The sequence below is a fragment of the Phodopus roborovskii genome, unplaced genomic scaffold (genome assembly GCF_943737965.1).
Source record: "Phodopus roborovskii unplaced genomic scaffold, PHOROB, whole genome shotgun sequence".
NCBI lineage: Eukaryota > Metazoa > Chordata > Mammalia > Rodentia > Cricetidae > Phodopus > Phodopus roborovskii.
The window spans coordinates 2586990-2731168 of NW_026126647.1; positions in this window are offsets into that span (position 1 = coordinate 2586990).

Sequence of the window (144179 nt, forward strand, 5' to 3'; positions counted from 1 at the left end):
AACAAAAGAAAGATACACCCAGAGTCTAGGGACTCCACACCAGCAAGACCTGAACATGCATTACAGATGAAGCAAAAGAAAATGACCCCAAAACAACTTTATGATGATGATAGAGACCCTCAAAGAGGTAATGAGAAAATCCCTTAAAGAAATGGAAGAAAATACAAACAAAAAATAATTGCAAGAAATGGAGAAAAATACAAACAAAAAATTACAAGAAACAATACAAACAGTACAAGGCTTCAAAACTGAAATAGAAACAAACAAACAAACAAAAAATAAAAACAGTCTGAGAGAATGCTGGAAATAGAAAAACTGGGTAAACTACAGACGCAAGCATAAACAACAGAATGCAAGGGATGAAAGAGACAATCTCAGGCACTGAAGATTCACTAGGAGAAATAGAGTCATCAACCAAAGAAAATATTAAGTCCAACACATCCCTGATACAAAATATCCAGGAAATATTGGACACCATGAAAAGATCAAACCTAAGAATATTAGGTATAGAAGAAGGTGAAGAAACACACCTCAAAGATGAAGAACATATTCAACAAAATCATAGAAGAAAACTTTTCCAACCTAAAGAATAACATGCCAATGAAAGTACAAGAATCTTACAGAACACCAAATAGAGTGGACCACAAAAAGTCCCCTGGCCACATAATAATCAAAACACCAAATATATAGAATAAAGAAAGAACATTAAGAACAGCAATAGGCCATGTAACATATAAAGACAAACCTACCAGAATTATACCTGATTTCTCCATGGAAATTCTGAAGGCCAGAACGTCCTGGAAGAGACCATGAATGCCAGCACAGACTACTATACCCAGCAAAGCTTTCAATCATTATAGATGTTGAAACCAAGATATCCCATGACAAAACCAGATTTAAAACATATATATATCTACTATCAAGTCCTACAGAGAGTTCTGGAAGGTAAACTCCAACCTAAGGAAAGTAACTAGAACAAAAGTTGGTACAGAATACTGCTTCCTGAACATAATACCAGTAGCACAGACACAGAGATTGACAATTAATAAATGGGACCTCCTGAAACTGAGAAGCTTATATAAGGCAAAAAAAACACAGTCAGCAAGACAAAATGACAGCCCACAGAGTGGGAAAAGATCTTTACTAACCCCACACCAGAAAGGCTGATTTCCAGAATATACAAAGAACTCAAGAAGCTAGTAACCAAAACACCAAATAATCCAATTAAAAAGTGGGGTAAAGAGCTGAACAGAGACTTCTCAATACAGGAATCTAAAATGACCGAAAGACAAGAAAGTTCTCAACATCCTTTGCCATCAGGAAAAGATAAATCAAAACTGCTCTGAGATACCATCTTATTCCTGTCAGAGTGGCTAAAATCAAAAACACCAAAGACAGTTTATGCTGGAGAGGATTTGAAGAAAGGGGTGGGAGTGAAAGCTCATACAGACACTTTGAAAACCAGTATGGCAGTTTCCCAGGGAAATTTGAAACAGTCTACCATAAGATCCAGCAATTTGACTTTTAGGCATATATCCAAAAGATACACATTCATACAACAAGGACTATGTTCATAGCAGCATTATTTGTAATAGCTAGGAATTGGAGGCAACCTAGATGTCCCTCAACTGAAGAATAAGCAAAGAAAATGTGATATATTTACACAAAGGTGTACTACTCAGCAGAAGAAAAAAAAAACAATGCAATCTTGAAATTCATAGGCAAATGGATGGACCTAGAAGAAACTATCCTGAGTGAGGTAACCCAGTCACAAAAAGACATGGTGTATAATCACTCATATATGGATTTTAGACATTGGACAAAGTATTACCTGCCTATAATCCTCACCACCAGAAAAGCTAGGAAACAAGAGAGTCCCCCAGGGAACAGGAAAGGGACAAGATCTCCAGAGCAAATTGGGAGCATGTGGGGAGTGGAGAGGGATTTAGGAGAAAGAGGAGGGGAGATGGAACAGGAAAATTTAGTCAAGGGAAGAACAGAGGAGAGCAAGCAAAGAGATACCATATAGAGGGAGACATTATAGGTTTAAAGAAAAATCTGGCACTAAGGAAATATCCAGAGATCTACAAGGATGACCCCAACTAAGAATCTAAGCAATAATGGAGAGGCTACATGAAATGCCCTTCCCTGATAATGAGATTGATGACTACCTTAAATGCCATCCTAGAGCCTCCATCCAGTAGCTGATGGAAGCAGCACATGCCCAAAGCTAAAAACTGAGTGGAATTCTTGGAATCTAGTTGTGGAGCTAGAGAGGAGTGATGAACAAAGGGGTCAAGACCAGACCAGAGAAACCCACAGAAGCAGCAATGGGGGAACTCATGGACCCCAGTCTGATAGCAGGGAAACCAGCATAGGACTGACCCAGATGCTCTGAACATGCTTGTCAGATAGGAAATCTGGGCAGTCTATGGGGCTTCTGTTCATGGATCAGTATTTGTCCTTAGTATAGGAATGGACTTTGGGAGCCCATCCCACATAGATGGACACTCTCTCAGTCTAGACACATGGGGGAGAGCCTGGGCCCAGCTCCAAATGATATGACAGACTTTAAGATTCCCCATGGAAGTCCTCATCACCCTTGAGCAGCAGATAGGAGATGGATGGGAGTGAGGTCAGGGGAGGAAGGGAGGGAGAGGGAACTGGGATTGAAGTGTAAAACAAGCTTGTTTCAAATTTAAAGAAAAAAAAAGAGGACAAGTAACCATTAAAAAAAAGAGAATGCATGTATAACTTACTGTTAGTATTTTGGACATTTAAGGAAAAGGATAGCTCAGATGGCATTCCTTCATCTCACTAGGAGGACTTAATCCCTTTGGAGTGTTTACAGATACATAAATATATGCAGCCTACTGATGCACAAATCATTTCCAGAGGATATAGTAGAAAATGCTTGCCATTATCAAAGAATGCTGGCAGATGTGAACTGTGGGGGTTTAAAGAAGACACCATCCCATCTCAAACTCTCAAGTTTTCTCAACAAACTTAAAGTAGCCATTGTTTTTCTTGACTCAATAAGCAATTACTAAATGACCTTAATGTGATCCTGGAATTAGTTAAAGTTTAAAAGACAAAACTAAATAAAATAAGCAGATATGCTGCATCTTTTAGAGACATCCTAAAAACCTTTATTTTAAACAACAGGGGTGCATTTGATTGGCACTACAACATTTAAAACACTGTAATTTTAAGTATTAAATTATATGAGGTATGTATTATAAACAATAAAGAAGTAAAGAACAATTATTTTGGGTAGACTTAATCAAGAAGGTTGAATCCTACAAGGTTGAATGGCATGGTAAAGACAATGGCAAATAAAATGAGAACAAATTAAGAAATACATTTATAAGAGAAAATGGGAAATAAACAAATGAAAACCTAAGGATTTAAGAGAGTATTTTTATTTGTATGGTGGTGGTGCAGTGGTTCTGAATCAGTGTACACAATAACCTAGGAAAGCACTCCACTGCTGTGGTACCTCCTAGTTCTTGAGAAGATACTTTAAAAAAATAATTAATATTTGAATACAGTGGTAAAATATATGAAAAAATGAGGCATACATATTCCCAGTACTGTATGACAGATGACAAGGGATAGATATGTGATTGGTATGAACATAAAACAACATAAATGTAAGGTGACCTTTAGTAGAGAGCCGTACTGTTTCTAGAATCTCAGGTTCAAATTTCATATACTGTTTACATAAAGTATTCTATTCTATATGCTTCTATTTCTTCCTATGGCGAAGGAGGTGGCTGTGACACCTATACTTAATGTTGGGGTGAAAAGAATTAAATCCTGCAAAGTTAATATGGCAAAGGTAGCTTAGCGAATTGTTTAGTGTAATACAAAGACTACAGCATTAACATGAATTTAAAACAACATCAAATTACTTTGGCTAAAGACAGAGGGAATAAAACATCCAAGGTATCACACAATTGAATATATCTAAGTAGCATGAAGGATTTTACACCAGGTGTGGTTTGGTGGCCCGATTTTAAAAGCTGCAAAGGCAACGATTTCTTAAGAAAATCTGAAGTCCTTGGTGCCAGCAACTTAAGCTGAAAGGCAGCAGTGCATCTTGAGTAGGGTGTGGTGTGTGTCTATGTCATTAGTTTTCACGCTCCTTAATACAAACCAACAAGTATTGTTTTTCTAGTATCAGACTTTACTCATTTATTTTTCATGACCTGTTTGATGCAATGAGACCTTCCAATTTTCTATCTCCATTTATTCTAAGCTTGTTGAGTGCACCAAGGGTAGGGGTAGATAAGCATTTGACTAGTGAGTCAGACCAGATGCAAAAGATGGTACCCTGGAGGGGGCAGAGTCTCTGTGGAAAAGTTGAAGCTGTATTTATATATGAACATAGTGTCCCCAGAGGCAACTTTTAGTTCTCTTACTTTAATGTATTGCTTATAAAGTATGTAGTATGGTGTTACTATAAATAATTCAAGTAAGTAATCTATTGTACAGTGTTTCCTAGAAAATGGCCAACTGATAAAAAATGTAGAATGATCATTTACATTTTTAAAAAGCACAGGGACTTTGAATGAGTCTTTCAATGATGCTTATTTTCTATAAAATGACTGTAAGTCTTTGCTTACATTGATTCGCATAAAGGAATTCATTACTTTATGTCCCCTCTCTCCCTCACTGCCTTTCTCCCTTCCTTCTTCAAAAAAAAAATTGTGGTGCTAGGGTACACAACCTTGCACATCTTTGAGAGAAAGAAAGAAAAGAAAGATAGAAAGAAAGGAAGGAAGGAAGGCAGGAAGGAAGGAACCTCTGGAGGATGTGCATGCTTTGGAGCCCTGCCTTTACTTATCACATGGTTTAAAGTGGATATTCTAATTATCCAATCCACAGGCTACCAGTTATGTAATTGTTCAGGTCTGACTATGTCCCCTAGATTTGGTGCCTCAAACTAAAACCCTGAACAACACTGATGGTAGGTAAGGGTTTCAGAGAGTTGTTTATGTCAAAAGGGATACATCCTCCTGAAATTATTCCATGGTAAAGGTTTTTATGTGTGGCTATGGTGTCTACTCTCTTGATATTTCATGTTTTGCTATGGGTGGACAGCAAGAATTGCAAAAATAAATACCAGTGCTTGATCTTACCATTTCCAGTCAAATATCTGGACAAATCTAGTTGACTTTGTTTATTAACTTGCCTATTTTAGGATACTTCCATTTTTGGCAACTTTAGTAAAGTTACCAGTATGTGTGGGCAGACTTATGTATGCACAATCATTTTACGTAATTTGGATAAATTCCTTCACATATTTAAAATTAGAAAGATCTATTTGGGGTTTGGATGACAAAAGTAAAAAAAATAGTTATAAAAGAAACAACTCAGAAGGCTAGAATTTATATGTTAAAATCTGAATTTTTAATGAAATCTTTTCTAAAGCAGCTTGTTGAAAATAATGTGAACACCTGACATTTTGAAAATGTTAGCTCTGAGTAACACTAGATTTAACTTTAACAAACATATGTTATATGCATATTGTTGATATTTCTTTTCCCATAACTTCATAGAAACAGTATTGTATGCATTTTCTTCACCCATAATTTAATTTTTCTGTGAAGCATTTCTCCAAGCTCTATACAGCTGCTCATCCTGTCATTAGTATTTTGTAACAGTATGTAAACACTTTTGACAGTTTTCATATTTAACAAAAATAGTGTATGATTATGTTACATCTTCAAGTAGTTTACTGGTCTTTAGAGGTAGATGCTCATCTCTGTTTAGTTCTTGTATAATTCATTGAACTTTATTCAATATTACATAAAATTCTCACATTAATTGAATACACAATTCATTAAAATAGAGTGTAAGGAAGATATAATTTTGAATTCACACAGTAAAGATCATGCTAAGAGTATAGAAAATTTAATAAAAGAAGGATTAAGAGATTTCATTCAATCTTTTTTGTGCTAAATATTCCTTTCATTCTTGTGGCTAAAGGAAGAAGAAGAAATAATGTTAAAAATTTGAGATGTAATTTTTATATCAAGAGATTTATGAGTTTATGGAAGATACAGTTTTGGAGATGGTATCTGGAGACTCATCTAATTTGCATTTTAAAAAAAGCATGTTCCTGATGGGAGATGTCTGTATATGTTTCTCATACTGGTTAATGAATAAAGCACTGTCGGCCAATAGGAAAGCAAGATAGGCAGGACTAGGAGACAAGTATGGAGGAGGAGTCAAGATGGAGAGACTGGAGAGAACAGAACCGCCAGCCGCCTCTCCCCGGTAAGACCACATGGAAATACATAAAAATAGGTTAATAATTAAGACAGAGCTAGCCGATAAGAAACTAGTACCTGGCCAACAGCATTATATCAAATACAGAGTCTCTGTGTGTTAATTGGGGCTGGCGTGGTGGCGGAACCAGACCAGCTGTGGGTAGAAAAACCTTACTCCTTAGATGTTCCTGTTGTAAATCTGTGTTAGTAGTAGCAGGTCCCTATGTAAATACTTATAAAATGTTAGTTGATTATCATATCAACAAGGAAAGAGCATTTGCATGGAAATATGTCAAGGGTCATCCTTGAGATAAAGTAGTCATCTTGGCCTAGAAATATCCTCCAATGGCAAATAGGGAACAGGAAGCCTCACAAGGGAGAGGAAATCCTTCATGTTGCCAAGCTTGGAGAAAGCTGCCATGCAATGGTACACCTCCATCTCTTACCAGCAGGGCCTCCCATAAAGGAAGAGGACTCGTTGGAAGTGATATTTATTTATTCACTATGTATTATGACAGCTCCTATACCAAAAAGGCATGGTGTAAACAGTTACTTTATTGCAAGGGAATTTAGAAAATGTAATATCATATTTTTAAAATTATCACATTTAATTTTATTATTGAAATTATAGTTAATTATATAGTTTCTCCTATTCCTTTCTTCCCTGCATCCATCTATGTACCCAGTTGCGTTTTATTTCAAATTTGTGGCCTCTTTCCCCTTATGTGTTATTCCATGTTGTGTATGGGATCAATTGCTTTGACAGACATTGGTTTTATTAGTTCGCTATCACAATAGAAATCATATTTTCTAGAGGAAAATATCAACATGGTAACTAGAGAATTGGACATGGTGTTCTTTCATATCATGTTTCATATTCTTGTTATTCCATTTGCTTATACTTAAATAGGGTTCAATAAAATAAAACGAAACAACCCAAAAGTGATACCCATTTATCAAACTGAAGAGAGTGAGGGTGTCGGTGCTTGTGTGAAATCTTCACTATAGGATGATTAATTTTGTAGTCGTGTTTGCTTTTTGTACTTGAATTTCAGAAACTAATGAATTACATGAGGATTTGACCAAAAGCAATGAAAACCCAGCAGCTCCATTGACATAAATACTTCTCTTGAGCTCCTGAGTGAACAAGTCAGACCCTAGTGGTCATTTGTCTTTTGTTGATTGTATCCATTCATCAAACATTTTGGCACCCCTGCTTTTTTTCAGTAGGAGCCAACATCCACACGTAGTCAATGATAAAGTAACTTTACAATGTATGAGTTTTCCTTAAGTAATTACCTGCTCTGATAAATGTTAACCTATTCACTTCCTGTCTCATTTTTTCTCATCATTTTTACAGAAATTTTAATGCTGATGGAAGGACATCAAAGACAGAAAAGGGAGAGAGGAAGGCATGATGCATTGCAATAAACTTATCAATTTCACCCTGTACTCTTTTGAAGAAGAATTTAAGAGTATTTGATGTCACAATACCATTTGTCAATTTTTCTAGGAACCACAGTAGTCTAATCTATATGTTCACATAGACATTAAAAATACAATTGCTTGAAAATGTGTCCCTTAGTTTAGCTCCTGAAATGACTTACAATTTCCATTTACTTAAATAAAAATATTCATAATTACAAATTGGTTTTCTAAACATGTAATTGCAAATGTATGAAAAATAGTCTCAGGATATATGTAAAACTTTAGAGATTTATATAGATGGTATATAATATATATATATATATGTACACATATATATGTACATATAAGTGTATATATGTATACATATATAGCATTTTAGATGATTATTTTCACATAAGTAACAAAACTTTACAACTGAAAGTTTATAGATTAAAGTATTTACTTTTACTCTATAGTATTTAACTACATATTTTAGTTATGAGATATTAGTAACAGGAAAAAATTGTTAAATTTAAAAGATATATTTATAATGTATAGGTGATGAAATGAAAATTTAATTACATACAATAAATATGATAATTTTATGAAATTATTTTTTAAAATCTCTAGTATAAATAGAGTACTAAGCACAAACAATCCTTTTTGTTAAAATTCAGTGCTAGGAGTATTAACAATAAAAACACCCTTTATGAAACTTTCACCAAGCCAGCTACTACACATCTTTCTCTAGGATCAGGTCGTTGAGGCCGCTTGATTCTTCCCACTTCTAGCTATCACCCCAGCCACCATATCATGCCTGAGCGACGCATCCAAGATAACACAAGTACAAGGATGATGGAAACTGTAAAGGCACTTGGGGATTTGAAAACAGAATTTAATAAAGAGACACACTGAAGATACTCATGCTACAGTGAACATAGAACTGAAAAATCCAGTAGCCCCGCCATATAAAGCAGAGAAAATGCAGAAATCACAATATTGGGAGAAGAGATGAAGAAGAGGATTGAGGTGAAACAGATAAAGACAATGGTAAGTAGATGATGGTCCAACAAAGCAAGCAGTAGAGGAAAAAAGCAGCGTGAAAAGATAACCTAATTTATAAAAATAAATGACAAATTTATTCATAAATATTTGAACATGAGAAGATGATGTGTAAAGTATATTAGGAGCTCAACTCAACATAAAATTACAACCTACAGATTTAAAATGAATATGAAAACTTAATGAGTTGTGTTTTATGAGACTGATGCGCTAAGAAAGCACTAATGAGTTGTGTTTTAAATGTGTGAATTCAAACGACTCACCGATGTAAGAGACTCAAAGTTGTTCAGCAGAAGTACATTAGAGAACTGTACATCAGTCACCAATGCAAATGAAGTTATCTGATAACTATTACCAGGAAGACAAGAGATACATAGTGTTGATAAGGCTACTGAGAAGAAAGGACTGATGGGCACTACCCTGTAAGTATACATGTACAAACACCAAAATAAAATGGGAAGTAATAAAACTATTTGCCATCAAATGCACAGTTGAAGCACTCAGGACTGTGTAAGGAGACCTTTAAGCAAATTAGAGGACTTATTTCTCATGGGATAAGTGAACAACATGTCACTGTAAAATTCTGGGCTCTGGAAATGTCATTTCCCCAGACATTTGTTGTTTAACTGAGACTCTTGCTTGGCTACATTCTTGCAAACACAGAGCAAAGCTTAACTGAAGTGAAGTCTGTGATTTCAGGTGCATATACTATTATTTGACTTTACATTTGGCTTATCCGTCACTTCAGTTATTAAACAAGTCCTAGTTGGTAACTTAAATGTCCTTGCAAACACTATATATTTCAAACCATATTCATCTAATAAGCCGCTTTCTCATGACAACATGATATCTGCTTGGATCCCATTGCTGTCCTAGAACGAGCATCAATGAAGGGAAGCCTCTGGCGTCCCATTATTCCTTCCTTTCTCAGTTCCCATCCCTATCAGATCAGACTTGCTCAACCTGATATGGGAGGGCATATGAGTTGTGCGAAGAGGTACAACAGTTTTACTAAGGTTGTCACGTTAACGCAAAATTCAGTTACTTATTTATTGAGAATAACTGCTTCTATGGTTCTCTGGTTACATGTTAGAGGCCACATGAAGATGTAGACACTTTCACTACTGAAGAGAAGCTCTTTTCTGTAGTAGATGGCTACAAATGCACAGATACACAGCTGATATAGGTCCACAGAAGAAATGACTATGGAATGGCCAGCTCTAATTAAAACTTCCATGCTGCCTTCTTCAAAGACTCAGGTATCATGGCAGAATGAATTTAAGGGAAAGGTGGTAAATGGTTACAGGCTAAGAATGTCTAATATACATACCAAAGATTATCTCCAGTAGTACCAAGTAGTATTTAGGGAGCACAATTTCAGTGGATTCACTGAAAAAAAAAAAAGAATGATATAAAGCTTAATTGGTATGAGATGGAGCATGGATCTGCAATGAGCTGAATATCAAAATGAAATGTGTGAAATTTTCACAGAATTAATAGTAAGTATTAAACAAATGAGTAAATTTTCATCAAAGTTGAACTCTTGTGACCTCGTCATCCACAGCTTGAAAGTCTATTACCTCTAGCCACAAGTAAAAAATTCTAACACAGAGACTCTTTAAAATTATTTACTGATTAATTAAAATTTTTCATACATTTTGATCATATCCTATTTTTCTGACTCCTTACTGATCCTCCCCATATCCCTAACCAATCGGCATCAAGCTTTCTCCTATTCTCTGTCTGTGTTGTCTGTCTCAGCAAAAACAAAAACATAAACATTATAAGAAGTCTCATATGTCTGAAAATGTGTTGCCTAGACTTCTATGATTTTTAAGAGTAATAGGCATTTTCAGAGATGGCAGTTTAGTTAAAATTAAGCTTTTTCTCTGAAAAGATGACAGAGATGGCTACTCTTAAATGGCTTGGTGTAGAGGGTCCAAATTCATGGAACTTCAGAGTTTTATGAAGTGATTCAGTTATTTCCTAGAGGAAGATTAATCTTCCCCTTGCAAATCCTAACAGGCTAGACCTAGATTTTGTATCATTCATAACATGGTCTTTTGGAAGATTTACAGGTGAGATTAGAACTACAGTGAAGCCAGTCATCATAATGAATCAGGAAGGGCATTTGCAGTGCACTTGTATGGCAGTTAAGAAAATTCTCTGGAATTTCAGTTCCTGAAATATGGGGGAAAAAATCTAGCAGTAGGTTCATGGATACTAAAACACTAAAGAGCATTCTGACCCATCAAGAACTAAAGATCCCAATATACTGTTTTACCTTTTATGGCTCACTCATTTCTAAAGGCATGTCTACCATGTCTTATGATTCACTCCTATTGGCTGATTACCAACCAGCAGTGTTTTGCAAGCTGATCTGAATGAGTCTTTAGGATGTGTTCTACATAAAATCACATCCTGTAACAACAGCTTTAAATCCAGGAGTGAACAGTCACTGATCACATGAAAATGAAATACTGCTGTCCATCTTCTGTCTGCTTGCTTCCGTTCATTGATTTCTGAAATAAGATAAACCGTGATTCCAGCATCATTGCTTAGAAAGAGAAAACTATATTTGCTGTGAGATTAAAGGTTACTACAGGGATGGACAGAAGCCTATCACATCTGAAGGTGAGTTGAAATCACTAAGATGACACTAATCATAAATGAAAGTGAAGAGAATACACCAGGAACCCAGACATCATCAAAGGTATGAGGGGACAAATGGATCTACCTGACCCAACACAGGAGTTGTGTAATAATGGTAATTTTCTTAATTGTGTCCCAGGGAAGTCAAGTCTTTCCATGAATGTGTCACATTGGCAAGATTTTTATTTTCTTATCTAACTCTTTATAGCCTCTTCCATTTAGATTCCTATTCCACTTTCTGTTTCTTGTTTGTTTGTTTGTGTTTATTTGTTGGATTCAGCTCTATCCATTCATTGCCTCCCAGCTACATATTTCCAGTCATCAAATACTAAGTAAGAGTTCATATCTTCCATTGGCTAGAGGAAATAGAATCTTCTGTAGATTTTATTCAGATTTCTGATGTACTTGATTGTACTTATCAGTTTTTTTTTTAATTTAGGTGTTCCAATGGATACATCTTGCAAGCAGTTCATTATTATCACACATAGGGTCCAGCTCTATATAAGTCCATTGTCTCTTTTATCTCTACCCATCTGCCTAGGATCTCTGACATTTTAATGTTGATTTCTCTGTATCCTGCATAAAAAAGAATGGTATCCTCAACAATAATGTCTTGACATCAGGTTATGATGGGGAAAAAAGAACAACATGTTATTTTGGGTTTCTCTCTGGACTCTTTGACTTAGAAAAGTATCCCATTCCTAAAATTGAGATATCCATATTAACCCATGTCTTCAGGGAACACAATTGTCCACTCATGCAAACAAACAAACAAACCAAAACAAAACAAAAACTTGTCTACATAGTCTTCTTTACATGCCATAATTTATACTTAGCCAACAAAATAGAGTATTTCCAAAAGGCTTTTTGTTGGATATTCTTAATTTTGGCTAATACATATTCTTATCAGATTACCTCTTACACCACTGAATCTTTAACCCTGAGAAAGCACCCCCTCCTTTTCTTCCCATGAGACAGGTCTTCTGTCGCCTGTCACTGAATATTTTTCTTTGTTTGAAAGATGCTGTTGTCTTTATTTTAAATATATCATCTTCATTAATCTTTCAGTTTTGCCAAGCATTCTGCCAGCACCAAACTTCTCCACCTGTCATCCCTCTTCTTGCTCGAAGCTTGATGTTCCCAGTATCTTCCCTCTCTACACTCATTTAAACAGAATTTTGCTAATCCTTTCTCTTAAGACATCAAGCTATCACTGGCCCATTTCTAGGTCCTTAGATTCTACACGTAAGCATACACAAAAGATTCAGAGCTGAGATCCATAAAAGAGAGAGAGTGTGTGTTTGTGCATTTGGTCTTATTGGATCCATGTGATCTCACTCTTCATAAGATTTCTTTTTAGTTCTAGCTTTCAAATCCTATTTCATGTGAAATTATGAGTTTGTTGTTTATAAAGACTACTGCTCTCTACAGAATTCCAACATTCTTTCTCGTTTCAATCCAGATTCAACATGCTCTTTTTATGTTTTCTCATTCATTAGCATATGACAGTACTGAAATAGTCCTCTGGACATAATACTTTCTTCTGTAAATATTTTGTACCTTGGAACTAACTCTGACTTATGTTTGTCATGAGGTAACAGACAATTCATTGCTACTGATATGTCTACCCAGTCAATGAACACCTATAAAACATTGTCCATGTCTCATATTTTTTGCAAATGAAAGAAAATTGTTCTGTAGAAACATCTCTCTCTTTTTTTTTTAGAAGGTAATCCTTTAAAATTCAAAAAGAATAGCTTTCAGATAGTGGAGATCACAGTCAGGACAATGAGTAGCAGTTACTCCTTTCAATGAGGATTGCTTCTACGTCTTTTAGCTAAGATCAAGTGTACTAATTAATGAAGAATAGTCAGTATTTTTCTTTCTTTTATAAAATGATTTTAAAGAAAGAATTAGATTATACATCAATGGGAATTAGGCATTATCTCATATAATATTTATTTCTATTTAATGCAGTGGATGAACAATTGACTATGAATTATTAGTATAATGTCAAAAAATATAAATCTGGTTTGGATAACTGTATATACACAAATATCATTTTAGAAATTTCTATAATAACACCTAACATTCTACAGTCAGTATAATCTATAAACTTCATTTTACTGGGCACTGAGCAAGAAATAAGTATTATTGTGTGTGTGTGTGTGTGTGTGTGTGTGTGTGTTTCGCTATATACTCAGTTTGATTGCAGTAGTCAGCTGTAGCCCAAAGCTCTCATCACAATTCTTGTGATTTTTCATAGTAATAGGACGTCTCCTGTCTCTCAGAATGTTCTTGAACCATTTTTTGAAGACTAATGCATAAGAAAAAATATTTCATCACAATTTTTTTTCTAAACATGCCTGTTTTATTGATACCTGTCACCAGGGAAATATACACCAGGTGTATATTTTCTCTAGATGAAATTCAAATATGAAATAGATGAACCATTCCATTTGTGGGTACTAGGACACTGTAACTTCTTTTTGTTTTCTGTTGTTGTATGTTTGCCTATTTTCATCACCTTTAGCAATCTCCTATATTCTACCACCATTTTCCCTATTGTCCTTGCTAAGACTGTGTGTAAAATTAGGCTATATCTAAGTATCTTCACTTATACTATGGAGACAACAACCATGCTTCCCTAACACATGCAGCCAGAGTTGTCAATGTAGAAATTTACTTTCACCTCAAAGAAGAGGCAGTTTATTCTGTAACCAAATATGAATGACCAAGTCTCTGCAACAACTTGCTTCAAGACAATGAAATGCAATATGATAACAAGCTCTTAAAAGTTTTTATATGAAGAGAACTAAGAAACTCATGAGTTAACATACTTTTAAAATACTTTCATTGGTATTTCAAGTAGATGGGTTTTAGGAAACCAGAGAAATCTCTGATGTAGGCTTCAGGCACTTATTTTTGTTTGGTAATAGTCAATTAAAACTGAAATATCCAAAGGAATCACAGGATAGGCAGGAGGCTGCTAGGTCATACAGATGGGCAAAGAATCCACTACTAAGGGGCATAAAACAAGTCCAAGGTAAATTGTAATTTGGATCTACACCTGCAGTATTCTAACACTTCAACTGTAATTGAGATTCAATCAGCCTTACAATTGCAATTTCTGTTTGAGAACTTTAGTTCAAAGTATTTTACATGAAATGTTTGTCCAACTGTTAAATGTGATTTGGACTTTCCTGGTATTTTATCATATACCTTCACCTATTCGCAGGCTATTTAATATGCAGGTCCACTCAAAACTTGAAGTATCAAAAACCCTTGTGAATTTGAAACCATAATTCTACTATACTTTTCTCTCTTATCTTTAATATGGTAGAAAGAATTGTCCCTCAAATCTCACAATACTTCATGGAAGTTGGGGATATCCTGTTTCACATGACAAAAAGAATTTTGAAGAAACAATTAATGTTTAGGATCAAAAATGAACAGGTTATTGAGTGCTCCAAATGACCTCAAGTAAATCATATAAGTCCATATGCTGAAACACTGATTCTCTGAATAACATACAATAGATGAGCTAGGAAAAGAAAGGTGCCTCGCTAAAGATAACTCTAGAATTTGACCCAGAAACCATGCAACAGGAGAGATAAAAACAGGAAGACAAATGATCCAAATTAAGGGAGAATGAAAAAGAGAGAAGACAAAGATGACCTGAGAAGGAGATATTTAAAATAAGAAAACAAATTCCAAGCAGTGACCACTTGTTAGAAAGCAAAAGGATGGAAAGACCATTTAAAACATCATCCGATATATCACGAAAGTTGCATGAAGGGACTTCGGGAGGCCATTCCCCATGGAAGGAGACTCCTTTAGCTTAGAGACACAAGGGAGGGCCTAGGCCCTACCTCAAATGACTTGACAGATTTTGATGATCCCTCCTGGAAGTCCTCACCCTCCCTGGTGAGTGGATTATGGGGAATGGGAAGTCGGGAGTTAGGGGGGCATGGGAGGATGGGAGGGTGGGAGGGAAAGGTATCTGGAATCAATATGTAAAATAAGAAAAAAATATACAATATAAAAAAAGCATCCTAAGAAGTTAATCTTTAAAACAATGAATGTATTAACATTTATCCAAATTGTGATGACAGAAAGAAAATTGAAGGCCTGCCAATAGTCATACAAAGTGGCCTAATGTAAGTTCTGTGCTCCCATGGTGGTAGAGGACATTACCTCCAGAAAGTTAGCAACTGATTACCAAAGGCATGTTGGATCATGTGGCGCCACACATACACACACACACACACACACACACACACACACACACACACACACCATAGATGTGTGATGATGATAGTGATGAAGATAAAGAATAACAAAAGATGGAAAGAGAAAATTGAAACATGTAACTGAAAGACATTATATTTCAATTTGAAAGAGGACAAACACAACAAATTTGTATATGATCTTTAAAGAAAAAATTCTTCCTAAATAAAAGCATAAATAAAAAAATACTTCCTATAAAACATGCTCTAAAATAAAACATACCATATAAAATACAATAATTCTGGAATGTATCTATACTAATGTGTAGTAAGGAATAAACAGAAAGATTATATCACACATTAAATTAAGAATTATTATCAGTCCTGTCTCAACATAATGCACAATTCTTTGTACAAGCCCATGGATGCCCTATCCTCTTTTGAAAAGTGGTTAATGAGGATGAGATTCATAGGAAGGAGGAGGGGATGGGTGAAAAGGATGGAAAGAAAACTGCTTTGGTATACAAAATAAATGCAAAATGTTATTTAAATAAAGAAGCAATAGGTTTTTAAAAAAGAATAATTATTAGAAGTATTAATGTTATGGTTCTGAACTTGTGAGTTTCCACCCCATTGGAAATGTCTGTCTCCAAAAATATTTACATTACAATTCATAACAGTAGCAAAATTACAGTTATGAAGTAGAAATTAAAATAATTTTAAGGTTGGGGACACAAGAGGAACTGTGTTAAAGGTTCACAGCATTAGGAAGTTTGATCATCACTGCCTTGAATTAATTAGAAAAAGACAATCCCTTCAAAAATGTTAAATTCTTCAAATAAATGTTTTAAAATTTTAAAATAATATAAAATGAATATAATAGATATAAAATTTCAATAAAAGGCACAAATATTAAGAAACTAATCAATTAAAGGAAATCAAAGTTAAAATCATTCTCTTTATGCACATGGGAGTATATAAAGAAGTAGAGGATGGGAATTATAAATAAATCATAGTTTAACCAAAGCAAAATTGCAATAGTTACAAAGCAAAATATAAATTCTAAACAAAAAAGACTATATACTAAAATGAACATAATATATTTATAAGGAAAGTAAAATTAATAAATGACCCAAGGAAAAAAATCTTGTTAAAGCAAAGGATGAAATGGTATAGAGAAAAATAAATTCTTTTATATGTATCTAACAATATACATGTCTTTGTAAAACATGCTGAATAAGAGTAGCAGGTAAGTGATAGTTATGAAATGGTAGAATTTATGTCTTTTAATACTAAAGCATGCATGAGATATGATTTATTTCATAATGGCATCCCAGAGAAGTTCTCTGCAGTATAAAGGTTATAGCTACAAATACCTTGAATTTTTCTACAAATACTTAGAATTTTTAGCTAAGTTAAATATGTGATATTTTAGCAAAAATGTGGAATAAACAGATATATTACTAATAATAAAGAGATGAAATAATTTTTGGAAATGATTGAACAATGGTATTGACGGTGGTTTTACTAATTTACAGACTTACTGGGTTTAATGTCCTTCATAGGCCAAGCCTACCCATTTATCTTGGTTATATTTTCTGTTGCTGTAATAAAATTCCCAAAGAAAAGCAACTTCAGGGAGAAATAATTTATTCCCCCTTATAGTCAAGGAGATCATTCCACCATGGCGGTTGTCTTGGTTAAGTTTTATATTGTTGTGAAGAGACATGAGTCCAAATGACTTGACAATTTTGTCCACCCTCCCTGTGGAGTGGCAAGGGGGTGGGGGTGGGATGGGAGGGTGGTCAAGCAACATGGGAGGGTGGAGAGAGGGAGGGCGGGAGAGGGAACTGGGGTCTATATGTAAAATAAGAAAAATAAAAATAAATGAAAACTTAAAAAAAAAACACACAACAACTCTTATAACAGAAAACATAAAATCACTCTCTCCTAAAAGATCATCTCTACTACAATAAGACAAAACTTCATAATAGTGCCAATGAATTTGATTTCCTAGCACGAACTTGAAGTGCATCTGCAGCTTTTCCATAAATATATGGATGGGCATGCCATGGCAAAACCCTACTCCTGTTACCTATTTCTTCTTTATGGTCTTGAATACTGTGAGAAAGCCCCATGACCAACATCTATTTGGAAATGAAATAAATTATTTAAACTTACAGCTTGTAGATCATCATTCAAGGAAACCAGGCAAAAGGATTCTAGGTAGGAACCTGAAGACAGGAAATGGTGCAGAGGCAATGGAGGAGTATTGTTTACTAGCTTGACCACCCGTGGCTTGCTCATTCTTTTTTTCTTTACAAGCAACAGAAGTGGATGAGGACCTCCCATATCAATTACCAATCAAGAAAATATTCGATAGACTTGTTCACCAACCAAACTTCTAGAGACTTCTCACCAGTTAAGATTTCCTTTTTCATAATCTACACATAAAATACAAGTCAGACAAAAAAAATGTTCAAACATAGTGATGTAAGACTAAGAGTCCATAAAAATAACAGTGAGTTACTGTTATGTTGGCCAGTTACTGCTGCCATGGTGACTACCCCAAAGTGTGGTTAATACATTCGGTGATTCTCCATTGATGAAGTCTTCTTCCCTTTGCAAGTGGTTGTCAATTGGAGATAGCTTGTTGGTTGGGGATAGGTGTTGGTGTCAAGTTTCTTTTCTTTGTACCGGGACTCTATCTGACTAGAACCTGTACAGGCCTGTGTATTTCTGATTTTGTGTTTTTATAGAGTTTGTAGGTGTGTGTGTTTCTTGAGCTTTATATTTGTTACTGTTATTTTTTTTATTATTTCCATTTGTGTCCCTTTTACGTTTGTCGGCTTGTTTTCTAAAGAAGGATGTGAAAAGTTATGGAGTCGGGCGAGTAGGATCTGGAAGATGTTGATAAAGGGAAAACCATGATTAGAATGTAAGAAATGCAAAATATACAAATAATAATCAACAACAACCAAAGTTTTCCTCTTGATAGATAAATCTAGATTTATTCTCACCCACAATGTTGAATCCACATATCTAACTCAGATCATCAGGTCAGGCCTGGCAGCAAAAACATTTTCTGAGTCACCTCATTGACACTGGATAATGTTTTTTATTCCATTTTGTTAGAAAGAAAAAAAATGATTTTACCAAAACTCTTGACTGTTTTGCTTGAAAGGAGCCAGAGAGAATTATACTCTGGCAGATGGCAGTGTTTGGGAAGAGGGAAGAAAGTAAGTGACAGCATGACTGTGAGAGAAGCTGCCAGATTTGCTGAATAAATGTGTTCCTGTTATTTAAAAATTACCAGAGTTTGTCATTTTTAAGTTTGTCATTTAGTGTCATCAACATGACACCCTTAGTAGGGCTTCAATTAAGTAGCATATGTAGATGCTCAAACCACATATATTTCCAGATATCAGTGAGTAATAAAAATTCATAAGTGTGAGCTTCCCAAATTTTTATTCTTTCATTTAACAATAGCTATAAAATTGACTCATCATAGGACAAAAATATAAAATGTGCAGTTATAAAATATTAAAGCCATGTTTAAAACAATTGCATTTGTTCTTGATGATAAAAGTCATAATCACTCATTTTGACAGCACAATGATGGGTTCCTTTTATAGGTCCCTCAGATGATCTGGGAACTTAGCAACTGAAGTTAAATTACTTACAATTACACAGCATTTATAAATCATAGAAGCGCTGAGAATTTTTTTTTGTGTGGTTGTTTTTGTTTTTGACATCCTAAAATGTAGATGTAATTTGTGTTTCAGAAACACAAATGTCAATTTCAAAACTGAGTTCTTCATGAATTCTATTTTTACTGTTTCACACTAATGAAAGAAATCCACTCAATGAGTGCAGGTGTGTTGGTGTGTGACTCTTTGTGTATCATACTCTTGCTTGGCTTTGCACATTCACAATCTTTCCATTATGAGACACATGCCCACCACATTAATGATGCATATTGAGCCCAGAGGTAGAGTTAAAGAGGGCAAACTGCTGTCCTGGATGCATGTTTCTATAAAAGTTTTATCAATAATAAATTACATACATTTTTCTTGTAATGCTCTGTCCAACAAATGGTAAGTTTGAATACAGGCAAATTCTTTATCAAAATGTATCTCCCTGGAAGCTAATGTTTAACCTTCTACTTTTTCCAATCATCATTCCAGAATAATGAAGTACTTAATATAAAACATTTTCTACATATGCCTTAAAATAGGCCTAACCTCTATTAATTTTTATTTCAATACAGTGTTCTTATTTTTATCCTTACTTATAGAATATGACTACAAGTTAGACCATTTTGAAAGCTCAGTTAAGCTTTCCCTGTTTTTCAGCTCATACGTTTACTCTTTTCTTTGTAGTGTGTTTTTTACTTAGGTTGCAACGTTATAGGTTTCCATGTGGCTTCTTCCCTTCCTTTCATTTTGATTAATACTGCCTTGCCCACATATTTTTTTCTTTCCTCCATCACTGCACTGCATGTGTGGCCTTTCCTCTCTGTTCTTTAATCTCACCTACAATGTGCTTTCCCACTAATATAACTGCTTCCCCCATCCAAAGGCCACTTATGAATTTACTGACTTCCAAATGTATTCTAGGCTAATATTTTTTTAAATGTGAAGTACTCAGATAATGAATAGGCAGCATGTATCTTCAGGAGCCTGGGTGACTGCTCTAAACATAATATTTTCCAGTTCCATCCACATACTTGCACATTTTAAGATACCTTTTTTATTTACAGTGCAATAATATTCCATTGGATATATGCAATCACCATTTCTCCATCTGTTCATATGCTGATGGGCGTCTAGATTGATTTCACCTCACATGAACTGTGAATATAGTCACAATGACTACAGATGTGTAAATATGTCTCTAGTAATGCTTGATTATTAAACATTGTTTTCTGAAAACACTGATCATCATCTTTCTTCTTTTCTGGGATATTTGTGTATGTGTGTGAGTTTTACATAAACCAATATTTTCCCCAGCTGCCTCCTGACAGTCTGCTGAGCAAATATCATTGCTTAGTTTGGTTCTTCCCAGCAATGGTGATTATGCACTTCAAACAATACTTACATATATCATTTCCTCTAACGTATTTTGTGTCTAGATAATTGTCAGTCTTTGTTACTATCAGACCTACTCATTGGGGAAGATGGTGGCTGCATCGACCTGAGTTGTAACAATAGACAATATTTTTTAAAACCAATTGAGAGAGTTTACAAAATTTTTCAAATTCAGACAACTTCTGTTTTCATAACCACGGAGTATTTTTTAAAAAATCAATTCACAGGAGTAAGATTCATAGTGGATGAAATTATACATAAAATGCAGGTTTTCTAATAGAAGACATAATACAACCATGTTTTCTGTAGCCATTCAATGTGACTTCTGAATGAGAAAGATCTGTGAAATATGCTCATTATAGCTAGCATCAGTCTCCACTTTTAGCTTACTGGGTGTTTTCCTTCTTAAAAGTGTTTTATTTTGTTGTTGTTGTTTTGTTTTTTGTTTTGTTTTTTTTTTGAAGGCATGTGTTTACATTTCTTCATATATATGTATGTATAGATCTATGTCAAGAATAATATGGTTGGTTTTGGTTTAAGAAAATAAAGGCATTCTTAAAATCTCACACTAAAGGCCCAGATATTTTCTTTTAGACATACGAATGCTAAAACTATTACACAGGTTGAACAAAACTAATACACACACACACACACACACACACACACACACACACACACACACACCTCATTTTATAATGAGTTCAGTGAAACAAAATGGTCCTATTTTAATTTTATAAATATACTATTACTCATGTAGTTTCAGAGAATAGTTCTTGGCTGAATTTCCAACGAGAAATGCTTCAATATATTATATAGTTTCTATATTCTTGCTGTGTTCAAATATTTCATATACTTACAATGTGGAAGGTTGTAAAACAAGCCTTTTTTAAAATAAGAAATGTTTAATTTTCTTTTGTCTATAATAAAATGCTGCTATAGCAGTTTTAAGTGACTGTATATATGTGTATAATTCCCTGCTTATACTTTAATAAGTACCATTACTATTTCATGAGGCATCATTAACTTTAATGGCTGTTTCCTTACATATATAAAGACACTTCCCAGTTGATGTGTTGGGAATTCTTATTTTACATTAGTACAAATAGCTGCAAACACAGGGCTTCAGTTATATTTTTCTTTATTTTAATTGAGCTGGAATGCCTAGGCAAGAGCACAGTAATTAGCCTGCCAAACATAAAATCAGCTATCCCTATCCAAAAGTATACAGAGTCATTTACAATAACACACACAGACACAAACCACACCACACACCAACACCATCACCACACAGGCGCGCACATGCAAGAACACACACACACACACACCACAGTCCAGCCTCTAAGCATTAAAATGTACAGATGGTGGGTTTCTCTAAAATAAATTATTCATGACACTCCCTCTCTAAATCTGCATAAAACCTAGTGCTTGCCTTTTATCCATCAGTGATGCTAGCGCTGCTTCCAAACTGACTTTAGATAACCACAGATTTTTCCAGAAAGAAATTCTGGGCTCTTCTAGTATGTGTACGTCCAGGCTCAGTGCTCACTATTTCTCCAAGTTTGCTGTACATCATTATTTCTTTATCTCGGTAGGATTCATTTACTTTGTTTCCACAGTTCTCTGACTCTAATAACTTCTTATTAGATACTAGTTTCACGTTTCTGGTACCCAGACTGTCTTGCTGTACTCGCTCCAATATTAAACCTTATTTAAACTTCATTGCAAGTTTCCTCACGCATACCACCGTTCCAGGCCTTTGTCTTCCCAAAGTGTGTTTCATCACATCATCACACATTTTCCTCATAAAGAATAAAATGCAGAGCAGCCCACAATCCCGTGCTTGGGCGGGAGCCTCCTGAGGACTGTGGAATGAGCATGGAGACCAGACCCATCGAGAGTCTGCCTGTGCCATAGTCCTGCTACCACCCACTAGGAGAGGAGAGCCATCACAGTATTGGACCTGCTTGCATCTACCAAAAGAGAACCTTGGTCCCGCACCCAAGAGAGGGACAGATGGGTAGATGACAGTATAAGAACACAGGCTACAACAGAAAGTTCAATATGACACCACCATAGTCTAGGGACTCCACACCAGCAAGAGCTGAACATCCCAACACAGATAACGCAAAAGAGAACAATCCTAAAACAACTTCATAACAATGATAGAGACCATAAAAGAGGATATGAGAAAATTCTTTATAGAAATGGAAGAAAAGACAAAGAAAAATTGAAAGAAGCAATTCAAACACAGCAAGCTGAAATGAAGACAATTAAAAACAAAAACAAAAACACAGAGTCTGAGGGAATGCTGGAAATAGAAAAGCTGGATAAGTGATCAGGGACTACAAATGCAAGAATAACCAACAGCCAAGAGATGGAAGAGAGAATCTCTGGCGTTGAAGATAAACTAGGTGAAATAGATTCATCGACCAAAGGAAATCTTAAGTTCAAGCCATCAATATGATGTCTCAGTTTTGAACATCTATGACCCAAATAAAAAAGATCTTGGGGTAGAATGATTGTAATTTTCCTGAGGAACTGCCATACTGATTTCCAAAGTGGCTGTACAAGTTTGCATTCCCACCAGCAATGGAGGAGTGTTCCCCTTTCTCCACAACCTCTCCAGCATAAACTGTCTTTGGTGTTTTTAATTTTAGCCATTCTGACAGGAGTAAGATGGTATCTCAGAGTTGTTTTGATTTGTCTTTCCCTGATGACTAAGGATGTTGAGCACTTTATTGTCTTTTAGTCATTTTAGAATCCTCTATCGAGAATTCTTTATTCAGTTTTGTACCGTACTTTTTAATTGGATTATTTGGTGTTTTGGTGACTAGTTTCTTGAGTTCTTTGTATATTTTGGATTTTGGAGATCACTTCTCTATCAGATGTGGGGTTGGTGAAGCATTTTTCCCATTCTGTGGGCTGCCATTTTTTCTTGTTGATTGTGTCCTTTGCCTTACAGAAACTTCTAAGTTTGAGGAGGTCCCATTTATTAATTGTCAATCTCAGTGTCTGTGCTTAATGCTACTCTTAGCAGACTAAATGAAAAAAAAATGCTAAAGTTAAATAGTTTCCTTTGATGAGTCCAATAGTTATCATGTTCTTTTTGAACACAAAGTTATTCCACACTTTGAGGAGAATAATTTGTTATATTCTCAATTAAGCTACATAGTTTTCTTCGTTTTCTGCTATTTTTTTTCTTCAAGGTGTTTATTTTTTCCTCTACTTTTTTTTAAGTATGTCATCATTGTGTATGCCCCCCTTCTTTGTCCTTCCCCTACAAGTCTTCCTGAATAAATGATACATTTTCAACTTGCAAATGATAATCTATAACCAAATGACAATATCAAAAAAATAATTGTTTTGGTCATTAATAAATAATTACACAAAGAGTTGACAATATTGAAATTAATTTATAATTATTTTGGCTTAATATTGATAGGTTCATTAACCATTTGCTTTATTATCTAAAAATTGATTGCACAGAGATATAAAACCTCCTTAGTGAATTTTGTAGAAGGATATGATCTAATAAAATACTGTCATATTTTATGCAATCAGGTCCTATAACAAATGTGAGTACAATATTTTTACTTATGTCTGATTTGCAGTCTAAGTCAATCACATTTCATCACCAATATGTGTTTTATGTAAATTCTGCATGCTTTTCCCTAATAATGTTCTAAATTGAAATTCTCCTTTATATATAGTTAACAATAGATTTCATCATAGATTTAATAAATGAATAATTTACTGCTTTTTAACATGGTAAAATTTTCTTGTTTTAATTGTTTCAGAGAAAATAACAGATTTTCTACCTAAACTGTATCATCTACATTGAATTTTTCCTGACAGTTATTTTCAATCTTTTTCTAATGTCTCACTTTCACTTTTGCTGTAGGCAAGTTAAAAATATTAAGAAGGTACATATGTTGTCTGCATAACCATTTGAATCCTGGGAAATATGGCTTTAAACATGGCTAGAGATCTAGGTCTCATTTGTTAATGTAAATTTTATATTAAATAGATTGTCATTTAAAAGTTAAAAATGGATGTTTATTACAATGTGGACTGTGCAATTCTAATAATTTTCATAATTACAGAAATTAGCTTAGCTATTTTTACAATTGGTTTTGAAGGATAAACTCACATTTCATAATTTAGTGGGTTAGAAGGGTCAGACATATGTTAAAAATGACTATGTCAGTCCTTTCCTTGAAGCTAAGGGCTCAGTCTTAAAGACTCATTGTTCATAGAAGGAATACTGGCTTGCTGCCAATGTGGTAACTACATATAACTACCGTAGGCTTTTAAACTAACAATTAGGTTTTTGAAACTATTTCCCAACTCATATTCTCTTAAACTTTTTCTTATGTATTCCAAAGATCGTAGTGGAAACATGTCACCTGGTGCTTTCTAATTTCTAAAATAAATTAAAGCATCAGAATCACCTGGTGATGACAAAATAGCAAATCATGAATATACCCATCACCAGAATGGAATCAGAAGTTTAACTTGACACAAGTGAATTATTCTATCCTGACAGCAAATCTTTTCCCTTCTTTGTTGTTGTGCATGTATGTGTGTACAGAGGTTTGTGTGTTTGCATTTTGCATGAGTGTGATACATTTATATTAATGCTCCCACACTTGCCAATGCAGAGATCAGAAGAAGACATTTGTTGTCGTGGTAGTTTGAATGAAAGTGGTCCTGATAGGTTCATTGTAAGTAAAATTATTTTTAAAAGATTAGGACATGTAGCATTATTGGATTGGCATGGCCTTGGAGGAAGTGTGTCACTGCAGGTAGACTTTAAGGTCCTGTATCCAGGCTGAGAGTGCATCCCTCTACAGGAAATGTGCTCCCAACACCCATTTGTGCACTAGGGATAAATACTGGTTCCATTGCAAGAGGACCCATAGACTGTCCAAGATCCCCCCTCCCCAACTGATACCCACATTCAGGGGGTCTGGCTGGGGTCCTGAGCTCTCACTTTCACAGGCCAACTGTTTCTGTGGGATTCTCCAGCCTTGCCTCATCCATCACTCCTCCCTCTTTACAACTGGATTCCAGAAGTTTGACTCAGTGCTTAACTGTGAATCTCTGCTTCTGCTTCCATCAGCTACTGGATGAAGGTTCTATACCCAAAGGATGTTGGTAGAGAAAACGAAAAGGATAGTTGGTTAAACAAGAAAAACGTGACTGGAAGTGGTGGCATACCTTTAATCCCAGCACTCAGGAGGCAGAGGCAAGCAGATCTCTGTAATTTCAAAGCAAACCTGGTGTACAGAGTGAATTTCAGGACAGACAGAAGTTCACACAGAAATCCTGTCTGAAAAAAATAAAACAAAAAATAAATAAGTAAAAGGAAAAGAAATAGAGTAATAAAACAGCCTCATAAAAAATGGAAAATACACGTAGAATCTACTTTTTTTTTTCCACAGAAAATGAAATGTTATGGATTCCTTCCAGACTAACATGGTTTGATCAAGCAAGACCCACTGAGACAGTGTCCTTAGGTGATCCAAAATTCAAAACTGTTGGGACAAGGCAGCCTTGCAGACGATATCTTTGTCTTCTTAGGATTCACATGGTATTACATAGTCCCCAACCAGCAGGAGACAGTTTGGAAAGAATGATGCCCAAATTCCCAAATATTGCCTATGTTTGTTTTCATTTAAATGGGGTTGGTTATAAATGATTGATGATCACAACCAATATCTTTTTAAAGGTAAAATGGGGTAAAGGTATAGAACTGAATACTTTGTGTTGGAATGGATTTTCAGTTATTAATAGCAAATTTAAGGGCAATTTGGTGATATGTATATTTCTCCTCTTGTTTAAGTATTGTGTTTGTATAGCTCATTTTAAAATGTAATCTATAATTAAGTACAGATTATAGATAGTCACCTATAATAGTCAAAACTTACAGTTAGGTTTGTTAGGTTTTCTAGATATACAGGGATATATTTCAAATGCACAGGCATTCTGCACACCTTTCAAAGACCTACAGAACATGACATTTAAAATGGTTTAGGATTTTTCTTGATAGTGAGGCACTACTGCTCCTGGCAACACCACCTGTGTCTGAAAGGAAGATCAACATCGATGAAACTTGTTATGGAGTTTATTCCAAATATGGCCAGACTAGCTATTTGGGCAAGATACTGCTCTTGTCTGGACTTTTTGACTTTATGCTGTATAAACTGGACATGCAGGACCCACAGGAAAGTGACTGCTGATACAAGATGGACAATGCTACAGGGTTCCTGCTTCATGGAATAGTCTGCCAGATAGTCTTCAGTACACAGAAGAAAAGTAACTGACAAACTTCCAACACAGGTGAGATATTTTGAAATTTTCTACTTAATGAGAAGTGTACCAGATACACTGTGGTCTATGGGCTGAAGATTTGCCAATTTACAAAATTACTTTGGATGACTGTCCAGGTTTGCAAGATGTCTCTGCCATTTCTTGAGTTTATATATTATCCTTCTGTAGTCTTTAATGGAGTTGAAGACAGATAGTTATGGTTATAGTTTTCCTTAGTTAGGATTAAAGATAAGTTACTTAGACTTTAGACATAAAAGATAGGACAGATGATGAATTAATGTCTTTAAATCTTATTAAATGTAAATGGGCTATATATTGTTAACCATAGTTCTTATTTGATAAGTATTTTGTTATATATTTTACTATGTTAAAGTTAAAACCCATCTTTTTATTTTAGACAGAAAAGATGAGATGATAGTAGATGTCATTCTGTAAATATGTTTCTCTTACTGGTTAGTGAATAAAGTCCTGTTGGCAAATAAGAAACAAGATAGGTGGGACTAGGAGACAAAGAGGATTCTGGAAGATGTAACAGGGTGGAGTCGAGATATAGGGCATGAAAGAAGTAAGAGGTCTTGACCCTTTCTTTGGTAAGATAAGACCACATGGGAAAATTTAGATTGATAGAAATGAGTAAATAGCTAAGACAGGGGTAGCCAATAAGAAGCTCTAGCCATTGGCCAACAGCTTTATAACTAATAGAGTTTCTGTGTGTTATTTTGGGGCTGATGTTACTGTGGGACCAGGATGTCAGAAAACTGCTTATAATAGACATCTGTTCAACTGAGGTCATAGGACCATTGTTTGTAATAGCCAGAACCTGGAAGCAACCTAGATGCCCCTCATCCAAAGAATGGATACATAAAATGTGGTACATTTACATAATGGAGTGCTACTCAGTGGTAAAAAAAAAAAATGACATCTTGAAAGTCTCAGGCAAATGGATGGAACTAGAAGAAATAATCCTGGGTGAGGTAACCCAGATACAGGAAGTAAAACATGGTATGTACTCACTCATAAGTGGATATTAGACATAGAGCAAAAGATCACCAGCCTACAACCACAACTGCAGAGAAGCTAGAAAACAAGGAAGACCCTAAAAGAGACATACATGAATCCTCAGAGAAGGGGAAAGAGACAGGATCTTCTGATTAAATTGGGAGCATGGGGGTAGGGAGGTAGGAGGAAGAGGAGTAGAAAAGGAGAAGGGGGAGGAGAACATGAGGGATCAGGAATGTAGAGTTGTGGGAAAAATAGAGAAGGACAAGGAAAGAGATACCTTAATAGAGGGAGTTGTGGGCTTAACAAGGAACCTGCCACCAGAAAAATGTCCAGGAATGACCCCAGGATGACCCCAACTAGGAATCTAAGCAATAGTGGAGAGGCTACATTAAATACCCTTCCCGTATACTGAGATTGATGACTACCGTAAGTTCCTTCTTAACAGCAAATAGAATACCAAGTGAAGAGTACTGATTTGTTTTTGTTTTTGTTTTCATAGAACACAGCCACATTAATTTAGCATGAGAACACTGTGTACATGGAGTTTGAGGGCGTTTGATTGATTATAATGTAAATGATAGTTACAGAATAGCCGGGCCATTAAATATGTACAGTAATGAACTCTAGAATTTAAGAAGATATCAAACCCAACCCATCATTTGATGAGTATTCTGTATCCAAATATAATCCATTAAGCAAGCATAGACAAAGCTGGAAGCCAAAAGGGAATTTGAAACTGAAGATAAGCCAAATCAATAGTGAGGTGACGTGACAAGGTGAAAACAATAAACATAAATTCATGGAGGGATATGAGATACTGTGGGACACACCAGGGAAAGGCAATATTTTCCCATGAGTGGCTAAAGAGTAATTGTAACTCCACAGGCCTCATTCCAGGTTGAAATTACTCAACTGTGTTTTGCAGTATGGAAGGTAACCATCACATAAAACCATGTGAGTAACTTGAGTTATAATAAAACCTTATTCATGAACATTGGAATGTGAGTTACATGTGATTTCTATGTGTCTGTTAAAAATTGCGAGAGGCCATTGTCTTGGATTAAGCACTCTCTCAGAGCCTCAACAGCCCAGGGAGAAAACAAAATGGAGTCACTGATGCTGATCTTGAACTCACTGAGCTGAACCCAAGCTGCTTATCTGACCTTCAGAGGAAGCAGGAATAGAGATATGACAGACAAATCTCCCCATAATAGTGAGGTTCTGTTTGCCTTAGCCATTACACCGCAACAACTTGGCTCTAAACATTTACTTTTCAGTTGTTTCTCTAATTCTGTCTTACATAGAAGAAACACTGAAGGGGTCAGTTTCTTAGTGTTGCTGTGTTTATGTTTAATCCAGCTCTCCTCTATCTAAACAAACACTCCTGCCTGGCCCATTCCACACTATGGACATTTTTTCTTTTCTCAGTCTCTTAACCAACACTTATCAAAATTGTTAAGCTTTATTGTTGTGTTTTGTCATTTGGTGAATGTCATATCAAATAATGTTCTTCATTTTTTTCACATTCTTCTTCAACCATTTACAAATACTGCAACAAAGGTTGTTATTTCAGAATAAGCTATGGGCAAACTTGGCCTTCTGGTCCTTGTTTCCTGAGAGCTGATTTATGAATCTGGTTGTTCAGAGAGAATAGTGTCTGGGAGGCAGAGACTAAACATGCTTTGCTCTCTTTCCTGGTCAACTGAATTATTGTCCTTAAGCATTAACCTTCCAGAATTTTTAAAAGTAAAATTTTAGTTCTTATCACTAATAAAATGGATTATCGTTCCCTGTTCTTCCAATTTGGATATGACCACACACACCCTTTGTTTTGACAAAGGATTGAAACAGATATATACATATTTCCAGTCTCAACTAGGTCTTATAAGAAAACATTAACAATAAAAATGGCTTTATCTTGTCTGTGGAAGTAAGTGGAGGCCTTTTTTCCTCCCCTCTTTCCTTTAAGCATTTACATTAGTAATCTTGTAATTGTTAGTCCCCTTTCTCTTGGTAATTTATTTACAACTTTTCAAAAGTTCAATAAAACCCCTACCAGCTTTAAAAACTAGCAAGGTCTTATCAATAGCCTGGGCACTCTTTGTTTGAATTCTAATTATCAAGAAGCCTAGCTCACCCCTCTCCCTTTCTGTAGGATAACCTTTATGGTTATCCCACTCATAGCTCTTGTCTACAGCTATGAAGAGTTTATTTTTCCTCTGGTAGAAACCAATTAGTTAACACAGATGGTCATCCAAAATACCAAGGAATTAAGTATGAAATGTGACAAGAGCTGTTGCCAGGCCCTCTTATTTAAGGATTTGTTGTTGTTTATTTTCAGAACATGTATTTTTATAGGTTTTACTTATTTCCCCATATAAGGAAGCATGATCTGTTTGTTTTTGATACACTGCAGATTGCCCATTGTCGGCATAATGTTCTCCTGCTTTAGCATTCATTCCATGATGAAATTAGACTACTTTTCTCTATTGTTATAGGTATTCTGTGTTTTGTTTCAAATTTATGTTACCCAAATCCTTAAGAAGTAATGTGTATGATTTCTTAGTTTCCTGAGGATGAGTGCTATCTCATTCTGGACTCCCCTTTCCAAGTCCTTTCAATATTTATGAAAGTATTAAATGAGACACATCAATGCAGTATTAAAGATTAAGCAAATTTTATGACAAACTAAAGTGAAGTTTACTCTCAAAGGGAGGGGAAAAGACCATGACCCTGATATGTATTCATGTGGGGTTTATACTATTTTCTAAATTGTCTCTAGAATATATAGTTTCCCTCAGTGGCTTGGTCCTTTCCTAGTCTTTGGAAAGCCAATTTGAACCATTCTTACAAGAGGAGGTGCATTTTACTGTTACCAGGATTTTGCATATATTCTAGGTTATTTGTTCCTTGCAAGCTTTACTGCATACACAGAACATAGTATAGAAGATGGGATGTTAGTATGGGCTAAGCTAGAGGTATCTCAAGGGCACTGGCCACAAAGTTCATCATGTCAGTTCACATTTTGGCAGGCTTTTTTTTTTTTTTTTTTTTTTTCTTTTCTGTTCCTAAAGTTTCTGGATGAAGTGTCTTTATTGAAGAGACTTTATTTCATTTTTTATATTTTATTTTATGTGTATGGGTGTAGGACGTATGTGTGTTTACATGAACCACATGATCTCAATACCCACTGATATCAAAAGAAGGCATCATATTCACGAGAAATGCCCTACAGATGGTTTTGAGTCACCATGTGTATTCTGGGAATTTCATCCAGGTACTCTGCGAAAGCATCAATTGCTCTTAACTGCTGACCTGTCTCTGTAACCATGGGGACTTGTATTCAAGTCATTGATATGTCTGCTTGTTTGTGTCTTTATAGGAGGAAAAATAATATTCCTTTTTTCTTCGTGAGAGAGCTTCTTGCTATATCATACTTTTACATGATTTACATCTCTTGCAGAAAGTTTAAACAGATATCACCAATTAGCCAAATTCTAAGAAGATTGCCATATTTTATCTCTTTATAAGATAGGGAATATGTCTTTCAGGTCTCACCCTCATGATTAGTAATTGTATGGAAACAACTATAATCCTTAGTTTTATAAGCTGTTGATTATTATGAGTGGGTTCCCAACCTTAATGTATTACAATCCCATTGTTTTCTCACTGGCTGCACAGCAGTAGATCTCTATTGTCTATCAGGAAGCCTCAGTTGGCTATTCACTTTACAAGGTGGGGAATTACTGGAGCCAGATGTAGACTTTTCTCTGAAGCAGCTTTCTGGGTAGCTTATGACGTCACTGTTCTGCCCAGGGTCAGAATTATTTTCTTCCAATCTCCTTTGTTTTCATCCTTTTGTTCTACTTGCTGTTGGCTATGAAGGAGCACACAGTCCTAAATAGATGCTTAGCATAGGAGACACTTGCACCACAAAGAAACGATTAGAATAGTATATTATTTCCAAAATAATAATAATAACCCTTCCTTGGTCTGGTGTTGTGGCTCTGGATTTTTGAGGGCTTGCTATGACTTCAGAGAGCATGAGTTGTTCCCAGCCCCAATATAATGCTGCTCTAACATGCAAGAAGCCACACTAATGTTTGCATGCACATGCATGCACAAGTTCCAAATCAAAACTAATAAAAATAATATATTTAGATAGATCCAATCTGACCAAATTCCACTGCAGAATTCTCTACATTTGCTACCTACAATATTCCTAGAAAGTATGGATAAACTTGGGTACAATAAAAAGAATCTTCAGTTGTCTTCCCCTGATTTGAATCCAATACCTGGTCACTAGAACAAAACATTTATTTAAGTAGTATCTGACTACAGTATCTGGTAATCAAAAAAAAAAAAACAGAAAAATCTAAATCATAATTCCTTATAACTTTTTAACCATTTAAAATTTAGAATTTAGTAATATCCTTAAAGTTATGTGTCAGGTTCCACAGACTTATGATAGACATAATGAAATTAATTAAAAATATTAAATTGGATTGGTTTTTAATCATTGCACAAGAGGGTCTATTTATGTCAAAAGTGGCTGTAGTAAAATGCTGATATTAAATATTAAAAATATTCTTTTTCAGTAACCTTTCCTTATAAATAAAATCACCAATTTTTGTATATAATTCTGTTGTATATAAATCTCTTCCCTTGCGATGGACAAGGCAGTTAAAAATAGGAAAATAACAGTAACTAAAATAAGCTCAATGTGTGTTCTCATGTAGCTTTGTAGCTTGTACTTGAATAGGAGAGGTGTATAATAATTATTGTGTGAACCAAAGCCAATGAAATCAAAGGTCCATGTGTGTGATACATGGAATCTTTAACAGTAATAGCTGGGAAGGATTAGAGACTCTTCTAAGCAATGCTGTCTCAGTTAGAACAAATGAAGACTATTCTTTGGAGGAGATGTGATCTTTAGGACTTTATATATGTTACATGGAACCCACGAGGAGGCCTTTGTTATGTGGCTGATTATCTAAGTGAGGTAAGTAACCAGGTTGGAACAACTTGTATATCACCATAATTTATCTGTAGCAACTTTTAAGTAGAAATGTTTGAATAGTGGGCATGGTAGGTGAATTTGCCTTTGTAGTCATGGATTTGGGTTTACTATGCCAGAAAATGTATGACATTAAAAGAGGTAATTGAATATGTTGGTAGTTTTTTGTTTGGTTTTGTTTTGTTTTTGTATTTACTATTTCTAGGTACAGATTGGTGCAGAGGCTTAAGCCACTTTTCCTATAGATATATCTATAGATAGATAAAAAAAATCTAAATTCTTCTTGCTTTCTTCTTAGAAAGTCTAAATAAGCCCAGCAGGACAGTTAGAAAAAATGGTAGCATTACATTTTCCATTATATGTTAGTTATTTTTATTATGTGTTTGAGAAAATATATATATATATATATATATATATATATATATATATATAAATTCTGATGATAAAAAAAATCATGGAATATTTTTCTTTAAATCTCTAAAGGGAATATACATTTCTCTCCTATTTCCTACATCATTGTTTTACTGGTTTGATATGAGTTACAATAGTCGTAATTGGGCCATCTCCATACTTAATCTCATCTCATAAAAAAAGCAAAGTGTAGGAAGAGTAGAAAAACACATTTGTGATTTAGAATCAAGCATTTCAGATATCTAAGCCTTATTAAAAAGAATGGGAACAGGGAATGGAAACAATTAACATCACACTGGAATGGGAAAATAACTCTGTAAATAGTGTTAAATCTTTTTATTGAACCTGACTGCACCAAACTAGACTGTAGTCTTTTGTGTTTGCTCCAAATCTGTAAATTCAGAGATTGCCATTGCCATCACATCGCAAACCCGACTAGGCTGCACATGTGTTACCCTTTCTACATATGATGAATTTTAATGTGTAAAATGATAAAATTTATATTCTCTGTTTCCTTGAAACGCTGAATGAAAATGAGGAGAAATACAATCTTGGGTAGTTTTGTTAACTCACGACGCGTTTATTTATTTATCTCATTTTCACTTGTTTATGTTTACTGAGTGGATTGTTGTATTTTGCTCTCTTCTAACTTTAGACATGGGAATCAAGGTTTAAAATGGCTAAGAATTATGACACAGCAAAGAAATGTTGAAGTTTAAACCTAAAGAAATTCTGCTGCTAATGAAGACATTCAATATTGCTGTGTTTATGCGCTCAAAAGAATAATGTATCATACAACAGGCACTTAGAACCTGTACTCTATAGCATGAGAAATAAAAGACCAAGATACTTATATAGGGGTTCAAGCTTCAAGATAAAGATTAAAAAGCAAAGCAGCTGGCCATTAGCTGATATATCTACCTCAGCTCAAACCAAAGGGGAGTTTCTCAAACTTCTCCTGACTTTACTGCTCCTCAGATTCACTCAGATGCTATGCTTTCCTCAATGTGGCTAGAGACTAATTCTCAGACTGAATTTCAGCCCTGAGACCCTATTCTAGTCTTATATACTTCCCTAACACTGGGATTAAAGACAGGTGATTCCAGGTGCTAAGGACACCTTTGTGGGAGCTGTTTCTTTTAGGGCTGGATCAATTTCCTGTAGCCAGTGTGGCCTTGAACTGACAGAGATCTGTCTACCTCTTACCTCTGAGTCCTGGGATTAAAGTTGTGCATCACCATTGCCTGGTCACTACAGCTTTAGGCTGGGTTAGCTGTCTGAATACTCTGGCAAATTTTTAATAAAGCATAAATAATACAGCACCACAGCACTTGCTAACGAACTTTAACTTTTCATGTGAACCTACTATATAAGGCTGGCGTCTTTGGTATTTTGTGTCTGTCTCTTTTTAGTATCATAGTGTCAGCTTTCAAAATACCTGGTTTGAGACTCTCAGGAAGCAGTGAAACTATGGTTACCTTGGATTTCCATAATAGCTGGTTGGATTAATGAGCACCTGTATTATAAGGTACCAAAACTAGTTTATTTACAGAATGACATCTCCCATCAAACTAGCCTTTACCACTTTAAGCAAACAGGCCTATTTTCTATGACACTGAAGCAGTATCCTGAAGAATGAATTACAGGCATACAAGGAATCAAATGATCTCCTTGAAACAGTAAAGGCTTCAAGAAAAAGCCTTGTAGAACCAGAATGAAAGTGGTAATCCGACAGATCCAGACTGCTGTTTTAGGGTGATGGCTCAGTATGCCAGGTTCTACCTATGCAAGCATGAAGATCTGAGTTCAGATCTCCTAACACCATGAATAAATTGGGTCTCATGGTGGGTCTGGGCTCATGATTGCAGTGTTGAGTGAGAGCAGGGAAAAGACATATGGATATAGCACAAAGACGTGGTTTGAATTGTCAGGCTGTCCCAAATAATGAAGCCCAATTGATAGAGCTTAGAAAAAATGCAATGTGGAAAATCTTAAGAAGATACTTCCCACCAACTTCTGGATACCCTAAGGGTACAAATGCATAGACATACACCACACACACACACACACACACACACACACACAGACACACAAATGTACACATACACACACATACATAAACACAATGCACATACACACATGTACACATCACAGAAACAAAGGGAAGGTGGTTAAACTTTGTGAGCCAGTGGACACATGGGGATGTGAGCACTCATAAGTCTTTCTTAGTTTGCATCAACTATTTTATGAAACTATCTCTACCTTTGCTTGTTATCCCTCCACATAAATTACATTCGTGTTACTACTTAATACTTGAAGATAGGGATGGTTGATAACATTTTGACAAATATATTTTAAAATTCTAGATCCCAGAGAATCAAGAGCCTCTTGGTCAGTGCTGCAGTATTAGATTCAGAAGGTTAAGAGCTAACCTGTTTTGAGCAACAGATTTAGAACACCTGAAATCTAAATTGTTTAGTACCATGAGGTAGAGAATCTGAGTCAGCATATGAACAGGCAACTGTCAGGTACCCTGCAGAATTTTCTACTCCTTAAGGACTTCACACTTGTAGTTTCTCATGTTCCCTTTTCAGAAAAACAAAAAGCATTCTTTCAAATATTACTTATTAGCCATCACAGACAACAGAAACACCTATATGGAAATGTGGTTTCTATTAAAAAAAATAGAGTGTACAGATACAGATAGATGACCATAAAATCTCACTATTGGTGGCTTTATTTTCAAAATATTATTCTTATTCAGGTGCTGTCTTTCATAGACTCCAGTGTGTTTCCATTTAGTAATAGATCTTTTAAAAGTAGTATGAGAGCACCTTGCTGCATGTGCATCTCAAGTTTAAGGCATGACAGCAACACATACTTACATGTCTATGGACAGACATTTATACAAAGAAACAAACATCAGATGCCTTGATTATTCATCATATGCTTCACAGAAGACAGAAATTATATGGTTGCTTCAGTTGCATGTTATAAAAATGCTTTGTTTTTAAATGAAACCCAATGGAACAATCGTGAAAGACTTTTGTGTTGTGTATACACACACCAGGCCTGTGCTATTATTTCTTGCTTCACACACACTGTACCAGTAATTCACTGTAATTTTCCATCATTTGAAAAGTTACGATGTCACATCAGTCTTATACTAATTTAACTAATATATTTTTTAAAAAGTTAAAATGATCACAACCACATCCAAGATTCTCATGTTTCTAATTCCTCCAGATTCATTAGCAAATGTATCCATCTTACATTATTCATTTTGCATATTTATTTTCTAAACTGTTTTGATATGGGTCACACCTTTTATAAAAGAGAGACCCTCTTTGTTATGATTGTTTTGTATGGTGTAGAGACACAGACACACACGTACATTGTGTGTTTGATTGTAGAGAGCCACCGGTGCCATTCCCGAAGATGGTGCCGGTTTCCTGTCCATAAGCCAGCAAGGCGCGGATGTGCGATCCACGGGGTGACCGTTATGACCATTGCAGGCTGCAACTGTCAGTAACAGACACAGCTCCTCTGCAACTGTCAGTAACGGACACAGCTCCTCTATATAAGCAGAGCCCTTTTTCCTCCTCGGGGTCTTCCCTCAACTTGCTGTAATGAGCTGTGCAATAAACATAGCTGCAGAAGAAACCTGTTGTTGAGCGTCGTTCTTGCAGGCAAGGCGATAGTGCTCGACAATTGGTGTCGAAACCTGGGAAACTGACATCAGCAGCACAAGGAGGACCCTTCAGTCAGCTGGAGAGGATTCAGAACTGTGGCAGACAGGTAACAAAATAAGGTAAGTTCTGATAGACATGCTATCAGGAAAGCATGTCAGAAGCAGAACGTGAAAATAAGGTAAGTTCTGATAGACATGCTATCAGGAAAGCATGTCAGAAGCAGAACATGACTAAAAGTTGGGTGTGCGCAAAAAGAAAAAGGCTAGCAAAGAGAAAGTGAAAGAGTCCCGAGAGACTGATCAAAAAATAAAAATAGAAAAAAATAAAATAGAAAAGAAACCAAATAATAAAAAAGCCACAGATGGAGAGAATCTGGATACTGTACGGTATTATATTGTCTTTGTATTGTTTGACTGCTGAGGAAACAACTGTTAAAGGAAATGTTGCGATTAATTCAATTTATATATTTTAAAAATGTTTTGACTCCAAAATTTAAGTTCAAGGACAAGTTACTGGGGAAAAGGATTTCTATTTTTGTTTCCACAGAAAATAAAAAGCTGTGGATTCCTTCCAAACTAATGTGGTTTGAGCAAGCCAGACCCCCTGAAATAACTACTGCTTTTGCAATAGCGCAGGTGAAAGCTCTTAATCGCCACATGGTGAAACCATTTTGAAGAGTAAGGCCACCTGGATTAGAGGTTGATGTCCTAGAGCCTGGGAGAGGGGTAACTCCACTATTCCCCAGCAACCCAGGTGGGCTCCTTATTGTAATCAAAACCCAGCTCAACGTGGAGCCTCTGATCCTTTTGTGTTTGTGATTAAGCAATAGCACCTTTGCAAACTCTAGTGAGAGAATGCTATATTGTACACCTCAAGTATGCTTCTATTCTTTATGTTGGGGTGGAGGAAAATTTCCTTTGGCCCTTGTGACCAGAATGCCCAGGTACATTCCCGTTCCGGTAGAGAGCCAAGCACCATGACCCTCTTTAGACAGAGGAGAGATTTTGGAATCACTGCTGCTATTGTGGTTGCCATTACAGCTGGAGTAGTGGGAGCCACCAAGGATGCCATTGCCATGCATTCCACTGTTGACTGCAGCTGCCTTAAATAACCTGTCAGTGAAAGTAGCCACTGCTTAATTAAAAGGTGGTATTATGGTCCTAAATCAACGAATTGATCTAGTTCAGGGAACAGATTGACACTTTGTGGCAGCACAAATAGGATGGGAATGGAAGATGACAGGGCTATGTGTGACCTCTGTGCCTCACTATGGGGCAATATTTGGAATGGAAAGCCATATGGCATGATCTTAGCCAATCACAGGCCTCCATTGATTCACGATTAAAAGGAGGATTGATGGTAGTCAGAGAATTGATTTGGAGCAGGACCAAATTGACACACTCTGGTAGCTAGCCCAACTGGACTGTCAATGGAAATATTCCAATTTATGTGTCACCAGTGTACAATATGAAAATTATACAAGAGCTGCAAACCTTTCTAAACAACTTTTTCAGTATCTTTTAGGTGAATGGACAGGAGAATTTGATAGCCTGATGGACCAACTTCGAATGGCCATCGTCCATGTGAATTCCACCCGTATGGACGCCTCTCTATCAGAAGGATCGTTCTCCTGGATCTCCACCGCTTTTTTCCACTTTAAGGAATGGGTGGGTATAATGGGGTTTGGCCTGCTGTTATGTGGTGGGGTGGTGCTCCTGCTCTGGTTGGTGTGTAAGCTACATGCTCAACAGACACATGACAAAGTGGTTATTGCTCAAGCCCTAGCTGCTATGGAGATAGGCTCCTCTCCCACTGTGTGGGTAAGCATGTTTAAAAATGGACATTACTTGTCCAATAGGACAGCCCTTGCACCCTGAGTCTTCTATGACATTGCACCAGGTTAGGGTGTCCATTTTTTTTTACCAGAAACAGCCCTAATGCTCTGCGGGGTTTTTTCCCATTGCACGCAGACAGGTGCTTCTTTAGTTTAGCCTACTATAATAAATTCTTCACCCTCAGGTTGTTTGGCTTAGCACTGCACTCCATGTTGACTCTGGCCATGAGCAGCTCCAAGAAGGGCAAGTCTGGTTGCATGTGGGTTGGTGTCCAAGGCCCCACCTCCAGGGAAAAGATGCCGGACGGGTATGGCACTGACTTGGCTGACTACCAGGATTCAGGGTCATTACAATGTCCATCTCATTACTGGAGATCAGACCACTACCCTTGCCTGTTGCGTTTATAAAACAAAAAAGGGGGAGTTGTGATGGGAGATGTCATTCTGTATATGTTTCTCATACTGGTTAATAATAAAGCACTGTTGGCCAATAGGAAAGGAAGATAGGAGGGGCTAGGAGACAAGGAGGAAATAGGAAGTAGGAAGGAGGGGTCAGGATGGAGAGCCTGGAGAGAACAGAACCATCTTGGTAAGACCACGTGTAAATACATAGAAATGGGTTAATAATTAAGACAGAGCTAGCTGATAAGAAACTAGCTTCTGGCTGACAGCATTGTATCAAATACAGAGTCTCTGTGTGTTATTTGGGGCTGGCGTGGCTGCAGGACAAGACCAGCAGCGGCGGGCGGAAAACCTATACACCTTACAGAGTTGTAGAGAGCCACTGGTGCCATTCCCGAAGATGGTGCCGGTTTCCTGTCCATAAGCCAGCAAGGCGCGGATGTGCGATCCACGTCATGGGGTGACCGTTACAACCTTTGCAGGTTGCAACTGTCAGTAACAGACACAGCTCCTCTGCAACTGTCAGTAACGGACACAGCTCCTCTATATAAGCAGAGCCCTTTTTCCTCCTCAGGGTCTTCCCTCAACTTGCTGTAATGTGCCGTGCAATAAACATAGCTGCAGAAGAATCCTGTTGTTGAGCGTCGTTCTTGCAGTTAAGGCAATAGTGCTCGACATTTGATGGTTCACATCAGGTGGCATGTTTTATGAGAACTGAACTGCTCTTATATTTTCTATACGGACATTGGTGGGTGAGGTACCCATCACGCTGACGCACATTGCCACTGTATCCTGAGTTTTTTCATCTATCAGATGCCATCTCACACTATAGCATTAACTCTTCTGTTTTCCCAGCAGCTGATTTGGCTCATTTTTTTTTCTTTTGCATTACTGTAATTTCTACCCTGCATGGCTAAATATGGCAGTTCTTTTCAGTCTATTGCTGTGACTTTCAATACCTGGTTTGGGTTTTATGGAGAAGCTAAAGCAACTTAATAAATGCTTCAGGTGGGAAAGTGGCAAAATTGGCTGACTGTGTATGTATATAAAACCAAACTGACATTATACATGTAAATAAAGAAAAACTTTACAGAACAATGTGAATACAACTTTTAGAACGTTCCCTTTCTACACTTTACATGCCTCTCACTGACACACACACACTCAACGGTATTAGTATATATTAAAAAGGAGTTTTGATATATATGCAAATGATGTTGGGTAGCACATTATCTCATAATCTTTTATAAATATAATGAAAATGGTTCAGAAGAAATACCTATTCTGTTGTTTTGTTGGAACAAAGCAGTTTGATTTTACTAGATCCCTTTTAATGATATGTATACAATTAAGAGAATTTAAAACATAGCTATGTTATGAAAAATATGGGGAAATGCTGATATATTACAAATATAAATTAAAGAAAATAAAATTAAAAAGGCGGCTATTAGACATAGTATTATAAATATTTTGAAAAATACAAATCAATAATCAAGCTTATGAACAAGTGAAATGTTAGACATTACTAAACATTTACTTGGGTATTTATTTTTATACACCGTTGCTAAAATTAAAATAAAGCAAACTGAGCCTTGTTTATGAGATGTTTTTATGAATTTCTTCCTTGAATTTAATTTTGAGTTAATTGGGCAAAACACAATACATATTTTTGATTGTGTACAATAAAGATGATTTTTAATTATTTAAACATCAGACAAACATACTATATCACATGTGAAAAGATTTTAAGAGCTTTAAACAGTTTTCATATTTCACCAGAACATTGTAACTGCATAATTTATTTTGTGCAAATACTTCTGCTAAAATAATAGTTCTTCGGTGTCAGTTCTACAGTGTCTCTGGGTTGTTATTCCTTTCCAAACAGCAAAAATTTTAAAATGAATATACCTGTCATCTTTCTCCTTAAAATTGTCTTCCAAATACTCATTTTTCATCCCACCTTCAATGCTCCTCCATCCTACTGGCTATAATTTCCTATACTGACAGTTTCCAGATTTTGCTAGGGAGGAAAAACATGGGTCTACCTCCTTGTAAACTTTATACACACTTGATATGGCCTCTATATTAGTCTGTGCCTTCTTAAAGGTGACTTATAGCTACTGTCTCTTGTTTTTCCTTAGGAAAGTGCAGGCCATAAACAAGGCGTGTTATTTTTTATTTGATTTTCAGTAAAGCTCTCTTCTTCCCTTGTACAGTTTGAAATACTTCTCTCTACTCCAGTGCTCTGCCTTTGATTTGTTTTCATCTCATTCTTCTTCAAAAGTCTCTGTTCCAACCACCATCATTTTCACTTTGGGAGTCTCTTTTTCTCCTTCAGAGCTCAGTGCCTTTCTCTGACAATGGTGATTCGTCTGTGTTTACGGCAGCCCCGTTCTCAATAAGCTCCTATGCCCGACTCTGTGGTCCCATCAAACTGCGGCCATGGGAAGCATGCTTGTAAAATGTTTCCTTTTCTGTTGCGTCACAATCCTTTGTCATGTTTCGTTGACAGGGATCTGTCTATTTTACAGTGGCTGCTTCTCAATGTAAGCGTAAGTTGTATCCCTCAGAAATTTCCCTTCTTGCTTTGTTTCTTGAAAGCTGTCCAATCCTCTGTCTCAGACACTACAGTCATTTTTATTCATCCTCTGTAATATTGCATTCATAGCCAGCAAAGGGTCATTAGTCCACAGTAGCCATAGGTAATCATAGTCCCCATCCTTAGAGAATACAAAGCAGTCATGGCAATTCTATTCCACTGTGAGCTGAACCCTAGGCCTTTGCACAGAAAACTTGAGACAGAATCATCCCCAGCCCTCTCTTTTAACTTTTATTTGAGAACTTGTCATCTTCATGACTTTTTTCCCCCTAAACAGCTGGAATTTCAGACCCAGGGGACTTTCCATTTAGGAAGTTTCATTGTGTGTTTTTTCTACAAGAATCCCTTCTTCAATGACTAGGAGCTGCAGTTATAGAGTAGAAGAGCAGGAAACCATGGACAGCCTCCTATGAAAGCTATAGAAATATCTCTAAATGGCACATTTGAAGGGAGATAATTAACTTTGTTCTAGATTCAAAATTAAGGGCATATTTTAAAAGTTTTATTCGAATGTTTAATGACATTATTTGGCTTGCAACAAAATATCTTTCTTTGAAAGTCTATAACTTTTAACATAAGTCATTGATCTTTTCCAAATACCTAAAAAAATTTTAACATAGCCATATGGCATTAATACAATTATAGACTTCAGCTATTTGGGCAATGAAACAGAGTTTAAGTGTGGAAATTAATCATTTCTTATTATAATCAAAGTATAATCAGCCTGTCAGCTGTTCATATTCTGAGACTCAAATTTTGATGAGCAAAATAAATATAAATCCTCATGTATGGTTGATATGTCCTCCTTCCTATGATATCAATATAATCAATACAGAAAAAATATAAATATAACTTCTATGTAATCCAGTAATTGACTCTGTAATGTTGCAACATTCTTAAACATTATGGATTGAGTAATTTGTCACACCATCCTTCAAGGACATACAGAATCTGTGTCTGCTTTTGCATTGTGGATGGGATAAATGGAGCTGGGCAGGGCCCTTCAGTTATCACCTTCCTGCACATGGAGAGGTGTAATCGAGACCCTGATGGGCAAATCTGCTCTTAGATCAGAGCTGAGGGGCTTGACCTGAGTCACTAGAAAGTTTGGTGACAATAACCAGGACTGAATATAGCAGGCTTGTTATCCATGGCAAGTGAATGGGCTATGGTAGATCTTAGCTCTAACTGTATTTGTAAGAAATGAGTAGGTTTGGCTTGTAGCTTAAACCAACCCATAAAGTTGTTGCCTAGCACTGTGTTGCATTCTCAATTCGACCCTACTCAATCTCTGTCTCCATCAAAGTTTGGCAATGTCCTAGCTTGGTACCAAACATCCATAAAGACCATGGAAGGAAATAACTGTAGAGTGGATTTTTTTTCTCTTTCTTTTTTTTTTTATGAAACAAAGGCTTGCTATTGTGTCATTATACTGACAGCTTGATCCTTTCACATCCTCTGATTCAGATAAGCATCTCCTAAGGGTGAGCATTATTATACACTCTTTAGAATGAGTTCACATTCCCAGAAGTCTTACAACTTCTTTTACTTTACTTGGTGGGTTGTGCAGGAAGGTTTTCTTGTTTCCTCTGTATCACTGTTTTCTCCTGACAAACAAGGGGACAGCCCGTGGCTAAGAGCCGCTGTCCATGACATCATTTCCCACGGGCTAAGGTTTCTAATTTCAATGATTCAAATAGGTCCTTTACAAAACAACTAAAGGACTGCTCAAAGGTTTTTCATGGCTCTGAGGGTCATCACTGCATTGCTTCACGATATCATTTACCCACCAGCAATAAAACACATAGAACAACAGCCAGGAATCAACCTTGCCTTGGCTGCTTGCGAAGGCCCAGCAATGCAGGCAGTCGACATCAGAAAAACATTTTATTTAAAAAGAAAATGACTTTGGGTACCATTTTCCCTGTCACAAGTGTGCAGCTCTTAAGCGATTTTAATTTCATTTATGAAAAACCCACATAAAATAAAGTACAAATGTTTAAATTGTGCTCATAAATATAAAATTATCATCACCACAAACACAATGACATTTTCCAAATTATAAATATCTCCTTCTTTTTTTTTTTTTTTTAATTTATTATCCTGGCGTCCTGTCCCAAGATAAGATGTACAACTGAATATCACATTGAGTTGTTGTATATTTTCAGATATTTTACGCAAACACTGTGTATAGTTTGGCTTCCTTTTGGTAAATACAGCATGACTTTGATGATTATGTTCATTGAATGGTTTTTTATATCATTACTCTGTATCTTTATGGAATATGAGCTCTATGATCTCAAACTTTTAGCATCTCGTCCATTACTGTTAGATGTTATACAACTGCTATATTGTTTAATCATCATACACTATTAAATAGTTTTGGATGCTGTAGACAAAATTTTGAGTTTTCAATATTATATAGGACCCATGTAGTAGATGAAGGCTCTGTGATAGCATTTAAGGTAGTTACTGGCAGTGGAACCAGTATTTATCCCCAGTGCATGAACTGGCTTTTTACCGCCCATTCCATATGTAGGGATACTCTCACAGACTAGATACAGGGAGAAGCTCCTTGGTCCAGCCCTCAGTGGATGTGACAGACTTTGATCCCCCATGGGAGGCCTCACCCTCTCTGTGGAGTAAATAGGGCGTGGGATGGGGAAATGGTGGGGGGGGGAGTGTAAGGCCTGGAGGGAGAAGGAACTGAGACTCATATGTAAATTAAGATTGGTTTTAATTTAAATAAAAATAATTTTAAAAACCATGTAGTATACTTTATTTTTTAAAAATATTAATTATACATTAATAAATATTTTAAAGATATTTTGTGCTCATATTTTCATCCTACTTATATCATCTACCTCCTAAATAATTCCTAGTGACTTTTGGTATATCTTTGAGTGTGTTGGTATGTCTGATTACCGATAGGTTTATTTATATAATTTCAGAGTCAATTACAATTGATTATTCCTTGGTTTCCTTAATATGGGTTGAACATTCTTAATTTTTTTTGCACCTGCTAGTTTTCATATGCAACATCAGACACTGTATGGTTTGTACTACCAAACGTGAAAAACTCAGTATGCTGCTCGCCCTTGATCTAGTGTTCCATTGTTTCACTGAGGAATTCCTGGTAATTTTAGAAATTTGCCTTTTAAAAATATTCTAGGCCAGATTTACAGCTAGTGCTCAGAAGCACCGGAAAATTTATAGCCCTTCCCAAGTTGAGAGAATGCCCATGTCTTCTCCCGTGCAGGGACTCTTTCTTTAGATGGTGTTTTCCCTCTGTGGCCTGTTTTTGTGTGCAGCTGAACAATTGGTTGGGATGATTTTGACTGCTGGAGTCCCATACGCACAGACTGTTCCTCTCTGGGACTTTGGGTGAACATTTATTTCAGTGAATGTGAGCTCTGAACATCCTCTTCTCAGTCCAGAACAAACCCAGGAGTGTTTCTTATTTGGCTTGGTTTAGTTTGACTGAACTTTTCTGATTAATGCACACACAGATACAAGTCATGAATATATTACAAGGAAAAAGATTAGTACCTCTCTGCCCAATATATTTATCATAGACTTCAGTGATTTTAAACATATTTCATGGCACAGAAATATTCTTGAAAACAACAGGGATAGCATAAAAGTTACTGAAATATATTTACATAAAATATATGCAAAGCTGAAATAATGGCATATTATTAATTACACCACCTAAGCCATTTTAAAGCATTGGAAAGCTTGAATTTTTCTTCGTTCATGAACATAAACTACCTTTTTGTCATCAGAAGTAAGGTCAGGTTAACAATATTATTATTACTTTTTTGAATTAGCATGTTGTTTTTAACTTCAACTTGATGTCATCTCTACTGCTACAGGTGTTTGAATATTCATACTCTGATACCATTCTTAGATTCCTTGGCAGCTTTTTTTTAAACCCTTCTTTCCCTCTTCAACATCAGTGTGTTTTCTTTTCCTAACAGATGCAGATTATCGGTGCCACGATTTGTTTTGTTTTACCCAGACCCAGAGAGTTCCCAGAGAGTTGCCTGCTGTGTTTAAACTTCTCTGAGGACAGTCTGATACTCTGTCCAGTCATGTTCCTCATGAGCAGCTCTTGCTTCTCTCCATCTGATGCTATTAGGGCACACAGGTTTAAGATGTTCCTTCTGTAGGGATGGATACTCATCTGTATCTATTTCTGGGAAACGCAACGCGGACATTTGTAAGATCACGCTCCTTCCGCATCCTCCACTGCAGTGGAGGCAAAGAGGAGAAAGCTGCCCAAGAATTGCCGTGGGAGTAAAATGAGACGATATAACGGGAACAGCTGTCACAGAATTACAAATGTGCATCATACGTGTCTCTAAAGCTACTCTAGTTGTTTATTAGCTGCATCCTACATTTGTGCCAGCCAGAGATGTGTACATATATGTAGGAGGATATTCATTATGGGAATTGGTTCCTATGGCACGATGCCTGCAGGCTGGAGACTCATTAAGTACAATTGTGCAATCTGAATGTGTCTGAATTTCTCAGGGCCATGAGAGCCCCTGGTGTAGCTTACGTCATGCTTGAAGAATCTTAGGGTCTGAAGATCTCAAGTTGAAGGAAATCATGGATGTCTCAAATCCAAGGAAAAAAAAGAGATCAAATTTGCCCTTTGTTTTCCTTTTCACTCTATTTGCTGATTGAATGATGCTTACTCAAGATCATCACTCCATCAATGGATGCAAAAATACCTTCTCAACTTACTTCCAGAAAGGTTTTATCAGTTACTCTGGCATTTGTTTCCCAGTTCAAGTTGACAGAAACAACTATCACAGAAAGAGATAAGCTACTTTGGAGAGATTTACATGATGGAGAAACTTAGTATCCTCTTTTGATTCATTTGTTATGTCTCCTTCCCTAAAGGTACTGATTTCATTAGCATCAATCATGATTATATGTGTGTGTGTGTGTGTGTGTGTGTGAGTGTGTGTGTTTGCATGTGTGTGCATGTACATGCATATACAAAATAGAAAAATTAAGATAAGTTTCCTTCTACAAATTGAATATCTAAAAAATGAATGGCATTAAAAATATCAAGAAGTAGAATGAATAAATATAAAAATTAATCCTTGTGTGTTTTTAAAAATAATTTTTTTAATCAAAAAGTCCCAATCCAGATTTTGTGTACTTGCAGGTATTGTTAGCTGTGTGACACTACTCAATGTCAGAGGTCCTTGCTGTCTGCGATAACAATAATTCAGTTATGACCCCAGGAACTCTTTTTCACATTTACTTATGCCTGTAATACTGAGCAGGCAATTTGGGCATTATTTTCCTTTAATAAAAATAATTTGGTATTCTTAAAATCCTTTAGCTTACACCAAAGACTCACATTAAAATCACTTAGTATTAATTTTCTATTTAAAAAGCTATATCTCACAATAATACATACTATGATTAGTATGCAGTGCCGCTTAATTTCATAATGAGTAACAAGATGAGAATGTTCATGAAGATATGATTGACTGATAACTCACAACATTTCTGAGGTTTTAATATTTCATCACTTATGTACTTTCTTTTGAACATAAGAGTGACTACAATACAATGAATCATTTCACTAAAAAAAAGTAGATGAGGAATATATTCAACTGTTTTTACTCTTCCTTCCTTCCTTCCTTCTTTCCTTCCTTCCTACCTTTTAGATCCTGGTCATAATTTTCTCTCCCTCCTCTACTTCCAGTCTTTAAAATTTATTCATGAGTAAAAGTTTGTCAATAATTCATGTCAATATTAATCAAGTGTCTTTGCTTTTTTATTTCACTGTAGATTGTAACTTCTTTGAAATTTTACACAAGCATATGCACACACATACATTCACACACACACACACACACACACACACACACACACACACACACAAAGGAATAGAGGCATAATGAGCCTAGAGGTGCACGTATATTTCTATATCTTTATGTCTTGTAACTAAGAAATTCCGCTGTAAGGCTGCACCATTAAATTGAAACCTACCACAGATCACTTTATTATAAGTAAATGTCAGCAATAATCTCACTGCTTTGTTCCACGGTTTCATTTAATCTGTAAAGCAGGAATAGCAATAGCAGCAACATCAGAGCTATGCTATGAAGAATGGGTGTATTAGGGTTTGGAATAGAGCCTTGCGTACCAGGAGCACTCTAAATGTAAGGTAATAAATATAGGTTTTTCTTCATCCACATTTCAACTAGGTGTTTCTGATTGTTCATACTTTGCCTAAGGGGAAGGGGAAGGAAATGGAAACTTGTACATTAATCAGAGTTATAAGACATTACAGTTGACATATTATACATTCTACAGTATGCTGTGGAGTTGTATTTATTAATTTTTTTATTTTGACAGATAAAGAAACAAATTATTACTAGTTAAGTAGTTTATAGAATGTTATAGATTTGTATAAAGGCTATGAATCAACCACAGATGTTCACACAGTATAAGAATTCAGACCAGTTCCTTCTGTACCCTAGCATACTCTAGGCAGGACATCCTGAACAAAATTACCAAGTGTACCTCTTTAGGACTTTTCGTCTTCTAATCTGATAATACACAGAGAACTATGCTAGAAAGCTCAAAATTATTTCAACAATAATAATTAACAACAAAGTAAAATGAGAATTTATGACAATCTGCTAAGAGAATAGAGGACTATTACATAGAAAGAGTATGTAGAGCTGTCATTTGTATGTCTGCAGAGAGAGTTCTAGAAGTAATGTAATGTAAAGTGATGAGAACGGAACAAAGTTAGATGTCAATGCTAATAAAATTATAAAATTAAATTGCCTAATGAGAGAAATATTGTGCTTAAGAATGTCAGCTTGAGCAATTGACTAAAAGCTCAGTGCTAAGGAAAGGAAACAGCTGACTGTAAGTTAGCTGCAGTAATTAACACAGAAAACTTTAGAGCGTATTGTAAAACAAATACTGGTAATATCAAGAATGTAAGTGTGAAGTGAAATAGTAAAAGCATGTTTAGATGTATGACGCCAATTTGTCAGAATACTCTATGGGACAGGACATGTACACAGAAAAACCAGGAAGAAATTGAGAAAATGCTGGCACAGGGACTGAGTACCCAAATGTCAAAAATACAAAGAAAAAAAAGGCTAACCTGGAAAGAAAACATATTGCATTGGCATAGAAGCCAGAAAAAAAAAAAAAAAAGAGGAAAATAACTCTCTCATGTGATTAAAAAAGATCACTTCCATGAGAAGCTGTTACCTGGTCATTTATGTGGAGCATAAGGGACACTTTTCAAGAAGTGTTCTGGCAGCCAGTTGAGAAGTGTGCCCTAGGAAGAGATAGATTCAAGATGCAAGCAGACTGACTTAAGAGAATATACAGTCTTCGTAGAACAACTCTTCCAATAAACACTGGATGGGGCATGCCCTTTTGAATGCTGTGAATATGTTTCTCTTACTGATTGATGAATAAATGCTGATTATCCAGGAGCCACGTAGGAAGACACAGAGAGAGTCAAGAGACAGATACCATGCAGCCACTGAAGGAGTAATATGCCAGAGCATTATGGGTAAGTTTCAGTTTCATTGTAATACATAGATTACTGGTTTAATAAGAGAGAGAGCTAGCAAATAAGAAGCCCGAGACATTGGCCAAACAGTTTATAATTAGTTTACACCTCTGTGTGTTTATTTGAAACTAAATGGCTGCAAGACTGAGCAGGACAGAAACTCTGTCCCCACAAATCCTTAGTTTAGAAGCAATGACGAGACACCATGTTACGAACAGTTTCCCAACAGCCTGGACCCAGAGCTGCATCAGCCCCAAATAACACACAGAGACACTGTATTAGATATGGATCTGTAGGCCAATGGATAGAGATTCTTATTGGATAGCTGTCTTAGTTTATTAACTTATTCATGTCAATCCAAGTGTTTCCACATGGTCTTAACATAGAGAGGGTCCAGACCTCTTACTCCTCTTGGTCCTACATTCGACTCTTTTTTTTTTTTTAAGTCTCCCAGAATCCTCCTTGTCTCCTAGGCCTGCCTATCTTGCCTTCCTATTTGCTAGCCATACTTTATTCATTAACCAATAAGAGAGACATATTTACAGAATGACATCTCCCATCAACACCATTTAAAACTGTGCAAGTAGCAGGAAAATAATATATCATGTGTTTTATTTAATTAAATGGAAAAAGACCACTAAGTTAATGATTCAACGGAGAAAGAATGATCACAAAACTTTAACATTAAAAAATAATTGCAGTAAATTACATCTATACTGCCACCTTTAAAATAGGAGTAAAACATCTTAAAATTTGTTGGAATTTTACATGAAAGTATCAAAGAATAAAATAAAAATCAAAGCTAAATAAGTAAGTTAGCTTGCAAAGTTTCAGATAAGTTTTAAAATGTATTATTCATTTTAATAGTAGAAAGCAAGGAAATATGTACCTAGTTGCAGTAGTCTCATCTGGGATGTTCTCCAAAATTAACCACAGACTATTTTTGAATGCTAACTAGGTCTCATGTAATTTAACAGAATCTTAATGTCATAAACCTGGAGAGAACATCAAACAGCATAAGTTAAAAGCTTAGATCCATAAGACTTCTCCCACTGTACATGGCATTCTCAAATCCAGGTCACCGGTACCTCTGTTGCAATCATCAAGAGTGAAGCTCATTAATTCCAGTTATTGGGAGACTTCATAGAGCTAAAAGTATAGCCTTCACCTCTTTGTGGGGTGAGGCTAAAAGTATAAGCCCTGTGTTGTTCCCACCCTGGTAGAGTAGTCAATTTCCTCACAGCTGTGCCAAAATATCTGTCTAAAACAACCTGGGAATGAAAAGCTTACCTTGGCTCAGTTTGTGGATGTGTGGTTGTCACGGGGGTGTAGGAAGGTAGGACTCTATGTACTCAACTTTTTCTCTTTTATTTAGCACAAGGCTCATGGGATAATGTCATGTGCTCTTACAGTGTTCTTGAAACATCCTCACAGACACCCCCAGGAGTATGTCACCATGGTGACCGTCCCTAACAGTGTGAAACAGAATTGCTTCACTTTAAAGCATAGCATTCCACCCATTGCCCCTAAACTCTCTGTAGCCTCTCAGGATTCAAAAACATTTTGGTCCATTCATAGTTTTTGACAGTTTCCCCCATGCCTTCTAATTCCAAAATATAAAGTCTCCTCTGAGACTCAAGATAAGATCGTAACCATGAACCCAGCTGTCTTCCATGCACCTTTACACTCCCAGCATAGGGTCTTTAGCACTTACCTTTCCTGTTTACTTTTTGCCATTGGATATTGACAGTTGTATGCCATTTTTCATTATTTTAAGATCTTTACTTCATAGTCTTATTTTTCTGGAAACATGCATAATACTGACACTAAACTCGATGCTAAAATGTAACTGCTAGGAAGATTTCAAAAAGAATGAATTTATACTACACTTTCCTGGAACATTTGTGAGTTAAGTGTTTGGAAAGTATTATTCAATGTTATTATTCTAAAGACATGGAGCTTTCTAGGACTTAGCTGTTTTCTTTAATGAAATCAGCCTTTTAATGTTTATTCATAAGGTCTTAATTAATTGTCAAATGCAATCCATCAAAACAAATTGGGATACATCTACAGAATACTGTGCAGGATCTGACCTTCAACTAAAATATAACTAACTAAATCATAGTCCTTAGTAACGAACTCTTTAAATTGAATATTTTCCTTAAATTTCTTGGTGAAAAATAACTGGAAGAATTGAGTAATATATATTATGTGCTTATTACCATACTCCCACTCATGGCAGTTTGTATATTCTTAAACATAAGGAAATGAATATTTGCAGGAATATTGCTTGTTTGCTACAGGTCAATGGCCACAAGTGTTAAATCAGGGTGTAAAGTAACCAGATTAGGATTTGTATGTAGCACATTTTACACTTCTTATGTAACCATCTGACTGTTAAAAATGTCAGCCAAGCAATACATGGCATTATTGGTGAGAGTGTCAAATATGTGGGACATAAAGGTACAATGGGCTCTCTGCATTAATGATGAAGTATACCCATTATGTGTACATATTATCCTTAAAAGTAGATCTTATAGCAGCTTCAAATTCCAAAATTATTTTATATTAAACAGTTTAGGTAAACTCTTGCAGATGTTCTGGTACATTTGCCTCAAAATATCTGTACAATTTCAGAGCTTGTTGGAAATTTTCAGGTTTTCCCAAAACACTGAGCTTACTTCATATTGTATTGAATGTTTACTGCCAATTCTTAGCTATTGCTAAACACTCATAGGAAGGGCTAAAGTATTAACTGAATGACTGTAAATCTTGATATCTTTGTAGAAATGATCTAAATGCATGGGTTGCTATGAAAACACAAAGGTACAGGGGTTTGAGAACCTGGTTGATGAACAAGAGTCATTTAATAATTAATTAATTGAATTATACTTGTTTGAAAATGCCCACTATAAATAGCATTATCAACACATGTTATAGCAACATGTTGTGTCACAATTTTTGTTCTTTGTTCTCTTGTATGTTTGGGTAAAATACTGCTTGGTTGGGTAATATGCATGCCTTTATCTCAATACTAAATATTATCTTTTCATTGTAGCTCTGACAAGTTGGAGACTTCTGGAAAATTAATGGACATTTTATTTCACATTTTATGCTTTATGGCTTATCAAATCTTTCCTATTTAGCCAACTGAACATGAACCAAATAATCATACAATATAAGCCTTATCTATATTTTCTTGATTACTCAGAACCTAAGATTTCATTAAAAATTTTACTATTCTTAAATATCATTTGTGAATTTCTTGTTCACGTGCTCTGCCGATTTTTTTCCACTTGATTTATTCATTGCTCTCATTAAAAAAAGCTGTTTCTCCAGTAAATGATAATTTACCTATAATGACAACATGCAGACCCTGCAGGACTTTTGAATGTGCCCTAAACCATATATCTATATTGCAACCCTCACCGAAGGCTCACTCATCGGTGGGGAAAACATATTTTCAATGTATAATATTTATGTATAAATTTACATGCTAGTGAGTTTGCTGTTTTGCATCATTTGAATTTAGATAGCTACAAAATCTAAAGGACGCTGGTAAATATATATATATATATATATATACTCTTCACTAAACAGAAAATTTTCAGGAGCATATGCCCTTATCTTTGAATCTACATGTATGATTTTTTTCTTGTGTTTTGTTACGGTGTATTTTTGTTACTTCTATTACTAGGAGTTTAGCAAAGACTATATGCATTTGACAAGTAAGTTTTACTTTTCTGTGGGATATTAGATGTACATAAAAAATGCTTACTGGTTCTATGTCATAGTCCATTATAGATCTGTCACTTTTTCACATTAGCTATCCTAAGCCTCCTCTAATTTGTTTTAAGATGCTCGAAAGAAAAATCTTTAATTTGTATTTCAAGGCATAGTGTTGGAGAGAGTCCAATATCTGCCTGCCAGGTCTTTTAAATGTATGCATTTACAAGATAAGTGAGATGATAAATTGCCTAGAAGGAGATGATGCGGGCATACGATGCTGAGATTAAAGCTTATTTAGGTGAGTGCTTGGTAAAAGCTTTAAAGGATGGTAAGAGCCAACATCACAAAATTTTACTTCTCAAAGAGTAGGTATCATCTACCTTTAAAAGGGGGAACAGAGAGAGAGAGGTAGCTGAAAGAGGAAGGCAGAAGAGGAGGGGGAGGGGAACATGATGGATTAGGAAGATTGAGTCTGGGGGATGAATTGAGGAGAGCAAGAAAAGACATAGCTTAATAGAGAGAGCCATTATAGGTTCAGATAGAAATCTGGCACTAGGGAAATGTTCAGGGATCCACAAGGATGATCCCAACTAAGAATCTAAGCAATAGTGGAGAGGCTACCTTAAATTACGTTCCACAATAATGAGATCGATGACTAATTTATACGCTATCCTAGAGCCTTCATCCAGTAGCTGAAGGAAGCAGAAGCAGACACCCACAGCTAAGCACTTAGCCGAACTCCTGGAATCCAGTTATAGAGAGGGAAAAGTGATGAACAAAGGGGTCAGGCTCATTCTGGGCAAACCCACAGAAACAGCTGACTCTTCAATAAGAAAGAGATCACAGCCTCCAGCCAGACAGCTAGGGAACCAGCATTGGACTGAACCAGGCATCCTGAACATGGGTGTCAGCTGGGAGGCCTGGATAATCCATGGGGCCTGTGGCAGTGGAACCAGTATTTATCCCTACTGGGACTTCAGGAACACATCCCCCATGGAGATAGGCTCTCTTAGCCTAGATACATGGGGGAGGGCCTGGGCCCTGCCTCAAATGACTTGACAGTCTTTGATGATCCCTCATGGAAGGCCTCAAACCTCCCTGGAGCATGGAAGGGGAATGGGATTGGGGGGTGGGGGTTGGTGAAGAGCATGGAAGGATGGGAAGAAGAGGGAACTGGGGTCGATATGTAAAATAAGAAAATATTTTTTAAAAAGTAAAAATGCTTTCATCTATCATTTTTAAGGACATCCCTTTAATATGAGCACTGTAGATAGTGTGTGGTGGCTACTGAAAAACACTAGAATAACAGTGACTCTATGATTGAAACTTGAAAAAGGCTGAAGGACTATTGTAGGGATCAAGAGGAAATAATGTAAGAGACAAAGACTTGGATTGCAATTATCTATTCATGACAGGAAAAAGTTATAACACTGAGTGAATGCCATGGATTTCACTGGCTAGGGTAGAGTATTATGAGCAGGCAGATTTGCATAGATAAGAAATTGTGCCCATTATTTATATGATAATATTTTTAAAATATAATTAGAAAAAATCTTGTTTTACATGTCAATCCCAGTTCCCTCAGCCTCCCCTCCTCCCCTGGTCTCCCAATCCCCATCCTATCCCCTTTCTTGTCCCCAGGAGAGGTGAGGCCTCCCGTGAGGGATCTTCAAAGTCTGTCATATCATTTGGAGCAGGGCCCATGCCCTCCTCCATGCGTCTAGCCTGAGAGAGTATCCCTCTATGTGGAATGGGCTCCCGAAATCCATTTGTATACTAGGGATAAGTACTGATCCACTACCAGATAGCTGGGAAACCAGCAAAGGACCAACCCAGCCCCCCTGTGTATGGGTGTCAATTAGGAGGACTGGGCAGCCTATGGGGCCTCTGGTAGTGTCCCAGGTATTTTTGCATGAATAGATGTTGGGACTTGAAAACTAAAGGCTTCTGGAGATTCTCTCCAATATTAGTTTCCACATTTTCCTCTCTCATACAGGCATGTCAAAGTATAGGTTTTGAAAACCTCAGCATATTTCAAATGGGAATAAAACAGTGCAGTATGGAAAACTTCATATGAATAATATTACACTTTGCATAGAAGACATTTTATTTTTAATTTAACTAGGACTTCTAGAGCACAATATGACTTGAATAAATGTTTGCTGATCCATGAGAAGAAATGCTTAACGTTTTTAACTATATTAACCTTCATTCACCAGGACACAAAAATAATAAGACAGAGCGAGACAGGGGGGAGAGGTCATGAAAACACAGAGGAGAAGAACTAGAAAGGTAAGTCTATCTAAAGGCACAAATGGATATTGCACCTTGATTTCAAAGCCAGACTGAAAATGCTTCCTTGTCCCCTTGGGAGTCCCAATTTGATTTCTGTTCATTATCATGTTGATAAAAAAGTTGATGTGCTTTCATCAAATTTCAACTCTTCTCACAGAGGGTTAGCTTTGCCTTTAAAAAAAAAATGTAGATGTGATACTGTCGTTCCTCCCTGAAAATAATTTTAGATGACCAGCATACATAATGGCATTGGACTAAAGATGGTGTTGGTAGCAAAGTTTTCACACTCTTGATCATAGCTGGGTGTTGGTGGTGCATGACTTTAGTCCCAGCAATCAGGAAGCAGGGGCAGGCGGATCTCTGTGAGTTTGAGGCCAGCCTGGTTTACAAAGGACACAGAGAAATCCTGACTCAAAAAAACAAAACAAAAAAAGAAGACTTCTAAACATATACTTTTTAGTGCATTTTATTAGAAGCCACTTCATTTACTCTAGCTGTGAAATGAGTACTTTACATTTCACATATCTATGTGGTGCACACATGTGTATGTATGTATATTTGCATGTATGTGCTTCCACATGTGTAGGGTACATGTACACATTAACATTGACATGAGGTGAATTAACCAACTGCTCTATATATTATTTACTGAATCAGGGCCTGTCATTGAATTTACTATTTTAGGTAGCCTGGGTAGCCATTTGCTTCTGGGTGCCATCTTGGTTTCCTGCACTAGGATTAAATATAGGAAACCATAGCCACTAGATTTCTGTGTGAGTGTTGAGGTTCCGAGTGCTGTTACAGAAGCTTGAACAATTGCTTTGGACAGACTCATCTCTCTAACTCAGATATATTTTATTTAAGGAATGGTTTAAACTGACAACATAAGAGCTAGGTTTTGGGACTAGAATTTGCAGAAAGATGGTCATGGGACAAATGTTTATGATTCTGGAATTACTTGTTGCAGAAATAAAGTCTTTTTTACATTTTTTCCTTATTATGTTTATTTTTGATAAATCCTTTGTTTCTTGTTCTCTTTATAGTCGACACACATACACACACAGAGACGCACACACATACACTTGCACACACAGAAAAATATTCTATTAGGATTTAAAAACTCCTGTTTCCTTTTGCTTTCAATTTCTAGAGTATTATACCATGAATTTTCCTTCTCAGAAAAAAAATAATAAATGACTAGAGAAGACAGATTTCAAGGAGTCAAAGTCAATAGCTGGTTTGATATAAATTTCCCTTTAATGAGACATACTATCTAAATGACTTGTTAATTGTAAGTCATCTAGACATCAGTTAATGATACAGAAGAACAGAGAAGACTTGGATGAAGAATCTGAGAAAAGCATGAAAAGCTGCAACGTAAAGTAAGGAAAACTCGGAATCTTCTCATAAGATTCTGTGAGGTGAACACAACATATATAGGAAAATGTAATGACCATAGAACATCTTAAATAGTAATTTGTATGTGTAATACTGCATAAATTTTGTTGAACTACAAACCATTTCACAAGCTTTGAGAGGTTTTGTGACATACTGTTACTGGAGAATTTTGCTCATTTAATTATTTTAAGAATTCACGATTAGTGCGGGCTAAGAACACGTGTTCATTGTAGAATGCCAGCTGACAGGGGCGAACATATAAACAGGTAGATATAAACTTAAATGCATGTTCCTCATTTTTTTTAACATTTGAAAACTTGGTTCACATTATTTAAATTTTGATTCTTTCTATTCCAGGTAATGACTTTTAGTGTTCACCATGAACACAATTCTTGGAATTAATTTTGATCTCCGGCCTCATTACTGAACATTTTCATATATCTAAATCATTTTTTAGCTACTTATTTAGCCATTAAACTTTTCCTAGAAGATTCTGAAAGGTAACACAAATTGAAATTCATTGTTTCTCATTGTGGCAATTTGTGTTTGCTATAAATTTGAGAGATATGTATTATTTAATTTCATTTTGGTAATTATGTGTAGCATCATTTTGCCTTGAGAAGTCTCTTTTGGCCCATTAAAATCATAGGGTTTAATTATTTCTCTACATGGCAAGTACCCTTAAATTCTGGTATGTTAAAAATAATCAGTAAATTGAAAGTTATTAAAACTAAGCTATGGGTCATAAAATTAAATGTAAGTTACCAAATTAGGAATAGAATTTCATGGCTAAACTTTAAAAATACATGAAAATAGATTAAAATTAAACTTATATATATATTCTCTGGATCTCATTTCGTGGTTACCAAGTGTGTTTTGATGGCTTTACGTTAAATTGTAACCCTTTTCCCACTTCTGGGTCTTATTTTAAGTGCGGAGATGGCATTCATGTGTTCACTTATCCTCATCTACTTAATCACTAGAAAATATCCCATATACGTGAGCATGTATAGATACACACATATATGTGTATGTGGCTGTACACACGGTGCATGTATGTGCAGGTGTGTTTATGTGATTGTGTATAGTTAGTGGCACAGCCTGCCTACTTTTCTCTACCCAGAGGTTTGAAACTCTAATAAGAATTCTTGATAGTCCACATCTCCCCCTCCTCTTCTCCCCTTTTCTTTCTCCTAACTCCAGAGGAGAGGAGAGGTAGGCATGAGGGAGCAGGAAGATTGACACAGGGAAAGAATAGAGGAGAACAAGAAAAGAGATACCATATGAAGGGAGTGATTATAAATTTAAGGAGAAATCTGGCACTAGGGAAATGTTCAGAGATCTACAAGAATGAACCCAACTAACAATCTCAACAATAGTGGAGAAGCTACCTTTAATGCCCTTCCACAATAATGAGAATGATGACTACCTTATTTGCCATCCCAGAGCACTCATCCAGTAGCTGATGGAAGCAGAAGCAGACACTCACAGCTAAACCCCAGCTGAACTCCTGGAATCCAGTTATTGAAAGGGAGGAGTGATGAGCAAAGGGGTCAACAATAGGCTAGAGAACCTCACAGAAATTGCTGACCTGAACAAGGGGGAGCTCAGGGACCCCAGTCTGATAGCTGGGAAATCAGCAATGGACCAACTAAGACTCCCTGAATGTGGGTGTTAGTTAGGAGGACTAAGCAGTCTATGGGGCCTCTGGTAGTGGGTCAGTATTTATCCCTAGTATACGAATGGACTTTGGAAGTCCATTCCACATAGTAGGATAGTTTCTCAGCCTGGACTGGGGGGGGGAGGTCTGGGTCCTGCCCCCAAATAATACAACAGACTTCGAAGACTCCACATGGAAGGTCTCACCCTCCCTAGGAAGTAGAAAGGGGATGGGCTGGGCTTTTGTGGGGGTGATAGGGGAGATGGGAGGGTGAAGGAACTGAGATTGACATGTAAAACAACCTTGTTTCAAATTTAAATTAAAAAAGGGGATAAAAAGCAAGAAACAAATACAGAATTCATTATCGTCTATTGAAGACTAGTCCTAAGATGGCAATGATTCAGTTAATATGATCACAGGAGTTAGATCCTGGGGATGCCTGGAACCACAGTTAGTATCAAGCTCTATGTACCTTAAAACTTAATTAATTAAGACAATCACTTGTAACCATGGTTCATAGCTATAATATCAGAAGTTGGTTTCCTCAAGCAGTCAGACTGCTATGTGTTGAAGGTCGGCTTGGTTTGTGCAGTTTCAAGGTGGGCACAAAGAAAAGAAACCCAAATCAAAGAATATAGCAATACAAGCTGATGTACGTTATGTGCAAGTGGTCTGTCTCTTGTGATTTCTCACTGTCCTTGCCTGTTTGGTCACAGCAACGACTTTATGGTTTCTCCTTGCCAAACACAAATTGCCAGCAGAAGTACCATTATAAAGCAGAACAAAAATAATTTGGATGTAATCAGGTACTGTGGTGGCTGATATGATAACAATATTACTAATAACAAGCAATGCTCTGCTAATTAAGAAATGCATGTGGTAAGGGGAATGCTCAGGGTGGCTATTCAGAATAGCCAGAGATGTTACCATGACACTTGGAGCTTGCTTTTCTAGAATCCATTTTTCAGGTTGCAGTCGACTCTGGTAATTTGAACCAATCAAAGTACTACTCATATCTTCTTATCTTTTAAAACCGTTTGAAAGGAGAGAAATAGAACAGTTCAGATGTTTTTTTATTTTTTATTTTTTTCTAAATTTGCGTTCATTGTGTCCTTGGACTTCCAGGTGTTAATCCTGTCATGTGATGTAATCCATGTCATGTGATGTAAATGTGCGAACAGATATATGTTTCCTAAGTGAACCATCATAGCTTTTCATCATATTTCATTATTAATGGGCCAGAATAAGATATTCATTTTATCTCTTTTCCTTCTGGGATTGAGTTTCTAAGCATGGAATGTATCAATAATCGAATCCTTCCTTGGATCTACTTTCTATATATCTGAGCATTTTAAATTCTAATAAGTAATGGTAGTGAAAACTAGTCTTACGATGGCAATGATTCAGTTCATGCAAAATAATGCTACACAGGGACTTTTAGAACGCCAATCATTATTTTAACAATTATGTCCACATAACATAGTAGGTATTTCTAGTTCTTAGAAATTGAAATCTTCAACAAAATCATTTAGGACCAAATATTTCCACACAAGCATTTTTAAAATTATTATTATTATGGCATACATTTTTGTGACACGAACCATTACTTACAAGTTGGTTTATAAAATTTCTTACCTCCAATTCTTTTGAGGTTGCTAACTTCATAGAGACAGAATAATTATTTGTGGGGTGAAAAGCAGTGATGATAATGTAGTATTTGAGTTTATCTTGCCCTTTTCATCTTGTCTACATCATTAATTTGAAACATTTATCAGGCTCTTTAGGCATTATGCTTAGACTTGTTTTTTTTTTTTTTTTTCCCTTGTTGACCTGCCTTATAACTAAGAGAATTTATTTTGAAATAATTATTCCTACAGAACCTAGTGATCAGTACATCAGCAGACTTGCATGTTTTGGGAGTAATATTAGCAAATTAAAAGGTTCCTTTATGAAGAACAGGTCATTCAGGATACTTCAACTTCTGAACTTGCAAGCCAAACCATAAAAAAAAAAAAAAAAAAAAATGTGCCATTTCTCTAATGTCTTTGAGTGTACTAGAATTAAATCTTCTCGACTATTTTATAGAGAAAGTGCTGTTTGTCGAAATTAGGTCAAACTATTAAACTCACCTCTGTTTGATATAAATTCAGTACTTATTGCAGAGCTATCAAAGACACTCGCTGTCCTATTAGGGTGCCTTCAAAGCACGTCCTAGATAACCTTAAAGTGAATTAAAACAGAAACTAACTTCTTTAGTTCTTGTCTATTTCAGGTCCCAAGCACATTACAATTGAGAAATGCAGACTTGCCAAAAAAAAAAAAAAAAAAAAAAAAAAAATCTTGCTGAATTATGCTTCTTTGCAATTGGTCACCTGAGCTTTAATTTCTCTGCAAATTCACATATTATAATGAACAATCAGGGTGATTAAAGGATAATTAAAATGTACACCAATTAATATTTAGTAGTTATACATATGTGGAAAAGCTTCATTACAGTGACTTTCCAATATCTCATCTCTTTTCTCTTCAACTCTTAGTCTTTCATAGCAGGAACCAACTTATAGAATTCTATTTTCTAATGAAATTAGAGAGATACATTAACTAAATTTTATTAAAATGACTGTATAAAATGCAAAAGATATTCAATTAACAAAAGAGTAACTAGGATGTACCATCTCTTTCCTAGTCAAATAAATTAGTATCATCTGAATTTATTTCTTATGCTGTGTTTTACCTTTTCTTTTCCTAAAATTGAGGTAAAGATTCTTTGAAAGTGCTGCAAGCTCTCTTTGTTGTCCATAGCATCAGAAAGACAAGACTTTCAGATATTTAAAAATTACCTGAGAGTATTAGTTAGTACACTTCTACAAAAATCAAAGTGCTTGGTTTCATAGCTGGCAAACTTAGCATGAGTAACATCTTTAATTTCTTTCTGATTTGAGAATTTTCTTATTCTCTTAGTTAAGTTGAACTGATTTGTGCTCCTTCACTTAGGAAAATTTCATAAAATATAATAGATAGAATGTACCAGCTTAGAACATTTTGCTCTAATGTAAGAATCACATTGAGTCACTTGAAAGGCACAGCAGTTACAACAACGCCATATTGACATCCCCTTGATTCTTTTTTCCTCTCTCTCTCTCTCTCTCTCTCTCTCTCTCTCTCTCAGTCTGTCTCTCTACCTACTTTTTAAGAATGATATAAATTACGAGTGAATGAGTTTATCTGTCAACAGTTTTTTAGTGACTTCCTGCAGTCACTATAAAATAACCACTCTGAGACTTAATGTCTATTTATGACTGTTGGCCCTTGTCTTAGGCTTCTTATCTGCTTGCTCTCTCTAAATTATCAACCCTGTTTAAATGAAAACAATCACTTATAAACAATACGTGGGAACTGGGGCATAGTTCTCTCTAAACTGCTTCTTCCTGTGTGGGGGTAACTATCAATCCCATAGGCATCTTGAGAAAATGCAGGACGTGGGCAAATCTTGGCTGTAGTTATCTGTGAGGCTGCATCTTCTCAGTTGTTTTGGACATTGAATCACCTGGACCATTGCTTCAGGGGGTGTTGTTTGGTCAAACCATAGCCTAGAAGGAATCCATAGGTCCCCATCTCTTCCTTAAAATTTGAAGTGAAGATGTCATATATATATATATATATATATATATATATATATATATATGTATAATTACCAAGAGGAAAACCATCTTCTTATGTCTATGAGAATGATTTCTGAAAGGTAAATCTGAAGTGAGATGAACCTCCCTGAATGTTGGTGGCACTGTTCTATTTACAGGGGTCATGAACTCGGTACATGTGGAAAAACGGGTGTTTATTTCTGTTTCCCAATTCAGACACAATGTGCCAAACTACCATATGTCCCAGCTGGCACAATTGTAGATATTCTCACTTACAGGCCTTCAGTGTATGATAGACTCTATATGGTGATCTAATATAAACTTTTTCTTCCTTAAGTGGCCTTTGTCAGGTATTTTGTAATACCAAATAAGAAAAATATCTAATGTAGGTAATTGCTTCTGCAGTGGGGCTCGCTATTGCTGTGATAAAACTGAACAAGTGCTTCTTCGGCCTTCCATCCTAGTAATGACATTTAATTACTGAAACACTTGTTCAAAGGAGGCCCTTCTAATTGACTGGGCAGTAGAGGAGATTTCCAAAGACAGGCACATACATTCCTCACTTCTACTGTTTATCACACTACTGGTAGTCTGGTCCCTATGGACCTGGAGCTTCTCCAGGAACTTACACTGGAAGAAGAAATAACATAAAGCTTCGTGCCAGCCAGAGGAACAAATTGTATACTCAACGTACTGACAAGGTAATAAGCATCTTGCAGCGTAGCCCACATCTGAGACAATGATGGATCATGACTGGACCAGAGACCATCTTCACGTGACTATATAGCTCTGCATAGCTCATGTCCTCTATTTAATTAAAACTTACATCAGTATCCCCGTGATACATTAGGGGCTCAATGGACATCTTCATTCGTTCAACATTGGCCCGTTGGAATAGATTTACTTTTTCTGTTTTTAGAAATATAGGCTTTTTGGTCAATTTAATGGAAATGCAAAAACAAAGTCTAATAATTTCATAACTAAATTACTGAATATAAATTCAATTAAAAGTTTAGTTGCGGCCATATGAAAGTCTTCAATTATTGGAAGCTAGTTTTGACTTCATGGCTTTAACACAATTTTCATTGTAGTTTTAAATACATCCACCTCATTTTCCTCAAAAGAACAATAATAAAACTTGTTTGATAACTGTTCAGTAATAAGTAAGAAAACAACTAATAATTACATTATAATGGTCTCCCATTTACAAATGCACTTCATTTGTCTCTAGGAAAACAATTACACTGAGCTGATGAATGCTTAGTGTTTCCTAAAAGAGTGAGGTGACCTCAGCTAGCAATTAATTTTCCTTCCTTGCTCCATAAAATTGAAGAGATTTACAAAGCAAGTGGAAGTACTAACTTTTATAATGACAGGCCATATGGCACTCTGTTTACTATATTTATGCTTAGTAGAGAGTTTAAAATTATACATCTTGCATTTTTTGAATAAAATGAGGTTGTTTCTTCTACGATACTTGCAAATTAGCCAGGCTAAAAGAACAAAGCAAAAAAAAAAAAAAAAATATTCTGTATTATGTTGAAAATAGAATCTGTTGAAATTACCATTTTCCCTCAGGTGTTTTGTTTTGCACTATAAGTTTTTTTTTTTTTTTTTTTTTTTTTTTGTTTTCAAATGTTTTAAATGCTGAAATATGAGGGTTATGAAAACAAGTTTGTCTGAAATACTTAACAGCATGAGTTTGGCTTAGGAATTATTACACTCCTATTTACTAGCATGTTGTTGAAAACAGATTAATCATTGTCAAAGCTTCCAATCAATCAATAGCATGGTTAGGTTCTCAAAGAAGGCATTCCGAGGTCGCTCTTGTGTTGGTGCACTCTATGTTCATTCCTGGATGTTGGAGATGCAGAGCCATCAAGATTCTACCAAGAAAACCTGCAAGCTTGCAGAGAGCTTGCCCACTAGATGGGTCACATGTGCTGTACGTGACAGAAATGAGTAAGTGGGGAAACAAAGATTTTGTTAGAAGTTTAAGGGAAAACAAAGTTTTACCACTTTATCCTATTTTCTCTTGGCAAAAAAAAAAAAAAATATTGTTTCATTTCTTGATGGGTTAATTTGTATTATCCAAATTATAAATCTTCCACATGGCATGTGAAGGCTAATTTATGTACTTGAAATATAAATAATTAACATATGAATGGATGAAAATTGGGCTACCCAGTTCATATATAGGGTAATAGTTGTATGCTTACTCAAAAATTTCCTTAAAATCTATATTTATTATTGACAATTGGGACAAGAATATACCTGATTTTTCTGAAAAACAAAGTGCTGTGTTTTAACTTTAGTGTTTTAGTTGATGATGTCAATCCAATAGCATAGCAATGATAAATTGTAGTGAGATAGTTCTGTGGCACTGACCACGCCCATTGGGGGGTGGAGCCATGGGCGGAGGTGACCTGTGGAAGGAGGTCAGAGGGGGCCAGGAAAGGCGTTCTTTCTGGTGTGACTCCGACAGGAGAAGATCGGGCTGAATTTCCTGGTGTTCATCTGTCTAGGTTGTAAGTTATTTCTCCCTGAATAAACATCTATTCGGCCTATTTGTTTATCCTGATCCTTATTTACCGCGATATCTGGTGTCAGAAGCGGATTTACCTGGGTTTCACCCCCAGGCGGCAGAAGCCGCCCCCCTCCCCCACCTTCCCCAATGGGCAGGGTTTAACCAGGTGGACTCACCACAGCTTTGGGACATTTGCCTCTTCCTTACAGCAAAGGAGATCTTTGCCGCTAAAGCAGACCTGAATTTATTCCTGACAATACAAAATTAACTTCATTGTAGATAGCATGATTGAAGTGATAGTTCCTACTTCTTCTCTGCCATGATGAGTATTCAGTTTTGTTACTATCATAATGCCCAAAACATATCATTCAAAATCATGAGTATTCTTTAATACGGATATTCATAATATCCTATTGAATACATTAATAAATGAACACACATACACATACATACATATATATACATACATACATACATATATATATATATATATATATATAGAGAGAGAGTACATAACAATAACAAAAGAGGTCATTTTTTTGTGACGGAGTTGAAGGACATGAGAGTAATAACAGTAGGGAGCGAGTGTAGTACAAATGATATAAATAGACCACTCATGTATGTAATTCTCAAAAATACCTTAAAATTGCAAAAAGAGCTGTTTTTGTATCCACAAACTTTAAATAAAAGAACCCATGGTTTTAAAATAATGAGCGTCACCAATCTTTACCTTTTCTTTCAACACTCGGCCAATCTGCCGTCTGACCTGTTGGTCTCCTACAGTTTTGGGGTGTCTCATTTTATGAAGTTTTGCCATTCATTTATTTGCCTTTGTATTCATTCACTGTGCTGCCAAGTTTAATTGAAGACCCCAAAGGGAAGGAGAATAGAATAAATATTTTTTTTCTAATTTTATCACAACTCTGTGCCTCTCCTTTCCAATATTAGAAACAATGTCTTTGGTTTCCATATCATCTGTTACAAAAAATATTTAATTTTTAAGATGTATTTCACACAAAATTTTTTTAGTAATTTCTTAAGAAAACATGAGTAAATAAAAAGTTAAAGGGCTGGTTCTAAGAGATTACTTAAAGTAAAACTTTGTCTACTAATAATATGCAACTTGCCTTCTTATGTAAAATACAGATAATATATTGAAATCAATATATACAACTGAGATACTAGATCACTTCTTACATGATTAAAAAAACCTCATGCATACTCATGTTATTTTACATAAATTATGAGAAATTTAAATACACTGAGTGATAATATTCAGATACAGTAAATATGGTTTACAATCTTTGAGTCCATATAGTATTGAGTACTGGATCTAGATCTCAAGTAATACTTTGTAATGGTGAGATGTTAAAATATAAAATTTAAGGAAATTACACGCTGAATTTAAGCCTGAAGAATGCAAGTTTAAAATAAAAATTAAACTTCTATTTATTTATATTAACACATAAAGGGCCATCCATAAACATAGAAGGTTTTTATTACTGTTTTAGTTTTTATAATTCAGGAAGATTAGCTTTTGCTAGCATATAACAATGCACTATCATTTTGTAATGTGAAGAGAAATGACTAAATCAAAAAATGTAAATGTAATCAGTTTTAAAGCCGTCTGAAGGCTCATCATCTAGGACATAAATTATAGGCTTTCCATACCACCGAAAATTTAATAGCCTTTATTTCCAGAATGTGTATGATGTTGAAAATATGATGTTTTATGAGGCTTAATAAGAATTCAGATCAGAGTGTTTCTAAAGGGAAAGTGTTGGTTCACACTGGGTCAGCTATGATAAATTCCTGCTTCTTTAGCCCTCCAAATTACTACATAAACCATACCTTGGCAAATATAACTTTTTTCAATGGACCTTACACATCTTTTTGAAAAAAATATAAATGAGAGTATTTGGCTTTACAGTTTATAAATGGGTTGAGTATTTCCTATACCCTTATTAACAGGTGGATTTTTTTTTCAAAACCTCCATTCCCATGTCAAGATGATGTGTGTGTGTCATCAGTGTAAACCACAAAGGTCATTTCTAAACTTCTCAAAATCCCTCTGAAAGAAGCACAGGTTTTTCATATATATTGATAGTATGTACCCTGGTGTTATCAGTGATATCTGAAATTTATTTACCCCTGGCTGTCAGGAACCATGACTATGGCACGATTTAACCGAAAAAGTCTGTTTATTCTCAAACCTAGTTAATGAAGACAGTGTTTCTCACTTCCCTATATATCTTGGGATGTAAGCAAAAAATGGAGAAAATACAATTAATTAGAGAATCTCATTACTAAATATCTGACTGGTGTATTAAAAATACATGATGTACATTATGGCTTCTGTAGTATGCTTTTATTTTTTCATAAATATGAATTCTTAAATGAATTCTTAGTGAAAACACCAATTGATAATCTAAAAGGAAAAATTATATACATACATATACTTACATGTGTGGCTCAGAATGTACATAATTAAAATGGCAGTATTGGGGGAGTAAGTGAAGAAAGACGGAGTCAAAGGAAGGATAGACTGGACTAACAGAGTAAGCCTTCAGCTTCTTGCTCCTACCAACATCTTGAACTCTAATTTTAGAACCATAAGCCCACATAAATGTGTTTCCTTTATAAGTTGGGAATGGTGGTTTATTGCAAGAGAAACATAATTAGCATTCTTCACTTCAAATTGTTGGTCAGGGAAATCTAACTGACCATCAAAGCAAAAGACTATTGTCATTGCTCTTGGATTTGCTTCATATTTATGCTTAATATCCTGTTTCTAAACACACAGCATACTTGAGTCACAGGCACAGAGAGATTGGGCTTGTTGACCTTGAAGCTTCTTTAAACTTCCTGTCAGCTCAACTGGCATTCACCATGCTGATAAGTACTATGCAGAATGTTTGTAGAGAAAACAGATTAATAGTCTTACCCAACTGTGAACCCTTCAGGATATAATAGAAACTAGATTGACAAGATACATATAAATGCTATGGAGGTCTCCAACTACTTTCTGATTGGCCCTAAAAAAGAAAATATTGCAATATGGACATACTATCAAGGAACCTTCAGAAAATAGTTTTTCATCTTTGCATCAGTAAAATTAATACACAGTCTTACTACTTGGCAAAGTGAAAAACGTAAGAGACTATGACCAGCTACAATGTGGGCTTCTATTTTAAACTCCCTTCCCCTCTCATAAAGCTAAAGTGTCACCATGAAAGAGGAAGGCCCAGAGGTTGTAGAAGACGGTTGTGTAGCGTTTCTGGACACGATACCATAAATATGAAGTCACAGCTTCTTTGGTGGCATGCACAAAATCACATATAAGATCCAGCCAGGTAGCAATTTGTCATAGGTGAAGGAACCCATCTTAGAGTCCCACCCTCAGCTGTGGGGGTATTAGCTATTGATCGACATTGGTTAGGGAAAATTAGTTTTATTCTGAGATGCATCCCCTAGAAAGTTTCCCATGCTCCAGTGGATTTTAAACTTACATGTATACTGGCAGTACTAATAGGACTAGGTTAGAAAATATCATGGGTGGTTGGTAAGTAAACATGCTGGAGAGAAAATACGGAAGGTGTTGGAGGGGAGTGAATATGGTTGGATTTGATCAAAGACATATGTAAAATTCTAAATGAATAAATAAAACATATGTTTTCTGAAGCTGAGTTCACAAGGACCCTGGAGGAATTAATGAGATGAGGAGTAGGAGACCGACATAAATAGAACAATGAACAGTTGTGGATCCACATTATAGTAGATAGGCTGGAGTAAAAGGAGATTAAACAAATGTAGTGTTTATCTTCAGCTGTCCTCTAGATAGAGTATAGAACGACATGAAAGACAAGCCTCTGGACATCCCTATGGGGTGCTATTTGATTATGTCAATAGAAGCAAGAAGGCTTGACCACAGCTGTTGGCATTGTTTCCTGGGTTAGGATCACAGATTGTATAAAAAGGAGAGAGCAGAGCACAGTCGTATTTGTTACATGCTTTGTGACCATGTGTGCAATTGGCCCACGTGCTTCAAACTTCTGCTCCCAGGATTTTTCAACTGTGCAGCACTACACCCATAAACTCTAAGTCAGAGTTAACCCTCTCTCCCTTAAATGGATTTTGTTGGGGTATTTTAGCACACCAATGATGAAAGCAACCAAGACCGATTTCTGCATTTTTCAGTCACTTGATTGCTTTGCTCAATGTGTGTTAGAGGTCTGAAGGCAGAGCCCTGCCATTCCTATGCTTTCCAACTTTTAACACTAATGCAGTAACCAAAACATCACTTCAGCATGTAAAGAATGAACATGTTATATGGAACATGCTATATGACAAAGCCTGAAATTCAAAATAGTTACCACAGGACCCGGCAATCCCCCTCTTAGGCATATACCCAAATGATCCACATCCATGCAACAAAGACATCTGTTCAACTATGTTCATAGCAGCACTATTTGTAATAGCAAGAACCTGGAAGCAACCTAGATGCCCCTCAACTAAAGAATGGATAAAGAAGATGTGGCATATCTACACAATGGAATACTAATCTGCAGAAAAAAATAATGGAATCTTGAAATTCGCAGGCAAGTGGATGGCACTTGATGAAACCATCCTGAATGAGACAATCCAATCACAAAAAGAGAAACATAGTATGTTCTCACTCATATATGGATTTTAGACTTAGAGCAAAGGATCACCAGCCTATAATTCACACCACCAGAGGAACTAGGATACAAGGTGTATTCTAAGAGATTCACATAAAATCCCTCACAGAAGGGGGAAGGGATAAGTCCCCTAGAGCTCAGGGGATGTCGGGGGACAGCGAATGGAGAGAGAAGTAGGAGAAAGTGAGGGAAAGGAGGGGAAAACACGTGTGACTAGGAAGATTGAGCCAGGGTAGGAATAGAAGAGAGAGAGAGAGAGAGAGAGAGAGAGAGAGAGAGAGAGAGAGAGAGAGAGAGAGAGAGAGAGAACATAAAAGAAGTAGCCAATATTAGTTTGAAGAGAAAACTGAACCCAAAGAAAGGTCTAGGGACCTATTAGACTACTGCCAACTAACAATTTGAATAACTGTAGAAAGGCTACCATAAATGTCCTTCCCGGATAGTGAGATCAACAACTAACTTATCCATGGAGCCCTCATCTAATACCTGTTGGAAACAGAAGCAAACATCCATACCTAAACACTGAGTTAAACTAGAATCCAGATGCAGATGGAGAGGACAAGACCAGGTTTCAGAAACACATAGAGACAGCTGACCTGAACAAGGTGGAGCTAAACAACCCCCTCCCCCCAGACTGATAGCTGGGAATCCAGCATGGGACTGACTGAGACCCCCTGAATATGGGTCTCAGCTAGAAGGCCTGAGCAGTCTAAGGGACCTCAGACAGTGGAACCAGGATGTATCCCTGGTGCACAAAAGGACCTTGCTAACACATCCCCCATAGAGGGATAACTGCCTTAACCTAGAGACAGGAGAGAAACCCTAGTCCCTACTTCACATGACCCGTCAGATCTACATGACCCCAACTGGATGCATTCCCCTACTTATGGAATTGGACTGTTTTTGCATTGAATTAAGTAACTGCCATAAATAAAAGATAAGTATTTTGATTTGAAAATTATTGTACATTGAACAATCCTGAGTTTGTTGCATGGTATTAACTGTACTTATTACATTTCGGGTAGGATAGTTAATTTAACATTTGTAATTTATGTTTAATTGCTAAACAATTGCATTTACTGAAAATCTTAACATTCAAATATCTTGTTCACGTATTTCTTATTGAATTCATTGAGCCACTCCTTGATCTAAAGGATTTTTTGTTCTTGGTTTGTTTCTAAGTTTGTTTGTTTTTGTAGGACTTTCTTTCATGGAAACCCTGATACTCACCTCTGAGGGAAATGTCTCATCACATAGCCTGATGTAAGTTTCTCTGAGAAAAAATGTGGCAACCAGGTAGTTTTCCCTTGCCTCCTACTCATGGTTCACTCACGTATTTCTGTAACTCTTCTTTTTCCAACACAGCTTTTCTGTCCCTACAAATTGACAAATTGAGGATAGTGTTCAACATTTTATAGCCTTTTAATGTTTTTCTCTTCTTCTTTTAATTAATTTTCAGATTTCATGAAGTTCTATTTTGCCCCACCATTATAAAGGGGAAAACAAATGAAAATTTCTTAATACCATGCCTCTTTAAATACATATCTGTAAACAGATAAACTTCCAGAAAGACCCATAGTCTCGTTTCCTTCCATTTCAAGATTCTAACATAATTGTGTAGTTTATCATAAGACTTTAATTTTCACTTTCTACTTCTTGATATAAATAAATAAATCATTATCAACTCTATTGTAGTGACTCAAATTTCAATTTTGCTTTATAGTTTAACAACAAAGATTATTCTGTGAAGGCACCATAAGACACTTTCCAAAGGTAACATTTTTTTCTTTTGACTATATATACAATACTCATTAATGTTTGATTCTAAATCAACTTGTATATGATATAAAACAGTACTAGTATAAGGTAACATCCATTCATTCTTCTAATTGCAAGGTGGATTCAAACAAAAAAGTTACAAGCAACTTTTCAAGGTCTAATTTCAGGTATGTATGGTATAATAATAATGTTGCGGTGTTCTTTATCTATATACATGTTTCTATTTAAAATCTTGACTGTCTATAAAAATGCAAAAATATTAATTATCAGTAGTGTAGAAGTAATTTTTATTGCTTTTCTTAATTAATACTTAATTATGTACTAAGACTTACCATCAAATAATTGTTTCTATGAGTAATATGTATGAAGGAATTGCCTTTTTTGTGTCAGTTCTTTAAGAAAACAATGGTAGTAGATATGTACAGATGAGCTCTCATCTGTTAAGTGGAGAGGCTACCTCAAATGCCCATGCCCGATAAAGAGATTGATGACTACCTTATATGCCATCCTAGAGCCTTTATCCAGTAGCTGAGGGAAGCAGAAGCTGACACCCACAGCTAAATTATGAGCTGAACTCTTTGAAACCAGTTGCAGAGAGGGAGGAGTGATGAGCAAAGGGGTCAAGAACAGGCTGGTGAAACCCACATAATCAGCTGACCTGAACAAAGGGGAGCTCATGGTCTCCAGTGTGATAGCTGGGAAACCAGCACAGGACCCAACCAGATTCCCTGAACATTGGTGTTAGTTAGAAGGACGGGGCAGTCTATGGGGCCTCTGGTATTGGATCAGTATTTATCCCTAGTATAGGACTGGACTTTGGGAGCCCATTCCACATAGAGAGATACTCTCTCAGCCTAGACACATGGGGGAGGGCCTTGTTCCAAGTGATATGACAGACTTTGAATACTCCTCATGGAAGGCCTCACCCTCTCTGGGGAGCAGAAAGGGAATGGGATGGGGGTTAGTGGAGGGAACAGGGCAGGACAGGATTGTGTGGGAACTGAAATTGGCATGTAAAACAAGCTTGTTTCAAATTTAAATAAAAATTACATAAAAATGATGGGGTTTATATAAAAATGATATGTTACTGTGCTCAGAAGAAATAACAATGTATATGAATGGATACATATTTTTTAACCTTCTTGTTTCTAGTACTAAAATTCAAACTCTAAGCCTCAGGTAGGATAAACAAGTCACAAGCATAGAGCTACATCTCAGTGTGAGTTTTAATTTAGAACAATATCTAGTGTTAATAAAATTACTGTAACGAGAATGTAGATGATCTATGTTTCTGTATCTTAATAAATAGATTCTCTAAAGTTAATTGGGATCTTGAAAGGAGCCCATGTTTCATTGTTGTAGAAACTTGTGGATTCATTACCTTAGTAATTGAATTTAGAAATTGAAATGGTGGAGGAAATAATAACAAAAATGAATCCTTGTATTCCCCTATCTTTCCTATTTTCCTTTTAGAATATAATCAGCAGCTAGCACAAAAAATAATTTAACTAAATTATTTCCTATTAAAAGATAGCTACATGAACATTGTGAAGGAGAGAAAATAGACATCACCTCAATTTTGTTTCAGACTCTAACTTGCACTATGCAAAACAATTCTATTTTTTGCAACAGATAAAACTGAATAAAAACAGTTTAAGAAAAGAAAATAAATGTGAATAATATTACAAAATTATGCAGTCCCTTCCCCATATCTCCAATAAGGAAACTAGGCTGTTTTCAGTTTTATAATGGAGTATTAAATTAATGGTAGGTTTATTTGCATTCACTAAAGAAAATAAATAAGCTACACAGCTTTTATACTGTTAGTGAAAAATAATCACAGTTTAATGTGAGCATTTGGGGACTTCCACTGTGAATCAGTCATACTTATAATAAGTATGAATATCATTAATTTGAATGATGAACTGGAATTATATAATTTAAAATAATACCTACATTCTAAAATTCATCTTCTTAATCAGACAACCTTCTTTCTGTTTACTATGATCTGAATTGAGGGATTATTCATTGTCATTATTGTTATAATAACCTACATATTATGCATGAGACATCCTTTGAATTACTCATAAACCTTTCATATTGGTCTAAAAAACATATTATGAGTTAAAATTTATGTAAAGTTCTGACCTTAATTAAGAGCTTAATAACTTGCAATGTTGGGAGTGACAGAAAACACTCTCGTGGTAGGACTTGTGATTCCTGCTTTCATTATTTTTAGACGCTGATCTTGCTATTCAGTGAGGTTACATATTAGTATCCCACAATCAGGATGCTTATAATTAGTCTCTCCAAATTGTTAAAGATATGAATAAATAATCACAGTTTAAATAACAGTGTGACAAAAACTTTGAGACAAATGTTATACTTTCTTAGAATTCAAAGCCATATGAGATTTTATAATATAACATGCATATAAATTGAGCTAAGTGTTAATTAAGCTAGATTATGAGTTGAAGCAGATGATCTGATCAGCATCGAATCAAGTACCTTGGTGTACTCAAAGACAAGAAATAAAGAAACATTTCTTCTTATGGGAGGCCTCAGTGAGGATCTTAATTATATGATTTAGAAAAAAATAAATTAGTGTTCTCATTCTCCCTCCTTTCTCAGAATAAACTATATTCTATCATTTCCTTTTCCTGCTAAAGTGAAAGTTCAAGGTCTTTTTCTCACATTATTGCTGTGTACACGGAAGTTTATCATTTTCCTCATAATTTTCTCTTAGGAGTGGTCTACTTTAACCTGTTAATGAGTTTTTAATTGAGAAATTTAAGAATAGAATATAATTAAATAAATGGAGGCTCTGTTAAATATATATGTACACACATACATACATACATACATATATATATATAAAACATATAACTACTAGATGTGAGAAGCTTATAATGTTCAGTAAATGTGTATTCATTCCATGACAAATAAATAATTTCTAGTTATTTTAGGAGTCATTGTTTGTTAGTTGAGAGACTCCTAATGAGTTCACAGATCTGGTCCTCAGAATATTTAATACGTAATGTGATAATGCTATTATATTATCTATATTATAAAATATATCTATATTATAAAATAGAGTTAGTGGGCTACAGAGCACATTACAAAAACAGAATAGTGTTGAATAAACAAAAAAAAAGCAGAGTGCATCTTACGTTGATGTGTTTTCTTTTTTGGTGAAGTTGGGGAATGATTACAGGGCTTTGCTCATGCAGGGGGAGTGATGTTGCATAATTCTGGCACATTTGCTCACATTACACATATCTGATAAGTTTCTTGTGCTTTTGTTGTTTTGTTTGTTTGTTTGTTTGTTTTTTAATGCCAAGTACCAATTAGAGCACTTCTTTTGAAATTTTATTTAGGGGATGTTTTACGATTTCGATTGCTGAGTAAAGACTCCATGGCCATCGTAACTCCTATAAAGGAAAAATGTTTAACTGGGTGGCTTACATTTTTGAAGTTTAGTCTATTATCATCATGGTAAAACATGGTGGCGTCCAGGCAAAATCGTGCTGGAGAAGGAGCTGGGAGTCCTACAGGTTGATCTGAAGGCAACAGGAAGTGGTTTGTCTTCCACAAAGGGCATATCTTTTTTAAAAATTATTTTTATTTAAATTACAAACAATTCTGTTGTACATATCAATCCCAGTTCCCTCTCTCTACCATCCTCCTATAACCCCCTCCAACACCTATCCCTTCCCTCTTCTGCTCCATATAAACTGTTAGGACCTCCACTGGGGAAAATCAAATTCTATCACATCATTTGCTTCAGAGCCTAGGCCCTCCCCTCTGTGTCTAGGCTGAGAGAGTATCCCTCTGCGGGGAGTGCACTCCCAATGCCCATTTGTACACTAGGGACAAGTACTGGTTCCATTACCAGAGGCCCCATAGACTGCCCATTCCTCCTAACTGTCATCCACGTTCACGGGGCCTGGTTTGGTGCTATGTGTGTTCCCCAGCTGGGCATATCTTGAACACCAAAGATCTTAAAGCCAATCCCCACAGTGACACACTTTCTCCAACAAGGCCACACCTCCTAAAATGCCACTTTCTATGCACTTACGGGGGTCAATTACATTCAAACTACCACAGGGAACATTAATCACTTAAGTATTTGTTTCATTGTAAAACATGCTTATGGTTGATGATATACTGAATAGTTACTTCCTCTGAGTTGAAAAAATTCCCTTTAGAGAGACTAAAGTAGATGAGAAGTTATATGAATCACTAGGCTACCCCCAGTTTTATAAGCAGGGTATCATTGCTGGAGTCAGGAGATTATTTTGTATATTTCATTGAAAGTTGGTAACATTTCCGGGGATATGACTTTTATACTGAATAACCTTATTGGTTCACTGAACTAATTTTTGGTACTGACATTTCTTTAGTCCATCTTCAGTGCCTTGATGGGAATTAATATTGATTTCATCATACCTCTCAAGCAAAAGATAACATAAATAATCCAGTATATGTTATTTATATGTCTTTATTTATGAATGGATGCATGTGTGCACATATGTATACTATACCATTATTGGGATTTCACATTTGTCATCCTATGGCATGAGTGCTTTCTTGGTGTTTTTGATATGGGAGGGTCTTCTATATGCTTTGAATATGTGTTGCATTTATTGGTTAATGAATATAGCTGTTTTGACCCGTGGCCATGCAGACTAGAGCTAAGTGGGAAATTCAAACAGAGTTATGGAGAAAAAAAAAAAAAAGGTAGAGTCATGGAGATGCTATGTAGTCGCCAATGGGGTAAGACACACAGATTATTTGAAATGTGAGAGCTAGCCAGCACTAAGTCTGAGCCACTGGCCAAACCATTATATTTATTATTCATTTCTGAGAATTTATTTTTTATGCACCTTTTGGAGAGAGAAAAGAAAAACATTCAATTGCAAGTTTTATTTAAGGAAAAAGAGGTTATGAGTTTTAAGAAATTTATTTTCTTCGACGTGATTTTTGAGAGGAATTATGCTTCTACAAATGAACTCGTGGAATGATTTGACGTTAAAGGAACATTACACAGTAAATGATCTAAAGTGGAGAGACTTGCATTCAAATAAGTATAAATTATTTTCAATTCATTTATCACATGGTTTAGTGATTTTACATAATATATGGTGAATTTAAAGTCACAAAATAACTCCCAGGGACATTTTGTAGAAGCTTCTTGTTACTTAGTTTATTTACATTTTATTTTGTTTATAATTTAAAAGAAGAAAATAGATATTAATTGACAAGAACGGCAAATGGATCAGTTTCTAATTTGGCATTTTGTGTTGTTGAAGTTTATTTTACAGAAAAGTGATTAATTTGAGTAGTATTACATAATCAGAACAATATCACACATTTAGGAAAATGTACTTCTCTGGGCTTTTTACTGGATGTTTCTTATCTTGTAAGTAGACTGAATGCATAATATCTTACTTTATATGTTTAATAAGCTAATACTGAACATTTAAAACTGATAGTAAGTCTCCATGTCATGACTTGGAAGCTTGTTGGTGACTCAAAAGAAAAATACTAGTAAACACATTCAAAAGAGTTACAGAAACAGGTGCTCCACATGTTGGGAGTTCCACAAAAAACACCAGGCTAACAGCCGTGACACATATGTGGAGGGCCTGAATCAGGCCTATGGAAGCCTCCCCAATTTTGATTGTTTGACACATACATTATAAGAGATGTGTGTCGTCTCTATTCTGCAGAAGTTCCTGGTTAAAGGCTGCATTAAATCTGTCATATGGACCCCTTGACACTATGGTTAACTTAGGAAATAATAGGAATGGTTCTCAACATTTTAAAGAGATTGTAACTCAGAAATATGAAATATGTAATAGATGCCACTAACCAAAAAATATAGTAATTGTACAAATTAAGAGATCACTAAGCTATTTATTCTGTGTGTGTTCTGCCAATCAGGTCTTTCTCAGGATAGAAGCACCTCATTCATTCATTCACCTCATTCATTCATTCAAACATTAATTGAACATCTATTACTCAGCTTTATTCTCAAGGGGAAATGTCTTTTACAGACTACTTCAAATAACTGGCAATTTAATGGGAAAGGGAATACATTGATGCCATCCCTTATGATGGGTCAGGAAGTAGCTTCTTTTTAAATTGATTGTGATTTGTCTGTGTGTCTTTGATAATTCAATAATACATTGCTAAAGAAATCACTGTAGTTCTCAGGTGTTTGCATAAAGTATGACTTTATAGGATACATACTGCCACTTGTGGAGTGAGGTAGGTACTCCTTGTTCTCAGTATTTAAAAAAAATAATGCTGAGAACCACAAAGAGTTTCTGAGCTGTTTCTGTGACACACGAGTTTGCCCCTTATTTCATGTCATCATCAGTAAACAGTCTCGGTTGATTTTATAGGTTTATCAATATTTTATTTTTATAAAACCCTCCTACTAAATCTTATACAGAGTAAATCAGTAAATAGACAGTTTGCTTAGTGATAAAATGTTACTGTAATATAGATTTCATTAGGTCAGATGCTGAGTATTATTCTTGGGTTAACAATTTATACTGTGTCATATTGAGCTTTCTTTGTAATTTCTTTGCTACTGTACAAAAAAAGACAAAGAGCCCCCTGAGGTCGTTGAATTGCCACATAGTAAAATAATAAAATAAATTATATTACTTAGTACTGAGAATTATTATAATAAGATATTATAAGAAGAATACTGATACAAGATAATATAGAATACAAGAACACACACACATATATGGAGATTATAGTTGTATATAAAACAAAATGGCTCCTTTTATAGGTGTTACAGAATAAAATATCCATAGGTTGTGTTTTCTAAATTATAATAGAGCATAAGTCAGAAATACGGTGCAATTATTAATTGTATTGCCACTGACTTTTTAATTAGAAAACGGAATACTCATTGCCCTACAGCAAACCTGACACCTTATTCATTATATGAGACTTGACTTCCTGTTATAATTACTTTAAGATTACATTAACGTTTCAGGTTTAGCTATGTGCTTGCATTATACCTGTGAACAAACTTGAAATATGTGTAAAGTTCTGATATGGTTTCAAGAAAACCGGCACTCATTTCTAAACCCTTTTCATTGAACACCTAAGAGGCAATGAGGCAGTTACTTGGAAATAAGTATCAAAACATGTGTATTAAGATAAGAAGACAGTCTTTCTAAGTGCTAATTTCTGACATGTAATTAGCAGCCTCCTGTTTACTCTGTGTGAGGCCAAACCAAGAAAGTTTGAGACACTTTAACTCAAGATCATTAAATACCACCTCAGTGCTTTTGAGAAGAATTACAGAGGAAAATGAAAGGAAGAAAATGTAAACCATAAAAATCTAAAGCTAATGAGAATTTTGGGCAACTGTGAAGGAAAAGGAAAGGTGAGCAATTATAGAGCTCCAATTAGTTTAGAGAAAACTGGAAAAAAATACTTTCCTATAACAATCAATTCTTCCAATAAAATCATAGAAACAACAGAGGGGCATTTTAGTAGCTTATTTTTCCATCTCATTGTAGAGCTCACATTCACTTAAGTCTCATAATTAATCCCAATGTTTAAGATGAGGACGTTTAAATCATTTACATGATGAATTCAGTCTTATTATACTTATAGCACATTATCTATCTTAGACATTCAGTCAGGATTGTCAGTTGTGCATGGGTAGGGTTTTCAAAGGGGGCATATATAGTGGCTTGTGCCTCTCATTTACAAACAGTAACACATGCACTTTAGTTCTACAATGACATCTTACTTGTGAATGTGTGTGTGTGTAAGTGTTTTGTGAATATGGAACTGCACATGCATTTGGGTATTTTCCATCTTAGTATATCAACAAAGGAAACTTTTCCTAGTAGGCCAAATGAGGCAAGGGTTAAAGGATGCCTGTCATAATTAATGATATGTCATCTATTAAAATCAAATACTAACCTTCAATCACCACTGGTAGAGTTAATCACTTGCTAACATAAATGATTGATACTGAGTTTGTTTAATAAATGGATCTGAGTCTGACAAGCAAATTTGATATCAAAGTGTAAACATCTGTGGTGCTTGTTTTAGAATATGACCTCTCCGAAGCTCATCCATAACAAGCCCATCTCTCAGAAGAAAGACAGCTGTTAAACTCCAGAGTGGGGAAGATTGCCTCATCTATGACTTTGCTGATTATACTCAGTTTGTTAGTTAAAATATGAAAAATGTTGTTGGAGGAAGAAAACCACTTGGAACTTTTAAAATTTCATCATTATGTATGTGGACTATTTAAGGACCCCAAAGATAACAGATTATTTTGTGCTACTAGAAATATATACGCATGGGATACAACAATAAAAACCACTTGTGTTCCTCATAAGAAATAGTTTACAAATAAAAAGAAAATAGGTTACAAAATATTTATGTTCATAAAAGCTTTCAGCATTTGGATTAGTAATTAAATTTAGCATAGTGTTTCCTTTTTTTTTTTTTTTTTTTTAAGATATAAGTGCTGTTGGCCAGTTAGTAGTTTCTTATTGGTTAGCTCTATCTTTTTAACCCATTTCTATTAATCTAAGTACTTCCACGTGGTCTTATCTTACCAGAGAGAGGGGCTGGCATTCTGCTGTCTCTGTCTTTCATCTTGGACCTCCTCACTACTACTTCCTCTCTCCTTCTAGTCTCCTTGTCCTGCATATCTTGCTTTCCTATTGGCCAACAGCTGCATAGTGTTTCTTAAAACATTCTATGTGTTCCATAAATCAAAACAAAACACAGGAAAAATATTCTCATTCACGTAAATCTACATTTTGCCTACTGTGAGGTGCAGCTTCCTCAATTCCTGTTGCCATGTCTTCTATCTATAATGGACTAAATTCCCTCAGACTGTGGACATTCTTCCCATAGCTGCTTGAAAATAGATGACATGACATGTTATACTTTGTCAGAGTAACAAGAGAGTTAATACAGTATCTTTATAGAGACTTCATGTTAATCTGCTATTTGATTAAAGAAATATCAAAGTAAGGTAGAAGGTTTTAATGTTGAGGAAGAAATACTTCATGATAGAGGAGACTTCAAACTCCCTTTTTGGCAAAGGATGAAGGCAGATCTCCAAAGAGCTGAGACCTTCAGTGATGATCACATGAGATGACCCTGGCCCAATCTTCAAGTGCTGCTTTCACCATTATTAGCAACTCTGCTGTCTACCTGGAAGCAGGCACATGTCTAGACATGTCAATGCTCCTGTAATTGTAAGGTGTTTTTAACTGTAATGCTGTAGTGAGATGATATCCACACTGCCCACACATGTTGCACTGACAATGTCCATTTGGGAGTGGGAACAGGTGTGGGTGTGACCTGGGGGACAAGGAATGGTGTCCAGGACCCCAGCTCACTCTCTTGCTTCCTGGTCAAAGACAGAGAGTGCCTTGAGGCATCCTTGGGAAGAAAACCTGTAGTAGTTGTCTGTTTCTGGTGTTAAGTGGTTTCTCCCCGAATAAACATCCATCAAGCCTATTGATTCCCAGAGTCTTATTTAGCACACTTTATAATGCTGAACCTCTTGGTGTCTGTTGTCACAAATGCCAAAGAGCAGAGGTAAAAAAAAAAAATCTTCATTCACAAGTCTGACAATCTGAAAGGCAAGACATTAATACATCGCTAATCATTGCCTTAGATCTCAGCTCTAGACAAGTGACAGTGTAGGTCAGCTAATTATTTCAAACCTCAGTCTGGCCTCTCTCCTTACAGTCAGCCACTTTTTGATACTTATGATGTCTTAGCCTCTCTCATTTCCGCACTTAGCACTTTTCCGTCATCCTCTTGTTTGTCTGGGTTTGAGTTCTTGGGAAGATGAGTACCGATGATGGTGTTTGTTGACTTTGTACTGCTCCAGGCATCAGTTGGCCAGAGGAACAAACAGCTCAGGCATGTACCAACATTTATACAAGCTAAGTGGCACACATGCATACAGTAACATAAAATGTAAATGCTGATGTAGGTCTAGAATCTAGTATGTAAAATTGTCCCTAAAACATGACATAATGGAGTGTTACATACGTAACTTGTCCCCAGTCTCATCTTCTGGCTTAATTCTATGTTCTTCAGTAGGCAGAGTTTGTTTGCTTTCCTAATACGGAGCTCTTTAGTCTTGCCTATTCTAAGTGAGAGCTCTTGGTACAAACACAGTGATAGTGAGAAAATTTGTCTTAAAGACTAATATGAGTAACAGTTTTTCTTCTCAAAATATGGATGGAATCTGAATTCCAATAGAAGTGAAAAGGGCATGGGGAAAGTGTTTCATCTTGTCAATGCAAACATCACACTTTACAATGGCAAACAGATAAGGATGAGTATCCAAGTCTGCTGCATAAACTCAATGAGAAATGCATTCTACGAAGGACTGGTAGAAAAGACGTTATACGGATTACCTCCTTTTTTTTTTTTTTTTTTTTTTTTTTTTTTTTTGTTATATGAACTCTTAAATTGTTACTTGATATTCACCCAAGGTAAGATTATTAGGGGATTCTGATAATTAATATTTTACAGATATGGATACTAGGTTCTTGAGAAAGAGAGAATTAGACTGTATAATTGGCAAAACACAATTTAGAGAGGATTAACAGATATATCTCAAAGGGACAGGGACAGACTTTATATTTGCCAGGTTTTTTTATTTTTGTTGTTGTTGTTTTAAGTAAATGCTAGGCCAGAAAAGACAGCAATCTAAAATCAAGAAGAAGCCTATTAAATTTGTTCACACAGAGAAAATAGGTAAAGCTATTTTGATCAATATATGAGATTATTTAAAATCTGTCACAATCAAAGTACATTGTGTCCATATTTCTATGACATGAAAGCAAAAAGTCACTTGTATTGTTGTGGTAACCTCCTATTACTGCTTTGCTACAAATCCCCTTTCTTAGCAGCAGGAATTTTTCTTTGTTGTGGAATCAGGGTGTTAGTGGAGGCTCTTCTCTGAGAAAACATTATAGAGAATACTTTTATATTTCCTGAGGACTTTGAGGGCATCACACTACAAAACTCAAATTTCCATCTTCATTCCCCCCCCTCTCTCTCTCTCTCTCTCTCTCTCTGTCTCTCTCCCTCCCCCTCTCCTCTTCTCCTTTGTGTCTTACACATTCCTTTCTGTTGCAGGACTCAAGTCTCCTTTAACTATTACAGAATTATCTCATTCTTATTGTCTTAACTATATTTGCAAAAAAACATTTTATCCACACAAAACCATTTCTATATATTCCAGTAGTTTCCATGCATTCCAGTAGTTACAGTATATCTATGAAATATTCTATTTAAATTACAACATGGCACTTTAAAAGGCTCACACTTGTTTTTTGTTTTTGTTCTTGTTTGTTTGTTTTTTTTTTATTTTTAGATACTCAGTTCTTTGATAGAGTCTGACCTGTCTTCAAGGCCTACTGTCTTACCACCTGTTCTCCTGAAAGAGAATCCTGAAGCTATTTCTTTCCTTCCACCAAAACGGAGAGTTTCACGTGTGCTATTAAATAATGTAGAAGAGATAGAAAATGACAGGAGCTAATACATAAATGTTTTCAAATTGCTAGAGATTGATATTTAATTTGCTCATTAGCATCTTATTAATAAAAGGTTATAATTTTACTCACACAATTTTACAGAGGTAGAATATCACGACATTTTGTTGTTGTTATTGTTAGTAATAAAGGATATATTACAAAAAATTGGGCAACTAAGGTTGAGTCTAATTCATGTGTAGCAAATGAGCAATTTGTGTTTTGGTGTCCAGGTCAAGAACAGCAAAAGATAGATAAATTGAAGCTGGAGGACAAGAAAAAGGATGACAAGGAGTTTCCTTCAAAATTACTTGAACATTTTGATATTTATTTTTTATTTTCAATCTTTTCTACAAATAGTTTTTTTTTTCAATCTTTTCTAAAATCAGATTTTTTTTCAGGGAATCAACTCCCTTCAAAATAGTCACAAAAAGTGCAAATATCTTTGACTAATACTAACCAGGCAACTGAAAGAGTTTTACAGCAAAACCTTCAAGTCTTTGAGGAAAGCAATTAAAGATGATACCAGAAGACGGAAAGATCTCCAGTGTCATGGATTGGTAGAATTAACATAATGAAAATGGTCAGCTACCGAAAGCAATCTACAGATTCGACACATTCCATGTAAAAATTTCAACACATTTCCTTATAGACAGTGAAATGACAATAGTCAATTTCATATGGAAAAACAAAACAAAAAGGATAGGTAAAATAATCCTGAAAAATAAAAAATTGTCTAGAAGTAGCACCATCCCTGATTTCCAATACAGAGTTATAGTAATATAAGCCACACAGTATAGGCATTGAAAACAGATAGGTAGATCAATGGCATCATATTGAAGACCCAGGCATAAATCCGCACACTTATGAACACCTTGGTTTTTGATAAACGTCCATATTTAACACACTGCACAAATTCCAATTTCAAGTGTGTCAAAGACTTTAACATAAAAACAGATACACTGATAGTGATAGAAAGGAAAGTATGAAATGGCCTTGAATGCATTGGCACAGAAGACAGCTTCCTAAACAGAACACTGATAGCTCAGGAACTAAGACTGACAGTTAATAAATAGGACCTCATGAAACGGAAACCTTCAGTAAGGCAAAGGAAGCCATCAATAAAATAAAACAGCAGCCTACAGGATGGGGAAAATTCTTCACCAACTCTACATCAACAGAGGACTAATACAAAAATATATGAAGAACCCAGGAAACTAGAAATCAACAAATAAAGCAAGCCAATTAAATAATGATGTGCAGCTATAAACAGAGACTTCTCAATGGAAATCTCAAACGGCTGAGAAATACTTAAAAGGTTCAACATCCTTAGTCATCAGGAAAATTATAAATCAAAATAATTTCTTTGAGATGGGAATCTTATACCTGTCAGAATGTCTAAGAACAAATGACAGCTTCCAGTTTTAGGACTGAGACACCAACCCCAACAAAACTTTCCACCTATAATTTTTCCTGCAAGCAAAAAGTGCTGGGTCATTGGTGCCTCAGAACCAGAAGCTGGATAACCCAAAGACATACAACAGAACCCAATATGACTTGCAGAAAAATAAAGAGGGGGGTCCATTAAAAAGATACTAATACTTTGCTAGATTCACACATCTGTGCCTAGCCCAATCATCATCAGCGAGGCTTCCTCTCAGACTGCTGATGGGAGAAGATGGAGAGGTCCACAGCCAAACATTAGTTTCAGTTTGTCGAACCCTGAGGAAGAGGTGGAGGGTGGAGTTTAGGAGCCAGTGGGATCAACGACATCGAACAGGGTCAGAATCAACTAAGCAGGGCTCACATGTACTCCCAGAGACGTATGTGGCACAAGATTACAGGTCTACCCTAGGTCTTCTGAATATACGCTCTGGTTATGTAGTGTGTTTTTTTGTGGGACTTCCAGCAGTAGAGGTGGGAAGTATCTCTGACTCTTTTGCCTGCCCGTGGGAGGCGTTTCCTCCTATTGGATTAACTTTTCCAGGCTTGTTATGAGGGTTTGTGCCTAGCGTTTTCGCAATTTGCTATGCTGTATTCCGGTGATACTTATGGGAGGCCTGTTCTTTTCTAAAGAGAAATTGATGGAGGAGTAGATCTGGTGGAGAGGGATAATACATGAGAAACGGGAAGAGAAAAAGTATGAGAAAATAATAATAAAAATCCTATAATAACTAAATATATTTGATCAATGCTTGGACTTGGAAAATTCACTCTATAGGTGCATTATCATGTTTTAAAAACCAAATCATTAACTTATGCTTTCTAGAAGGAGATATTCTCACAATAGGGTCTATTTGGCCTTTGGCACAGTAATTTTAGGTAGAGAAAAAAAATACATTATTTCATGACAAGAATAGAATGTGTAAAATAAACCGAAAAAACAACAACAACAAAAAGTCAGGTATTGCAAATAATTGTGCACTGATTTAGCATTTCATAGGCCCACTGAACTCAAATCAACTCAAGTGCTTGGTGCAGTGATGATTCCTGGGGACACATAATCACTAAATATAGAATATTTACATTATTTCCTAAGGTAATATTTACATACATATTTTAAAACACATACAAAGGAGTTTTACCTAAATATACAGAGATACCGTTCCATTTTTGACTCTATTATATCTTAGTCAATCACATCACTCTTGGCACGTTTATGTATTGGCATGCATTTGTTAAATTAATATACAAACTTGTAATACACGATTCCCTGAAAAGTAAATGTCAGCATCCCCAGAATAGGTCAGAATAGAGCACGAGTTCCTGTTGTGTAGAGAATTGGGTGATCCAGTCTTGGCAGGCTCTACCTTGTATAGAAATTAATAATTATCATAAATTTTTATGATAAATAATTATCATAAAAATGAAATCATTCATCACCATGTTTCTAAACTAAGTATGACCTTTGTAATGTTACATAAGTTACAAACTTGAGTTGCTCAAAATTGGTTCTCTTTTATTTGTTGTTATATTTAAATAGTTTCTAAGAAATTAATTCACTGGGGACATGCATATTGTTATATTTGACTTGGTAAAGCTCCCCACAGGCTCATGTTCAAATGTTTGCTGCTCAGCTACTGGTGCTGGTTGAGAGGCTGCTGGACTTCTAGGATATGCAATCAAACTGGTTTAAAAAAAGAGGTCACTCTGTCAGGCTCAAACGCATAGACTCTGGCTCCAATCCTATTCTCTGCTTCCCGCACCGCCACTTTGTCAGTAGATTCTTACACATCCCTTCCAGCCTTGAACTCCATTAATGCTTTCCTCATAGTGACAATATATCCCTACTCCACCTACAAATTATAACAAACACTTCCCACCTGGAGATGCTTTTGATTAACGCAACTGTACTTGCCTCAGATTACATGACTAAATAAAAAAAAAAAAGAGAGAGAACAAAAAAGAGAAGAAAAGAAAAGAAGGAATAGGAAGAAAGGGAGAGAAAGGAAGGAAGAAGAAGAGAGGAGGTAGAGGATGACATGGTGAATGGAGAGGAGAATGAATCTGTAAAACTGAAGGGAGATGGAGTGGGAAGAAAGGATAATAATGTTTCATGTCTGTCAAATTCTACTTCCATTATTTTATAGTCACAAGCATAAATTTGTTGAGAATTATTATAATTTTTTGGTAATTTGTAAAGCAAAAGTACATGATTAACACTTAGACATACAGAATACAAGTGACTCTATGTAAATATTGGCTTGTTTGCTTTCAGAAATTTTTTTTTGTGTACTCTGTTATTTTCATTTCTAGTCATGATTATTTCTAATGCTATAGTGGTTATTATTTATATATAATCACTCAAATTTACAAAATATAGGAATCATAATAATTTTATTTGTCTGTATACAACAGAATGAAAGAATATCAATAGCAATATTTAATAGTCTCACACAGCTGGGGGAACTCAAACTGGTATAATAAAACTAAAGTATCTCTTGGGTTTTATGCTGTAGGAAAGGTATAGCATCAGATTCATTAAAATTATATTCTAAGTATCATAAAATGCCACGAAAATAGTACGAAAAATTCTCAAAACTGAAAATTCCATTGAGTTGTATATAATGCATAATATACATGTACAACTCCTTCAATGCATATGACAAGACAACCATTGAAGTAGTATCAGTATGAGCTTGTTTTCCAAGAGATAATATACAGTTGGAATCGTTGGCCAAGAATAGCAACACGTATTTGTATACACATGTTGACTAACCATAGTGGACAAGCAGCTTGAGGCCGATTTGTTGACAGAGGGAGTTCAAGGTCACCTTGAATTACATAAGATGGCGATTCAATAAAACATTATTAGATCTGAGGACTGCTCTGAGGAGGGTGTTTATACATGGTCTTATAAATATGGACAATGCATAAAGCTAGGGAAGCCATAAGCCCCCAACTGGAGAGCCTACCTGTGTTGTTTTACTAAATGATTATATTGTCATAATGCCTTCTAAACATTTGTATTTAAATGCACAGATTAGAGATGCCTTCAGTAATGGTCAGAGAAGTTTTCCTTGCAGAGGACAGTGATCAATTCGGACTTGCAACTGTTCAGAAAGAAAGCTAAGATTAAGTGCCTGTGAGTCCTCAGCCGTAGATGAAGCATGCATATCATCTCTTCCTGTGGCTAAGGGGATATCAAATAAGGTAGGGTAAGGAGAATATAAAAGCCAGAGAATTGGGAGGAATGCTGTGAAAGGCTAGCCTAAGGAAAGGGCATGGCTGCTGTATGCATGAACTCACTGGTGCAATGGTCATCTGTGTAAGACTCACACAAGTTTACTTGAGTCGAAAAATCTGTGAAGAAGAGGAGAGGGGATATTGACATTCCACTCCTAGCTGCGGAACAGATGGTGGTAAATGACTGCTTATAGAAAGACAGTCACATCCCTTTGGGATGGTGTTGTCATCAGTACGTTGCCCATTTGCCGGTGGAAAATGTGGCACACATTCATGTGTGACCAGCAACAACTGGACTTAATTGATTATGTAATAAATAGATGAATTTATGAGTTAGATGAGAACTAGTTTAGAACCTAAACTCTTAGGGGCAGACACAGGAAACGGTGGGGTATTTATATGTCTACGATAAAAAGTATACATGTGGGAGATTCTCTGAAACACAGAAATGTAAATATGTGTCTTTGTATGTGCTTCTATTTCTTTGTCTGCCTTAGTGTAAAACAAAAACAACAATCTAAAATGCTCAAGTAGTGATCTTAGTGTAGGGATTTAATCTAGTAGTGGTAATGTCTTTCATTTTCAGAACTATTTTTAGATGATTAAAATTAAATAGGAGAAAATACAGCATAAGTTTAATAGAGGTATTGGGGACCAAAGTGGAACTCTAATGCAGACAATACTCACAATTCAAGCCCATTATCCTATTCAGTCCCAAATAGAGGAAACTTTATCTGATTTCTGAGTTAAAAACATATTAATATGAATAAAAATTGAAGATACCGAGAATGGATGGCTGATGTCATCTGTGCTGCTTATTTGCTCTTTGAAGAAACAGAATTACCTGGCAGCTCACTTTCAAATGAAAGACTTCATTCTCTGGATGTTTTAGAATGTAGGAACAAATAGGTGGGACCAGAAAGATGTTAGAAAGTATCATCCATCTCAGTTCTCTCTTTTACTTTATGGCTGTGACCTCTTGTGTGTGTCTCCATACACGTGGAAGGTGTGAAAACTGGACTAGCAAGCTTAAATTCACACATAGAAGAAAATAAATTTTTAACCAGAAAGTCATGTGTCTTACATAATTTGAAAGTATAATCAGGAAAGAGGAATGAGGAGTAAAATATTACTCCCTTGAAAATATTGACATCAATTTCGAAGTTAGGTTACAGAAGAGGGAGGAAACAAGAGGCAACTACAAATAATGTCACAGTGAAGCTTGCAGCCAAGAATAGGACTAGTAGGTGACGTCTAGGTGGTGGTAAGAATGGTAAATAAGGCTTCTTTGCTGTCATACTCCTGGTGGAAATGAGAGGATGTGTGTGTAGGATTTCATAGGCAGAAACATGTACATGGTTTACAACTCACCAATATTTCTTCAAAGAATTTCTGAGATATTTTATCCCAAAAATGTTGTGACGACCAGAAAGAAAACACAGGAATCAAGGAAATCACAATTTTCATCTGGCAGACCAGAAGGTTAATAAATGGTGACAGAGGCAATGTTTGATCTTGAAACCAAAGAGTAAGAACTCATGACAAAGAACCTAAAAACTTTTAAAACAAAAATCACTGTTATTTAAGGTTATAATCCATTAATGTCCATTTACAGATTAGTTCATGTTACTCAGGCAGGCTAGCTAGCAACATGTGGTATTCAGATTACAAAGTGAATCTTTTTGTGGAGGACAAATAGTATACCTCCTGCACATGATTACGCACTGGCGAAGCTCACCTCTTCGATGGAATGAGGTGTGTGGCTGCTCTCCCTGGAACACTAGCGATGATGTAGTTTTACAACCTCATGATACCTTGCTGTGCCATATCTCCCAGAAGTTATGTTTTCACGTATCACAGCCCTTTTCCTCTAAATCTGGAACATTGCTTTTAGACCATAATACCCATTCCTATGAGTGATGTTGCCTGTGCATTTCAACAGCCTAAATGACTTCTGTGTTATCTTAGGGCTAGGCCAATTCTGACGCCCACAGCCATTATGTGTACCTGAGTCAAGATCCCTAGACCCTAAATCTTGGGCGCTGTCTCTGAGCCAATGGTGCCCATTCTTGTGGAAGAAGCCAGATGTACTTTGTAAAGAATGTCAGTCATAAACATGTCTTAAACTGTTGTGAACTCTGGGCTGAGTTAATTGTTATTTGGATCCTTTACTCCAAAATTGTCCTATGTTTAAATAAATTCAAAGTGAAATGATTTAGGAGAGACTCTGGAAGCTGAGGTACAGCACGGGTTTCAATAAAATCGGGATGAGCCAAGTTTCATTCTGGTCTCTTTGTGAATCATTTTTACCCTGACTGCTTTAAAGTTTGAAGGGAATCACCACTGCCTTGATACTTTTCTTAGTGGTATATTCATTTATCATCTACTTTTACACGAAATGTTCTGTTATTTTTGTGTAATTGTGCTGAATTGTTGTCAATTAAATTTACAAATTTATTTGAAATTTCAATATTTTTATTTTTGAAAAGTATTAAAATTTCATATGAATGAACAAGATTGCCATCTTATTTTATTCTACAATGGTATACATTTCTCTATTTGAAATATAAATGTATAACTAGTATCAGGTGACTTATGATATCATACTTCCTTTTAACCACTATTTTAATTCTTTAAATTAAGAAGAGACTCATTCTTTCTACTAAATAACTTCTAAAACTAAAGTTCTGTTTTTATTATGTTGTGTTTCCTGTAACCAATCCTAACCTGAGCTTGTAGTTTGCCAGTTCAAACTGTTTTTATTATTTTTAAATTTTCCTAATTCTTTGTATTTGTGAAGTATCCTTCTAGAGACTTTGCTTTAGTTATGGTGAAGATAAATATTTGTTTAACTAAGATCTTGAAGTTTTTTGAATAAAAGACACTCCCAACCATCAAGTGTTTGTGGAGTTTTTAGCATCTGGGATGATAGAGGCAGTTCTGTTACAGGAATGAATTTTTTAGGAATTATTTGTGGAATACCAAATCATCTAGTGGCTTTTAATAACTAGAATGTAAATATTATGAAAGTTTTGTTTTATTATCTTATTTCTGCAGTGTATCTAGAGTACCTAAAAACAGACACAGAAAGGCTCTGGCTTAAAGTACTCTGATTCTACAGAATCATTTGTTTTAATTAGTTATTTTTTAAATAATTGCTTTCTGATGAAGATATGGAATGTTTTTCCTACTAGCCATCATAAGTCAAAATGATTGTATGAAGTGTCTGAGCCAGATAAGAAACTAAATGCAGTTATATTATTTTTTTGTATATCAAAATTGAAAGAAAATCAAGATAATTTTCATGTTTATTGAGTATTTGCAGAAAGGTAATAGGAAACTGAAACACGGCAGTGAAATGGATTCAAGCCATTCTTTCTTGACAAAAGAAATGGGAAATGCGAGCTAGACATCCAAAACCCTGTATGGATGAGTCTATGAAAGTACCTTCTCGACTTTGTCATAAGTATTCTTTCTGTACATTCTGACTTAAGATCTCACTGAACTATAGTTGTACTCAGATTTCATCTTTACTGAGTCAGGTGCAGAAAGTCATTATATTCTCAAGTGTAGAAGAGCAAACTCTATAAAGTTCCAAGGCTTCCTTATTACTTCCTTAGAGCAGACATGTTTTTCATAATGAATTTATTTATACCCTTGTCAAAAGTGAAATACATGAATGTGTTGACCAAAAAAATGGAAATATATGTCATTCATGTGTATTGAAGTTACTATTTTCTCCTCATTATATAAGCAAGTTTTGTTCTTGAGAATTTAAATAATAATAACATCATTTTTCACATTTGCAAATGTGACCATAATTCATTTTTTTAGTCTCATATTTATGAAATTCTGGTATATATGAGAATTCCTTCAATATAATTTTTAGGAAGTATTGCTTTCATAATTTTGTAATATATACATATATATCTGCTTTGGATATTTACATATGTAATGATTAAATAAAATGTTATAAATATGTGTTGAACAATCTCCAATTCCAAACTCTCTCTTGAAAAATGTTCTTTAATTTTAACTGGTAAAGATCTGGTTAAAATTTTAAACTAATTTTGAATGGGAAGATCTTTTCAAAGGTTTGTAACAATCTTCATGAATTGTTCACAGTCTATATTACTATCACTTTCCACTCTCTCTATTGTGTATAGAACACCATATGCTCATCAAGAACAGAGTCTGTCACAGGTACTTACTAGCATTTAATTAACATTGTTTACCTAACATCTCATTATTACACTACACAATTTCATTTTCAGTATGTCAAATGTCGAGAGACTGATGAATGTATACTTTAAGTGAATTTGCTGCAAACTTCTTACTATATGTTAGAAGACTGAATGGACTACTCAGGATAACTGTTCTTTAGCATACCATGGTCTAGATTTGATACCTGAAGAGAGATCTCACAGGAAATGTTTCTCTGCACTATTACATAGGCATCAAACAATGGTTTTGTGAATATAAACACAGTAAGAAATGTGGAAAAGGCATAGAGTCAACAATGTGACAATATAGTAAGCACTGTATTGAGACAAGTCATTTGTAAGTACTAAATAGAATTGTACAGCTAAAGACAGGCCTTAGAACTTTGACCCAATCACTAATAACGTAAGTAGAATAGAAGACATGATGAGCAACTTGAAATCTACTATGTGTCCAGCTTTTAAGTAGCTTTTATTTTACGCAAAGAGGTGCTAATTTCATCTTTACACTCACCAGAAGTCCATGGGGCTAAACCATGAAATCATTTCTGTAGTTTAAAAAGATATTTAAAACTTATTGATGACAATAAACTTTAAAAATAATAATGTATTTTATAATGATTTTCTGACTTGGATATAGAAAAGGTATGAAATGCATTGTAAAGAAGCATTCAATTTAAAGATTTAAAAAAATAATTTTTCTTAGAAAACTTGTGAATTATGTATAATTATCATCAGTTTATAAATTTTAAATCCCATAGGGTAATTAGCCTACCCTGGATGTCAGAATTATGAAGAAATCATATGGAAGTTATACTTACAGATAACTTAATTTAAAGCCCTTACACTTTCTTTATAACTTGTGTTGCTCAAGCCTTAATTATAAAAATGTAATATATTTGATAAGACAAAGTTTTAATAATTATTTCTAATGTTGAGTGTATTAAAACTCCTGTTAAATAGTTTACTGAAATCATTAATAACAATCTTAGAAAAATATTACAAATGAAATTATCAATATGATTACTACTATGTTTTTAAAATTGATAATTCTTAGATTATAATAAGTATCAAAACTATTAGTATAGATTCTTATTAATTTATCCTGAAAGTGAGAGAAAAGATCCCCATTGATGCAATTTTTTCTATCATCATCAAAGTATAAAGGCTTTAGTTTCTTTTGTTTTTAGTCTCATTTTTATTGATGAAATCATGAATGCTTTAACCACAATTAACAGGAAACTATTTTCAACTCAATAAATTGAATTGTCATGCCCAGACTTATAAAAATTGAAATTTTACTGAGAAGAACTAAATTGCAAAAAACTGTCTGCATCTCTTAGAAATGTTAATTTGTCTAGTAAGGCACATGTACCAGATTTTATTTACTTAATTATAGATTGTCTTTCCTATATAGATTGTATGTTCTTACCTATTAGTACAGAAAGTACTCTAACCATTAAGATACATCCATAACATTGAGCTTAAATTTTATATATAGTTAGTCTTATCCTGGACAGTGAGAGAAGCTGGAAAAGAGATCCAAAATTATTCTATATTGTGAACTTTAGTGCTGTGAAGAATGTTTGATTTTCCTTCTTAACCATCATATTGACATGTTGATGGAGGAAGAAAAACAGAAGAAAGACAACATTAAAAATTGTAGTTACCAATTAAAATGCTACTCAACATAGCTGTCAATGTGGCATATCTTTGAAAGTGACACAGCATTTCTTGGCTTGATAGGCTTAGCTCAAAAGTGAGATTTGCCTCTTTTGACCCTAGACCTTTTAGTTGTGCTGTTAATTCTCTAGTGTGACTATCATCAAGTTTTTTCATGTGGGCATTTAGTGCTATAACTTTCCTCTTACCATTGCATTCAAAGTATATGCGTAAGTTGTGTTCTAAAAAGTCTTTAATTTCTTCTTTTACTTCACCATTGGCCTAGCAATAATGCAACTGAGCATTGTTCAATTTCCATGAATTTATAGGGTTTCTGCAATTTGTGTTGAATTCTAACTTTAAAGCATAGTGGTCTGATAAGACACAGGCAGTTATTCCAATTCTTTTGTATCCGTTGGGGTTTGTTATGTTGCCAATGGAGACATAAGCAGAGACCCACAGCTAAGCAATTAGCTAAATTCCTGGAATCCAGTTGTAGAGAAGGAGGTATGATGATAAAAAGGGTTAAGACCACACTGCTGAAACCCTTCAAAAAAACATCTGATGAGCAAGTGAACCCAGACTGACACCTGGGGAATCAGCATAAGATCTAACTAGGCCCCATGAATGTGGGTGACATTTAGGAGGCCTGGGGAGTCTATGGAGCCCCTGGTAATAGAATGGCATTTATACATAGAATATGAATGGACGTTGTGTGCCCACTCCCCATAGGGGGAGACTCTCAGCCTAGATACACAGAGGAGGGACTAGGCCCTGCCACAAATGATGTGACAGACATTGAGTACTCCCCCCCCCCATAGAAGGCCTCATCCTTTCTATTGAGCAGAAGAGGGATGAGATGGGGGTTGGTGGGGTCATGAGAGAATGGGAGGGAGAGGGAACTGGGATTGATATATAAAATAAAATTGTTTCTAATTAAAATTTAAAAAGTGAGATTTGGGGCTAAATATTGTCACAGGAAAGTTCTGCCTAGGCAGTGGAATGCTGGCTCTTGTCCTTCTGATTTCAATCACTAGAGTTTCATGGATTCACCCTGTGTTACAAAACTGCTATAAAATAATTAATAAAAGAAGATATTACTACATAAGTAAAAATAGGACAAAAGGATCTAAATGAAGGTCCTAATACACAATGAGGAGAACTATGGGAAGAGCTACAGAGCAGCAATGTAGGAAAATTTATACAGGAGGAACTAACATTTGAAGTGTCAAATAGTATGCCTGCCTTATGGAATTTTCAGTACCAAGAGACTGAAGTTATATAAAATGGAAACTCATTATTATATGCAAAAATGGGCATGTACAATGTGCATTCTCATCCATAGCTGAGGGGAAGTAGGTAAGGATAGAGTCTCAGTACACATAATAGTTACTAGGTCAAATGAATAGCCAGAATCCTAAAAAAAAGTTTACTCACCTATTACTGGCAAATGTTCAAATGCTACATTTAGATTTGGAGATTTTCCAAAGTCTGGAGGCTGCATAATTTATTAATTCAGAAGGGAATATTTTATTTTGGCGATTTTTTAAATTGCAATGTAGGAAAGATTAGACCTAGATGGTCAATAAATCAGGAACATGTGGCCTTTAACTGAGACATTAAGTTAAGTCATCACTTATGTTTCACTTATATTTAACTATTCAGGATTTCCTCTTGTAAAAAGCTTACATAATTCTCTTCAGGTGAGCCTACATATTTTCAGGGGATAATTCAACCTCCCTGGCCATGCTGGTGGCTCTGATTAATCTAAGTGGCTTATGAAACAGAACAAAAAATACAAGAATATGGAAAAGGAATTTGTACAGATTCCAAATATGTCTTTATCATTCAATTTTAACAAGGATTCTGCCAACTCAGTTGAGCTATGAATCACCAACTTAGTGTTGTACCCCCTTCTTCTCCAGTGCGCTGTTCTGAGGTGGTATGTGAGGAATCTGACTATTTTAAAGAAGAATCACACTAACTTGGTCTTTCACAAATCTCTTTATTCCATATTAACGAAGGTCAGGCCATATTTTCCCGATTGAGTTTTGTCCCCTATTGCTAATCTTATTGAATAAAATAATCTGCTGTTTTACCAAATGTTCAACACTTCTTTTTCTTTAACAATGTATCTACTAGTTAATTTTGGTACTGATTTGTACTGAAGAAGCTTTTAAAGGTAGCAATCTTCACTACATTGAACAAGTACAGAAGGACATAAATTCAAGACAGTTCCAGGTGTTAAAGTGATCAGATTTCAGTAAATAATTTGTGATACTAGAAGAAAAGATTAACTGGAAATTTGTGACTGAGCAAATAAGAAAAGACTTGAATGTAGGTAGAAAACTTTTTACTTCAGTTCATCTAGGTAGTACAAGGCAAACATGCAGTAATAGTCAGAGGAAGTCATCAATACAAGGACCTTGAATTAGACATGATCCTCTTTATAATTATAGCATCTGGGAGACATAAGGCCTTTAAATAATTATTTGGACCTGCCAAAAATAAATATTTGAATAATCTACTCCAAGATGAAGGAGACAATTTCCCTATTAGTTTTCCTAATGACTAGTGTGAGTGTTCATTTCCATATGCTTTATTGAGCTGCAGGAACTAAATGCAGCTCCCCTTGCCCTCCCCCTCATCTGTTCTGCAATAAACTCACAGCAATCAGAAAAATACCCTTCTTCATAATTTCACCAACATCTACGCACTGCATTAAATTTGATTCATACAAAATTAAGATATAAAATAAGACTAAACTCGTACAATAGATAATTATTCAGATTAATTGACATTAATATGTTTCATTTCCTTTTGCCGCAAACATGCTGCATACCAACTCAACTATAGATGAAGTACTGTGTGGTGTTACATAATTCCTTTCAAGGGATGACAAAGCTCACAATTAGTAGTTACTATTTATAATGAATCATACATTTGCCATTTTCTTGATTGGAATATGGCCATCTTTTTCAAAGAAAATTTTCAGAGTGTAGATCATAAATCATAAAAATTATTATAACTTAACTGCACATATGCCTTTCAAGCTAATGGATATATGATTAATGCTTAACTCTTATGAATAGTTCAGTCACATCACTATTATAGAACAAGCAATGAGATGAGATTTTCTTGCCTTAGTCTGCTAAGACACCTTTTCATGCTGCTGAGCATGGAAGTTGGGGCATGACAAGATTCATATTGACCTTTTTGCTCAAAAGTCATGCTTTACAGTTAATTAATGTTTAATGGAGAAATGACATAGCTAATTATAATAGAGTTGGCAACCAAGAATATTCACCCAAAGGGATTATTTTTATATACCTTCTGTAGTGGGATATTCACTTTGTCTCTATCTGTGGCACTGACCACGCCCATTGGGGGGTGGAGCCAGGGGTGGAAGTGACCTATAGAATTAGGTCTGAGGAGGAGCCAGGGAACACTCTTTTGCTGGCAGGACAGGAGCACATCTGGTGGAACCTGCTGGTGTTCATCTGTCTAGGTTGTAAGTTAGTTCTCCCTGAATAAACACCTATTCAGCCTGTCTGTTCATCCTGATCCTTATTAAACCGCAATAACCTTCCACCTGAGTCCAAAGAATGAGCAGGAATTTTGTTTCCTATTGTAAGTAATTTCATGTGAAAAAAAATAATCTTTTATATAAAAATAAAATCAATAGTCATATATAAATGATAAGCCATCTTATAATAAACATACTGAAAATCATAAGGACTAATTTTAAGATATTGTAGTAAGAATGATCAATATAATTATGGTCATTAGGAAATACTGGCATAGTTATGTGTGCCTCTATTTAATTTGGTAGAATAACAATAAGCCCTTGATTCTTTGCAAATGTACAAAATTACTATATTATTATATTGTGCCACTTTATCTTTCTTCCATTCATCCTGTTTCTCTTACTTCCTTTGTTCCTTCTGCCTTCATATTTTCTTTCAGTATTGGAGGACCAAATCTAGGGTATTGCTCAGGTATAATCCTATCACTTAGCTAATTTCTTGGTTTGTCCTTTTTCATATGTAAGCCTGACCTAGACTGTACTTACTATATGTTGTTTCTTGAAGTAATTGTCAATGGATATTGATCTTATTATATTTACTTCTATAACAAAATAGGCATTCCAGGAATAATGCATAACCACACATTTGTGGTAGTTTGTGTCCTAAAAAGAAAGCAAAACACAACTTTGTGGCATATTAATATATAGGCAGTTCTGTTGGAAATAGAAAATTACTTCCTACAAAAGGGTACCAGTACAGTTTAACAGCAGAAAATTCCAGGGAAATGTTAAAGGAAACACTAGATCAGATATGAGCATATGAATTGTTTTCTCCCATGCCATGATTTTGATGTTTTTTTTTTTTTTGCCACTGTAGTCACAAAAGTCACAAAGTTCTTAAAGCAACAATGTTTAATGCATGTAGAAGATTAAATATGTGTGCCTTTACCTGAACATGACAACACTATATGAAGAAAGAGAGGTAACTTGCACTGCATAGGATGTGTTTTCCAAATGCCATGTGACAGGTAGGCAGGGAGGAAGGAAGGAGAGGAGCCCGCTATGGGCATGGAAGAAAAGCCTGCATAGGAGTTTATGTCTTGGTAGCAAAAATAAAGTACTCGCTGAGTAACTCATACTTGGTATGAGTGAACTGTTACGTTCAACAATCATTTTCAATATCTTGATTGGGTTTTTTTTTTTTTTTTTGGTCCAGTTAATAATTGTTGCATGAAAAATACAGAAAGGGGAAACATGTTTTGAGAGAGCATTGTTAAAGTTTGCAAATAACATTGAAAATGTATGAAAAAATATAAAAGATGTTGCTGTTAAATATGAAAGAGCGTACAGTTCCATGGTGTTCATATACATCTAAGAACAAGTATATGGCTGTCACAAAGCCAGATATGCTCATACAAAGATGGGGGAGGAGTGAAAGAGTCAGAAAAGAAAGCAGGCACACAGAAGAGCTTCGCAAATCCAGCTCTAAAAATTCTCCCATTTATATGCTAGGGCAGGTTCCTCAGAAGGATGCATACAGCAAAGGAGTAGTCACTGACGTTCTAGAAAACCAGGGAAATGTGCTGATGCACAGAAGAATAGAGAACGTATTTTAGTAAAGAGCAATTGTCTACTGATGACAGCTCTGGAACACTTACAAAGGTGAACCACATGAACTCTGGAAGCAAACGGGGCAACCAATTTTCCTTAGTGTTAGAGCACTTGCCGAGCTCATGCTAGGCCCTTGCTTGAGTCTGTAAACCTGGGAAATATGTAGGAAAGTGACACAATCAATGAAGTATGCAGCTCAAGGCACAGTTCATGTCGATAGGCAACATCTTTCCTTACATTGTTTGTTCATCCGTGACTAGCAGGAAAGATGACAGAGAATATGGAAGCATAATATTTCCTCAGGTTCTCCAAGGGAAAGCCAAATTGCTTTATTTGTTTACTTTTTAAAATAAATTTTGTCATTAAAATTTTGTAAAGAAAGAACATCAAAACTGAAAAGATCCAAAGTCCACACAACTTAATGAACTCATGTAGAGGTAGAATTAGCATCGGAAATGGAAGCCCCGAAGCTTCACGTTGAGTTTAATGCTCTCAGTATTGGATAATTTTTACTCACTTCTCCACCGCCAAGGTAACTTTCTAAAATCTGCTTGAAAATGTATGTAACACAGTGTTTTTACAATAATATGAAGTTCAGTGTATTAAGAAGTGTTTGGAACACCATGGTGAACTGAAAAATGACCTGTGTGTGAGATCTAAAGAAAGCAAGTGTTTGTATAATTTGAAAGATTATCTCATCCAGGAATTCTTCCACAAGCTTTTAATTATAGCACTTGAAAGGCAAACAGAGGCACATTTGTATGAGTTCAAGGCGAGCTTTTACCTCATAGCGAGTTCCACACTGTCAGAGCTACATAGTGAGACATTATCTCAAAATAAATCAATTAAATAATTTACTAAAAATTACTTAATTAAAAAATGCTTCTGTAGTCATCTATGAAACAAAACAAGTAATTTTGTTGTTACTGTTTCTATATTTTGACTACAGAGATTTTTGTTTTTGCCAAACTATAACATGCTTTAAAATTTAGATATCATTTGTATTATATTATCTCATTTATCTTAATGGGAAAACAATTACTGTGCAAATCAATCAAACATCATTATTCACATTTTACCAAAGAAGTCAATGAGATTAAGTTGAATGAAATAACTTGTTCTAAGTTCCTTTTAGAATGAAAAGTAGAGAGGTTCATCATTTAAGATGCAAAAGAAATCGGATGAGTCACAACAGTTGGGATTTGTTTCCAGTCTCTGGTTTTTTGAAGTCATGGGTAATTTTATCCCATGACTACAATAAGTGCATAATTTATTTGCCTATTATTTTAATAACAATAATGAATTATGTAGAGGCTTGTTACCACAATATAGATAGGAAAAACAAAACTTTTGAGCGTTTTGAGGAGATGGCTCTGTGGTAAATTTCTTGTCACTCTTCTGAGTTTTGATATTGGTCACCTTCATGAAAGTTCAAGTGATAGATAGGTTGTATCTGTAATATTCATACTGTAGAGGTGGAGATGAAAGGATACCTTCAGCTCGCTTGCTAGAGATTCTTGCCCCATTGGTAAGTTCCAAGTTCAGAGATAGAAATTGTCACAAGGAATATAAGAGAAACACATAGAAGACACCAGGCTTCAACTACTGGCTTCCATGCATATCCTGTAATTGCATGCACTTGTGTACATAGACACATGAACACATGCCACTCATATACTACACACAGACACACACACACACAATCATAAATATGTATGTGCTTGTGTGTAATTTATATTTATGTTTTTTCTATTTTATTTATTTGTATTTATACTTTTTAAACTAATACTTATTCTATATACTTAAACATATAAGCATCTACCATTAGAAAGCACAACAGACTATAACAGATAGCATATATGAAATGTGAATCATATCTATTCTTAGAAAATGTAATATCTAGTCTATGGCCATACCACCCTGAACGCACCCGATCTCATCTGATCTCAGAAGCTAAGCAGGGTCGGGCCTGGTTAGTACTTGGATGGGAGAAAATGTAATATCTGTATCACAGCTGCTGATATGAAAATTGCAGCCTTTCTAATTAAGTTTTGTGACCTAGATAGAGCAGTAAGTAGATCAATAGACAACAGATACTAAATTGGTGCTATTATATACCAATTAATAGATGACTTTTGTGCATAGCACAAAAGAAATGTCATAAATGAAAACAGAACAAAATAGAATAGTTTAATTCATTACCTGTGGAAAACCTCAATTAAGAGAATTCAGGTTATGGGAATTCCAGCAAATCTTTCAAATTAATAGGATCATGTCTGCCTTATAGCAATTTTTAGGCTGTTGACTGCCTGCACTCCCTTTTTCTTCCTTAGAGTAAATTGTTTGATTAATTTATTATCTCTGTCTATAAATTCCTCCCAGGTCTGTAGTTTCAGTTCACTCTATTCCTCTGAATTTTAAGCTCTAAGCTCTTGTTTCTATGTAAACATGCTTCTCATCAAGAGTTTTCTACCATTTTAAACCCCATGTTTAACAACTATAAAATATTCACCATGGGACAGTCTCTCTGCTATATTTCTTGTATATGGTAAAGTAACTACAATTCTCCAAGTTATACAGGATTAAAGATTTATGGATCCATTAATTTTTCTCCTCTGTTATTTGGCCACCAAGTTCTGCTGCTCTCCCTTTTATGACCTCAGAGATTCAACTTTTTTTGTTTGTATTTCTCTCTCTTTAAAAAAAAATTATTACTTTTTCTTATTTTACATATTGATCCCAGTTCCCTCTCCCTCCCTCCATCCCATGTTCCCCGACACCCCTTCCCATCCCATCCCCTGCACACTGCACAGGGAAGGTGATGCCTTCCAGGAGGGATCCTCAAAATCTGTCATTTGGAGTAGGGACTAGGCCCTCCCTCCTGACTCTATGTTAAGGGAGTATCCCTCCATGGGAAATATGCTCCCAAATTCCTTTCGTGCACCTGGTTCCACTGTCCGAGGTCCCTTAGACTGTGTAGTCCTTCTAACTGAGACCCATGTTCAGGGGGTCTGAGAATTTCCAATTCTGGAGTCCCAGCTATCCGACTGGGGGCCCATTAGCTCCTCCTGGTTCAGGTCAGCTGTCTCTCTGGGTTTCTGTAGCCTGGTCTTGACCACTTTGCTCATCACTCCTCCCTCTCTGAAATTGGATTCCAGGAGTTTGGCTCAGTGTTCAGTGTAGTATCTGCTTCTGTTTCCATCAGGTACTAGATGAGGGCTCTATGATGGTGGCTAAGTTAGTCATCAATCTCATTATCAGGGAAGGGCATTTATGGTAGCCTTTCCACTGTTGCTCAAATTATTAGTTGGGGTCTCACTTGTAAGTCTCTGGACATTTCTCTGGAGTCAAACCTACAATGCTCCCTCTGCCTTTGTATCTTTCTTTGTCACTATTTTCATAAGTTCTTGAGATTCTACATTGATTATAGTGAAGTTTCTGCAATGTTTCCTTCTATATGTTTGCCTGATTGGAAAACTCCCCTTTAATTGCTATTTCCTGGTAAAAATATTCTTATCATGAATCTCTCTACTATTTAATATCATGGGTTTTAATATCATAGGTTTTGTTATAGTGGTACAAATTGTTGTCACAAAGGAAGAAGGAACTTCAATTGAGGAATTGCCTTTATTAGAATGGCCATAGGGTTATCAGTGTAGCATCCTTGATTAATTATCAGTTTTGGACATCCCAGAATATTATGGGTGGCACAACCCCTCTGAAGGTGGTTTGTTCGTGCAAGAAAGTAAACAGAGCAAGCTATGGGGGGGGGGGGAAAGCAACACTCTATACTCTATGGTATGTGCTAAAGTTTCTGCCTCCGGGTTCCTGCCTTCATTATCTGCTTTGAGTTCCTACATTGGCTTCTCTTCATGATGACTATAAAATATTAGCCAACAAAACCTTTTCTACTGCATTCCAGTCTGTTTTAAAGATTTATTTAATTTTAACTGTGTGTCAGTGTTTGTTTTGCCTGAATTCGTGGAGGAGTACAGCAACATTCCTAGTACCCATGAAGATCGGTAGATGGCTCAGGATCCCTGCAACTGGAGTAAAACATGGTTGTGACCACAGCGTGGGGGTTGGGAAACAGACCTGAGTCCTCTGCCATAGCAGTAGGTGCCCTGAAGTGCTGAGCCATCTTTGGCCCCTCCCCCACTTAATTTGGTTCCATGAGCAACAGAAACCATATTAGGACAGCATTCTATCTCCTTTACGTTCAGGCTTTTCATTGTGATTTTCAAATTCATGAATGTGGTGCTAAAGAGAAAATAACTTACAACTATTCATTATTCACTAATGTGAACACTTCACCCCAGGTAAGTCAATAAACGTCTTCTCCAAGATGTCTCATTCCTCCCGCTTCTGTTCCTGTTTCCTTAATTTCCATTTATCTTTGTTTCTCCTTTTACTAGACGTCTTTGCCTTTTTCACTTTTTGTTTTCTAGATGAACTTTAACACAATACAAAATATAATCAGTGAATCACTACCTCTTTTGTATTAATGAAGAAATTATTTAGTCTGCTTGCTAACCACAGTCACAAACAACATAAAGAGAATGATTACTTAATATGTGCATGCTTTAGTCAAAAAGTAGGTAAAATATTGAAAAAAAATTGGTAATTCATGACCTTCTTAACAAAAAAACAAATGATATTTTTATTACAGATGATGAAATTCAGTCGAAACTTAGAAAATGCCCAAGAAGAAGATAGGAGGAAGAGAAAGAGAGGATGATGGTGAGGAGGAGAAGGGAGAAGAAACAGTAACAACGGAAATGAAAGCAACAATGAAGCCTGCCTTGTGTGGCAAGGCACATATGCTCCTTTAGTTTCTGTGTATTGTATCTTCAGTACTGTATCCTCCAGTCCACATCCATTGATTTGAGTTAAGGTAAGAAAGATAAAGGCAAGAAAAGTGAAACATTTGTATTTTTAAGGTGAGGGCACGGGTCTATTAAAACTACTTCTAAATATAAGAGAGATAGCAGGCATTCGGGTGACTATACAAAATCCTGGACTAAAGAAGACAAAATTACTATTTGTGATAAATTCAGTGGTTCCCTCCAGTTAACAAAATGTATTATCAAGAGTGAGGTTATTTTGGACTGTTATGGGTCAGCTGTGCAATAGCATAGCGTCATTCTGAATGAGTCCATGACTTTGAAAAATCCTGTAGATTGGTTCATTTATCATGTATTGCTTATCTAGAATAACCAAGGGACATCATCACCCTATGGGTTTAACTTTTATATTCTGAGGCTGTGTATTTGTGAGCAATATTGAACTTAAATATATTCAAGTGAAATATCCATGTGGCCATTAAGATGTGTTATCGGGTTAAAGCATAAGAAGTCTGATTTGTTTGGACAACTTACAAGTAGAACATTTTAAGGATCTTACATGGTGATTTTTGCTGATAAACATTTCAGTGTTTTCCATTTTGGTGAAGTCAGTCTCTCTGAATCATTACAAGATCTATTTGATCCATTTTTCCTATCTATAACTTTTTTATGAGAAAAATCAAAGGGAATTAGCCTGAAAGCACAAAATTGATTACTGAAAAGTCAGTGTTTGAAACAGAAAACATTTCTACGTACATGCTCTGGAAACAGAAATTATAAGTATCTTATCCTTTTAATAAAGGGTCTTCCTGAGAAAGTGGACAAACCGTGTGTGTGAGTTTTTAAGAAAGGTCACCCATAGTCTGAGATTTCAACCTGATTTAAACATCTCATATTTTTCCGGTGACATGTCATTTTGATATATAGCTGTTCCTTTGATCATAAAAATACTCTGCTCACTGTCACAAATAGAGACCACTGCCTGTGGCTTATAACGGAAGAGAAACGTACAGACAAGTAAACAGGCTTGCTGAGGACTACAGCGCTGCTGGTGTCAAAGGAAAGCACAGCTGAGGGCTTGCTTTTGTGGCTCATCCCGTGGGATGTGGTGTCTTCAGTCTGAAAGGTCTGCCACGTCAGGCATGGCTTTAAGGAAAATGTCTTTCATTTGGAGGAAGTGTGTTTAAGTTTTTGAAACCATACAAAACCAAGGATGATTGCAGTTGAGACCTGAATGGAGTCAGCGCAGCTGGAAGGGTCAGGAGGGCAAGTCAGAGTATTTAACTACTACTAAGTCTAAAACTTTTGGCCCTTCAAACTTCACATATTGATATTCTAATCTCCCAGGTGATGAGAAGAAAAAGCAGCATCCTTTGGGATATGAATAGATCAGGAATAGAGTTTGTAACCACAGAAAAGAGGCTACAGATGGTTGCTTTTTTTTTTTTTTTTTTTTCTTGAGACAGGGTTTCTCTGTGTACCTTTGGAGCCTGTTCTGGAACTAGCTCTTGTAGACCAGGGTGGCCTAGAACTCACACAGATCCACCTGCCTCAGCCTCCCCAGTGCTGGAATTAAAGGCATGTGCCACCAATGCCCAGCCACCTTATTTCTAATACTAACTACTTTTTCTGTTATGGTGATAAATTTTCCAACATAAGCAACTAAGGGAAGAAAGGTTTATTTTGGTTCATAGTTGCAGAGGGCACATCTTATGGTGGTGGAGGTTTGGCAATCGTAGTTTGAAAGTAGTCACAATATAATATACTATATACGATATAGTTTGTTGAATATTGTGCTTATTTCTCAATGATTAATTTGTTATATTTAGCAAATTAATCTCTTTTGTAAGGGAAACTACTCAACAGTGTAGTCCAGTGTTTATGAATTTGTAACTTTTGATTCATTTTTATTTACTATACTTGTAATCTGTTAATTTTATATTGTATACATCAACGTGAATTGATGGATATGTGAGATATATGATGCTAGAAAAATGTTCTTTCAATAAAAAGAATAAAAGGAGGAAACTCTTCAGTCCTGCTTTCTGGTATTACAGTGACAACAGATAGTGGTTAGTTTCTTATCACATTTTTCCTTTGTTATCACATTCTGCCTTTTATTAGAAAAGAATTGACTGGAATTAAGCCACCTACAGAACACATCCTATAACAGAGTGAAATCAAGGTAAGTCTTAATTTAAACACTGAGTAAACTTAGTGTTTTATTCTGTATCTCTGATTTGTTTCAGTGGCGAACCAATGATTTAATGCTCTCCTTGGGAAGGTGACCTGGGAAATCAAATTAATATTGTAAATGCTTTTCATTTTTTCTCGTGTCAACTAAAGACTCCATTATCCTCTGCCCTTTCAATTTGCTGACCACAGTTAGCCCACACTGGAGAGCAAGTATACTTACTAAGACACCCATATTAATACTCTGAAATTTCAATGGTTTCAGATGGACTTTTCAAAATTAACTGATACAAAACCATTGAAGAACATTAAAAAAAAATAACATACCTATTGAAAAAAACATTTTTATTATGCTTCTCTTTCACTAAAAAACATGATTTCGTGCACAGAAACTTATAAGTGTAAATCTTAACACCTCACAATTTTGTACATAACAAAATATGAAAATTGGAGTTGAGGTAGTCTTAGTTTCACAACAGTCAAGTATACACATGAATGACATATTTGTTTTTAAAATAATGTGTATAACAGTTTGGTATTTAAAAAATATGATTTTTTTTCAATAATTATGATTGTCACTTTTATTTTCAGGGTAAACAATACTTAAATTATGCCTTATATATCTGCAATGATAATATTTTTCCTTCATCTGAAAGTAACAAAAATAAATATCCTGGTTTTACTTGAAGATTTCATCATAATGAAAAACATAAATTTTATGCTAATAACATTAAATTTTCACATGACACATATCTCAAAACAGTGATTTGTCAGTTGGTGAAGAATTTTTCTTTCAGTCTCTCTAGTCGCAATATATAGCATCCCACAGAATATTTATTTACATTTCATCCAATTCAATGGGAAAATGGTTAGGTTAATGACCAGTGAGGCTAGACATTAATGACCTTTCCCAAATTTATGATGCATGTGTGTGTGTGTGTGTGTGTGTTATAGATATACATATATGTGAAGATTATGGATGGGTTTGTTATAAGGCTGGAGTGTGACCTAGAATTGACAGGTTCATTACAATGTAATCATTGGAACATAACCAATTAAAACATATATATATATATGTATATATATATACATATATATATATATATATATGTATATTCCATCACTTCAATAGTGCTACTAAAATAACAAGAATATTCTAAAGGGGTACTGCCTTTGAGATGTTATATGTTCTTGAATACCATTGATCTTGTAGGTTATATACTAATATGCTTACAATATTATTCGATATTGTTTACCATGCCGTCTCTCACTCTCTGTCCTTTGCATGTCTTTTGTCTGTTGCCCCACATTCTATGCACTTATTGACTTGGAATCTTGCAGTATCTGAGGTGAACCATTTGTGTAGTCTCTGATGTTAAAATTTTATGTATTTATTTTATGTATTTATTTGGGAATTTTATAGTTATTGCTGTTAGCAAAAAAAAAATCTTTAAATTAACAAAGAATCCTTTGACTTGCAGAGTCAGCTGAGAACTTCCCTTACTTGCCCTTTTCACATGGTTGGAACCCATGGTGATATAATCTTCGGCCCAATAGCACTCTTTCCTCATTCTTCCAACAAGCGAATAAACCTACAATCAGCATGGTTTTAGAATCCACCTGGACAACCGGAGACACGCTCTTCTGCTGTAATCACAGCCCCTCCAAACACAACCATACCCTGATTCAGGTGAGAGCTGTAACCCAGTAATCCTTCTAGAGCCGATCTAATTTTTCCTGGCTCCGTTCAAGGACTCTCAGACTCCTGCCCTTTTCTGAAGGGAAACGTGAGGAATGGGTATGGGGAAGAGGGGAGACAGGAGAAAGAAATGGAAGGAGTGGAGGGAAGGGTAACTGCGGTCTGGGTATAATACATGAGAGAAGAATTGAGAAAAAAATAATAATGAAGAATTATTCAAGATGGTGTTAGCTGTTAGCTAGCACCCGCGTGAGCACAGAGCTCACAGGCTTGGTTCCCCGCAGAGGTTGGGGCCACAGCATGAAGCTGCATCTGCTACAGATTGCACGGCTTGCTCTACTCTGAGAAGGCGTGCACGGGCCACGGAGCTGCCTGCAGGATACAAGTGCTATGAGTTGGTGGTGTGGGCCTCACTAAGGACAGGGAGATATGCCGCAGCCTGAAGCTCTCAGGGATGCTGGCCCTGGATGTTCTACTCACCCCAACTCCGGGCAACAGCATATCCAAAATAATTCTCACTGATAGTCCATTATTATGATGTTTCAGAAACCAGAGACCTTGAACCACACCGATTACTTGTTGCAATAAATATGTGCACGCTATTTGAACAACAACAACAATTCTACTGACAGGCACAATGTAGTTTGCAATACCACATCAATGAATAAATTTGTAAAAATGTGGTAAAGGTGGCTGAATGGAGCAGTGGAAAGAGACAGAACTAGAGACATGGTGTGGTAGTAGAGGTAGTGATAGGTATGTGAGCCAGGTAGAAAAGGGAGCATGCCATTGCTGAGTAGGGACATCAGGATTGTGACTGCCCTGCCGCTGAGCAACAGCAGGATGTCTGAGTTGGAGGATGGTTCATTTTCTGGACTGGGCCTCCTGAAAAAAACCTTCTATGATTCATGATGCTGCTAGAGGCTGTGGTGGTGTATGTGGCCAGAGCTAAAGCCAGGGCATGTTGCTGTCCATAGTGGTTGCTCTCCATGGTTCCCGGGTCCTGTGAAGGTGATGTTGTTGCTTGCAAACCGAGTTGCCACAGGAGTCCATATAGATGTCCATGGTCTGTACTGCCATCAGAGATCATGTTGGCATCCATGATCCAGGCTGCATTGTCAATATTCATGGTCCATGATGCTGCTGTAGCCCATGGTGGTATTCAGTATCAATGCTGCCACCAGTAACAGCATTGATGTCTGCGGCCTGTGTGAAATCTGACCTGTTATTGTGTGGATTTTAGTGTTCAGTCTTGCCGCTGGAGGCCATGTTGAACATTTGGTCTGTGTTGCCGTTTGTGAGCATGTTGCCATTTACTATCAAGTCTTCATAGGAGACCATTTTGATGTCTGTGGACTGTATTGCCGTTTGAGGCCTGTTGAAGTCCTTGATGCACACTGAGACCAGGGGCAATGAAGAAGTCTGTGGTCTGTGTTGGCACTGGGAACCATGTGGAGGTCCATGACTACTCCTGTCATTGGCTGTTATAGGAAAAGAAATTTCTTTTGCAGTGGTGATGATGACTGCAAACTCAAAATTTAGAATGGCAGTCATTGAAGGCTTTTCTGACAATCGCTCCCTGTTCTCTCTCTCTCTCTCTCTCTCTCTCTCTCTCTCTCTCTCTCTCACACACACACACACACACACACACACACACACACATCAGTATAAACAGGAACCAATTGAAATGAGTCCTTAAAAATTGTAATAAAGGTATTGTCTAATTCCATTTAAATTACAACCTAAAACCTCAAAGCATTCAGGCGTATAGTTAGTAAATATGCTTAAAAACTATGAGGGGTGTTAGAAGTGGATCCAGGTATTATGCAAACATTGGGAACCAAAAGGCTAATTTTGACACAGATTCTCCTATCTACCTTAGGTGGCCCTGGATATGTGATCCTCCAGCCTTTATCTCCAGAGGACTGGGATTAAGAGCCAAGCCTGGCACAAAGACATCATTAAAATTATAATTAAAGGTTTGAGCTAACCACAAGGAACTTCAAAACTGAAGTGAGGTTAGAATGAGACAAAAATAGGTGGCTGAAAATCAGAACCCATCTGTAAAGCATATGTTTGTGGTTATGGAATTCTAAGGGACACAGTACATCATGAAAACACAAGTGTTAAACATCAAGGCAAGCTCCCTCCAATGAAGTGAAGAGGAATGGGATGAAGGCAAAGCACAGGAACTAACAATAAAGGAAGCTACTTCTCACTTTCACAAAAACAGTATTAGCAGTGTTGTGGCCGTGGGCATGGCAGTCATGATAAGGAGTGGGAATAGCTTCTTCACACACATTTCTGATGAGGTTTCATGACTGAAGGCAGGACTATTATTCAAAACCCAGATTTCAGCTGAGAAGTCTGACTTCAAGTTGACTTTTGGAGGTGTTATAAATGTCATTTAAAATTTAATGTTAACAATCATGAAGGCTGTTTGTATTTAGTATGTGATACAACTTTTCACATGTGTAATTTACTTGATTTAAACAATGGAAGTGCAGCATGCCCATCAACTGTCAGCTAGCAGCTTGTGGGATGAAAATGCATATATATGGAGTAGGTCATCCAGGGTCAGCTTTTAGTAGCTTCAGATTTCCTAATAGAAATCAGAGGGAAATTTCAGACTTGAAATTCATTTTCATGCAACATGATGGTTTATGAAATACTTTCAAGGCATTTAACTTTAGAGGTTAGGGCTATTTGCCCTTTGAACATCATGGAATCATAGAATCAGGAAACTCATTTGAACCTCATCAATAATCTTGTGTAACATCACTAATACAGGAACAGTATATACATGATTTGCAATCGATGTCAACCTTACTACTTGTGCTATAATTCTTGTTACGAAAGAGCAGACAGCCAATCTGATTAATACCAAGAAAAATGAAGAATTCTCATTTCCATCAAGTTAATCAATATCCAACTTTCATCCCTCAATCCTTGGTGTATATTCTACATATACAAACTGCTTATTATATTTTATTAATCACTTTAGCATTTTAAAGCACATACCCTAAATCAAAATATTCCTCATGTATATTTATATGTATATGTGTAATGTCCATTGACTATTTTGACTGCATTTACTCTTTTAAATAGTTTCATTTAATGAATATCTTGAGTGATTTCTTTGAAACGGTGCTTCTATTAATTTCTTAAAAGAAACATTGTTTACTGTAAACCAGAGGAGTCATTTTAATGAGCCTGACTCCATGGATCTAAGGATGTTTAAATGAAGACCTAACCTTCTCTGTATCATCAGTGTTACATCTTCGGAGAACACTCTCTCTCAGAAATGAATTAAAGCACAAAATGGGCTCTTCATTGTGTCAGACAAAGGAGACTCATCTCCAGTATTCTAGGCATGCTATCCATGATTTGTTTTTATTACTTTTACAGTAGGCTAAAGTGCTAGCTCCACATTAAATTCTGATAAATAAATGTGATGTAAACTAGAAAGCTCTTTGCAGTTGCTTGAGAAAACATACACAGCTAGCTAACGAGTACCCTGTGAAAGCACTATGCAATTATTAGCATGATAATAAATGAGTATTTTCCTTTTTCCATGTCTTTGTGTATATACCTTCTTTGACTTGGAAAAATAAAACCAATAAGTATGGGCTATACTGCAAATTTTTTTGATGATTTTGTATTTAAATTTGAAACAAGCTTGTTTTACATGTCAATCCCAGTTCCCACACCCTCCCATCCTCCTGTGTTCTCCCCACCAACCCCCATCCCATCCCTCTTCTGCTCCCCAGGGAGCAGACTTGCATGATATACTACAATTTTTATATTAATCTGGTTTGTAAAGTAGCTGTCTATGGACAAGGTGATCAACATCAATTTTGAAATTACATTAAGCAGGACTGTTTGCTTTGCTGAAAGATGTAAATGCTTACTAACATGTTGATTTCATATACTAAAAATAAATGAGTGTGATATAATGTATACAGCATGGTTGTCCCAGACATGATCCTAAAGCAAGAAATCAACTTGAAATTTATCAATTTCAAAATAAAAGGACAAAACTATCCTTGAGCTATAACTTAACCTAAATAATTTACCACATAATTCACAATGATACTCTCACTATCAGTAGTAAAAATGTTTGCTCAGGGGAGTCTTTTCCATTATAGAAAAGTGTCGTATTGAAAGAATAAGGACCAAATAATTTGAACAGAATGACTTAATTTTTTTTTTTTTGGAGAAAGGCTGAGGTGAATTGAATATTTAGTGTTGATTACTTAATGAGAAAAACTGACTAGTCTGCACAGAAATAGTTTGAAGACACAGCTTTGTAGTATCTCTGGCCCAAAAAGAAAAAAAAAAAAAAAACATGTATGTTGGCTGAAATTCATAATATATTTTTATTTAATTATTTTTAATAATAACAGAGGCAAATTTATATGACTAATTCTGAATGATGCTTTTGTGAATATTTTACATAATGCCAAATTCCTTGGTTTCTTTATTTCTCATGCCAAAAATATTTTTTTTTTAATTTGAAGCAAACTTATTTTACATGTCAATACCAGTTCCTGCACCCTCCCATCCTCCTCTGTCCTGCTCACCAACCCTATCACATCCCCTTTGTGCTCTCCAAAAAAGGTGAGGCCTTCCGTGGGGAGTCTTCTAAGTCAGTCATACCATTTGGAGCATGTGTCTAGGCTGACAGAGCATCCCTCTATGTGAAATGGGCTCCCAAAGTCCAGTCCTACACTAGGGATAAATACTGATCCACTGCCAGAGGCCTCATAGAATGCCCAGTTCTCCTAACTAACACCACATGCAGGGGGTCTGAGTCTGTCCAATGCTGATTCCCTAGCTCTCAGACTAGGGTCCATGAGCTCCCCCTTATTCAGGTCAGCTGATTCTGTGGGTTTCTCCAGCCTGGACTTGACCCCTTTGTTAATCACTTCTCTGTCTCTGCAACTGGATTCCAGTAATTTGGCTCAGTAACAAAACTAGTTTTCCTGAGTATTAATTTATAAAAATAAGAATATCACATTTTACAAATTAATGTATTTTTTTGGCTCTAACGTTTGTTTACTTCTCTTTCCTCTCTCTCTCTGTCTCTCTCTCTCTCTCTCTCTCTGTCTCTCTTTCTCTCAGAAATGGAGGCAGCTTATATATGAAATTAGCAAAAAATGGCATGTTGGACTTTCCTATATGAATCTTGTTTACTAAAGAAATGGTTTAAAATATAGTAAGCGTAACCAAGCTTTGACTCATTTATGAAATGGTATCTACCTCTTTGGTCAAATTTCAGATACTTTTAGAATTTAACCATGATATTTTAAAGAATGGCTTTTTTAAAAAATCTTGAGTCTCCTGACATTACCTTCATTTGCAGAAGAATGACTATATCATGTGTTTGTATCATAATAAGACTAAAATCCTTTAGGAGGAGTCAATTTCCATGACGACCATTTGCAAATGATTCTGTGACCAACAATCTATGGTTCTTGCCAACATTATGTATGTAATAGAACATATGTGTATTTTATGAAAAAACTGGAGTGCAATAAATAGAAAGATTTAGTAAGTCTAATTAAAAGATCAGAGACTCAAAGGCTTTTGTAAAAGCTGAGGCCTTTTGAGTATTCCTAAGTAAATGACTGATGTCCTAAGATGGCTACAGTAACAATACAAGGGTGACAATTACATTTAATAAAAAGAGCTCAGTGACAATTGTGTAAAATACACACGTGCCCCTCATTGTTTAGAGTTATCTAGGATGGTTGGACTCAGACAAATGAAATAGAGGTTTCCCATCTTTATTACATACTATGATGATCCTAAAGCATATTCACGCGTTCCAAATTCATACTTGGTAAGATAGAAAGCAGTCACAAGGTTTGTAGCAGAGTAACAAATTATTATTTTTATGTCAAACTATCCCAGCTCCCCCTCCATCCTGTCCTCCAGCTCTGCTCACCTCACCCCTGCCTTCTCCACATCCCAGCCCAATAAACTCCTTGAAGAGCATGAGGGCTCCAAGGGGAATCGATGAAGTTTGTCACAGGATTTGAGGGAGGACCAAGTCCTTCCCTTGCTGTATATAGGCTGAGCAAGGTGTCCCTCTGCAGGGAATGAGCTCCAAAAAGCCAGTTCTTGAAGAAGGGATCCATTTATTCCACTGATGGTAGCCAAAAAAAAAAAAAAAAAAAAAAAAAAAAAAAAAAAAACTGCCCAAGCTACCTGTCATCTACATTCAGAGGTGCAGGTTCCCCAGCTGTCATTCTGGAGTCAGTGAGTTCCAACTTCCTCAAGTTAGCTGTTTCTGTGGGTTTCCTCAATCATGGTCTTTATGCCTTTGCTCATATCATCTCTCCTCCCTCTCAAAACTGGAGCTCATGAGTATAAGGTTTTTCTTCCCACCACGGGTCTTGTCCCGCCGCCGCGCCAGCCCCAAATAATACACAGAGACACTGTATTTGATATAATACTATTGGTCAGTTACTTGTTTCTTATCGGCTAGCTCTGTCTTAAGTATTAACCCATTTCTGCTGATCTATGTATTTTCACGTGGTCTTCTCTTACCGGGGAGCCCGCATGCATTCTGCTTTCTCCAGACTCTCCATCTTGACTCCTCCTTCCTCCTTGTCTCCTAGTCCCTCCTATCTTCTTTTCCTATTGGCCAACAGTGCTTTATTCATTAACCAGTATGAGAAACATATATACATAATGGCATCTCCCATCACATGAGTACAGCCCAGTGTTTAGCTGTGGATCTCTACACCTGCTTCCCTGAGATGAAGGTTCTGTGATGAAAATTAAAGTCATCAACCTGATTTTAGGGGAAGGGCTGTTAAGGTAGCATCTCCACTATTGCTTAGATTCTTAGCTGTGGATTCCTGTGAACTTCCCTAATGCCAGATTTTTTGCTAACCCCACAATGGCTCCCTCTTATCAAGCTATCTTTTTCCTTGCTCTCCATCTCTGTCCTTCCCCCAACATAATCTTCCTGATGCTACATGTTCTCCCCCTCTCTCTTCTTTGCCACACTGATCTATGCCTCCTCCTACCCCCATGTTCCCAGTGTACTCAGGAGATCTTGTCTATTTCCCCTTCCATGGATGTGGGGGAAGGGATCCATGTATATCTATCTCTCTTAGGGTCATCTGTGTATCCTGGTTTCTCTGGGATTGTGGACTGTGACAAGTTATTATAAATTAAACATTTTCACGATGAAAGTATCAAGTTTTAGACTTGGCAAGTGCTTATATGTTGAGAATGTTTATGAGGCTGAAGGTTTGGAGAGGAACATGAGCCTCTGACTAAGTATAAAGTCATCAGATCCTGGCCTTCTTTTAGTGTCTCCCTCAAACTCTTCAGGAATTTAGTTTCCATATCGGGGGACTTTCACTTCCCTAATTGGGTTTATAAAAATACTTTAATATTTTCAGGGTGTTATATTTTGTAGTGATTATGTAATATTTTTACTGTGTTTGCTAATGATATATAGAAAAAAGACAAAGGTAAACTACCATTATACGCAAAATGCACTGAATAAAACCACCAACAACGAAAATAAACCATACCTATCAACTGCCAGAGCAGTCAGTACATAGAGGGAAACTGATGACTGGAGACTGAAGACCAAAGAAAGGACTTTCAGGAATGTGTAGAGGCTTTATGCTACACCCAAGGAATGGTGTAAGAACTCACAGTCTACTAAGCTGTTCCTATGACTGACTGTGTTTATTTTACCCTCTATGCTTCATTCTTACAGCAAAGGTTTTCAGAGAAGATTCTTACAAATGTCACATGTTGCTCCAAAGTTTACTAAAATGGAGAATTAAAGTTGATGAAGTGGAAATTATCTCCCTCCCTTTGACATTTTACATTATTTTATCAAACTTTACTTTTTGAAGTGACCTTTTATTATTAAAATATTACCTTTATGTTTGTACAGTATATTGAAGTTAGGATAAGCTCCTAGCTTTAGATTCACATATTTCTAAAACTGTGAACTGACATAAAACATATTATAAAACAGTAGTCCAAAACCCTGACCTTATGAAATTTATCTGTGTTTACAAAATATATTGCTTATGATCAGATAAATACTTTAATTTATGAAAATCTTAGTTCAAGTCCTAACATTACTTAGCAAATTTAATTTAAAACAACACAAAATAAATAAATAATTTTATTTTTTATGATATAAAGTCATATGTTACCCGTAAAATATTATTTTGTTGCTAATATAAAATAACTGTAGGGAGAATGCTTCTTTAAAAGTTTCTATTTAAAAATATAGATAAATTATGTTGTTTCACTGAGGAGAATTATGTGAGCAGAAATTGACTTGCAGGAAAATTTGTTGATCATATTCTTCTTCAAGGATATCCTTCAGTGTTCTGATTAAGTTACTGTTTGCAAATGCTAGTGACAATGATGAAATAAAAGATATGGCAAAAGATTTAAAAATATAGTATAGTGTGAGTAACTTTAAAAATGATACCACGTGTAATTAAGGGGCTGATGTGAACACTAACATCAGCTGCACCAATGCCAGAACAAAATTAGAAGTGTACAGAATTAGAGGTTGGATAGATGGCTCGTCAGGGAAAAGCTTGCCTTCTATTGAAGAATGAGTTTGTTTCCACACCAATATTGAGAAACTCCACCCACATGTAACTTCATCTCCAGAGGTTATAAGGCTTCTCAATACAAATGCCTTCACTCTTGTGTACACGCCACAGAGCACAGACATACATGGACAATCTTTAAAATAAGATGTGATCTTTTCATTGTCTTGTGACTGAATGTGTTAATTATGAAGAGATCTGGGTGCAGCTCTGCATTATGAACATGTTTTTATGTGTGAGACCCTGAGTTTCTTGCCCAGAACTAAAGAACAACAACAGAAACCAAAAAGGAGATGGATAATCTCTGTTGGCAATAAAATAGAATGTTATTTCCTTTCTGCATGCTCTGAGCACATGCTAAATGTAACCAGTCTTCAATGCAAGTGGCATTGAGCATTAATGAATATGCTCATGACCAAGTACACAATTCTCAACAAAACATGAGAAACTATCCTCTAGCCTTTGAATTTGATGTGGTTATAACTGAAATTACACATTGGCTTTAGCAAAGGTAATTTTATTTTAGTATTCCCATCAGGATTCTTCAATAAACACTATTATATTTCACTGAACACAAGGCATCTGGCTCTGCCTATATCACAGGACATTTCTGTTATTAAAGATTCCATCCAACATTTATTACTAGAAAACATTCTCTTCCATCATCCTCCTGAACGAAAGCCTTTAGGACCACAAGGCATGGAGGTGGCATAATTTGCAGATGCCTTTGCCCTACTCTTTAATCAATAATGTCATAGTAATATGTTTATGATATCATGCAACTATTCACATGAATAGAGCACATTAAGAAAATATACAGGTAAAGAAAAGAGGAGAAAGCTGCATGCCTCTTGGAATAAACACGAGGAGGACACTATGTATCTGTTGATTCCTGCTCTCTCCTTTCCATGGGAAACACAGCACATAGGACAAAGAAGTAAATCAAATAAACAGTAGTATGGCTGAGAGCCATGACAGGGTCAGTCAGAACATCAAAAGCAGGGTACATCATGGAGATGCAAGCCTGATAGACTGTCATCTTATCTTCAAACAGTTTGAAATACATAGGTCAGAAGTAAAGAAATAAGGTCAAGACAGAGAGGTGAGCACTCTATGACAATATGCAAAATTTGAATAAAACTGATGCGAGCGGAGTTGAGCATTTGTGTAGAATAATTTACAACATAAATTGGGTAAAAAGTGGAAATGTACCATGGATGTGTTACATGATAACTTATCTAATGAATTATAGCTTGCCTCTGACAGGTGTATGGTTAGTAATTGCATTTTTTGAAAATTAAATATTTTATATGAGTGATGAGTATGAGATATATATATATATATATATATATATATATATATATATTGAAATTATTCCATGAGGTTATACATCCCTAGGAGAGCAACTATCAACTCTGCATAAGAGACTGATACGATAAAATGACTGTTCTGATAAAAATCTTAACATTCCAAAGCATCCAAAGCAGAGTTTACCCAGGGAAGTTCAGAGGTGGCCTAATATTATTGCAGAGCTCAACCTTACATGAGTATCATATTTCAATGGAAGTCAGTAGTTCTTCATGAAGATCAAACAGCAAGGAGCTTACTTACTTCTGATCTCTGTTAATTTGGAGAGTTCAATTCTCTCATATTCATTTCTCAGTTTCTTGCTTCAAAGAATATCTATTTCTTCACAAGCCTATTTAAAGCATTAATGTCCTTAAACCTGCTCATAATAGGATATGTTGATGGCCTGTGAAGCAATCTACCACATTTAAGCTCAATACTCGTATTAATTTTCTGAAGACTCTTGAACACTTTATAGTGCTAATTATGCCTATTAATGTGTCATTTACTTTGAAATGATATGTATATTTTCTTTTAAAACAGAAATTCTTACTTTACCTTTTTAGCACTCTATTTCAGTGAGCTTTTCTGAACTAATGACTCTGATTTTTCTGAGAAATAATAGATTTACTTCTATAGTGAATAGTAACACTTATGTTTAATGCAGATAATGGTCTAATACCAAATTGCTTCTAATTAGATATTTTTTCCATGATAGAATTAATATAAGAGTGGTTTGGACAGAGCATTTAAATAAGTATGCAATTTTTGCAAGGAAAAATGCATTTGTAATGGTCGTAGTTTCCATTTCACACTAGCTTTGTGCCATTGACAATTGTTAAAGGCTAACTGACAGTTTAAAGATGGATTTGACAGTACCTGTCTTCCAAACAGATATTGTAGGACTTAAGTGGATAATGGCATTCATATAGCATAGAATTTGAGATCACAAAACTTTTAAGAGATATTCTATTGCTTCTTTATTTTCCTTACAAGCAGATGTTTGGAACAGCAAGGGAGACTTCACATAATAGATTCCAGCACTAACTTAAATTCATTGCTACAAGATGAACTGGACTATTTATTCTTTTGCTTCCTATTTTAAATATTAGTGCAAGGAAACCCACTTAATTCACCTCCATAGTTCCATCATTCTTATTTTTTCTTATCCATTAAAAACTAATTTAATGAATTTATCATTTTCATTTCTATTATATTTGACTTGTATATGGTGTCCATGTGTGTGTTCATGCACATATGTGCAGTATTCATGTGACACAGTGGGTGTCTGAAGGTCAGAGGCAAACTTTACCTCCTTCCATCTTGTTGATGACGGAATTTTATAGTTTCTTATGCATTGCATACTCCAGAGAAGCCTGCCTACCAGTGTCTGTTTGTATACCACTGTAGGGGGACTGGAGTTAGAGAGGCACACCCCTGCATCTGCCTTTTTCTTGTGGGTTCTGGGGATTAAATCAGATTTTGTTTTCAAGCTTGTACAGTGTGCTGGCTAGTTTTCTGTTTGTTTATTTATTTGTCAATATGACATGAGTCAGAGTTATCTGAGAAGGAAACAAAATTGAGGAAACACCTCAATGAGATTAGCCTGTGGGCAAGCCTGTGCAATGGCTGATGTAGGAAAGCTCAAACTGTCAGCCATGCTGCGATTGGCAGGTGGTCCTGAACTGCATAGAGAAGCAGTCTGAGCAAGCAGTGCGAAGCAAGACAGTCATCTTTGTTCCTCCGTAGCCTCTGCATCACTTCCTGCCTTGAGTTCCTATTGAGAATTTCTGACCTAACTTCCCAAGATGATGGACTAACTACAGGCTATAAAGAAAAGATACTTTCTTCCCCAAGTAGACTTTGGATATGGTGTTTCATCACAGAAATAGACTGTGAGACACACAGCAAGTAATTTTTACCTGCTGAGGCAACTCCCTGACAATCTTTTGCAGGTTTGTTTGCAATATTTGGAAGACAGCTAGCAGATTTCATGAATCTTAATCAAATTACTATACTAACACAGGATTAAAACAGATTTCCAGCACATATATGCAATTATTTTACCAACTTTCATATGCACTTTTCCTCTTAGATCAAATTGAATTGTGCTTCTATTGTAACTACATTTCTATTACTTAATGCTCATTTTTGCTTTACAATGGTTAGGGACTAATCTGTCTGTATATGATTCTCTATTTTAGCTTACCTTCTTTCATAAAATCTGGTTAGCCATGATTTACAGAGCTTACAGTGAAGGACCACTATGCCCAGATTAATTTCTTTTTAAGAAAACATACAAAGAACCATTATCCTATATGATAACCTTGCATTTTGGAGATGAGATAAAATACAATAAGAGGCAGCTTGTAGCCAGGATGTTTAGAAGAGAGAAAGGAAATGTAATTTAGTAATTCAAGTCCTATATTTGAATTATATTATAAAATTATTTAATCTGCATTACACTAACAACTCTTTCCAATATTTCACCCATGTCCCACAAGGCTTCATAACACTTTTAAATCACCACTAACATATATTACCTGTGAATAAAATTGGGTTCCATAATGTATCTTTCACGCATGTATATAATGTACTTCATGATTTTAACTCCCCTTTCACCTTTAATTTTTTCAGGTTCCATTCTGTCAGCATACCTTTCTATGGACAGCTCTTCCATTCCTATGTCATTAAATTAATTGGCTCTCACACTTAAGGGAGAATCTGTTAGTTGCCTTCTTGGAACTGGTTTATTTTGTTTAATATGATGATTTCTAATTTTATCCACTTTCCTGTTGCTAATAAATGGACAGTAAGTACCTTATATTGTTGGTACACATGTAAGTTTGTGAATGGATAAATTAAATTCTTCAAGAAACCATATGAATAAAAAAGTTAATGGCGCCGTCTTAGGGCTACTATTGTTTGATTAAATGCTATATCTGCTTTCTTATAGAACTTAGACCCAGCCGCCCAAGATGGCTGGGCCATCCCTATGAATCACTAATTAAGAGTTTTATTTAAAGTTGAAATAAAACTCTCCAGGGCAGGCACACTTTAAGTTTCTACTAAAATATTTGGAAATGTCAACAACCAATTAATTAGTAGACAGAAATATTGAAGATGGGCAAAAATTAATGAAATGGCAACTAAAAATAATACAAAGAATCAATATTATACATTAGATTAATAAAACAAAAGCAAAATGACATAACATGATCAGAAAGCCTTTAAATGAGTCAAGCAAAAGATTAAGTGAGTAAAATTAGAGATTGAAATGGAGACTTTACAGCAGATTCCAAGAAAATCAGGAGGATCACTGGAGAACACTTCTTCAAAACTTAAATTTCAATTACTAATTGGGAAATCTAGAAAAAAAATGTTAATTTTCTACAAATAATAGTGTAACATATTTAAAGTAAGAAGACATAAACAGCTTTGGTAACCATCAGATTGAAAAGGCAATAGAAAAGTCATCCTGTTCAGCATGGTGCATGAACCCTGAGATTAAGAGTCTCATGCTATGATGAAGAAGTGAGAACTATCCAGAAAAATTACCAAGTAGAGAATAAAAGTCTGGGCCAAGGGAACAATTACTCTCTACAGGGTAAAATCTCATTACCTTGCAAATGTTTATAGTACCAACTCAATTAAAATCTAAAGAATTGGAGTTGGAGTATAGCTCTCTCCTCTAAACCCAAGTACATTGTTAAAAGAAAAATGTAGTCTCTGTCCTATATTAGAAGAGTACCTGGTATAGGACAGAAGGAAACCAAAATCTAGGGACTACTGTTGCAAATCTCTTTCCCTTCATTCTTATTTTGACTCCTTTGAACCTTTCTTTGAGTATAATACTATCTTAAAATTTAAACTTTCCATTTTGACATTAATAATATGTAAGGAGTACGGTTTTTCTGCCCGCCGCCACACCGCCAGCCCCAAATAATGCACAGAGACTCTGTATTTGATACAATGCTATTGGCCAGGTGATAGTTTCTAATCGGCTAGCTCTGTCTTAATTATTAACCCATTTCTATGTATTTCCACGTGGTCTTACCAAGAGCAGAGGAATGGCAATTCTGTTCTCTCTAGGCTCTCCATCCTGACTCCTACTTCCTATTTCCTCCTTGTCTCCTAGTCCCTCCTATCTTCCTTTCCTATTGGCCAACAGTGCTTTATTCATTAACCAGTATGAGAAACATATACAGAATGACATCTCCCATCAATAATATTTACGTTTTCCACAGCAAATAATAAGTTTTCCTAACAATTATTTCTGATGTCTCCAGAAAGATGATGGAGCCCCAAAACAACAGTTCTACCTGGATCATATTAATGCCATTGAACTTATAAACACCACTCAAAGATCGGCTTTGAAACACAAACTGCTGAGCACAATTCCAAGGTGGCAGGCTGAGATGGTCCACACTCTTGAACCACTCTGGTATCTTGCAATTTCAGATAAGCTTTACCCACCACTCACAGACTGGCTACAAATGTTGCAGCCAGTCCTCCTCAGACTTATCCATCATTTTAGTTTCTACAGGGTCCCAAAGAGATACTGTCACCCTGCCGCACAGGCAGCAGGAAGTAATTCTAAGAAGATGATGGCCACTTTTCCCAATAAGTGGGTAGACAGTTTTTGGTTTTGCTCAGGGGTATGAATAACTGTCATCTGTAGGGGTGGGGGATGTTAATAAGTTGTTATAGGGTTCGGGGGTGTAACAATAGAGATTAGAGACAGGGATCTTGTTTGGATAGAAAAAGGGGAGAGATATGATAGAAATAATAGATATATTGTTAAATCTACTTGTAATTGAAAAAGCAACTCAGTTTTAAATAATTTACATTGGTGTGGATTTTTGTATCCTGACACAAATTCAAATTTAATTTTGTTATACCATATATGTGTTTCTATTGCTATTTAAGATATTTTTATATATGATACAATTTCAAATTTATTTTCATTACATTAAGATATGTTCCTGCATCTATTTAAGAAATTTTGTATATTGCTATAAATTCAAATTAGTTTTGTTATGTTGTATATATGTTTCTACATCTGTTTAGGATATTTTTGTATATTGATTCAAATGAAGATTATTTTTGTCATAGTGAACTACACATTTTACCACTGATTAAGATATTTTCATACATGTCACATTTTTGAAGTTATTGCCCTTATATTAAACTTTTTTTGCACAAAATATTACATCTACAGCTTGTCTATTTTTACAATAGGAAGCTTTGGTCCTTAAACTATATAGGTTGATGAGAATTACAGGTTAATCTTCAGAGGAGATCAAGGGAAGTGATACCTTGATAGAGGGAGCTGTTATAGGTTTAAAGATAAAGCTGGCACTAGGGAAATGTCCAGAGACCTTTAAGGATGACCCCAACTAACAATCTAAGCAATAGTGGAGAGGCTAACTTAAATGCCCTTTCGCTATAATGAGATTAATGCCAAGAGCCTTCATCCAGTAGGTATTTGATGCAGAAGCAGACACCCACAGGTAAGCACTGAGCCAAACTCCCTGAATCCAGTTGCAGAGAGGTAGGAGTGATGAGCAAAGGAATCAAGACTGTGCTTCGGAAAGCCACAGAAACAGCTGATCTCAGCAAGCTGGAGCTCATGGGCCCCAGCCAGACAGCTGGGGAACCAGCATAGTACTGAACCAGGTGCCCTAAATGGGGATGATAGTTAGAAGGCCTGGGCAGTCTATAGGGCCTCTTGCAGTAGAACCAGTGTCTATCCCTAGTGCATGAATGGACTTTGGGAATCCATTTTCCCACAGAGGGATACTCTCTGAGCCTAGATACACAATGGGAGGGCATAGGCCCTGTCCCAAACAATGTGACAGACTTTGATGATCCCCCATGGAAGGCCTCATTCTCTCTTGGGAGTTGATGGGGGATGGGTTGTGGGGTTAATCGGGGGCAAGGAAGGATAGGAGGCTTGCTCTCTTGGGTTGTGTTCAGAAGGAGACTAAATCTTCAGGAGGAGGAAGACTGTGGTGGGTATTTACTATTAATTAAGTAAGGCCTTCCATAATAAATGCCTGTTAATCATTTATCTTGGATCTTGGGACTCATTTAAACCTTACCTTCACCAAGCTGTGTTACTCTTTTAGACTGATCCAATCTCACATAGCTCCAGGTGGTCTTTAACACAGAGAGATCCATCTTCCTTTGTCTCCTGAGTCCTGGGATTAAAAGTGCGTACCACCACAGGCTGATCTTTACCTCTTGAGGCTGACTTTTGCTTTCTAAATCCTCAGGTGAGCTTTAATAAATCATAAATAATATATCACCACAAGATATAATAGTCATCATGCCCCTTTCTCATGTATACTGGCATAAGACTTATAATAATATCAAAATTTTGCAATTATCAAACCCTGTTCTCAGAATACAAATGCCCATATGTACATCTGAAGTGAAAACTATTTTCCCTTGCCTAATGCAAAATACAGTTATTTGTCTGATTTTGTTTGTGTGATTGCCTGGCAGGGTACACACAGCGTGAGTGGACAACTCTCAGAAGAGTGAATTCCATCTTTCTATCTCTGGTTTCTGGGAATGAAATTCAGATTTGCAGTCCTGTGGCATCTGTGGATGCCCCTACCTGACAAAACTTCAAATGAGCCTCAGTTTTAATCTTAAGGATTTGACTACTTTCACTTTCAGAGATATGAACAAACGTCAGTTTTAAGAAGATAAATATAGTAATGCTTCCTATAGTTGCCTATTTGAGCTGTGTTCTCGAGTTACATGAATAAAGCAATACATATATAGAATTAGCAAATTACTTAAATTAGATATGATTCTTAATGGCATTTTATCTCAAACATAAATTTTGACCCAAATATAGGGCCTTCAAAAGAGATAAAAGAAAAAAAAAAGTATGAACTGATTTACGTGGGCAAAATACTACCCCAATGTTCGAAAAACCCAAAAAAGGACATATATCAATTTGAGAACACAGTAGAGTATCTGAAAGTGTCATTCATGAAGTTATTTCGGTATAAGAACTGTGTGTAATCACCATGAAGAGATGAATAAATTTCCATATTATGAATCAAAGTTATACTCCTCATCTGACTAAAGTCTTGGTATAAATATTCAGTATAAGCTCAACTCAAGAGTTCATGATAGAAAATATTTTACTTGTATTTGGTCACAATTCTTTGCCTCATGAAGTGCACATAACACTTCAAAATCAACACTTGAGCTAGGACTATGTTGGAGACCTAGACTAGCTGTAGAGCACATCCATCACAGGAAAAGCAGGTATCTACCACTAAGAAATGTTTGAAATAAAGGATAGAAAATGATGGAATAATGAGAAATAATGTATGGTTAGTATATAAACATACCTAAATAGTCTGAAGGCAAATGATTATTGTATAGAATGTCCTCTTTCATCTGTTGCACAATATTTGTTCATTTAAAACTCAATTTCCTCATAGATATTATATGTAAATGTGCATAAACAACAAAATATACAACATATTTCAGTCGACCCTCTTTTATGCTTGAAATAGAATTAGTCCATAAATGTTTTCAAAGCTATTTGGGTCAAAAAATATGTAAAATCAACATGACAGCATATATATCATTCTTTGCCAACTTCTACACCAAGACACAGTAAGTCACATGGTATAGAATCTATGGGAATTTCTCAATCCATTGCTTGTGAAAAATAATACATGCTTAACCAAATCTCAGCTTGTCATACCACTGTTGTAGTCGGAGAACTGTTAAACTGAACTGTGAAATAGCAACGGTCACTTTTATTGCTTTATGATACAGAAGAAGGTAGAATAAGTGGAATGTATTGTATCAGGAGATGTAGTGATGGCTCAGTGGTTGGGCAACAGGTTATCTTGCAGAGGACAAAAGTTAGGTTCATTTAACCCAAATAATGGTCCTAGTAATTTCAGATCCAGTGCCTCTGTTGCTCTTTTCTGGCCTCCAGAGGCAGATCACACGTGCGATTCGTAAATACACATGCACATGAAAGACTCACCAAAAAGTAAACAAACACATCTTCCATAAAAGGATGCACTGGTGCTTTGGAAGCTAGTTCTCAAGGAGGAACCCTTGGGATCGTCTTCAACTCAAGGGCTTCTCCACCAAAAGATAACCACAGCATGATAAAGCTAAGTATACAGTAGTGACATTCTGCGTGGGTGGTAATCAACAGTTCTCTACATTGTAGTAAGACACTAAGTAGGAATAAAGCAGCGTTTGTTGCTTCAATAGCCAGCTAGCAGGCTAGTGAATCCATGGATCTCAGAGGAAAACATACAATAGCCACTTTACTGAACGGGCACTGTCACCAATTACAGCAACATTTAAAAAAAAAAATGTGTTCTTTTCCTCCCAGTGAGTGCAATCTTGGTCTCTCTCACTGGAACTGCTCTTTGCAACAGTGTGAGATCATTTAGGAATCTACAATCAAAATGTAGAGATGTGCAACTCAATCCCAACCAACACCTACAGTATAACCCCTCATGCATGGAGGCCAAGGGTCGTTGGCAAGAGGGAGTGCAAAGGTTTTTAAGAGCTAGGGGATCCTTGAATATGTTCTGAGGTCGTGACACCTAGGAATCTCAGATACGACACCCATGAATGCCTAAATATGAGTTGAACAAAGACAGCAATAGGCATGGAAAAGTAGTGGGGAAAACTCATGAAGCTTCAACCCTTTACAGTGAACTGCACAGAAAAAAAGGTTGTTGAGATTGGAAGCGATAGTTTAGTCTCACCCAAGGAAGAGCGCCAACTGTTTATCTAAAGCAAACGTTCAGCCTTCAAATCATATACAGAGGCAGCATTATACGGCTTAGGCAGGTTGAATTTATGTATTTAGGAGTGTGTGTGTGTGTGTGTGTGTGTGTCTGTGTGTAACAAGTAATGAAAACAAGAATCCGTGATTTTGAAAGAACAAGGAGGGATATATGGAAGAATTTTCAGGGAACAAAGGGAAAAGGGAAATGATATAATCTTAAAAAGAAAAGAAACTTAAAAATTATACTGCATCAACAACACATACACATATAAATATATAAACATAAAAGCAAACCATTTACTTTGTAACCTGGGCTAGATTTTCGTAATGAAAGAGGAAGTTGGGTTATTTATCCAGTATGAAAGAAAGGTCAGCACAACCTTCAGAAACAAAATTAGGGAAGCACTCTTGAATTTGACTGAAATGCTGCTGCAATTGCAAACAAATGATGATAAATTATGTCTCATGATTCTAAGTAATGCAATTATGAGATTCTCAGAACGGTCTTAGAAATGATGGATACAATGTTCTGCTACATAGAAGATAATATAAAAGCACTAAGCTGACAAAGCTTTTCCATACTGAATTCCTTTCCTCCTTCTCAGCAATGACTGACAATAAGTATGGAGATCCCTGAGGACAGTTTGGAAACGTTGTGCTATCATAAATATGTTTTTGAATTTCAAAGAAGTGATGAAAATAGAAACGTGCATGGATTATATAAGACTATGACAGGATTTGCTCCCACAACGAGGCATCCATCAAAGCTTATACTTTTATAGGAATTGGAGCTCTTTTTTTTTTTTAATGGTGAGAACAGTCTGGAAAATACAAAACTAGGCAAAAGGTAAAGAGTTGTGCTTCCTTAGTGGATGAGGCCTTTACAGATGCTGAGACCAAGCTTAATAAAGCATTATCAAGAATATCAGTGTAATATCATTGACTAACACCATAAAATTTACAAAGCAGTGCTAGTAACATACTAGAGCTTGTACATAGACTATGAAAATTTATTATTGTTATTAATTATTTTTTTATTTCTATGGGTATTTTGTCTGCATGCACACATGTGTATTGTATGTTTGTTGTGCTATCTGTTGGCTCACATGGAGGATAGATACAAATGGATGTGAAGCTTCATGTAGATTCTCAGTCTTGAACCTTTGCCCTCCAGATAAACACACCCTGTTCCTACTCACTGGGCATCTATTTCTTTGGCACCCCTCTTCACAGGCTTTTGGAGCTAGAACTGCAAAATATGTCAATAATTGCGAATAATAGCATACATCTAATACGTTACACTATGCCTAGAATCTCATCATTCTTTTCAATATTTTAAATTTCCACATGTGAAATAGCTAAGGTGGGTAAGGTAACATCCATGAAGGTATGCATTTGAAGGGAGAATTTTTTTCACTAATGTTGAGATAAAATTTGTTCTCATTATATAATATACAGAAAGGTAAAAAAAAAAGAAATATTTTTAAAATGATATGCAAAAACTACTGTCACAATGAACCAAAGCATGGAGTCAAACATTTAATTCAATATATTTTTAATGTATGAAATGATATCATCTTAATCCAGTAACATTTGGTTCCTCTGCTATTCCAAAGAAGATTTAAAAAAGCTTGTGCTCTCAATCAGGAATGGCGGACTAAACCTATAATCCTAACCCTTGGGAGGTGAAGACAGATTGGGAGTTCAAGGTCATCCTTAGCTAAATCATGAGTATGAAGCCTGTTGGGCTTAAAAACTTTTTTTTTCTTTTTTTGGTTTTTCATGGCACAGTTTCTCTGTTTTGCTTTGGAGCCTGTCCTGGAACTAGCTCTGTAGATCATGCTGGCCTCAGACTCAGAGATCTACCGTCTCTGCCTCCAGAGTGCTGAGATTAAAGGTGTGTGCCACCAACGCCTGGGGAAAACCTGTCTTAAACAAGCAAAAAACAAATATTATCCTCCTACCATGAATTACACTGAGTGTATTAATAAGGCATTAAGGTAAATTTTAAGAAATGTAGATAGTGTCTACTTATTAAGAAATGTTATTATACTGAATGAGTAACCCAGGGTGAGAAAAAGAAACTTTTCTCTCCTATACAGGTCATAGTCTCTTAACTGTTAAGCATGCATTTCAGGGTAGGTAAAAATGAATGTCATCAAATTAGATGGAGCTGAAACATGGTGAAAGTTAAAAGTTTTAAGGGAGGGTTGTGAGGGAGATGAAGGGACACTGGGTATAATACAGTAGAATCATTAAGACTGGGGGTAGAAATGTACAGCATGGAAAGAGGGTATGCTGTGATAATTTAATTATCCTACACAATTTTCAAATGTTAAGCAAATAAACATCCTTGTGATCACTTGTCCCCTGCTATTGTCATTGGATAACCAATTTTTGTAGTTCCCACAATACTTGTGTGGTTCCCACAATATTTCCTTCATGATTTCTGGATTTCCTGAGTTAGAGTTCTCACACAAGACCATGCCTTGTTCACAGTACAGCATATACTTAAGGAAATGTGAAATGTGTGAGTATCAGGAGAGAATGAAGATGTTGCAATATGAATTATAGATGGTATATAATATTTATCTAAGTTTTTATAGTAAAAAAGGGAGAGTTAAAAACATGTTCCTGTTTTCTAGGCAATTCAAGGTGGTTACCTATAGACTTTACATTCTTATAGCAATTTTACAAGGGAAGTGCAGCAAATTTTTCTGCTACAAAGATAAAGAAAACTTTGCTCACAACTGTAGATATTCGTTAAAATTCTCAAATGGCATCATAGTTACAGTTCTATGCAATTAGTCGCAAAAGTCCAGGCTCCCCTGATACAGAAATGTTTGCATTTCAAAAGATATGGGAAAGAGAAATAGTAGGCTCTGGATTCTAAGTCAATGAGTTGGGGACTAACTCTCTCAGCAGATTGTGTACTCATTATAAAAACCTCATGGCGTATTTGTTCGAAAAGCAATGTAGTGTAAGCAATTTTGAGAAGCCCACACATAGGGGAAACCATGACACCAAGATAGCAATTAATTTGCTACAGAAGATAAGCGACAGAATATGATGTTTGTGGCAGAAAATGAGATGTTGGCACGTGTTTCTCCTTTTTCAACAAGGACAGAATTGGAAAGCACAGTGGTGCGTGCCTGTGTGTTTGTGTGATCTTTTCAAATAATACTAATTTTTAAGCGATAGAAACAGACAAAGGTAGTTGTTTTTTTTTTTTTTTTGTTTCTTTTCCTTATGATTCATAATAATATGGCAAAGTTTAAATGAATACACTTTTAAATAAAATAAGGATATCTCTTTCATTTAAATCATGGCTACACATGCTGTGGGGGACAAGGACTGAAGGTCACAGCATAGTTTACTTGAAGTGTGCTCTTATCAGGAGAAGTAGTCTGGACTAAGTTTCAGAGCAACAACTCTCTAAATTGCCTCTAGAAGAGCAAAGTGTCTCTCAAGCAGCTTGTCCCTTTGAATTTGAACACACTGATTTCTGCAAGGAGCTGATATGTCAGCACACTCTATCTGCCCAGAAGGATGGGCGTGATAAATCTGCATTATGTTTTGAGGAAAGAGCATTACTGAGACTGGGTTTTAGCTTTCAGACCAGCTATTTCTAGTAACAGGTCAGATTTGCCCCCTGGCTATTCTGACACACATGCATAGATTCTCACCTTGTGCTGAATGGCTTCTATTCTCTATTATACCTCAGACAGTTATTACAGTATTTACTTTTAACATTTAACAAATGTAAGTACCCACTTGCTTTGGAAATATCTGATTATAGTGTCTGATTAAGTTAGAATATCGTCAGAATCTAAAGGGTTTTGGAGATCTGATATTTTTTTTCCATCAAGCATGATTTGAGATAACATCTTGGCACAGGGTCTATATTGTTCTATGAGCTGTACAGTTATTTACAAAGTTGCAAACATTTCCACTGTACATAAATGCTTTCTTTTCTTACTTGCATTCTTTTTTTGTTTGTTTTTTTTTTTTTTTGTTTTTTTTTTTTGTTTTTACTCCAAGAGAATATCAAGTTATAGACTTTTGCATCACACTTTCATTTTCCTGCATCGTCAGCTGTTTCCTCCCAAGAACACGGAATAGAGGGCAGATCCAAGGGTATTAACTTCTTCCACTGAGAACTGGCTGAAAATTTTTTTGACATAATACAACTCACCTATCAAGGAGAATCATTCCTATTCAATCCATACCAGCTTTTGACTACTTGTAGGAAGCAGAGCTAGAGAACATTAATAAGAAAATGTGCTCCTTGGAAGTTGATTGGGAAATTTGAGTAGAGCTTCACTACTTAACTTTCAATGACCCATATAAAATTAACAACTAAAGAGTAAACTTTGGTTGATTTCTTTGGGGGTCATAGTTTTGAAGCTTCCTGACCCTGGTTAATTTTCTCCACTGTCCTGTGGTGTAGGTAGGTGGTTGTAAATGACATATTGTATTAAGGGTATGTGGTTGTATTTATGAGCATGATTGGCATAGAACCAGGCATCCAGACACTTGGTTCCCAGTTGTTGGTGCTGTCTGTCGAGGTGTAGGTGGTACAGCACAGGTCAATCTGAGATGAAGTGCCTAGCATCACATCTACTTCTCTCCATTCTGTGTTTGTGGTTGAGGTGTGAGTGGAGTGCTCAGCTTCCTACCCTAGCCAACATGCCTCCCCTTGCTGCTGTGTCTCTGTTTCATCCTGCACTGCTACCAACAGGAATTAAAGTCCAAATAAACTCATCCTTCTTTGCATTTGTTTAGTCACGGCATTGTGACACAGCAATGAAAAAGTAATACAGGGAGTGAATACCAAAGCAGAGGTCACTCCTTTGCCTCATTGCTTGTCACTTATCCTCTACCTCTGGTGGCTCTGGAATTCACTTTCCAGACACCAATGCTTAGAAGCACTGGCTGCTATATACACATTCCCCACAGTCATCAAACACATTCAGTACTAACTGGACTTAGACTGTGTCATCCCATTTAAACTTTGAGCCCTTGAACAATAAAGTATATTATTTTAAGTGGAACACACGTAAAATGTTAAAAATGCTACACCGTTACAATCGACAAAGTGTTGTGTTCACTGCATTTTAAAAGAAAAGAACGATTTCAGAATCACATGAAAAGAATCGCAGATAGGGATGATAGACTTTCCCCATTCACAGGACCTCAGAATTCATATCCCTTGTATGTACAGTGGACTGACCTTTGAAGTGTTTTTATACATAGAGGTTGAAAGAGAAAGGTTCTATTGTTGTTTATATTTTGTTTGTTTGTTTATTTATATTGAAGATTTGTTCTTTAATATGTAGAGAAGGGTGGGCTCAAGCTCACAAAAAAATCTGATTGCTCCTCTTTCTTTCCTAAGTGCTGGGATTAAAGGTGTGTGTTATTAAGAGCCACGCTTTTGTGGGTTTTTAGCAGAGCGAATTTTAGTGAAGTGGATGCCTTTTATATGTCTTTTCTTGGGGTAAAATAAACCCAATGCTATAATGAATATAAGATTCTGATCGAGTGTATCTTAATGAATCTTAGTGTTTGTTTAGTGGTACTTGAAGGAAGTGGTGACTTGCAGGAAGCGGATATCTGAAAATTCCATCCCAGGGTGTGACATCCCATCAATCTGCTTTTCTGAAGCTGCCTGTATGCTACGTAGGCCTTTTAGGCATGGGAAAAACTTTTCACTACAGCAAATTATACTGCTCAGTGTTCAGCTTTGGGTGTCTGCCTCTGCATCCATCTGCTACTGAAAGAAGGCTCTAGGATGGCTTTTAAGGTAGTCATCAATCTCATTATTGGGGAATTGTTAGTTAGGGTCATCATTGTCAGTCTCTAAACATTTCCCTACTGCCAGATTTCTTTTTAAACCTATAATGGTTCCTTCTATTGCAGTATCTCTTTTCTTGCTCTCCTCTGTTCTTCTCCCCAAATACCCCTGCTTCCTCATGGTCTCTTCTCCCTTCCTTTTCTCCTCTTCTCTTTCTCCTAACTCCTTCTCCCCTCACTTTCCTGCCCTCAATTTATTCAGGAGATCTTGCCCCTTTCCCCTTTTGTCTCTCTTAGGGTCCTCGTTTCCTAGCTTCTCCAGCAGTATAGGTTGTACGGACTTTGGGAGCCCATTACCCACTGAAGGATACTTCCTTAGCCTAGAGACACAGCAGAGGGCCTAAGCCCTACCCCAAATCTTGAAAGATTTTGAAGATCTCTCATAGATGGCCTCACCCTCCTTGGAGAGTGGATGGGAGATGGAATGGGGGGCTGTTGGAGGGCACGGGAAGATGGGAGGGAGAGGGAACTGTGATCAGTATGTAAAATAAAAACATATTTATAAAAAAGAAAAAAAAGGGTTAAAATGTCAGAAAAAAGATGAGATTATGTTTCCTACATATGTCACAATTTATAATTATACTAATGAAGTTTTACCAATAATAATTTTTAAATGTAGTCTGATCAAGGGTGGTTTGAAAGAAAATGGACCCCGTGGCGAGTGGCACTATTAGGATGTTGGGCTTTGGTGGAATGGGTATGACCCTGTCACAGGAATTGTGTCTCTGTGGGGGTGGACTGTGAAGTCCCTTATCCTCCAAATGCACCCACTGTGGAACAGACTTTCCTTGCTGCCTGCAGATCAAAATCTAGAACTGTCAGCTCCTTCTCCAGAACCTAGTTTACCTGAATGTACTGTCATGATGATAATGGTAAAATATTTGATATTGTAAACTAGTCCCAATGGAATGTTTTCCTATGTATCCAGGTTTCAGCACAGAATTCTACCAGAATTTCAAAGAAGAGCTAATAATAATAATATTATTACTTAAATTGCTACACACACTAGAAACAGAAGGAATGCTGCCAAACTCTTTTTACAATGCTACAATTTCCTTGACTCCCAAACCACACAAAGATGCAACTAAGAAGGCAAACTGCAGACTGATTTCTCTCATGAATCTTGATACAAAAATACTCAATAAAATAATGACAAACTGAATCCAAGAACACATCAGAAAAATCATGCACCATGATCAAATAGGCTTCATCCCAGAGATGCAGGGATGCAGGGAGATTCAACATATGAAAATTTGTCAATGTAATTCCAACATACAAACAAATGGAAAGAAAAGGAACAAATACATGATCATCTCATTAGATGCTGAAGAAGCCTTTCACAAAATCGACTACCACTCTATGACAAAGGTCTTGGAGAGAATAGGGATATAAAGAACATATTAAAACATAGTAAAGGCAATTTACAGAAAGCCAACATCAAACTAAATGGAAACTCAAAGTGATTCCAATAAATCGGGAGCTAGGCATGGCCGTCCACTCCCTCCATATCTATTCAGTATGGTAGTTGAAGTTCTTGCTGGAATCAAAAGACAGCAAAGAGATCAAGGAGATAGAAATTGGAGAGGAAGATGTCAGACTTTGCTATTGACAGATGGTAAGATAGTACACATAAGTATCCCTAAAAATTCTACAAGGGAACACCTTCAGTAATGTGGCAGAATACAAGATTAACTCAAATATCTCAGTAGCCCTTCTATATAAAAATGATAAATGGTCTCAGAAGGAAATCAGAGAACCTTCGTCCTTTACAATAGCCACAAATAATATAAAACAACATGGGAGTAGCGATAACCAAACAAGTGAAATACCTGTTTGACAGGAACTTTAAGTCTTTGTAAAAATAAATAGAAGAAGGTAAAAGAAAATGAAAAGATCTCTCATGCTCTTGAACAGATAGGATCAACATAATAAAAAATAGCAATCTTACCAAAAGCAATATATAGATTCAATGCAATCCCCATCAAAATCCCAACATAATTCTTCACAGAACTTGAAAGAACAATATTCAACTTCATTTGGAAAGACAGAAAACCCAGGACAGCTAAAATAATCCTGTAGATAAATGATCTTCTAGAGGCATCACCATTCCTGACTTTAAGCTCTACTACAGAGCTGCAGTAATAAAAACAGCTTAGTATTGCCATAAAAACAGAGAGGAGGACCAATGGCATTGAATGGAAGACCCTGACCCTAATCCACACTTACAAAAAGCTTATTTTTGACAAAGAAGCCAAAATTTTATATTGGAAAAAAGAAAGCATCTTCAGTAAATGATGCTGGTACAACTGGATATGAGGAAGAATGCAAACAGATGCATATTAACCCCATGCACAAAACTCAAGCCCAAGTGCATAAATGATCTCAACACAAACCAGTTACACTGAAGCTGATGGCAGAGAAAGTGGGAAGAGCCGTGAATGAATTGGCACAGGAAACAGCTTCTTAAATATAACACCAGTAGCACAGACACTGTGAGAAACATTAAGTAAATGAGACTTCCTGAAACAGAACTTTCTGTAAAGACAAGGACATGGTAAATAAAATAAAGCATCAGCCCACATAATGGGAAAATTTCTGCACCAATACTACATTGGATAGAGTGCTGGTCTCTATAATATACAAAGAACTCAAGAAATTAGACATCAAAATATGAAATAATCCAATTAAAAATGGCAGAAAGGCATTTAAGGAATTACTTGACATCCTTAGTCATCTAGGAAATTCAGATCAAAAGTACTCTGAGGTAACATCTTACACCCTTCAGAATGGCTAAAATCAAAATCATTGAGGACAGCCTGTGTTGGAGACAATATGCATTATGTGGAACACTCGTACACTGCTGGTGTGACTGTAAACTTACAGCCCCTTTGGAAATCAGTATGGCTGTTTCTCAGAAAATTGGGAATCAATCTACCTTAAGACCCAGCATTACCACTCTTGGGCATTTACCCAAAGGATGCTCAATCATACCACAAGAACATTTGCTCAGCTATGTTCACAGCAGCCTTATTCATAATAGCTAGAACCTGGAAATAAAGTAGATGATCCTCAACAAAACAATATATAAAGAAAATGTGGTACATTTACAAAATGTAACATAACTTGGCTTTAAAAACAAAGAAATTATTAAATTTGCAGGCAAAGGGATAGAACTAGAAAAAAAAATCCTGCTGCATGAAGTAATCCAGACCACCCCCCCCCCAGAAATGAACATGGTATGTATTCTCTCATAAGTGGACATTAGATATGAAACAAAAGATAACCTGGGTATCATCCTCATCCACAAAGAAGCTATGTAACAAGGAAGACCCTAAGAGAGACACATGAATTGCCCTGGGAAGGAGATAGAGTTGAGATTGCCTGGTGAAACCAGGGGCAGATGGGTTGGTAGAGGGGAGGGAATGGGGGATGAGAACATGAGGAACCAGAATGGAGAGCTATTGGAGGGATGGATGGAATGGAAGAGCAATGAAAGAGATATCTTGATTGAGGGAGCCATCATTAGTTTAGGTAGAAACTTGGTGATAGGCAAATTCCCAGGATCCACCTAGGTCCTCTGCATATAATTGACCTTTTTGTGGTATGGTTTGTTTGCAGGATGCACGGCAGTGAGACCTAGATCTATCCTTGGTGCATGAGCTGGCTTTTTGGAGCTCATGTTTTATTTTGGAAGGATTGCCCAGCCTTGGGGCAGGGTAGAGGAACTTGGTCCTGTCTCAATTTGATTTACCAGGCTTTGTTGACTCCCTATGGCAGGACTTACCCTTTCTGAAGGTCAGAGGAGAGGTGGGAGATAGGTAGATTGGGGGGGGTCAACTGTGTTTGGTATGTAAAGTGAAGATAAAATTTAAAATAAAAAGGAATTACATTGGTTATGGTGTTTTTTCACAGCAATAGAATTCCTAACTAAGACAAATGATAACATCATTAAACATTATAAGGAAGGAGAAGGCCCAGGATGCCTCAACTGTACTGAGGAACTATAGGCAACCAAACAAGGGGAGATTGTGTGGAATAGTCTTCTCCAGGAAAAAGTGCACCAACTGTTTTTCAACACCAAATGATCAACCCTAAACATATACAAGCAAGGTTGGGATTTGGGACTAGGGAAAAATACATACATACATACATACATACATACGTACGTACGTACGTACATAGTACATACATACATACACACATAAATACATATGAGAGAAAGAGAGAGACAGAGAGAAGAGGACCAAGGGAAGGAGAATATAGTAATGCTCAGAGTAAGGAACAGGAAAAGGGAAATTGTATTATTATACTATAATCAGAAAAGAATTATCTAAAAAAGTATCCAGCATGTTTGGAGGATGTAGTAACAAATTCCCATTCCCAGCTGAGTAGCTATTGGTACCTGCTGGTTCTTGGGAGAAGACGACTAACTTTTGTTTGGGGGTTGACTACTGATAGGATGTTCTTGTCCAGTGAATTACTCTATATCCATATCCTACATAGTATCAATGATTGAGTTCCATGGACATAAATAAAAATTTAGGGAGAGTTCATAAAGTCAGGAGAGACCTATTATGAAAGTCCTGGAGGTGAATTAGAAAGGGATAGTGGAAGATGGCTAAGATCAAGATATAGCACATGCATATTTTGAAAATTTCAAGGCATAAGTTAAATATATTATTAAGAATCTTTTAGACTTATAATAGCAAGTTGTCTCAGGTTGCTTTTACTGTAATATTTTAAGCTTCATACTGTGGACTTAGCATCAGCCTTTAGTTGACAAATGGCTTAAACTGGAACACATACTCTTTTTATTCTTAAGTGTAGGCAGAGTTGTAAAGAGAATGAAATTGTTATGGAAAAAAAAATCTCCTTACTTCCACATAAGTCACTGGTTTCCTTCTTCATGGTGACATTTTTTTCTGTTATTGGTCCTCTCAAGATAATTGATAAGGTATGTATGACCAACCTTACCTTATCTTTTTCATCAAAGCAAACAGTCCCTCCTTTTCTAGGATCAGATGGACAGATGTAAGACCCAGGATAATAGGTGGTGCAGTTGCTCCTGCTTCAAGATTTGTGCAACACTTCTTAAACTCCATGAAGAAATAACCCTGTTTTTTCATAGGTTAAGTTTCTCATAGACAAGTAAAGACAAAAAAAATGTTCTCTGTATTTAATCTTAGATGTAAAAATGTGATATCCCACAGAAGTAAATGATGACTCTTATATCACTCCACAGAAATCATTGCATGTATTTTCATAACTACCCATTATGCAAAAATATTCAAGGAACTGGGAGATGTGAAAATCTGATCCTAAGGTGATTGTCTACTGTAATAACCCATCTTTGTGGGGCTTCAGTTGGATCCAGCTGACTTGTCCAGGTTTCCACCTGAGAGGGGAACTGGATTAAGAAATGGCAGGTGAAGATGCTAAGGAAAAGACAGAAACACAGCATAGAATCAGGAGGACAATCCAGTGGACACTGAATTCCCAAAGTTTATTCTTCAGCATTCTTATATACCCTCATCAAAAAGGGTAAGACTTCTTTACCGAGATACAAGGAAGAAACTGACTTTATCCTCCAAACATTCAGTAATGACACCTTAGAGTAAATCTTTCTTTATCTGGTCTTGAGGATTAAGAGTAACCATACCTCACACAAAGATATTTAGATAAGACTATATATACCCTGCAGTAGCCATACCTTAGACCTTTAGGTCTTATGACTTTAACCTTGGAAGAGTAAGAATAGTTTTCAACTCTCTGACCTTAAAGCCATTTTTTATGAGCCCTGGCTATCTACCTCTCTATGTTTTAGCTTAGATTTTAGACTGTTAGTTTCAATTTTTGTTTTTGCCTGTATTATAACATTGAAAACAAGTGAAGAGTCTGTATTGACCACGAGTGAAAAATAAGTTTTAAAAAAAATTAATTTCATTTATTTTTCACAATGCAATTATGACTGCTTTACAATTATGAGTTGTGTAACATATTCATACATTTGAAGATGCAGTTATAAACCAGAACTTAAAGTTTATACTTTGTCATGGCTATAGTTGAATAATTTGGAAGCAAAATTAATGTGTTGATGTTTCCCTTTGATTAATTCAGAGCATTTTATTCAAAGTGACTTCATATTCCTTTTTTGTTTCTGCCAGAAAATGCTTTGACAAAAATTAAAATATTGCATGAGCCAAATTTCTGACATTCACTTTCTCAGCCATTAATTTAGTACAAAAGAAGAATACTATACTATAAACAGAAAATAAAAAGAATCCCAATTCATTTGAAGTCATGTCCTTTCCTTAAAGGTTAAAGTCACTGAATATCATTTTCTCAGGAGAAAACTTTGTGTTTGGAAATGCCTTTTACCAGAATCACCAGAAAAGAGTTACCTGCTTCTCGTCTCATACAGATATTTTTGTATTTAGGGACACTGGGTAAGGAGGAAATGTCATCCGTTTGGGGAATCATAATTAATTTTTTATGGACGCAGTCAAAAGAGTGTGGGTTAGGGAGAGGGAAAGAAAATGAAACCACATTTCCCATCAAGAACATAATATTTATAAACTGAAATAATAATGCTATTTAGTTAAATATGGTCTAGAGAGCAATAGCAGATCAACCTTTGAAATAAAATGTGATAAATCCTTCCACATCGAGTTTACCTTTGGAGACCCTCAATGCTTTGAAGATGAATTACAGACAAGGGAAAAGGGAAGTAATGGCTATTTTTAGGCAGTGATTACTTCTAACTTCAGTCAACTAAATTATTCTTTAACTCAGGATACTAGGTCAAATAGTACCACTATCATCTTAAACTAATATTAGCCATTGTGGCAAAGAATGTTTATAAATTACTTTATGCACAGAATCAAGGATGCTTGGTTGCCTATATTAGAAAATAAACTCCGTGTCTTTTCAAAAGTTCAATAGTAAATTCTGTGTAAAAATGGTTGTTCTTAGGTAGCAAAAGAAATTCTGTGACTTCACAAGTAATATTTTATAAACTGTATAGAGTTTTATTACAAAGAATCACTGCTTCCTATGTAGGCTACAAGAAAAAAGCTGGTTTTTTAATATATATTTTTACTATTTCTTTATTTAAATTTGCAACAACTTTGTTTTACATGTCAATCCCAGTTTCTTAACCTTCCTGTCCTCCTGTGTCCCCCTCCCAACCCCCATCCCATTCCCATTCGGCTCCCCAGGGAGGGTGAGGCCTTCCATGGGGGATCTTCAAAGTCTGTCACATCATTTGGAGCAGGGCCCAGGCCCTCCCCCGTGTGTCTAGGCAGAGAAAGTATTCCTCTGTGTGGAATGGGCTCCCAAAGTCCATTCCTATACTAGAGAAAAATACTGATCCACTATCAGAGGCCCCACAGACTGCCCAGTCCTCCTAACTGACATCCACATTCAGCGGATCTGGGTGGGTCCTACGCTGGTTTCCCAGATATTAGACTGGAGTCCATAAGCTCCTCCTTGTTCAGGTCAGCAGTAAGCTATCAATCCTAGTATCTGAATAAAATTTTAATATGCTTCCTGTTCATGACTCCCAGGATAACTTTATACATTTTTCTTTTGTATTCTGCAGTTATTATAAAAGCAATGAGACACATCTTCCAAACTTGGAGAAAACAAGTTTTATTTATTCTTTAATAAGAATCCTTAATCCATAAAACAGTTCTCCAAAAAAAAAAAAAAAACAATTTAAAAATGTATAATAAGTTACAGGCTAATTAGTTACTGCCATTGGCCGTTTCTGAGCAATACCTGGACACTGTCAGTGGTTAATCCTGCAACCACTTTTGAACACTTCTGATGGAATAGCTCAAATAAGTCTCATCTTTAATATTTGTAAGCATTAATATGTTCTGAGAGTCAAAAACAGGAAAATATCCTTTGATAACTTTTCTAACTAAAATATAAAGCTAACAAAAATAGATTACCCCAAGTACTAAAGTACTATGTCATGAGAGGCTGTTCCAATGTCAAAAAGTAACGTACACTGCTGTGTTTTATATCTATGTACATCACGACATTTGGGGGTGAACATAAAATGACATCAAACATGTATTGCTAATATCTGTGTGCACAAGTATGCACAATCAATTATGATTTGCACTTTTTGCTAGACTTCGATGGGGCAGTACTTTCTTTGAGGCTCTTTTGTTGCTAAGTGCAATGATAATGGCAGACATGAGAACATTTTAGGAGATTTGGGAGCACGAAGAATTAACTCTACAATGTAAATATTAAGGAACAGCTGAGTTTGCTGTAAATACTGCCCATTGTATGAGGGCAGTAAGGAATCCAGTGCGGTCTTCACCTGTGATGTGTCTAAGATAAATTTTAGGACGTCTTTGCTGAAAGTTGGTGGAACAATAAACTAAGCAGCTAGAAAATGGGTAGTTAGTAGGAAAGAGCTCAGTTTCTCTTTTAGACTCATTCACTCGCATATAGCCCTGAACTCACAGAGATCCATCTGCCTCTGTCTCCTGAGTCCTGAGTTTAGAGGTGTGTGCCACCACTACCCAGCTTCTGTGGCTGTGGCTAGCTGTGTATTCTGATCCTTCAGGCAAGCTTTATTAAATCGTAAATAACATATTGACACACATTTGTTTGTATGCCTATGCCTATGTGCGTCTGTGAGTGTGTTTGCCCCTGTGTGTTTCTAATGCCTTTGTTCACAGGGGCCAAAAGATGGAGTTATGTACCTCAGAGTTGTAATGACAGGTGTTTACACAAAGCTCAGCTTGTTGCATACATGTGGATGTTTGTTTATGAACTCCAGTCTTCATAATTACATAGTGAGTATTTCTAAAAATAGAGCTATCCCCACATAAATTATACCTTTAAACAGAAAGACAATGATTGCCCCAAAGAAACAAGGAAAAGAAACAAGGATGGAGTTATTTTCCTTTAATGGAGAGAAGGAATGCATTCTCTCCTTGTTAGTAAGAATAACCTCTGACTAAAGGGAATGAAGACAAGTTATAGGGTTTTCAACACATCAGGTTTTTTGTTTTGTTTTGTTTTTTTCTGACTTTGCATCATTTGTGCATTAGCAGTGTCTTGAAACTTTTGGAGCACATAGCAAAGTTGCTAGTTTGAATTACATATAATCACAGTGGTCACAATGATCTGGCCCAGTCCTGTTATAGAGACTTTATTTAGAATTGCAATGTCGTGCTTTTTATATTTTATTTTTGAAATGAATGCAGTTACTTCATGACTTTTGTTACTTCTTATGAATTCTTTAATTAATCTAATAGCAAATTACCTGTCCCTAAAATGCCAGCATTATTTATCTTTCATTTTTTTTAATGTAATTGCCAGTCACGATGTGACTCCAGTAAGATTATATGATTCATGAGGGCTCTTTCTCTGTCTGTAGTATACTGGAACTAACCAAATGTCTTTATTATATTTAGTAATTGGAAAACACTCAGACTAAATGAATAAATATTACATAAAATATTCACCTTGGGGATAGGGAAATACTACAGAGATTAAGATCACTTACTGTTCTTCCAGAAGACTGAGATTATGTCTCATCATCCAAGTCAGGTCACATACACTTGCAACTCCATCTCCAAGGCATCAACACCTTCTCCTGTCCCCCTACACAGCACCTGCATACACAAATAAAACACACTTATATAAATAAAAATAAATACTCTAAAGTATGAAGAAATGAACTATTCTATAGATGATTTTATTTTACCTAATCCTTAAAGATATCTTTATGCAAATTTTCTTGCACAAAGATATCTTTTTTGGGGGATAACAAAAAAATAATGAAAAATAATAGAAACAATTTTAATACCACCTGAGTACAAATGTTTTATCTGCAATGTACATCTTCATATTCATGCTGTATATCAACTGATATCAACAGTTTAGAAAAAAAATAGGCAAACTGCAAAGAAACCCTGTCTCAAAAAAGCTGCCCCCCAAAAAAAAGGCAACAGTTAGGTTAAATACAAACACTATATTACAAATTTGAATTTAACTGAAAGAATAGAAATTGTCCACACAAGCAATTTGCTTCCGAGTAATTTCAGGAAAAAGACAACACAGGAGGAAATTGGTGGTTTGAAGAAAATTTGTTCTGTCACTAAGTTACATGTTCTAGTCCTATATCCCTTCTTCAGTTTCTCACTTGTGAAATAAATACTTTGTAAACTACATTAAGAGAATTTCACATAATGAAAAACAGATCTCATTTTGTCATCAGAGACAAACAACTAGCAATGTGCATGTACCAGAAAAAAAAAAGTAAAAAAAAAATTAATTTATATGAAATTTAACCCAACAGCTTGCACTGATCTTGGCGTAAGGGTGGTAGGAAAGAACTTCTGGGGTTAAGAGGTAGACTAAACAAGCCAACACAAGCCTGCTGTGAGACACAACGTAGCATCTTGACTTTGACCATAAAAAAGAGGGCAAGACTTCATATCAGACAAGAATAAATTCTCTAGGAATCCTTGAACAATGGATGACCCTGGACCAATCCATTTCAGAAAGGTATTCAATCAAGGCCTGACCTCTCCCTCGAGTCCACGGTAATAGGAAACTTTGAGGTTAAGATAAAAATGAAGAAATAGATAAATGCAAGGAGCATCCCATTCTGAAACTCTCTAGATAATATACCTTCCCATACCTGGTTATAGCTATATCAATTTATTTTCCTGTCTCCTCAGTTTTTGAAAACCTATTATATAAACCAAGAATAAAGAGAATGAAAGGATATAATATAAACAAAATTAGTTAGCTTCACTAAAACTGAGAACAAATCATGTTCAATCTTTATGCCTTGAAGAACTTCATCATCTCTAAAAGGAGTTAAAATCTATTTATGCTATATCAACCAAATGTTTTTTCTTAATTGTTCAATATCAGTATAAAAATGATACTTATCTTTTTAATTTCATAAATATACCAAATCCCATATATATATATGTATATATATATATATACATATCATTATATAACAAAGGAATAAACTCAATTATTATAAAAGAATACTAAATTTTTACACAGTGCATAATTGTGACCTAAGTATAATCACTATGGATTTAGTAGCTATTAACAGTCCTTAGTCTATGTGAAAAGTTCCATTTTATCAAACATTTTTGTTTTACTATTTGACAATTTAGTTTTACCATATGAATTGATGAATGAATTACAGATAGTAAATATTCATTTACCTTATTTTGATACAAAATAATCAAGTTATATAATTATATATACTTAAATGCTATATGTTTGACAAGTATCTTAAGTTGTATTAAAATTAAAAATTAGTAACTCATTTATTGTATTTCCATGTGATCATCAAAATCACAGAAGTTTTCATGAACTTGTTATAATATAGTTATTTCTATTTTATGATTTACATGTGGGTCCTACTGCCAATGGGAACTTGACCACCAGAGATACCAATATACACATCTGCCCACACATTCTACATAAAATGGCACAGATTTTGCACATAATCAACACATAATCATCTATACACTATATACTCTAAATATCTTATGATGCACAAGAATATATTAATGCCATACAGCATGGTTTAGGCAATAATAGCAAGAACAAATGTCAGTATATACTCAAAGTGAACAGTGAGGTCCAATAGCTAAACAAAAATATGAGAACATACCAAAGAAAAACTTCAATGCTCACAATGAACTCATCTGAGCCAAAATTCTGTGTCTTCCCTTCAATCTACTGGCTCAATGTACCCAAGGGGTGAGGCTGACAAGAGGGCAAGTTTCCTTGTTATTATAGGGTGAAAGAAATGAAGAGAAAAGGTTCTGTGTTGATATATATTATGATTCATTAAGACTTACCAGAGATTTCAGAAAGTTAAGCCAGCCACAAGCTATAGAGATTAGACAGTCCTGAATCATACCTTTATCACAGCAGCTGTACTAGCAATGAGTGGTGGCACACACCTTTAATTCAAGGACTCAGTAGACAGGCAGATGGATCTGTCTGAGTTCAAGGCCACCCTGGCCTACACAAGAGTGAAGAGTAGCAGAGCTAATGCCTTTGATCCCAGCACGTGGGACCACATACACTTAATCACAGCCACTAGGGAGGTGGAGACAGGAATAATATGGCTGGGAAGAGATAGGTACTAGAGATTTTGCTCAGTGTTTAGTTGTGGGTGTACTTAAAATTATTCCTGTGCTGTTTTGATGAAGACAGTGGTTGCCTTTTACCTTTGTCTAAAGAGTCTACATAAGGCTAAAATAAAGTTTTGGATTA